The 144,179-nt window shown below is 39.7% G+C and overlaps 1 protein-coding gene across 3 annotated transcripts; it reads right to left on the bottom strand.

Moving 5' to 3' along the window:
- Nucleotides 1–69,842: 69,842 nt before the first annotated feature.
- On the bottom strand, nucleotides 69,843–140,318 carry LOC147624320 (MADS-box transcription factor 23-like). 3 transcript variants are annotated; one of them, XM_086819306.1, is made up of 8 exons: nucleotides 138,750–140,314; nucleotides 108,458–108,539; nucleotides 108,136–108,197; nucleotides 107,953–108,052; nucleotides 70,632–70,673; nucleotides 70,511–70,552; nucleotides 70,224–70,399; nucleotides 69,843–70,132 (listed from the first exon to the last, which is right to left on the bottom strand). In XM_086819306.1, exons 1-8 carry the CDS (start codon nucleotides 138,929–138,931, stop codon nucleotides 70,093–70,095), a joined length of 726 nt encoding a protein of 241 aa, XP_086675432.1. In that variant the 5' UTR covers nucleotides 138,932–140,314; the 3' UTR covers nucleotides 69,843–70,092. The 3 variants fall into 3 exon arrangements, with proteins under 3 accessions (XP_086675432.1, XP_086675431.1, XP_086675433.1); XM_086819305.1 differs by having other exon boundaries at nucleotides 70,224–70,552; nucleotides 138,750–140,318; XM_086819307.1 differs by lacking the exon at nucleotides 70,511–70,552 and having other exon boundaries at nucleotides 138,750–140,318.
- Between the last annotated feature and the right edge of the window lie 3,861 nt (nucleotides 140,319–144,179).

Genomic DNA, 144,179 nt, shown 5'->3' with positions numbered 1-144,179 from the left:
TTGATCCATTGTGCGCACACGGTTCGCTAAATTATTCTTCTGCACCTCAAGATCCTCTGAGAGCTCTTTAATCCTCTGCATCAAACTATTGATATGCTTAGTCGACGTCGCTTGAAGCTGGTCGAAGGCAAATTGTGTTTGCCTCTTTCCAGCTGCCTCATCTAGCCACAAAATGTGTAATCTCCTACAATATCCAAGAAGGCCATTGAAACCATCACCAACAAACTTCAAAAGCCAAGAAGGTTCTTCTGTGTGCAAGTCATGGCTACTATGGAGAGAGGACCAAGTATTGTAGAGAAAATGCTCATGGTAAGCTTCTTCGTTTGCAAGCCATGGCTACTACTGTGGGTTTGGATAGAGAAGGCTCATTTAGGAGTACAGATTTGCTAGCTATGGCCTTTGGAGTAGAGAAAGAAGCTTTTTTCCATGGAGAAGGAGTGCAGGGTGTTTTAGAGAGAGGATATAGAGAGAGAAAGAGATCTGGTGCACACATAAAAAAGGGGGAAAGAAAGTGACGAATTTTTGGAATGTTTGGAGTTGGAAAAGGTAGAGAGAGGCTATGAAAACTGACTGACAGCCCAAAAGTAAGCTTTAAAGTCACCTAGGTGGCCAGATCTAAGATCTCCTTTTTTTCATTTTTCTTATTTTTTGTGAAAAATCAAATATATGCTTTTAGGACTAGGCCTCTAGGCTTGGTCAAAGATGGATTATCATTTTAAGCATTTCACTAAACGTCCAAATTAAAGGGCCCAAGAAGACTCCATTGAGTTCCTAATGGGCTCTAGAGCTAGTTGTCTTCATTGCTTGAAAATGACCCTTTTTATATGAGGAGGGTGCACCTCTTTCTAATGTGCTCCTATGGGATAACGTCCAAGTGTGATGTGGTTGCATGCTCCTTATCTTGGTCCTCTACTCAAACCTTTCCCTCACTCGAACGACAAATTTCAACACCCCTCCTTGGTGCTATGATGTATAGACTACTGCAAGGTGGTTGAATGTGAATTACAAAAGATCCATCATTTTCCCTTAATGAAACATGCTACTTAAGGTGGTCAAGTGTTGTGTTACAGTATGTCATCAGCCCCGCCTGGGTGTAAGTTGCTACCCTTAGGTGGTCATGTGTGATAAAAACAAAAGACTATGTCTACTCATTTAGTGACCTTCTATAGTCATGGGCTAAGGTGGTGAGGCTTATAGTTTAGCTTTAGTTCTAGAAGAGACGGGGGTATTCTCTTTGTTTGATGAATCCTCTCCTTGAGACCTAATGGATAAGATCAAAATTAATGACATAATGACATTGTTTTTGTTTTCAATTGGTCTCGCATAGTCACCAAATTCATCATCTGTAGACAACCACCCATAGGCGCTTATTTATCCACAAGTAGGTTATGCTACCAAGGAAGCACCAAGGGAGTTTTTGAACCTAGGACCTCTTGGGTACTAAGCGTTTAAACACCTTCACCATTTGAGCTAGCACCAAGGGAGTTTTTGAACCTAGGACCTCTTGGTACTAACACCTTCACCATTTGAGCTAGCAGGTCGTTGGTGGTAATGACACTGTTTAAATGGTGTTTTCTAGGATTAGACTATAAGCAACTGAAAGCTATATCTTAAGCTTAAGATGAGAGAGTCTATGGATAGAGGAGAGGCTCTAATACCATGTTGAAACATAAGTATGAGATATGCATGGCCATGGTGAAGATACTATTAATCCTAAATTAATCATAGTGACCAGGTGTTTAAACTAATAAACAACGTAATGATAAACTAATTACTTAATCAAGCTCGAATCAAGAACAATTAGGTTACAAGATGGAAACTTATACTCATAGAGAGGCTTGAGCAAAACTTGTCTTAATTAATTGAAAATGACCCTTTTTGTATCAGGAGAGTACACCACTTACAAATGTGCTCATGTCAAATAATGTCCAAGTGTGATGTGGCTGCATGCTCTTGATCTTGGTCCTCTACTCAAACCTTGGCCTCAATGGCATGACAAATTTTAACACCTCCCCGTGGTGCCATGATATACAGACTACTCCAAGGTGGATGGATGTGAACTACAAAATATCCATCATTTTCCCTTAGTGCAACATGCTACTTAAGGTGTAACCTGGGTGTAAGCTGCTACCCTTAGGTGTTCATGTGATAAAAACAAAAGACTAGGTCTACTTGTTTGGTAACCTTTCACAATCATGGGCTAAGGTGGTGAGGCTTGTCATTGTATCTTTAATTTTAGAAGAGATGATCATTTGGAATGTTCTCTTTGCTTGATGTAGCCTCTCGTGGAGACCTAGTCAAGGATTTCATTAACGTCTTCACAATTTCGTGATCACGTTAACAAAACCTGTTATTAACATATTAAAACTTATGATCATATTGTATATTCACATGACCTGAGCAATGACCTGCCAAAACCTACTAGTCCCGTAACCCCACTGGGTTTTTTTGTTTCTCGGCGGGCCCGTCGGGAAACAAAAGAAACCCGACGAGGTTCTGTCATGTTTATAAACATTTCCCGACACCCATCATGCAACTTTTGGGGAGATAGTCCTTGTTTTGGGGGCGTGATATCTCTCCTCAAAGTACTTGTAGAGCTCTCGAGTTGCTAGAAGTGTCCTCTTGGGAAGAACTTTGGGGGAGATAATCCTTGTTTTGGGGGCGTGATATCTCTCCTCAAAGTACTTGTAGAGCTCTCGAGTTGCTAGAAGTGTCCTCTTGGGAAGAACGTCCTTATCTTACGGGTTGTCGTCTTTCCTTGTAGGCACTCCTAAGGCTATTGAGCCACTTGTCTTTAGTTCTTTGAATTGGGGGCAGGGTGTGGTTCGTAGCTAATACTTGCGGAGATTTAGGGACAAAGTTGGAGTAATTCAGCTTTGCATTTGAGCTACGTAGGTAATCTACCTCATTTTGCTTTTTTATGAATAGTTTGATGGAGCCAAGAGTCCTGTTTAGGGGCTTGTATTGGTTCTTGATACTTGATATAGTTTAGAGTAGACAAGGGTCTATTGTCCTATACTAGAGTATTGGGCAAGCATAGATCTTTGATTTTCTTTGTGAATGTTAGAGAAGGTCTATTGTCCTATACTAGAGTATTGGGCAAGCATAGATCTTTGATTGTGTAAAGTATCCTTAATAGGGTACAAAAAGCATCCTTCATTGGGGGTGCAATGTGCATTGCATGCATGCTATCAATTATATGTATCTTAATCTTAGAACACACATTTATGCATTCGTCTTGTCGTGATACTAAAGGTTTAGCAAGGATTAATATTTATGGTTATGTAAGTATCCAAATAAAATAATTCATGGTCTAAAAACTTTTAGTCATCCTTTGCATTTAGCATGAATCGTCATGGATATCTTTATTTTCTAAAGTTAAAACAATAAACTACGTATATGATGATCATCCTTCATTGGGGGTGCAATGTGCATTGTATGCATGCTATCAATTATATGTATCTTAATCTTAGAACACACATTCATGCATTCGTCTTCTCGTGATGCTAAAGGTTTAGCAAGGATTAATATTTATAGTTATGTAAGTATCCAAATAAAATAATTCATGGTCTAAAAACTTTCAGTCATCCTTTGTATTTAGCATGAATCGTCATGGATATCTTTATTTTCTAAAGTTAAAACAATAAACTACGTATGTGATGATCATTCTTCATTGGGGGTGCAATGTGCATTGCATGCATGCTATCAATTATATGTATCTTAATCTTAGAACACACATTCATGCATTCGTCTTGTCGTGATGCTAAAGGTTTAGCAAGGATTAATATTTATGGTTATGTAAGTATCCAAATAAAATAATTCATGGTTTAAAAACTTTCAGTCATCCTTTGCATTTAGCACGAATCGTCATGGATATCTTTATTTTCTAAAGTTAAAATAATAAACTACGTATATGATGATCATCCTTCATTGGGGCTGCAATGTGCATTGTATGCATGCTATCAATTATATGTATCTTAATCTTAGAACACATCCATGCATTCATTTTGTCGTGATGCTAAAGTTTTAGCAAGGACTAATATTTATGGTTATGTAAGTATCCAAATAAAATAATTCATGGTTTAAAAACTTTCAGTCATCCTTTGCATTTAGCATGAATCCTCATGGATATCTTTATTTTCTAAAGTTAAAACAATAAACTACATATATGATGATCTTTTGAGTTTGTGAACACGTTAATGAAATCCTTTCTCATTGTAAAAACTGATTGTACAAATTACCCTACATATTAGAACTGAGCATAAAATTCTCCATATACGAATGGTGACATTGGAAATAACAACAGCTATGGTAATGTCTGAAATCAGAGTTTATGAAAGATCACGCCCGATAAAGCTGTAGAGACGTCAAATTGGTCTAGACAGTAGAACTGTGGGTGCAATCTCTGAGAAGGTAGACAGAATGAGCATGTCAAATCTTGGTCCTACGGAGCTTAATGGTGTCGGCACATTTTCTCCTTTCACCTCCACTGGTATGTTCTTTAAGCATCAAAGTGGACGACGTGCATACCTACTGCATCTGCTTTGACCGCAATATCTGGCTCACTAGGATTTAGAATTGACATGCTGATTCTACCCATTGCCCAACTTAGGCCATGACCTTCATACAAACTCTAATTGCGGGCATTACCATAGTTGTTATTTCCAATGTTAGCATTCATATATGGACAGTTTCATCCATAGTTATGATTGTAAGCCTCATTGTTTTTGTAGTCACACCTTGCAAGATAGTTTCGAAGTAGTTTTGTGTTATGTGATGATCTTTTGTGTTTGTCAAGATAGTTTCGAAGTAGTTTGTCTGTTGATGTATGTTTTGTAATACGTGAGTGACTTTGTTGTTTTTTCATTTGTGTATTCATTGTTATATGCTTGCTTGAATAGGTTATTTGAGATGGAGGACAATGTTGGATCCAGCGATACCTCCAATAGAGTCCAAATTTTAAATAATAGGAAAAAAAACGCACCTGGGATAGAGTGGCAATATGCAATTAACGTCGGTGATCGATTCATAGATTGGGAGTGTAAACTATGCCACGCAGTAAAATTAGGTGGGGTGCCTCAACAAGGGACTTCACTGACATAAACGAGAACATGTGAACATGTTAATAACATATGTTAATAACACAAAAAATCTTGTGATCACATGTTATATTCACAAAGCTTTCACAAGGGCCTAACAAAATTATCTTTGTCGGGCATAAAAAATCTTCTTAGGTGGCCACTGACCTCCTATTATGTGAAGATGGTAACATGAGAACATGTGAATAACTTATTCCCATGTGTAGCCAAGCGCAAGAACACTGTTGTTCCAATCATCAAACTCTTGCTACATCGCCTGCTTGTACTCCGAACATCAATGTGCAACCAGAAAGTAATCTAGCCCAGTGCATCTTCCTACAAGTGGAACTTTGACATAGGAAATATACCCATGTGTCAAACTTCATTACAAGAAAGCCTACGTCAAGGTCGGCTCGATGATGCACAACTCGCCCTTGCTGAAGCAATTTACTTTTCTGGGAGTGCTATGATGATGGTGGATAGTGAGCATTGGAAGAGAGCATGGAAGAAAATTGGTGAGTTTGGACCACGGTTTTCACCGCCTATGTACCATGCTATGCGAAATTATCTATTAGAGAAATGTTATGCGCAAGTAAAAGAACATGTACAAAGAATAATTCTTAGCAATATAGAGCTTTCTGGATGTAGTATAGTAAGTGATGGATGGTCCAATGTACAAAGAAAACCATTAATTAATATAATGGCTATTTCACCTAGAGGTAAGACTTTCATCCGTACCATGGATTCTGCTGGTTCAATCAAAACTGGGGCTTACATTGCTCAAGTCATTGGCTCCGTGATAGAGGAAGTGGGTGCAAAAAATGTAGTCCAAATCGTCATGGACGATTGAAAGAGAAAATCAAAGTCTTGAAGGCAGTGCTTACGAGAAGAAGTTGGTGGAATAGTGTGATGGATGCATACCATGTAATGATGCCTGTTATGTATGCCATACGAAATCTTGATCAAAGAGCATCTAATCTTGGGAAAGCATGGATGCAATGGTGGACTGTCTAGTGGAGTTTGGAGTGTCCTGAGAAATTAGAGCATTCAGTGGTGGAGAAGCAATGGTGTGTACCATTCTCTAGTAGACAAAGAAAAGTCCTATTGAAGTACTTCCATGCTAGATGGATTGAAGCACATTCACCACTACACAGTGCTGCTTCCATGCTAGATCCTAAATACTAGAATATGGATTTGATGTCCAACGTTGAGGTGGTTTAAGATTTTTATAAAGTGGTAAACACTTTTTATAATAATGTTGATGATCGTGTAAAGTGCATAAAGGAGATGACCTCATTTCGATTGAAAGAGGGTTTATTTTCCAACTCCCTTGTTCAACAAATGGCTAAAGAGCAGCTTGCATAGAAGTGGTTGGATGATGAATGGTGGTGAGCACTATGCTTTATTGCGCAACCTTGTGATGAAGGTTCTAAGTCAGTGCTCTTCAAACTCAGGCTGAGAAAGAAACTGGAGCATGTACAAATATATTCACAGTACTATTCACAATCGACTTCTTGCAGATCGAGCAGATAAACTTGTTTACATGTATTGCAATGAAAAGATCTTGCGAGACATTGAAAGCGAAGAGTATGAAGAAGATATGCCCAGATGGATGTACCATTGTGATGATGTAGTAGACGAGAACTTTGATGTTGGACGTACATCGTGCACTAGCCTTGAGATAGAAGACAATTTGGACATTGACTTAGATGAGCTTAATTTAGCAGACGAGAAGGTAAACGGTGAAAGAATTTTGGAGCAAGATACTAACATAGAGGAAGAAGCCATTTCATTAATTTCATAAAAAATACTTGTACAAATGATTGTATTTGGAGAAATTATCAATACAAAAGTAGGATTTATGTCTTTCTTAGCTTTCATCTTGAAATAAATTGCGAATTGCACTAGGAGTTGCATCTAAAGGTCTTGGTGGTTTATATTCGCTAGCCATGCCGAACACTATATAGATACCTTGATTTATTGGGACACTGCACAATGCACATGTGGAAATACTTTGCATGTGCCTCACTAAACATATTAAGTGGTAGTAGTGTCCACAGGGCAGTATATATTGGCCGCTCCACTCGTCGAATACTTTGTAACATACAGGACATTGGGGGGTGGAGGAACTAGTAGCCTCAGCAGAAACTCCCACAAGATCAGGATGTACCAAAATATGAGAGATGTGGTTCCCTTGGCACACAGGAGCTATACATGAAGAGAGGGTCTGTACATCTTGGCTGATCTTTGTGAGCTGCTCTTGAATCCCTCTATTGGCCAGGGGAGGAGTTGACGCTTGAGATAATCGTATAGCTTCTTTCTCCTTCTTTGATAGCTGTGCCCCTAAGCTTTCTTTGACCTTGTTTAACTCCAATCCAGTGTCCTCTACCATGAGAGCAATTTCCTCCCTTGTGAATGTCACTGTCTCTCACGTATGTCATGGGTGCTGATAGTGGCCTCTCTAGAGGTGAAGTCCACTGGAGTTTCTAGGATAAATTGTGCATATAGCATCTTAGCAAAATAGAGTGGAGCGTCAGCGTTATGGAGAGGACGACCGTACACCTCCAAGAAAATGCGCTCGGCATTAATCTTGATATAATTATGAGTGCAACGCGAAACCTTCCATCTTCCCTTCTTAATCTGGCCATTTGGACATGGCCATATTTTCTTGATCATCTCTGTGGTTACGCGTTTATTTATGTCTTTCCATTGGGCATAAGTAGGATTTGTCCATTTCGACAACTTGCATGCTGTTCTCATAGCTTCGCGAGCTGTCAGTCCATGTGCAAGGGCCTTCATTTGCTCATATGCCTTCTTGGCTAACTCTTGATGCTCGTTTTCTTGTGCTTCTGCCATATCTGCATGAACATAAATGACTTTAGGATTTTAATGAACTATAAAGATCAACGTAAGATAAATTGACCATTATCCTCAAAAACTTAAAGTTTAACACCACAAGATGAGATATGAATTGCAAAGACTCAATGAGAAATATCCACTTGACTCAAAGAATATTTCAAACAATGCACGCACATTAAATTTTTAAGAGAAAACATAAACTTAAACACCACAAGAGGAGAGAGAGATTACAAAGACTCAATGAGAAAATATTTCAAACAGTGCGCACATATCAAATTTTGAAGAGAGACAAACAAAGAGCCATTCTTGAGACTAAATCTCTTGATAATGTTAAATTACAAAATTGGGGTGAATGACACCGATAGCTCCACAAGAGGACGTTGTGCCCTCGTCGGGTCAGTATTTAGTGATCTAAAAAAATTTGCTACTTGCAAAACAGATTTTCGCTCGTCACGATTAGGTAGACACATCCAATTTTTGACTCTATAAATAATAGTATCCATGGTAACTTTGTCGTAGGAACTATTGTCCATCCACAACTCTTGTACTTTCTGCCAAAAGTCATATAAAATTTGTAATAAATACCCTAAAGCAAAAACATCAGATGCAGGAGTGTATGCATCTGCCAAAAACGGATCAAAAATTTTCGGGGCTATCCACGGCCGTTTATTTTGCTCTCTGTCTGCGTAGGAGATCGCCTCTACCACCTTCTCAGGGTTCTTGTCTGTTTCAAATACAAAATTGAGACATCCATTTTTTGGCACTCTCAGCAGTACCCCCCAATCGATAATACCTACGTGTGGCTTCAACTCTTTTGTAAAATCCAACACTACATTGAATGGATGTAGGTTGGTATGTACAATTTCTGCCAAATGTGGTGCCGCTAGGCCTTCCACCAGGGCATGCATAATATGTGGCATGGTTATTACTATTTGTTTTATTTTAGAAAGTTCTAGATGACTTAAAGGAATATTATCGGGCGAGGGTTTTCTCCATCCTCAATCCAAACGGAAAATTGCTCTAGTGAACTCACTGAATCTGAAGGGGACCTTCAGAAGAGTATCACCAAGCGAGCCGCCATTATAGTATGGGAAAATAGTGATCCAAGGAGATTCTTTTGTGAAGGCAATACACCTGGCAATTGATGGGTGTAGAACTTGCATGCCCTGCTCTGCCTCGAAGCTCTCAAACTTGGCACTGCCTTCTCCTTTGTAGTGCTTTCTGTAAAAAATAATGTGCTCTGGCAAAAATGATATACCTCTAACTGTATACTCTTTTACTGTGTCAAAAACACCAGAGCCTATTGTTTGTCCTTTGACCAAAGCCTCGTGCGGGATGCCAATGAGGTGTGTACACATAGAATTGTAGATTGTGTGATTAATGGCACCCATCCCACTCGCATCTGGCTGGCTAAACATTGCAGCGACGTCCTGGGCAATGCGCACTCTTTTGGAGAGTGACTCTGCATCCAATGCCTTCATGCGCTTGCTCTTGGCTCTTTGCTTGCTCCATACAACATCTCATAACTGTAGACCATGCATATTAGCTTCAGGCAGGGCAGCATCTCTAAGATCATTGCATGCTACACGCATGCTCCCCAAAATAGTTCGTGTTATATGTTGATGGTTAAAGTCTGCTATCTTTTGTCTATCAAGCAACAAAGGGAAGAGAAGGGAAGGTGACATCGCCATAACGATACTATGCTTGTCGCGTTACCGACTAGTTCCGCTACGATGTGTCATACTTACCATAGGACACAAACCAGCCGCGTTACCGACTATGTGCCCCACGATAAGCACTATTCTGAAGAATGGCCTTACACACACACACCCCTCGTGTGGCAGACCACCCACATCCTGTCGCGCATTGCGACCATGGGTGGCTGTCCGTACGAACACACACACACCCACACACACACACCCACAACTCTCATTACCTATGTATACTGTCAGTAATGAACTCCCAAAGGGCCCCCCGGGCCCGTATATATACAAAAATGTAGCCCGCTGGGCTAAATGCGACCCCGGTGGGCCCGTCGGGGTTTTAAAATTCCCGGCGGAACCGTCGAGTGTTGCAAAAATCTCGGCGGGATTTTAGCCGGTTACTAGGGAACCTCCCACCGGCTTTTTTGGGAACATGTTAACATGTTAACATGTTAATAACATATTAACACATATTATTAACAAAAAAAAATTATGATCATGTGAATATAAAATCATTGGACAGAGTGGATAAGATGATAATCATTAAGCTAATAACATTAAATAAGTAGTATTGTTACGATTAGGATATAAGGAGCTAAAAGCTATATGTTAAGCTTAAGATGAGAGAGTCTATGGGGAGAGGGGAAGTGTTGGAGCTATATATAGCTAGCCCTAACTCACTCTAGGTCTTGCCTATATATATATGTGATTTGTGATATGATTCATTCTTGTGGTGTATATGATTCATTCTTGTGACTAATATGATTCATTCTTGTGGAGCATATGTGGTGTCTCTTGTCTCATATCTCTTCATCTCTCAACATGGTATCACAGCGATTCTAATCAAAAGGGAAGCATCTACGTCTTTTTGGTCAATTTATGATTATGATTTCATGTCTTACAAGATTGATCTTTGCTAATAGTTTTGTGTAGGGTTGATTGGTTCTTTGATTATATATTGCCTACATGATTTTATAGCTCCACTTTTTGTAATTAGAATTATTTCTTAATCGTGTCTTTAAAATCAAAACTAGGTGTTGGTACGTAGATGGTAGAGTGCTGGTAAATCTTATCAAAACGGTTTGTTAATCGGAGTTTTAAGTCAAAAGTTAGGACAGTTCAGGAAAACTACATCTAAAACAGTAAAACAATTTCTTTATGAGAGCAAACAGGTAGTTGTCTAAGCAGGATTTGATCGTCAAAGCTTTCTGTGAAAGCTTCAGATAGATGCTTGCTGTACAAGCTACAATTAGATACAAAACTTGTCGTGCAAGTTGCGTCATAACGGGGTGCTTTTTCTTATTATTATTTTCATCTTTTATGGACCTCTAAGTTTGCTTACGTGCATGAGACACGGGTCTCCACTTTTAGAGATCTAATTTTAGTTCACGTTCTATTTTTTACACAATCAATTTACGCTCATCGTCTGGTGCATGCCTATTTTGGCTACGTTTCTCATATCTCGTACATGGTCTGAAAGTTCTATGATCTTATCTTGTATGTGTTCTCACAACCCAACATGGCAAACACCATACTTGTTAATGGATTTCCTTCCAGGCAGTGTTCTGTTCTTTTTTTTCAAGGCCAAGGATTTATTGGTTGGAAATATAAGATGCTATTAATTTTTGAAGGAGATGAATTGGCAGATATTGTTCTTGGTATTCTTGCATGCCCTCTTCAACCTATTGATCCACTTTAGAATGATGTTATTATTACCGAAGGTCCTATTTTTGAACAGTGAAAAATTGATCATGCACACTGGATTCGTCGTGATAAGGCTGCTCGTGGGTATATACTTTTTTCCCTTAATGATTCACTCATGCTAGATGTTTATCCATTATCCAAATCATATGCTATATGGGACTATCTTATCACTATGTTTGAGAAGAAAACTGTAACAAAGATTTTGTATCTTTGTAAAGCATGGATGTTGTATTTGATGAGATCAATAAATTGTATGCTGCTAGAAAAGATGTTATTTTTGGGACTGATGTAAGTGGAAACATGGTTGCACAGAATGCAAGTTAGCAATCACAGTCATTGAGTGGACCAAGGCATTCCTCATCAAGCGATTGTGTTGATAGACCATGGAATGGCAAGCTGCATCATAATATCAATCTTGAAAATGTAGTTGGTACATCACATAAAGGTAAAGAGAAAGTGGTTGAGCCCCTTGGTATGCCTGATATTTTTGCAGAGCATTCTCTTATTGATGGAGAGTCTAGTGGCTCCGAGATGAGCATTGATGTGAGGAGATTGGGATTCCAACAATGAGGACACTTGGTGTGAAGAAGTCTATGGAAGCTATGAGTGCAAAGTTACAAAGATCTAGGAGAGTCAAAAACCCCTTTCCAGAGGTTGACTTATGATGGTTATGTGGCACATCGTTATGCTTATATGGCAAAAGCTGTGCAGGTTGTAAAACCCACATATTTTGATGAGGCTATTGGAAATGTGTGTTGGGAGAAAGGTATGGATCAGGAGATGGATACATTGTATGGAAATGAGACTTGGGATTTGGTGACATTGCCTAAAGGCAAGAAAGCTATTGATTATAAGTGGGTGTATAAGGTAAAACATAACAGTGATGGTAGCATAAGCAGGTACAAGGCTAGATTGGTAGCTAAAGGATATGCACAGACACATGGGATTGATTAATGATGAGGAGACATTTTACTCCGGTTACAAAGATGGCAACTATGAGAGTTGTGATTTTGGTGGCTGTAGCTAAAGGTTGGTTTTTACATCAAATGGGGATGTAGAAAATGCGTTCTTGCATGGTGATTTGTAAGAAGAAGTGTATATGTATTAGCCACATAGTTTTGAAGATACAAATCACCCGAAATATGTATGTAAGCTTCGTAAGGCTTTTAATTATGGGTTGAAACAAAATCCATGAGCATGGCATGACAAGATTGTTGAGTATCTTGTCACTATTGGTTTCATATGGCAGATCATGCAGATCACTCTTTGTAAGTGTGAAAGAGTGATAAGGATATTCTGATCATTACCATCTATGTAGATGATCTTATTGTTAGGGGTGACAACTTGGATTAGATTTAGCATGTAGAAAGTCTTATTAAAAAAGAAGTTTGAGATGAAGAATTTGGGAGATTTGCGCTACTTTTTGAAAATTGAGGTCATTTGCACACCTGATGGTATTTGGTTGTGCACAGAGATAATATGCATTGGACATGTTATCCACGTACGGGATGGCTGATTATAAGTCAATCTTGGTACCATTAGATCAAAATGGCAAGCTAAGTGCAAATGCAGGTTATGTGTTGGAGGATCCCACTACGTACAGGATGATACGGTGGGGAGTTTGATCTATGTCATGATAAACAGGCCAAATTTTAGTTACATTGTTTGCTTAGAGAGCCAGTTTATGTAGGTTCCGCACAAACCACATCTTGAGAGTGTGCGATGCACACTCTCGTATTTGAGGGCCACTACTTATTATGCATTGTTTTATGTAGCAGGTGTACCATTGAAGCTATATGGGTACACATATGCAGATTGGGCAAGTAGCATCTTAGACATGAGATTTACCAGTGGATTTATGTTTTCATTGGGGAGTGCTGCTGGGACATGGAGCAGCAAGAAGTAGCCCCCCATAGTTGCCTTGTTTTGAGTACAGAGGCAGAGTATAGAGGAGCTATGGTGTTAACGTGTAAGGTAGCTTGGTTATGCAAGCTACTCGTTTATTTGGGGTTGCATGTGGAGAGAAAGGTTGTCATATATTGTGACAATATTAGCAGTAAACAGTTGGCCAGGGACTCAATTTTCCATGCACGGACAAAATACATTGAGGTACATTACCACATTATCAAGGAGAGAGTCTTAGTATAGGCGACATCAACTTGGCTTATGTCATCATACAGGATCATGTTGTTGACATCTTCACGAAGGCCTTCGAAGAAGCTAAGAAGCTCTGTAGATTTTGAGATATCATTAGGAACTCAATGGAGTCTTCTTGGGCCCTTTAATTTGGACGTTTAGTGAAATGCTTAAAATGCTAATCCATCTTTGAGCAAGTCTAGAGGCCTAGTCCTAAAAGCATATATTTGATTTTTCACAAAAAATAAGAAAAATAAAAAAAAGGAGATATTCTTAGATCTGGCCACCTAGGTGACTTTAAAGCTTACTTTTGGGCTGTCAGTCAGTTATCATAGCCTCTCTACCTTTTCGAACTCCAACCATTCCAAAAATTCATCACTTTCTTCTCCCCTTTTTTGTGTGTGCACCAGATCTCTTTCTCTCTCTACATCCTCTCTCTAAAATGCCCTGCACTCCTTCTCCATGGAAAAAAGCATCTTTCTCTACTCCAAAAGCCATAGCTAGCAGATCTGTACTCCTAAATGAGCCTTTTCTCTCCAAACCCACAGTAGTAGCCATGGCTTGCAAGGAAGAAGCTTACCATGAGCATTCGCTCTACAATACTTAATCCTCTCTCCATAGCTAGCAGATCCGTACTCCTAAATGAGCCGCTCTCTCCAAACCCACAGTAGTAGCCATGGCTTGCAAGGAAGAAGCTTACCAGGAGCATTCTCTCTATAATACTTGGTCCTCTCTCCAAACCCACAGTAGTAGCGTTGCACAGAAGAACCTTTTTATGATGTATTCTCTCTCTCTATTGCTTAGCAACCATAGCTTGCACTAAAGAAGCTTCCCATGATGCATTGTCTCCTTTGCATTTCCTTCTCACCATTGCCAACCCTCTCTATGTTTCTTTGGCTCCCTTTGCGGCTTCTTTCTCTATCCACAATGTAGCTCTAGAGAAGCAACCCTCATCTCCATTCTTCCCATTACTTTTTGATTCCATATCCTGCTCCTTCCACTCCTATTCAACCCAAGCTTACAAGCCTACTTTCTTGTAGATGGCACTACAAGACATCACCAATAAGCCTTCTAAGATCTGCCTTCAGGTTGATTTGGAGACAGAATACGCAACCCTACGCAGCAGGCATGTTGCACCCAATATTTCATACAATCAGCTTCGAATGCAAGGAGCAAAGGTCATTGATCTTTGGATCGATTGAAATCTTTATCCACCACATACCATTCAAAAGCATTACAAGTTTTTTGACGTTTGGTGATGGTTTCAATGGGCTTCTTGGCTATTGTAGGAGATTACACATGTTGTGGCTAGATGAGGCAGCTGAAAAGAGGCAAACACAATTTGCCTTCGACCAGCTTCAAGCGGTGTTGACTAAGCAGATCAATAATTTGATGCAGAGGATTAAAGAGCTCTCAGAGGAGCTTGAGGTGTAGAAGAATAATTTAGCAGATCGTGTGTGCACAATAAATCAATTTATCGATAATTATGTTCGTCTTCAACACCACTCGTAATCTTTGGCGTCGTGCTCACCATTTCACTCACCTTCCCATTGGATATCACGCAAGGCAAAGAAAACGTAAAGCTGTTGGGTTACTTTCTAAGATAGCAGGTGCATGCAAGAGGCGTATTCAAACAACCAGGTAAAAAATTTTGTAGGAATTATAGCAACTTTGAGAAGCAATTAATGAATAAAGCATCTCTCATGGGTGACTCTTGCGGTTGTAGGGCATGTGCAACAGCTATACTAGGATGTAACAATGCTGAGGGCAATGTTAATGTCTCCCTTCTTCAAAGCATGTCCTTCAGGAGAAGGATATCATGGAAATGATAACAGGTTCTGGTAATGATAAGCTGCGGGAGACCCTTTCTCGACATTTCTTGAAGGAAATCAAAGAAATTGTCACACCCAAAGAGATGCTTGATATATGTGACTCAGCAGGTATTAGCCAGAAAGGTTACAGAGCAATGTACAGGTCAATCACTTTAGGGTTGCGAGCAAAGGGAGTTACGCAATCCTTGCTTACAACACTTTATAGCTTACAGATGGCAAAGAAGTGTGCTAATGGTGATATTGCATTCATGTTTAATGGGTACAAGTGGGTGGAGGATATTATGCTAATGCCAACAAACAAACCCTTTGAATACAATGCATATAACAATGTCTACATTGACATGGAAGTGCTACAAAAAGCAATGATTCAGTACTATGGCCTCACACTTGAATAGACAGGTGAAAATGCCGTGTTTGTCTTGAAGCTGGATGAATGTCAAGTGGTTAAAGGTCAAAGACTAGAGCGTGTTAGTTTAACCTTGATGAGTCGAGCACTTAGAGGAAAGCCTTTAGAGACCCAAGAGTTGGATGCAAGTCAAGACAGCAATAATAGGGGTCAAGGGCATAAGCAAGACTACTACGACATTCAATCAGAGAAGAACATCTAGTGGCAACAAGCAGCATGGGTCCTCCCAAAAGAGAACCATGATACCTTGAGGTGGTATTTTGAACGGTCTGGCATTCAACATGTCGTCTCTTGTCAGGTCAATGGTCAAAAGCTTCATGTTCCCGGGATAGGCTGCTTTAACGTTGAATGGCACTTGGGTGGCGATCTAAAAACCTTAACGTGTATGTTGGGTTGTAAAACAGGTGCAAATACTATATTCTCATGTGTTTACTGTTGTCATTCCAAGACAGCAGTAGACTCAAGAGAAAAAGGGAAACAACCTAGTAATGGCAAAAGTCAAAAACAGGTGGGTGCAAAAAAAGCAATCGTTTTTTATGCTGAAGAGAGGAAAGGATCAAAGGTATGGCATAATGGAATATTAAGTTATGACCAGAGCAAGCCACCTAGTCGTGACCAGGAGGACAATGCTTGAAACCCAATCTTGGACATTCCACTATGTCAAGTGCATGTGTGCACATGCATGTGTGCACATTAAATGCAAGACTCAAGATTTTGGATAAGCTATTGATGCTCCACATAAACTATGTCTGGAACATGGAGCCTGAAGATCGACGAGAAGAGTCAATACGTGCACTAGAGGGTGTTCTTTCCTCTATTGGACTACATGCTGGAGCAGTGGTCTTGACAAAGGACAGAAAATCAAACCCTACACAAGACAACCCTAGTAAAATTTGCATGGGTGGATCAAAGGCAAGACACTTGCTATCAAACCACTTGGGTTCTCATAGCCACACTAACTTTGAAATTTGGAAGAAGATATGTGATGTTACAACATATCGAGGAAATGATGCCAGGCTTGGCCTAAAACGTGTACGTGTATAGGAGGTGTGTGATAAAATGGTCGATCTTCTAGAGAGACCTCACCTGGATGACCATAATATAGAGGCACTTAAACAAGCCACTTATAGATTTACAGAAGAAATGGTCGAGGCATGGGGAGAAACACACATTACTCACTACATGGTAATGTTATATTTCTTGTGTCCTTGTAGTATGTTCTTTATACTATTTGTTGACTTTTTGTAATTTTCTATGCAGCATATATTATATGCACATGGGCCATACTTTCTCGATAGATATGGCTCTTTAACACTTTGGAGCAATCAAGGCATGGAGAAATCACATTACCAAGCAAAGGCCGTGTATTTTAAGGGCACTCGCCATGGTGGTAGCAAAATCAAGAGTACTGTGCTCCATGAAATGTTCAACTGGTTCTATCGCGTTGTTCTGGTTGGCAAAAAAGGCAGAAATCTCGCGGTAATTTGTCTCTTAGGCGTCAAATAATGAAAACTGTTAATGCAAGGAGATTTGAAGGATACAACCGATCAAATGCTAGGGAGAGACTACGGTAGTGGGTAGCAAGCAAGCATCGGTGTGGTTCCTCATGGGCTTAAACTCTCTGATTATAATCTTTTTGTGTTTTTAAATTTTCTAAAAGTTTTTAAAAAATATATTTATTGACATATTTAAGTCATTTTCATTTATAACCACCACATTTCAATTTCTTCTTTGTGCTCTAATCTCTCTTGCTCTCCCACTATCTCTCGCACACGTACATACCTAGGCCATGCCAGAAGAATAGGAGCAAGACGAGCGGTTTTTCGATCAACTCAGCCCACTACTTGCTACAAGAAAAAGGACAAATCTACCTATAGTAACAGAGCAAGAGGCAAAGGAGATGAGAGAAGAAGAGCATAGGAAGGAGGCCAAAGAAGAGCAGCGCATGAAGGAAGCTGAAGAAGCAGAGCCTAGTAGAGAAGCGGAAGAAGAGTGACGTCCAAAAGAAGCCGAGGAAGGTCAAGGGCAACCACTCAAGATTGTTATTGAGGCCGACACCCTAGAGCAGCTAGAGGTTATCTTACAGAACAGGGAGGTTGAGCTCTTGTCCTATGGCATCACGAAAGATACCATTGACAAAGAGTTTGCTCTTGTGAGGGAGGCTTGGAAGAAAGAAATGCAAAAGAGACAGCAGCCCAAAGAGGATGCAAGGAGGGCAAGCCAAGCACAGCCACAAGCAGCCACAACATCCAGACGTCCAGTCAAGACGTGTGGCAAAAGAATGGAGGGTAAGTTTCGAGACCAGCTAGAAGAGGAAGAGCGTGCACAAAAGAAAAAGAAGTTCAGGTCTAAATGACCACCGTGGGAGAATCAAAGACGACCACCGCCTCCACCGGTTACAAAGAAGAAGAGAAAATGGAGGCCAAGGACAGTCGCGCTACAAGAGATTAGGAAATATATGAGAAAAGCACAGATCTTCTCATCCCCAAGGCACCATTCTCTTGACTGGTGAGAGAAACAATGGAAAAATTTACTGACAGGGTTGACCGCATACAGAGCATAGCTCTTGAAGCTCTTCAAGAAGGTGCTGAAGATATTGTAGTTTCCGTTTTTGAAGACTGAGTGCTGTGTATGGTACATGCCAAGAGAGAGTCACTTTGAAGCCTGTAGATATGGTCCTAGCCTTACACCTACGTTTAGAGCATAGCCCTCAATAGGTTAACCCACTTTGTAATTCTTCCTACAAACTTTTGTAATATTCCCAAAATCCTTTGTAGCATTTTCAAACATTAATGGAAGCTTTTTGAGTTGTGTTAAATTCTTTGTTGAGTCCAATTTTTTTTGTATGCTCAGTGCCAATGAACATTTCATTAAAAAAAATATAAAAGCACTATACACACAGGAGTAAACACACACACACACACACACACACATACATATATATATATATACACACACACACACATATATATATATATACACACACATATATATATATACACACATATATATATACACACATATATATATATATGCACATATATATATATATGCACACATATATATATATATATATATATATACACACACACACACACACACACACACACACACATACACACACACACATATATATATATATACAAAAAAGGTAGAGTCTATAAAGTCACCTAGAGACCCTTATGGAGGGCCTTATGAGCCTCACAAGACCAAAAAAATTTAAAAAATGGTGGTAATCGCCTGTTTGACCAGATCAAAATGCAGATTTCCGCACGGTAGCGCACATGGCTATTTTTTAATATTTTTTGATATTTTTTTTGGTCTTAGGATCCCTATAGGGCTCTTTAGGTGCCCTAATAGTCCCAAAATATTATATATTTATATAAGATATTATATATATATATATATCTTATAATAGTCCCAAAATCTTATAATATCTTATGTCCTCTATATATATATATATATATCTTATATATATATATAGGTACACACACACACACACACACACACACACACACACACACACATATATATATATATATACGCACACACACACATACACACACACACACACACACACACACATATATATATATATATGCACACACACACACACACACACACACACACATATATATGTATATATATATACATATATGTGAGTGTGTATAATACAACATTTTTTCGTACCGCTCTAACCCAATCCCGAATACTTTTTTTAATCACGATCACATTTAAAATGAATCCTAAATAATATTTTCTATTAACACATGAACAAAAGCTTGAAATTGCGAGGCTTGAAATGGTATATCATCACAAGTACGCCAGGAAAAATCACAACTTACAATGCACAACAAATTTTTTTATTAAACTTGGAAGAGAAGTTTGCATTACATCTTTTTAATAAGCTCTTAGAAGAGCTCAGAAGAGAGAGTTCTAAAGGTTGGTTTCTGGGCCTAAGCTTTGGAATATATCACTGGGCTCGTTGATTCCTTGAGCCTGAGAAAGGGCACAATGGCTTAAAACTGAGCCGGGATGCTTGCCCGTAAAGCAATACAAGGTAGCTTCCCTAGATACCAAAATACATTTATTTATGTTTGAGGCTAAGGGGTCCTCCGACAAGACTGCACTAAGTGCTTTACATTTTAGGAGCTCGGCATAGGCGATCTCTGAATAGTCTAAATGAAAAACCCGCACTATGTCGGCTCTGAGGGCAGGTATGTAGTACCAAAGAGATGCATCTCGACCCTCTGACTTTGGCCGCGTTCCTCCTATGCACATAGCAAACTTGTCCACTTCAAAAGCAGTCTAGAAGTTAGGAAGTTATCAACATGTCAATATAGAAGTTAGGAACAGTGAAATGATACAACTAAAAATAATTTGCTTTACAACTAAGAAGTTAGGACATACCTCAGTTGCATCGTCACTTGCAACTAGTTGCTCATTTGTCAAGTTTATGCTTCCTTGGTCTTGAGCATCGCCAGCAATCAAGGGCATGTGTGGTTCAAAGGCAGCTACGCTCTCATAGAATTGCACATCTTGCTTTATTTCAACGAGCGCTTTGGCCACTACATCTTCCAAGGAACTGCTACCAATATCGTATGCAAGCGCTTTTGTGAGGTTGTCATCTTCAGAAGAGATTTTCACTTTCCCTTCGTCTTGACCCCCAGCATTCATGGCAATAATAGACAGTGCCTCATCCTCTCGCGAAACCCGTCAAGTGTCTTGGCAATGTCATCCAGAAACAAAAATTCTTTCCCATCAATAATGATTGGATGCAAAGACATGACAACAAGGTCTGGGACCTCCTCAAGTACTTCATCGCTCTCTAGAAGTAGGTCCGAAACCTCCTCGGGGACATTCTCTTGTAGAGCCACCAATGCCATTGGGGCCTCTCATTGTTCTATAACATTCTCTTCCTCAGCATGGGCCTCTTGGACCTGCTCCATTAGCTTTGCTTTGCCCTTTTCTTTTTCCTTGCCACTTTCTTTCGCCACACCCTCTTGTAACAGAAGGACCAAAACCATGGCCCAGCTCATGAAAGAAGTGCCGATGTTGCCCATTTGTAGATCCAAGAGCAAGTCTTCCTCCTCATTCCTGTAGTCCTTTTCTGTGAGGGATTTTAAAAACCTTGATAGTAGGCGGAATCTAAAATTCTTGTCTTCCCTGAATATGTACTTGATGAGGTCAACCGAAACCCATAGGCCCTCATCACCCTCAAACATGATGGAGTACGTGCTGATGTGTTGATCCATATACTCAATGACATCTATAAAAGCATCCGCATGTAGATGCATTGTTGCACGCACATCAATTGCTCCCTCAAACATAGGGACGATCTCGTCAACCCTATGAAGTAGCTCAAGCTTTCCTATAGCTGTGCAATAAGTGCGTCAAGTAGAGGTGCCATGACTATGAGTGATTGCAAGAAAGAGAGAGTGTGTGATACAGAAAGGTGTGCAAAATTGAGAGCAAGTGTTAGGAGAGAACGGTAATTGTCAATTGATGAAAATGAGTAAAGTATCGTTTATAAATGGGTGACGTTATAAAATTTTTAAAAACTTTTAAAATTTTTAAGTACAATTTTTTTTTAAAAAAATGGTATGCGAAAGCAAGAACGTATCCTTCCATCACAAGGTCATTTCTAATTTACTAGTGACTCAAGCCACAGATGCTTGTGTGACCAACCTTACACTATCACAAAAAAATAAAACTTGTACAAGACAATTGAAAAACCTTAATAAGACAGTCAGGCAAAAAATTTGAAATTGTATTTACTTCAATCCAAGATTACATATATAGTGGGTAGCTACACAGCCAGGGAAAGTAATTTCTCTACAAAGAAAAGATCGTTCTTGCCTTTTGCACACTACTCTTCCATTGATTATCAAAGCAAAATCACCACTCAGTGAGAATCGAAGAACTAAGTAGTCACGTAAGTTGGCAAGGGACCAGTCATCATTCACAGCAACATCTTCTACATCTCCACCTTGCATGGATATATGTAGCACACCGTGTTCTGTAGAGGTTGTGTCGGAGTCTAACGTCTCCCATTCTCCATTTGTAAGCTTCCATCACCTATAAGGAAATGCAATGTTGCTTGGCAATATGGTAGCGCATCACAACCTTCTCAACTATTACTCCGCATCTGATGGTGTCTCCATTGTGTTGGATAACTTTTTTATCCCATGCAGGTGATAAGAAACAAGTGAGAGCTCTCTCCTCCTTTCCAATCCATAAAGTTGGGGTGCGATGTGTGTCTCTTGTACGGAACAGGTACACAAAGAGGTGTAGAGGTATGAAGCAGGTTATGGTTGCTTTGTGAGATCCATATGTGCTCTTCATAGCATTTTGCACCTTGCTTTCGGTCTGCAAACAAGCCATGGCCACTGAAGCATTGTCTGGAATTGGCCATTCAATAGATGTGAGAGTTGGTGTAGGTTCTGGAACTAATTTTCTAGTACCATTTGCTGTCGTGGGAACCACATATGTATCCTCATAGAAGAAGATGTTTCGTGCAAGAAGTTGTGCAGCTGGACACCCTCCAAAGATTAAACTACCAAGCTCCACATCGTATGCTTCAAAGGTTCCTGAAATTGCCTCCATAGGCTCCCACTCACTATAGTTTGAGGGAAAAATATCTACGTAGAGGAACCCAAGAACAATCAAAGCAGTGCTCAGTATACCATTATTGGCACACAATTGATCTAAAAACAAGAATATAAAGTGGTGAAATGACTTACAATTTACAGGAAATTGTTGACGTTGGTCATGGTCTGCTAGTATCAGCTCTGTTGCCTTGTAAACATGTTGGACCTTGGCTAGCTTTTTTCCATCACGATCTTGTTTGAGCTCCAATATCCGCTCTTTCCAATGGTGCCTTTGTATATCAACATATGGCTTTGACACCTTGTGGGTTCCTCTTGTAATAGGCTGCATCGTAATCCAATTCCACTTCTCGTACTGTTTGATGTTCCAGTGCCCATCCTCATCTTGACCACTGCTACAAGAGAGAGATTGAATACTGATCGGAGGCCTTCGAGCTTTAGAAGAAGACATCATATGTATATATTGGGGAGATTATAAACCTTGATGGCAAAGGAAAATAGAATGGTGAGGAAAAAACTTAGACTAGGGAGATGTACATAAGAGAAGGAGTTGTAGAGCAAGTTCCAAGGGCTTGGCTGTGCTATTACTGCACTTTGAAAGAGGATATTAGAGGGGGTGAGAGGAGACAATGAGTAAGATTATGAGAGCCAAAGCATTTGCAACTCAAGCTTCCATAGCTTGGCTCTGCTGTTACACTCTCTGTAAAAGGAGGTTGGACAAGGTAGAAGGATGAAGTAAGGAAATGTAAGTGAGGATCAAACTTCCATAGCTTCTAAGAGGAGGTTACAAATCAAGCTTCTATAGCTTGGCTCTGCTGTTATACTCTGTAAAAGGAGGTTGGACAAGGTAGAAGGATGAAGTAAGGAAATGTAAGTGAGGATCAAACTTCCATAACTTATGAGAGGAGGTTGTAGATCAAGCTTCCATAGCTATAGATCTAGGTTTGTGAGTGAAGAGAGAGGTAGATCAAGAGGTAGATAGCTAAAAGAAGTAGTCTAGAGAGTGAAAAATGCCCTGCTATGAGAAAGGGTTTGGAGGGAAGATGGGAGAGAGGGATAATGGAAAGTGAAGGGGAATGTGCACTGAATGCAAGATAATGATGGGAGCTCGTTTTTGGGCCTCTATCACTTTAGAGACCTTACTTAATGATGGCTGCAGCTATCCTTTTCTATAAAAAATAGAGAAAAAATTCATATATGTATAAATTTTTTGAGTTTTAGGTGATTTTAAAAATTAAAAAAGAGCCTATTTAGCCTATTATTCTAAGTTTGACCACTACCTTCTAGGCTCTTACAAACCATTGGTTTTAGTCCACATGTAATCTCCCTATTTGTCTATTTCTTAATCACCTCCATTAGGCAATGGCAAATAAAAGGGCCCAAAAAGACTCCATTGAGCTGCTAATGGCTTGGAGTTCATGAGCTGGAGTTAAGCTTGAGGGGGAGTATTGAGATGTCAAGCTCAACATGAGCTGACACTCACGAGACGCTTGCATGACCATTCGACATTTACATCACTGGTGAATTTGGTAGCTGGCACTGACATATCTTCGCGCCAGCGATTCTATAGCTACTAGTCCAGACCTAGCCACTCTGCTTACCATGTTCACATTATGGATCGCTTGTATATACTCTATTATGTGTGTTAATCACTTTATCTTCTTTGTAGACCTCTTTTGTTATGTGAAGAAGAAGAAGAATTTTTAGCCTCTCACCTTGTGTGTTCTCTTCTAGGGTTTGTGTGAGCGTGTGTTTGCTTGCAAGAGCTCAAGCTCTCTTCTCACCTTCGTCTTCTCAATGTTGGGTTGTGGTATACCAGAAGGGTACAACGTCATTGTCGGTGTCATTTCTACTCCCATCCAACACACGAGATTCTATAGTCCACATTACATAAGGGTGATTTCTTTTATTAAGGTGATCTCCAACAATGTAGAAGATGAGGTCCACATTGGGAGGGAACCCATACATGGATACATTTTACATTATAAATTGTAGTTAGGTTTAAATATTTCTAGATGGTTGGATTGTATACTTATTTTTTGAGATTTTTAAAATATTTTTTCTTTTGCATTTTGTCTTCCATTTGGGTGTCTAAATCATCTATGAATGTTATTTTTATGATATTTTTTTATGCGTGACATACCTTGAACGGTGTCTTTTGAATTACACATATTATGCAACACTGTCATCTACATGCCAATATCCACAAATTGCACTATGCCACCATTTAATAAAATATGTTATTTTTAAGAGAGAGAGAGAGAGAGAGAGAGAGCGGGAGAGAGAGTTCTCTCTCTCCCTCTCTCTCTCTCTCTCTCTCTCTGTCTCCACCTCCTCCTCCTTTGGTGAGCTAATGAAATGTTGTAATGAAGTAGATTTGGTTTGCACATGGGGGAATGGGGCCTAGGCACTTGAGCTTAGGGTCATTTACATGTGTACTTTTGGGGACCTTGGACTATATTACTTTTTGATCATTTTATCTTCACCTTTGTTGAAGCTTTTATGCCCAAGATTCTATGGTATTCGTCTCCCTTAAGAGATGAAGTTAGTGACTACACCCATGTTATCTACTCCGTGTCATGAGTGAGTCTTTTAGTTTCCTGCATTGGTATCAGAGCTCTTCGCTTAGATCTTTGCTTAGAGAGTGATCAGTGATAATCATTTTTAGATTATGCTTAATTCAATTTTTGAAATGCATTTTTTGATCTTGATTAATAATAATTATTTTTGAAATATTATTAATTATATTTTCTAAAATGTATTTTCTTAATCTTGATTAGTATTAATCATTTTTAAAATTAATTTTTACATAATTTTTAGACTAGTTAATTTCTTGTTTTGACAAGATTAGCAATGAAATTTATATTTATCATTTTTGAATTTGTATTAATCGTTGTTTTTCAGAACCCTAATTTACTTTACTGTTTGATTTCTTGATCTTGATTTTCTTGAAATTTTTTTAAGGTTTGAAATTAAGATTTACAAATACTTTAGCAACAAATTTTGAAAGATTTTATTGCATTGTCTTTATTAGAGATCCTAGAGGTTCAAATATCAATTCTTAAAACCCTTACTTCTTCAAGATCAAACCCTAGATTGCCAAATCTTTGAGTTCTTGGAGAAAGATTACAAGAAGAACAAGTTACTATACAGAATTTGTTACAAATTTCAAGATTTTATGTGCAGTTGTTGCAGTTTTTTCTACTAGCCAAGTCACCTTCAATATTGTTAGCTCATTTTAGCAAGGGTCAGCACTAGACAGAGTTTAAGCACCTTTATCGCCTTTCTGAGGCTCAGTCCAAGAGCGTGCTCTTGTGGGCTGTAGTAAGTGGTTGGTTTTGAAGGAGAACTGGCCAAGGCAAAGAAAGACCTCATCTTATTTTGACTGGTGGTTGATAATAGTGTTCACGAAGGAAGAATCCTAATAGGCTTATCAAATTAGAAATCCATTATGCTGAGGATTTAGCAAGCACATCAATGCAGACAGCAGCACAGTAGCAACGTTGGCTGGCAATAGCTTGCAAGAGATGCATTTATTTTGTCGCAGTGTTTAGCATCTTGCAAGAGGCTCAACGCAGCACGTTTCAGTTCACCACAACATTTAGGAGGCGTACATTTCTTCTTGTGTGCTCATTTTGCCTGGCCTAGCATTACTCATTTTTACCTCGGCAGTGCATCATAGGTAGAGGTATATATTTCTTCTTGTTCTGTATGTAGCGTTCAAGCCATTCAGGTGAGGCGTTTTTTCTCATTCATCATTGAAATTTAATCCCTTCACGTGAGGCCTTTCAACAATTTCTACCCCTCCGTGCTCATCGATCGGCATTTGGATGTAAGAGGCGTGAAGAAAAGCATGACAACAGGATGGGTGCACGGTAGCCACAGTGGAGGAGAAGAAGAGCAGGCATTCGGGGGCTAAGAAGAAAAGGAAAAAAGTGCATATCGCAGCTTCATCGCCTTCCTTGTTAAGGCTCAGCCTACACAACAAGAGCAAAAACTCAGCCACTAAAAGAAACAGAGAGCTCACTGGTTTCTCTGCTTCTCTATTCAGCTAGTGCAGGCGTCAGTCAATTCATTGCCTCATTGAGGTTCTCTGCAGTTAAAGCTCAAGCAGCATCATTCTACACAGTTCAAAACAGTGTCTCACCACCGAAAGCGCATAACAATCATCTTTTTTGAGCGCAGATCAGTGGTGGAGCTCTTCTGCATCCTTTCTTAGCCTAAAGTGAAACATTCAGTGCAGGTGGCATCATTTCTTAGCCTGAGCACAAGCAGATCAGCAAGCACTTAACAAGTTCACAACAGCAGGCGCACACCTATTCACAGCAAGCGCAGTCTCAAGCACATCGACAGTCCTGTGCAACGTTGAAAGTCACCCGTTGCTTTGTAAGAAAACGTTTTGCTTCACAGTCGCCAGTTCATAGAAAAAAAAAAGGAGAAGAGGAAAAATATATATACAAAAGAGGAGCTTCATCGCCTGTAAGGCTTAGCACAGAGAAAGGAGGAGGAGGAGTGGCTGCCAGCGTGAGGGAAAAAAGAATAGAGGAGAAGTTTTTCTTTTAAGCTTTAATCTTTAGGGTTACACACTCTTCGGTCTTTTCACATTTTTCATCATTTACCCATTCTCAGTAAGGTTCTCACAATAACCTTTTGGACAATTACCTTTTGGCCATCCATAAATTGTCCAACCCATTTCTTTGGCGCTATCAGGGGGCCATTGTCGCTCACAGTACGCTCACTAGATTCGGAAGCGTGTTGAGCTCTTGCTCTTGCATGCGCCTTCTTGATAGAGGAAGCTTGGAGCGTGCCATGGTTGTGATGACGTAGGATAGAAAGGTGGGGGGTAGAGTGAAGAGCAATGGGAAAAAATGAAAGGAGAGACTTGACTTAAATACGAAACTTTTAAAACTTACTATAGTGTAAATGAACTTTAAAATTATCATTTCATTTCATTACATTTCTCCACCCGATCTCTCCGTCTATCTCTTGCCACCCCCCTCGTGCCCCTCTCTCTTTGGAATTTTCATATATTTATCTTAGGATTTCGAAATCAACTATTCATAATTTAAAAACAGTTCGAAATCGACTTTAAAAAACATAAACCCTAAACCCTTTGAAATTTTAAACAAAATTTATAATCAAAATTTATAAGACATCTCATGTTTAAGATACGAGTATTGATGAGTCATATCCTTAGTACCTGTGCTCTCTCTTGGACTCCAAATGCATCAAAATTATACTCTGGGTCTCCATTTCTTGCCATCTCTTTCTTGGGTTGCCAACCATTGTGCGTGGCGTTGTCTAGCTGTACTGTTTTCATATCTTACTTTTCTCACTTCACATATTGCCCTACTTATAATTTCTGCTTGAGAGGTTTTGGTCCTTTGTTTTTTTCCTCATATCGTATCTCTAATCTCCTATACCACCATTGGAATAATTGCCTCATAGAATTGGAATCATTGATGCCACCTCCATGATTAGTTGCCTTTTGAAAAGTACAGCGAGCTTGCCAGTGAGATTGTTCCATGCCTTGAGTTGATCATACTGCTAAACTTCCTTGATTTGCAAAGTATGGACCATGTGCCTCAAGTATATGCTGCATAAGAAGAGAGATTAGAAACACAAAGTAATTCGCGATGATGATGATAAATTTTTGTAATGATGACAATACTGACCATGTAGTGTGTTATGTTGTTTGTAGTCCATGCCTCCACCATGTAGTTATGAAATTTAGCAACTGTCTCTTTAAATGTATTGGCATCACCATCCCTAAACCTCATCTTTTGTAAGAGAGCTGCTAATCTCTCTAGGTGTATCCACACTTCTGCCTTTGCAATCCTTGTTCGTCCCCCGTTGCTCCAATCTCGAACAGCGAGGTGCAACTTTTTCCATGCTTCATACTTCTCTGCTTGTTTCACACAAGTATATTGCCTTTTCCATTTCGAGGTGGAGATATAAAATTCCTAGCCTTAGGTCTGCCAAAGCATGGTTTACAAGGGATATTTCCACTCTTACCCGATTTTTTCTCGTCTTTTTTTATTTCTACTTGGCCCCCATGCAATCCAACTTCAGAAAGGACTTGTTCTACCTTCTTGCATGTAGCATCAGCTTCTGACACAGGTTGCATCTTGTCTGCAAAGCATATATATTCATATACTAGCTTCTCAATTATTCTAACCAAGCAATGCAATGTGCAAAAGTGAACCCTTGTTAGTGGTATTTGCAAAATAGGGTGCTAGTTTGGATCCACTGGGACTAGCATTCCATTTTTCATGACTTTCGGATCTCGTGTTGGAGCACCTTGTTGTCTTGCCTTGGCAAGCCATTCTTTCTTTTCATCTTTCCCTTTCTTCCTAGTTTGCATACAGTAGTATATGCACGGAAATTTTGCATTCGCTGCATTTGATAAACCAAACATACATTTCAATGTTTTTAAATCATCTGTAAGATGCCATTCAACTTGATAGTCCCCAAATCCCTCGACATGTAAAATTGCTCCATTATTTTGCTGTTGAATAACATTGGGTATATTAGTGAGGTTAAAAAAATTTTTAAGTACTTCATGGTCCTCCTTTGGTACTTCAAATGAAGCAAGCCACCATATTTTATTCTCTGATTGTACACTGAAGTATAAAGGATGGTTTTCATTGATGTTGGGATCCAATGCTCGATTCAGAAGTGTTATACTCACACGTTCAAGTTTTTGCCCCTTGATAATCTCACTCTCATCAAGTTTGAGGACAAACTTAAGCTTTCCTCTATAATTTTCCATAGACATATTGTAGAACTTGACCATAGCAATCTGAATCCTGCATATATCCAATACGAAGTTGTTGGATGCATTCAATACAAAGGTAACTTCTTTGGAACCATACTTCAATATGTGTGTGTGTTCCAGATGTGTAGGCTCACCAATCAGTTCTCAAACTTTATCATTTAGTTGTTTTCAAGCCTTCTTCACGTGAAATGGTTTTGGCAGAGGCATTACTCGCTTAGTTTTGAAGACTTGCTTAAAACCTATATCCAATTGTTGATAGAGCATACTATATGACTCAGAACTCATTCCCCCCTTGTCACATAATCCTTGAGTATCTGTATAGCAGTAAACAAGTTGCTTACATCCCTAAGATGTTCACTTATGATACCATCTACAATGTCCCTGAATTTTCGATTCTCCAATGCATTTTTGACCATATCCTTGATAAGGACTTTGGCAATAGTATCGTTCTCTGTATGAGGAAACATATTTCTCATTGTAGCAGATTGAGCATATATCCGTCTATGATATTGTCCAGTTCCTTTGGTTAATTGGTGAATTGGTTTAACTAATCGGATGCACCGACGTGCTTCTTTGGTTTTTAAAGTGGGCCCAATATCCAAAGATTTTGTGAGCTTCCTCTTTATGTTTTGATTCTCCTTACCCAACTCCATAATTTTTTACTGTAACTCCATATTCTCCACCAGTGTAGCATGCATAGCATCTTCAATGATAGACATTGCTTGTTGTAGGCTCTGTTTCTCCCTATCCTTCTCAGCCAACAATAATCTATCCTTTTCCATCAAAGACTGCATATTCCCTTGTAATCTTGTCCGCATATTTGTCAAGGCTTGTTGAACCCCTGCTAATCCTTGTGTGATAAGTCTGCATGTGTATCCATACAATCCTTCATTGCCTTCACAAACAAACTTCACAAATGATGTAAGTCCTTCAAATTGTGGTGGCCTTTGAGTTAGTGGATCAGGTGGATAAATGCACCCATCAACCCAAAGGTCAACATTTTTTTTCCCTGCATTTCTTTCTTGTTGGATTCTGTATCTTATTGCAGCATCCCTTTCCACAGTTCTTTTGAACATTGGTGCATATTCATCGTCCAATTGGAAGTGAATATCTCTCTTTCTCTTAGTACGTCCTGCACCTGCATTCTGCAAAGAAAAATGTATGCCAATTTTAACTTCGACTAACATTCAAATCACACAATTATACCCCTTTGATTCACTATATGTGTGTTCTTTTTTACCCAATTGGATCTTGTCTCTTTCTCTTGATTTCAGTGATGATAGACCCTAATGAACCTCTAATCAGCCAGTAATCTTAGGCTTGTAATCAACCCCTAATTACTATCTAATCTTATCTTCTGTTCTATCCAAAATATTCTCTCTCTCTCTCTCTCTCTCTCTCTCTCTCTCAACAAGAATTGATCAAAGATATTTAAACACATTTATACAGAAGCTTCAATAGTGGAGAACAATAGCATCATCTTATCTTCTGCCCTAATTTACTCTCTGTCACTCTGTCACCTATTTTCTTAGTTCATCTCACACAGTCCTCTCTGTCCCCTCTCTCTCTCTCTCTCTCTCTCTCTCTCTCTCTCTCTCTATATATATATATATATATATGAATTGATGCTTAAGGATTAAACAACAACTGTGAAGAATAATATCACAGAGATTAAAGATACCTCCATTATCACTTGATTGCTTGTAGTATAGACTGTTGAAGAGAGAGATTTCTTATAGCATAGTTGTGAAGAGGTAGATTGCTTGTAGCAGGGTAGAGAGTGTTGTAGATAGAGATTATTTGATTTCAACAAATGGTATCAAAACTACTCCTCAATGCTGCTTCAGAAGAATTCGTATGCAAGAAACCATATTCTGGAGCGAAAGAGAAGAATACACAAAATTTGGGACAAAACTAGAGCTTTCAGAGGGAATGAAAAAATGCCCAAAAATAGGCATATACTTGTCCAAAAAAGATGAAAATTTACAAGGAAACTCTCGAGTCAAAAAGGTGTCTCTGGGTAAAAAATAATCTTAAAATATGATGTGTACGTCATTTTATATCGTTTTTTAACTTCCGCCCTTTTAAGAAGCGAGGATGAGAATGATTCTAATATATTTTAATGTTGAAAAGTCATGAGGGCATGAAAGAGTCATATATCAATGATTGGCTCCATTTTTAGAGAAAATAGAATTGTATTTTTTTAGTTATGCGGATTTTGAGAAAAAGTGACCTTATCCTACAGTTTGGGAATAAAATAATAGGTGAAATCTATTGAAAATACAAATGCGAGATTTGCTTGATTGTAGAAGATCTCTTATTATAATATTATTTTGGAATCTCTTTTTAGAGAGAGAGAGGTGAGAGAAACCCCTCAAGGGGCAAAAAAGAGAGTCCATATTTCTCCTAATGTGCCGTAGATGATGACTTAGGGGGTGATACCATTTATTTTCCATCTGAGGATACCTCTTTATTTTTAAGTGATTATTATTATGATGTTGATGATTATATTGATATCTTACATCATCTTACACACATAGAGGGTTTTGCACTTGAGGAGGTAGTGTATGGTTTGTCTCATGCCCATATACCTATTAATGTAGTGGATCATTTTTTCAACATTTTGAGTGATGTTACATGGGATGACAACATTGGTTCACTTTTACCCTCGCATGATGCGGACCTTGAGATATGTTTTTTTGGCACCTATACGGATGTCGACACGAGCCTATGTTCTTTGGAGCTATGACATTTTCCTTTGGATGCATTCTTTGCCACTTGAGGAGCATAGTTTTTTGGATATGTAGCTCGACATTCATATGCACCTACGACATATCTTAGTCTTGGCCTACATAATGGCTCTTTTATGCCTAGACCATTTGACATTTTTGGCCAGGAGTTTTGAGCTTTTTTGGTGGATACCTTTCATGCTAGATTAATGCTATGGTCGTGATAATTGGCTTATGCGTTTCCCTTCTGACCCTGGAGCTATAATTTCTTTTGAGTTAAGATTTCCTTTTAATCCATGAGCTACCATTACTTCACCTTCGGAGTTGAGTTGTCCTTTCAACCCAAGAGCTACTACCATCTCAACTTTGACGGTTCGGGATGTATACCATACATATCCTGTTGATCCTAACAATTTGCCTGGATTTTTCATGCCTCATATTTCCTTTCGATCTAAGCGATTGCATAGATATCCTCATCATCAAACGGGAGTCCTTCATCCTTTCCATTTGACCCTGAGGGTCATATGATTCATGTATGGGTCTTTGGTTATATCAACATTCAATCATGAATGTGATTTTTTGGCTTTTGTAAATATCCACTTAGATATGTCTTTTCTTTGGACATGACCACCCTCCTTCGATTTTGAGAACAAAATCATTGTAAAAGGAGAGGATGGTTTGTAATGAAGTAGATTTGGTTGCACATGCACATGGGGCAATGGGGCCTAGGCAATTGGCTTAGGGTAATTTACATGTGTACTTTTGGGTGCCTTGGGCTATATTACACATAGGGCTCATGGGCATTGTACTTTTTAATCATTTTGACTTTACATTTCTTGAAGCTCTTATGCCCAAGCTTCTATGGTGTTCTTATCCCTTAGAGATAAAGTTGGTGACTAGACCCATGTTATCTACTCCATGTCACGTGTGGGTCTTTTAGTTTCTTGAAAATGTGATAATAGTGGATCTTCCCCCCGTCCCCCCCGCCCCCCCCACCCCCCTCCCGTCCTCCTCCACCACTAATTTTTTTTGCATTCAAGTTTATGAGTGATTGATTTAAGTTTTTCCATTCAGAAGGTGAATAACAAAGTAGAAGCTATTATTTGAACTTAAAGAGCCTATGTTAGAGTGCTTGAACTATCTAAAGTGATTTTGAACATCAATTCTTTGAGGATGGCTTTCATGATTTGTTTAAAGAATACTTTGTTTGAAGACCCTCCAGGGTAGGCCATGATGATCAAGAAGCATGTGAACATTGCAAGTGAATTTTAGTTACAGCGTGAAGGAGCTTCTAACTGTTACAACTTGCAAGATGAAAGAGGAGGATAAGACTTTTGGGAGTACATAAATAATGTCATGGTGACACATGGATTTGAAAAGGTAGACTTCTTTGGTTTCATGGTAGATGAAACCAAAGAAAATTGGAATACCATTAGACAAGTCTATAATGAACGACACAAAATGAAAATTTGGGAACGCTCATGTTTATTTCATTGGGAACAAAGCCTAAATATACATACCGCAAAGTGTGTTGTAAAGACCTTCCATGGTGTGCATAAGAGCACGTGTGAAAAGTGGCGGACTGAGTCAACAAAAAAGGCTTCTAACTCAAGGGAAACTTATCCGACATGCTGGCATTGTGGAAATGTAAGAGATTTAAATATACCTACCATGGACCTTTGGTTGAGCTGCTGGGAAGTGCGCATTGCACATTGGGGCAATGTAATGATCTCAATATGTATGAGAATAATTGTCTTAAAAAATAGTGTCTTTAAGGGTGTCTTAAAAAACAGTATCTTTAATGGTGTTTCTAATATGTCTCTAACTATTCAATGGGTGGAGAAGAGCAGCAAGTCATGTATACCACGAAAAAACTTTTCAAACTTTAAACATGGAAGCTAGTTAGTCGGGGAGATTTCTAACAAAAAATAACACTCCACAATGCATGTGTATTAGACATACAAGGTCCTAACTCCTTTGGCAGGTGATCGGGAATCAGCCTGACACAAGAGATGATAATGTTATATAATTTATGTTGACGATGATGCTAGTTATAGACCTGAGTACAACGTACACATGAGAGATTATTAGGAAGTTTATTGGACATCGCAGGAAAATATAATTCATGGATGAAGATGTGGACACAAGAATGAATCGATTGACAAAATCATAATGGAAGCACCCTTACACAAAAACAAATTGGGCAATTAGGAGAACTACAAAGGGCAATAAAGTAAAGTGTTTGGGTTATATAGGTAGTAGTAAGTGTGGTTGTATGATTGTAGGATGTAAAAAAGGAGTACCTACACACCATTATTTAACAAGGTCCTATGTTGCTAGGATGACTAGTCAAATGATGGGGTTTTGAAACAATGACATCATGCATACATGGGTTGTGGAGGACAAGAACATTAACCATCCCCCACACAATGGGCCTACTATATGGCCAATGGTTGAAGGCACAAATTTTATAGTACAGGAGGTTAATGCATTGGTGCTTTTGTAGGCCATAACTTAAGAGTAAGCCATTGGGAAGGGAGCAAAAAACTCCATTGAGCTCAAGTTAGCACCTAGAGAAGAGATAAACACATTCATAAATGATGTGTGTCATGAGATGGCCGTCGCACAAGATACAGAATAGGAATTTCAGAATAGGTTGCAAAAAGGATCAAGAAAGCAGTAGATATTAATCTACAAGTGCACGTGTTTTAATTTTCCAAACATGAGGCTTTCACCATTGAGACTTTTGGAGAAGTTTCTAAAGTGGGAAGTTATGACGTGCATATCAAAATGCATCCATCATGCTCATGTCCAGATTTTTTGGGAAGAGTCAACCAGTAAAAACCCTACTAAGCATGCAAGAACTTGTACTTTGTGTACGTGAGAGTCATGGGATTAAGCCAAAATGAAAATATATTTATTCACCAAGTAATTTTGATAGAAAGGGAGGTAACTGAATGTCTACGTAGAGAAGGAACTTACCCTGAATTATTTTAGTGGACAACTCATGTTCCTAATTTAACTTCAAAGATGAATGGGATGTTCTGAGGTATCATTTTATTGGAGCAATTTTCATGGAGTAAATTGATTTGTGTTTTATCATTTTATTGGGATGTATCAATTTACTGGAGTAATTTTATTTTGCTATTAAGAGAGATGGATAAGAAAGGCAAAAATAGAGAGTAAGCCAGACAAAAGAGAGAGAGAGAGGGATAGAGAGAGAGAGAGAGAGAGAGAAAGAAAGAAAATGAAAAAGTGCTCGTTATATTTGGGAAACTGATCGCCCAAATTTTCTCGCAAAAAAAAATCCCCCTTATGAACCCATGGATGAAATTTGCCTTTAAACTTTTGAAGTTCACTTTGATTTGAGGCCACAATGTGGTAAACCGTCAACTCGCTTTGCCCGTTAAGCATAATGTAAAAGCTTAAACCTTCAATAAGAAGTCAATATCTCCAAATGCATCACAACATTTTTCAAACACTTTCATGAACTCAAATGGGTCTGTGAAACCATCAAATTTTTTGACGCTTCATAATTTCGTTTAAATATTTTTCATAATTTTTTATTATAGAAAGTGTGTAGAATGTTTTGTTAGGACACCTAACATGTTTTGATAAAATTTTGTGCTGCAAGAAATTTTTGGTTTTGGTCATTTTTGTGACTGTCTTTGATTAGGTTAGAGGTGGAATTAGACGAAGTTTTGTATGATAGAGTTTTTATATTTTGTACATAGAACAATTTTGCTTAAGTGAAACCTTTGTGATTCACATTGTTTCATATCTGTTTGGTGACTCCAAAGTGGGTTTTAAGTGGTTTTGTGCTAAAAATGTGCCTAGATTTTTGTATTGACATTGCAAGTCCTAAACGGAGGTCAAGAATGAAGATTTAGCCTCAGACGAAGAGATACAAAATCAAAGAGAATGATTCGATGTTCAATATGAGCTATTGAGAATCCTCATCGGATTGTCGAGGCACAAATGGTGCACCACGAGAAAGGGCTATTTTCCCAGTGTTTAAAAAAAAAGCATAATCTCATGGGAATGATGACTGCGTATGAAAGCTTCCCGAACACACTTTTTCCAAAAAGGGTGACATCACCAAAAATATGGCATGTAGATCAAGAAAGCTCTAGAATGGCTACTTTTGGCTTTTGGGATGCGAACAAGAAGAATACACAGAAAATCAAAAAATTGAAGAAGAGATTGAGAATTTGAGTGCGAGTGTGTGTGCGAGTGTGAGTGTGAGATTTTCATGAGAGTGAGAGTGCGAGTGAGATAGCTCCGGGGTGGTCAGGTGGTTCGAACTCTTTCCTTCAAGAGTGCATCATATTAGATTATTATAAGATTTCTCAATACATTCATAATTGTTCTCTTTCCGCGTCAAATAAGGTTGTGCAAAATTCTATTTCTCTTGAATTTTATTGCGATTGTTGAGTGGGAGCGTCACAAATTTATTCATATATTTGGATATTTCTTAGGCCACAAGTTTAAGGGAATTCCTTGAGTTATGTGCAGCTCCTTCTTTGCCTAGGACCTCTTTTAACCCATGTGTCCCCCTTCCTAAATTGTTCAACATGGAAAGAGTTTGTTCACTAAAGGATAAAGGGATTTGAGAAGTGATTGGGTTGAAATTAGTGTTATGTAAGGGACTTGACATTGGTGGCATTGGGGTTATTACAAGTTTGGTGAAACCTAGTGGAGCATTCATGTGTATAATGTTGATCCAATGTAGGTATGAAGTCCCTAAGGAGTGTGAGGCCTCAATGTGTGGCATAGGTCTCAATGGCGGTTGCCTAAGGCTCGCTTCAAGGTCTAAACAAAACACTTGCATTTGGAGGGGTAAGCTTTGATCTCCTAGACCAACCATTCTTTCCTCTTTTGACATTGTTCTTGGCAAGTATCTTGGCTAAGGAGCTCCTGTTTCTCTCAAGTTTCTAGAATATGGTAGCCCTTAGTCCAAATGTCATGAATGGCTTTGTGACACCTTCAAGTGCTAGAGTTCAAACTTAAACTTGCATTAATATGTCATAGAAAACACATGGTTTTTGGAGAAAGTAATTTAGAAGTGTCGAACTTGTTGAGATGGTCAATTTGGACCCCTAGATGATCAAAATTGGACTTTTGGGTGTAAAATAGGCTCTCTGGAAGCTTTTAAATAGGTTGGGACTCTTAAGCCAAATTGAAAAATCATAGCTTCTAGAAATCTTATCCCCACTCCTTTTTGATATTTTAGGCTCTAATTACCTTTTATTTTGACCTTGTGCTTACACTATGATTTTGTAGGTTTACGTTTTCACAACTATGATTCTCGTACATCATTATTCTAGTTGTATGCTGTGATTTTTATTGTAACTCTGAAATATCACGTTGCTCGTAAACCGTGATTTGTCCATATGTTGTGATCCGTGCTCATGTCAATTTTTTTTGTGGTGACTGTAGAATCACGTTGGTCATACACCTATGCATGTTTTACCCAAAAATGTGATGTTGCACATAAATCAAAATTTAATTTTTGGGATGTTTTTGTTTGACCAAATTGTCTAGTATGGGTCTTCTAAGCATGAAGATCAAGTATATGTGTGAAATGGAGCCCAATCTACACTCTAAATTCTATTTTTAATGATTTTTTTTCTCTTGACTACACTAATAAAAAACAAGTGTATTAGTGAAAATTAGCAAAAATCAAGAGTTTTATTTTTTTAATTTTTGTTTTTGGTTGGTTAAGGTACCTAGTATGAATACTAACATGCTAATGTAATCCACTATAACAAAAAAACTAGTTAACATGCAAAACTTAAGCACCTACCCTCTATGTTAGCACACAAAAGAGAGCAAACATCACAGCATTTTTGCATAAATCTCCATCAAATCCCACTCTCATTTTTGGCACTCCACTATTAAAGAATGTGAGCAACATGTAAACTATAAATTAGAGGGAAGAAAAGCCAAGGGATTGCTTCTCGGCGGCGGAGTGGGGTGCCAAAAATATTAAGGCTAAGAGATAACCACCCACCTCTACTCTCCTCAATGTGTCATGGTAGGGATATTTTAGATGGCCAAGCTCGTAATCCTTGAGAGTTTTAAAGCTCAACACAGTCATGGGTATCTTACAATTTGTCTTCTCTTGCAAGTTTTTATGGCATCGTCATGTTAAACTATGGGCAATAGAGAGAGGTTAGCAAGAGGAGAAGCTAAATTTCAGAATGGGAGAGTGTTCTTACATTATGAGAGAAATTTCCTTTATATACATGATGGCCATAATTTTTCACACAGACTTAAACTATGGCCATTACATGATGGCAAATTTGTTCACACACACTTAAACTATGGCTATCAGCTGCCCAAATCTTTGAGATGGCCTATTTCTTATCCATTTCTTCATCTCATAATACCTTGATGCATTACAACACTAAGGAGTACATCCTATGTCTCACTACCACATGCTCTTGGAGTGGTAAACACGTTCATTATTCGTCAAACCTTTGTGGCGGTAGCACTCATCCAAGTTTGAGATTTGGATACCATTGCTTCATGGTTTGTCTATACATGAGTTTAGTGCGTCCATTCTTGACATTTGATGTATATTACTCATTAGGTATTATGTAATTGGGTGTGGAAAACCTTATTAATCCTAAAATGGGTTGATAGTAGGTTCTTATACCATTCAAGCACATCATTAAGTGCACCATTATGTGTATCCACGTAGGCACATACATTTTTTAGCAAAAGTAGTAGTAACCTTGCCATTGACCACCTCCAATAACAATCCCTCCAAGATTCCTTAACCTCCTCACATCAACTCCTCTAATTGCCTAGGCCCAAACCTAGGGTTAACTAATGGGTTCCCACCAACATCACTTTCACACTCATGGGCCACATCAACACTAAATGAAGGGATTAGAAGAAGCCATCATTAATCAATAAAGAATGAAAAAATCCAAACAAACCTAAGCAATCAAGGTCCTGAAGGCTCTAAAGTATCTATGGGATCAAGGTGGCATACCCCATGCGTACATGCTTCCCTAAGCAAGATAGGATTAACTCTATTGTCTTGTAATCTTTCATTAATTGCACTTCAAGTTGTAACAACTCAAGGGATGAACATGCCTTACGTGAAGTCAACATCCCATGCACAAACACTCTTATATCTACATTAGAAAACATTAGACTCAAGTCTACTTGGGCACCCAAAAGTGAGCAAAGTTTGGATAACTAAGACAAATAGAGACTTGTATATATAAGTGAAATTGTATATTAAGAAGGGGAAATTCCCTTGGTTAGATTGAGAACTAGGCATTTTCCTTTTGTTCTCTTTCTCTCTTTAGCTCAATTCTCTCCATCCTCTTGGTAGTTCTATGTTTGTATGTGTGGGTGTGAGAGTGTGTGTGTCATTTCTTCTCTCTCTCTCTCTCTCTCTCTCTTATCTAAGTGAACTTGTTTAATGAGAACTGGAAATTCCCTTGGGTTGGATTCAAAACTAATATTTTTCCTCTTATTCTCTTGCTCTCTCCATCTCTATGATCTCTTGCCTCTTGGCAGTTATGTGTTTGTCTGTTGGGTGAAAGAGTATGCGTGTCATTTCTTCTCTCCCATATGCCTTACCATTAATTCTAGTGAGATTGTAAGGGTATGTGTAAGGAGAGGGTTATTGTCTTGTAAGGGTATGTGTAAGGATAGGGTTATTGTCTTGAAGCTACCTTAGAGATCTTTAATCCATGGGAATTCCAAGCTCATCATAGACAACTCACATAGTAACAACATGAAGGAGTCGAGTACTAGCTTGATACAACATCATTGCCTCTTCTCCAAGACGACATGTAAGCATCCAAGTCTCCTAGGACAAGAGAAAGGTAAGTGCACTCCACTTGGTTGGTCTTGTGTTAGCAAATACACTCCACTTGGTCAGTCTTGTTTTACTACTACGAAGCTTGCAAATCTATAATTACAAGATTTGTTAGAGTTGAGGGTAGTCACTTATATGATAGCTTATAGCTACAGGTTATGGAAGAAGAAACATCGAGTAATTATACAACCTAGAGACTACTTTAAGACGAAGGTAAGTACACTCCACTTGGTTGGTCTTGTGTTACTAAGTACACTCCACTTGGTTAGTCTTGTGTTAGTAAGTACCAGCTTCTAAATCCATAGTTACAAGATTTGTTGGAGTCAAGAGTATAGTCACTTATATGATAACGTATATCTATAGGAGATGGAAGAAGAAACATCCAATAATTATACAACCTAGAGATTACTTCGAGATAGATGTTTATCATCTAGGAAAATGGAAAAAACTACATATAGATTTTGAGCTTCTGTGACATCATAGAGAGTCAAAGACAATCACTAAAAGAGGCAGGGCCATTATCCACACCTTTTTCGATGCTTTAGAACTAGCTAAAAATCCCCAAAATGTCGAAACACGTGTGGAAAAAAGCATCAAAATGGAAACGTTGAAATACCTGTCGATAAACGTGTCGAAAAAAACATTGAAATAAAAATATTTTTCCACTCTTGTTTTCGCCAAACTTTTCAACAAATATTTCAATTGCCATTTCCACGCTTATTTCGAATGCTATTTCGATGGCCGTTTCAACTGCTATTCCAAGAGGACTATTTTGACTACTATTATGATGTTTTTTTCAACGGATGTTGACACTTTGTCGCTTTTTTCCACGGATGTAGGAAACTTTTGACGCATTTTTTTACGGATGCAGGAGACTTTCGACGCGTGCAGGTATATATATATATATATATATATATATATATATATTTGCATAATGGTGCATCCAGCTAGAGTCTTGTAGGCTGGATGCATCATTATGCCAAACTTATAGAGTACTAAAGGCACTGATGTGAAGAACGAAGCAAATTTGTTGGAAAAGTTGGAGTGCCATAACATTTTTGACATTACAAAAGTAGGTACATTGTACACAAGTGCAAACAATGGCCAAATTATATTGCAAGATGTGAAATTACATATCAAAGACCATATTGCAAGCTCTGACAAGAAAAGCCAAAATTACATAAAGTAGTTGCATAAAATTGCATACAAGCTATACAAGCTATACTCAATGACCAAAATTTCATAAAGTAGTTGCATACAAGCTATACAAGCTCAAACAAAGATGTGAGCTGACCAAAATATGTATGTACAAGAGGAAAGACATGGGCAAGGCCACTCTATGCAGAGCCCTCACTCCGGGTGATGCATTGGTCCCTGCAAAAACCATACAAGATGCTTTTTTTTGGTATACAAAACAACGATCTAACATGATATGGCAAAGCAAGTATACAAATCATAAGGTTAAGGCTTACCGCACTTACCATATCTGCAATGTACCCCCAATTGAGGTTGGCACCTTCTCGCTCAAGCTTCTCCAAAAGAAAGTATGCGTTATGGTGGCGAGCAATGTCCTCCTCTTCTCCCGTTGCCGGCCGACCAACCACTTGATTCTAAAAGTACCGAAACAACAAGATAAGCATTGATACTTACAAAGTAGACATAACATCAAATGAAACATACAAGATAAGCATTGATACCACCATATTTCATTCTCTGATTGTACACTGAAGTATAAAGGATGGTTTTCATTGATGTTGGGATCCAATGCTCGATTCATAAGTGTTATACTCACACATTCAAGTTTTTGCCAATTGTCCAAAATTTTCTCAAAACACGTCTTTGCTGTTTTTTAATCCATACGATAGAAAAAACACTATATGTTTTTTGGGTCAGTCAAAAACTACACAAGAGCTAGCTCCCATAGTTAAGGAAGCTCCTTGTGGAAAAACACAAATTTTTGGGATGTTACATACGTCACATTAAAATGATCGCAAGAGTCAAACTTGTGCGTGTACTTTTCGAAAAAAATATACTCTTTGTTGCCCTTTTCTCTTGACAATTTTACCTTTTCTCTTTTTGAAAAAACTTCTTTTTATTTTTTATTTCTTATTGTTTTATTTTTTACTTTAATTGGTTTTGGTATTCTCAGAATCTTTGACTTGTAGACGTGCTAAAAAGCCTGTATGCATTGAATGCGGCTAGCCAATTTTAAATTATTCAAAATTGGTTAATATCATGATTTGGATTTTTGTGACTTGTGGCCTAAAAGACATTATGCATTAAATACAGCCAGCTAGTCAAGATGCCCCAAATTAGAAAAAGAACTATGGCTAATTAACTTGCGTATTTGTACTAATGCAAAATACAAAAACCTACAAAAATACAAAAAATTATATGTTGTAAATCTTGCTCTAATTTTAGCTTCTTTTTCAATGTCGTCATGTGAGGAGTCAAAATTAGGGTTAAAAACTATGCTACAAAGCTAATTCTAAGTTCAATTCAACCAAATTCTTTCCATTATATGCTCATTTGACTATTTTGTTTTTATTTAAAAAATGTAAAAATATAAAAAAAAGATAGTATAGAAAATCAAAAATTACAAAAACAATAGAAATTGTAATTATAAACACAAATTGAATACAAATTTGTAATGGAAAACACAACAAATCAAGAAAACAAACACCTTTAGATTTGAATTCTTTCTTTTTTGCCATTCTTGGAAAAAAAACTAGAAAACAGAAGCATAACAAAAAATAACCATACCTACACACGCATTCAAAATGCATTGTGTCTATGCTATGGGACTATTTTGTGATGGTGGTGCCACTTATGGAGGCCCTTATGCTACGAGAAAGGCAGAAGGAAAGACAAAATGTCGCGGGGCTTTGCCCAATGACACTTGGGAGCACAACTCCTCAATCGAGAAGCAAACCTACCATGGCCTACACACAAAATGCAAATGGGGTTTGTGTCACTCACTTCGTTGAATGCTAGTTGTTGGGATTCTCGCGGCTTTCACCGTTATACAGGAGCACCTCGAGACCTCCACTAGAGAAGTGAAAATAATATGGTGGGACATCGACACCATAGAGGTCTCTGGAAAGGGTTAACAACCTCCAAGAAGGGAGATTGTACTTGACTACTATCACTAGCCATGGGGTCCATGATGTCAATTTGAGACCAAATGAATTGAGTGCATCCATACCCAATCTAAGTTGTAAAACGTGAATTGAGTCCATGATGTCAATTTGAGACGAAATGAATTGAGTGCATCCATACCCAATCTAAGTTGTAAAACGTGACGTGTCTCTTCTTTGAGTTCTGTCTAGTCATCTTTTATGTGTTGCCATGCCAATGAATCCATAGGGACCCTCATGTGCCATTGCCAGAATGATTGTGTGCATGCCATGTCATGATTTAGCACAGTAGAATTGCACTAGAACATGTGTTGAATGCGGGGTATGAAGGGAAAATCCCTCAACACCTTTTGAGGAATCATTGTATCTTGTAAATCATTTCACTAACTCTCCACATTTCGAACATTGAGTTGCATCTTTGTGATCACCCCTAGATAGCACAAAATCATTGTTCTTTTATAAAATTTAGGGGGTTTACAAATTTTCCTTCTAACAACGAATCAAGTACCTTTTCAGGGATTTATTCCAATATGATCGAGTGATGTTATGCTTCGAGTGGAAAAAACGAATTGAAGGTGTGACCCAGAGTCAAATCTCATTGGCTGAACCCTAGTTTTAAATCTGAAACATAGCCTTATGGGTTATTATTGACTTTGTATCCAATTGTTTATGAAAAAAAATGTATTAACACTACAATAAAATGAGGGTGTAGTAGCAAAAATAGTAGTGCTTTTGTAACTAGAAGCGTAGGGAGATATCGGGTCCATTTCGATACTATAAGAGCTGTAATTTTCGTTGCAAAAAGGCATCAAAAATAGCAACAAAATTTTACTGCTATTGTCATAGAGATAGAACTGCATGAAAAAAACAAGCTAAGGTAGACAAGGGAATCATCACAGGACTCCCCTATTTGTCCCAGCTTTTTTTTAATACAAATATAGTAAAAGTAACACAAGTTCATGTCCTACTCATCATCATGGGGACACATGCAATGTAAAACTTTACAAATAAAAAAAAGGACAATTGCAATTCATGGTTGATAAATGGCATAATTCTATTACAATACTTGGCAAAATTACATAAGTGTATGAGTCTAAAAAGGTCATATACAAAATAAAGCATACTTAAAATCTATAGACTTAGGGGCTATATTAAGGGGGTCTACATCTCATGCATTTTGATGATATTTTCCCTTGTAGCTCCACCCTCTTCTCTCACATTTACATTACTCCTTGCTTCCACATTTGCACCACCTTTTGTAGTAACTCCGTTTCTAGTAACATGATCCTAAAACAGAATAAAACTAACACAAGTGAAAATCAATTTTGCAAAAACAAAGAGGTTATGGTTTTAAGAATGTACTTACTTGCCACTTTACCAAGCATGTCCTTCAGTAATAACAATAATAACAATCAATCCTTTGTCTTTCACCCTTTCAACGAGAGCTTCCAAGTCTCGTTGTAATGCAAAATCATATTTATCTTGCGTAGGGGATCAGTGGTCCAGTGCTTCAAGATATACATTGCTTTTGCTTGACTACGGTCCATTGGCATCATTATCTTCTGGCAATATCTAGTTGCATATGATTTTAAAAAAAAGTTGATACGCTCGTATCCAAAAATCGATTGCAAGTTCAATATGGATAGGCAAGCGCGTAAAACAAACACGTGCTCCGTGATATAGTGGAAGACCAGTAAGCCTGCGTAGCTCTTTCTCTTCTTGGAAAGCGTATTCCACACGTCGTGTGATTTCTTTTACCTCTTCGTGTTCCAAACCACGATCTTCTTTTCCATCGTGTAAGGCATTTATCATGTCATGTTCTAGTATTTGCTCCAAATCTGCCTCAAGTTCCTCGCGTTGTTGGATCACCTCATTTGTGGCTACTCTTGTTGGTCTCCATCGTTCAAGCCGGATATCCACTGGTTTGTCATTGTTGAAGTGTGTATTACCACTAATTAGATGTTCCAATCGCTTCACCGAAAATATTTTTTATTTTTTTAATGATCATTGCAAATTCATTGACGTCAAACCACTTGGTATTTGCAGCCGAGTACAAGGGCAAAGTGTCTTCTCCTCTAAATCAACAAAAGTTTGTTGAAATGTAGAGAGAAAGAGACGAGACAAGAGACACATCATGTATGCTCCCAAAGACTGATTCATATTGAGGACAAGATACATATATATAGATGAGATCAAGTTAGGTAGAGTGAGCCATATATAGAGCTCCAACACCCCCACTCAAACAAGGGTCTCTAGCTATGGATGAAAAAGCCCTTGGGGAGGATAAGGAAAAAACCCAAGCCCCTATACAAATATGAAAATATGAACTAGAAGTAATGATGTGAAAGTGCATTATGCATCTATGTACAAATATACAAAAGGACCAAGAGGTCATAGTGTGCAATTGTGAAATGTGCAAAGTGTATGGTGTCTAGAAGATTACAACGATATATGTACAAAGCTACCATAAGAGTAAAGAGCCTAATCTAGAAAGAGTGAGCCCGAGGCAACTTCAAGCTCCGAGTGCAAGAGAATGAAGCGTGACTCATTGAGACCTTTGGTAAGAATATCTGCAATCATCTGGTCACTTGGACAATGTTCAATCATGATAGTGCCTTTGCATACTTTGTATCGAACATAATGGTAATGTACAGCAATATGTTTTGACTTGTTATGTTGGACATAGTCTTTTGCAAGACTAATAGCACTCTGATTATCACACCGCAAGGGTGTACTAGAAAGAGGAGAATGGCCAATATCTGTCAACACTTGTCGAAGCCAAATGAGTTCACGAGCTGCAAGTGATGCCGCAACATATTCAGATTCGGTTGTAGAAATTGCAACACAACGTTGTTTCTTGCTAGTCCAAGAAATAAGACAGCCATTAATGAAGAAACAATTGCCACTAGTAGATCGCATAGATAAATGTGAGCTGGCCCAATCTGCATCTGTGTAACCCAAAAGAGAAAGAGATGGAATGGAGCCGGATGTGAATTGTCGTTGATAAACCAAACCATAATCTGTAGTGCCTTTCAAGTATTTCAACACGCACTTTGCTGAAGACCAATGCTTAAGAGAAGGACATGCAAGGTGTTGCCCGAGATAGTTAGCAATAAACAAAATGTTAGGACGAGTGTTCAAACCAACAACTTGAAGACATCCAACCAAATTAGCATAGGGTTGATTTGTAACAAGCTGGCCACCACCATCAGAAGTATTTTTCATGGAACTCGCAAGACAAGGAGTAGTTGCTGAATGTGCAGATTCCAAACCAAACTTCTTAATATTATTTTCAATAAACTTTGACTGTCGAAGTAATAAAATACCTTTGCTCTGCGATCCCTTTGAATCTGAATGCCAAGACACGAGTGAAGCTCTCCAAGATCCACCATATCAAATGCCGAAGATAACAACTACTTACTTTGGTGTAGAAATCCCAAATCATTGGAAACAAGGATTGTATCATCCACATAAAGGGAAAGGATTACAATACTACCATTTTGGTGTTTGGTAAATAAGTTAGGATCAGAAGAGCAAGAGAGAAAGCCATGGGTGGTAAGAAAAAGATCAAACTTGATGTACCAGGCCCATAAAGCTTATTTAAAACCATATAAAGCCCTATGAAGACGAGCAACAAGATCTTCCTTACCTGCAATAACAAATTCTTTTGGCTGTTCCATGTAAATTTCTTCATTCAAATCTCCATTCAAGAAAGCTGGCGCACGTCCATCTGATGAATTTCTAAGTCAAATTAAACAGCAAATGCCAATAAAACCCGAATACTAGTAATGCGAATAACTGGTGAAAAGGTTTCATGATAATCAATGCCAGCAACTTGAGAATAACCTTTGGCAACTAAACGTGCCTTGAATTTGTCAAAGGATCCATCTGCTTTAAATTTTGTCTTATATACCCACTTACACTTGATGGCAGTACGGCCAGGAGGCAGCTCAGTGAGTATCCATGTACCTTTAGAGATAAGAGAATAGTACTCTGCTTCCATAGCCTCTTGCCATTGATCCTTTTGTGGAGAACATATAGCATCACTATACGTGGCAGGATCTTCAGAAGTAGAGAAAACATTAGCCTCAAAATCTTCATTATAAACATGACAAGAACCATGCTCAAAATCAATAGGCAGATCAATAAAAATGTCAACATTCGGAATCAATGGTTGTGAAGAGGAAAGTTGCTCTATAGAAGAAGATTCATCATCACACAAGAATGGAAAAGCTTGAAGCAAAGATTTAGTATCATCAGAATCATCCATGGACCATGTACCGCCCATAAGCTGTTCATTGAAAATAGCATCACGATTCACAAGCACTTTCTTGGAGGACGGGTCATAGAATTTGTAGCCTTTGGAAGTGTCAGAATACCCAATAAAAATAACTTTAAGCCTAGGAGCATCAAGCTTTGCTCGTGTTTCTTTAGGAACATGAATATAAGCAATACATCCAAAGGTTTGAAAATGAGATACAGAAGGAATTTCACCTGTCCATGCTGTGATGGGTATCTTACCAGAAGGAGCAGTAGTAGGAAGATGATTCTGAACAAAGACTACTATCAAGAGAGCTTCACTCCAGAAAACACGAGATAACCCAGAATGAATCACCATACATCGTATAGCATTGATAATAGTGCGATTCTTATGTTCAGCAACACCGTTCTGTTGAGGTGAATATGGAATAGTATGTTCATGAATGAATACCATGGTACGTACAATAACTCTCAAACTCACGAGACACATATTCTCCACCATTATCGCTGCGAAGTTTCTTGAGGCGACGACCAGTTTGAAGTTTGGCAACCTTGTGAAATTGCTTAAAAACAAATAACGCCTCAGATTTTTGTCGAAGCAAGAAAACAACTGTATACCATGAGTAATCATTAATAAACGTAATGAAATAATGATGTTGTGTTCTCAATGGAGGCAAAGGTCCCCAAATGTCAGTATGAACAAGATCCAACAAATCATGAGAATGAACTGAATTCGAGAGAGGAAAGGGTTTACGATTGTGTTTGCCAAGAGCACAAAACTCACAGATTCCCATATGAGGATGAGCTTTAAGATCCATGCCACGTGCAAGACCTTGACCATGAAGATCAAGAAGCTTTGAGAAATCAGCATGAACAAAGCGATGATGCCATATCTTGCAATCATGATCACCTGAGGAGCAGTGATAACATTTGCTAGAGCATCATTAAGAGAGAGCTCAAACAAATTGCCATTACGAGAAGCAGTTGCAATAATCTGTCCATCTTTCTCAATGCGGCATTTGGTGTGGTCGAATCCAACAAACAAACCAAGATCAACAAGTCTTGCAACTGAAAGAAGATTACATTGAAGTTCTGGGACATGTAAAACCCCTCGTAAAACTCGAGTTGAAGAAGATAAGGTGCCAAGATATAGATCTCCAATGCCCTTGACTTGGCAAGTTGTATCATCAGCAAGATAAACAACACGCTTAACAGGTAAAGAATGATAGTTATGTAGCCACTTAGATTCATATGTCATATTTCCGGTAGCACCAGAATCAATAATGAAAAGTGAACCATCACGTACATGAAGTATTCTGTCTGGGGGAACTGAACATAAAACACAACTTGTTTCAGGCACAACATTATCACGATGCTCGGCTGCATATGCTCGATTTTGATCTACATTAAATCGACGCTTAAAGCACATGGAAGAGGGATGATCAGATTTTCCAAATAATCACAAGAAGAAGAATCTCTAGATAAACGTGGTTGTTTTGTGGTAATGTTGTGTTCTTCATCATATTGAGGTGCCCAACAGTCATCTTCAGTATGACCATTCCTATTGCAGTAAGAACAATGCTTGTTAGGAAATTTGAGACGAGAGAAACTACCACCACGACGACCACCTCTGCGGTTGCCTCGTTGAAAAGGACGCCTTCACACATAAAAGACCCGTTCCAACTGTTGTGACTTAGGCTCCTCTTGTTGTGAAAACATAGCTGCATCATGACCAACGCTACGTCGTTGTTGACGTTGAGAATACTCAATCAAAGATATGCAAGTTTGGTCAAAATCAAGACCATCCTTGTTAGAAAGAATGGTAATAATGTTCTCATAAGACGGATCCTTTATCGTATCAAGAAGAATTGTAATAATGTTGTCATAAGACGGATCCTTTATCGTATCAAGAAGAATTCTAATAAGTTGCTTTCGTGGAAGAGGATCACCTACAGCAGCAAGTTGATCAATAATAGATTTGAAAGAATCAATATGCCCCATCATAGCAGTACCAACTTCATACTGTAACTTTGAAAGCAAACGTCTCAAATAAAGTGTTTCTGTAACTTTTTCTGAAAATTTGCTATAAGATACTCCCATACGTCATGGGAAGTAGGAAAGTCATACACATCAAGCATGAGAGAATCACTAAGAGCAGAAAGAATGTACCGATGAGATGCTTTATCACGCCTCTGCCAATCCATATAAGCAAGACGCCATGCATCAAAAACAGGGCCTTCGGTGATAAGAATGTTGTCAGAATCCGGAATAGTAGGCTGAGACGGACATAGAGAATCGCCAATAACAACATCTGAGAGCTCATCGCCTTCAAGAATTAACATTTTTGATTTCCAACCGGGAAACCCTTGGCCTTGAAAAGAAGGAATAGAACATTGGCCTGAAGGAAAACCATTGACGAGAACAGTCATAGCCATATCTATCTGCGAGAAGACGTATAAGATAAAATCACAAAATCTGCACACCATAGACAAGGACGACCGCAAGAGATAAGAGATGTCAATAAGAAAAGAGTCCTCAAAATAGAGAGACGTGGGACGCAAGATTCATTGATAGACGCTTGATGAAAAAGCTAGATTGTTCGTTTTGTTATAAATAGCAAAATAATAAGAGACGCTTGATGAAAAAGCTAGATTTGGCGGTTTGCTAAAGACGCTTGATGAAGACGAAACCTGGTGCTCACAAAGATGCTTGACGACGAAGACGAAACCTGTGTGCTCACACAAAGAACTTGTTTGCTTATTCAAAGAACCTATTTTGCTGTTACGGATGCAGTTTGCCTGAATTGTCATAACTTTTGACTCACAACTCCGTTTGACAAACTTTTTGATAGGATTCACCAGCACAATACAATCTATGCACCTGGTTTTGGTTTTAAGGACGCGATTAAGAAACAACTCTAATTACAACAAGTTAAGCCATAAAATCATGTAGACAACACATAATCAAAGAACAATCTTGTAAGGCATCAAATTATAATCATGAATTTAACAAGAAGACATAGATGCTTCCCTTATAGATGCTCTGATACCATGTTGAAATGTAGAGAGAAAGAGACGAGACAAGAGACACATCATGTACGCTCCCAAAGACCGATTCATATTGAGGACAAGATACATATATATAGGTGAGACCAAGTTAGGTAGAGTGAGCCATATATAGAGCTCCAACAAAGTTGAGGGTGTGGCATCGTCCACGGTTTCCATTTTGATTTGCAATATGGGAACGAATGCTTATTTTTGCAGGGGAATCCTCCCTTAAGTATTTGTGGAGGGTGTTAGTCGGTGATAGGTAATTTTAAATGTCGAGGACACGCAAGATCTGGAAAAATTTTGAATTTGAATGAAAAGTAGCGATCGTCGAAATATGCATCGAAAAGGACGTCGAAATAGTGTGAAAAAAAGCGTCGAAATATCTGCATGGAAAATTTATTTTTTTCGATGCTTTTTTCCACCCTCTTTTCCACTGAATTTTCAATGCTTTTTTCCACCCTAATTTTGAGGATCTTTTCCACGATTATTTCGATGCATATATAGACGGCGCAGGTTTTTACAGTAAAACAGAACCTCTTTTTTCTGTGTTTTTGTTTGCGCACATGTGTTTTGCTACCTCATCAGGTACACCTCTTTTGCCCTCACTTCCCTCTCCTCTTGGTTACATGTACATGTGTTGTAAAATGTATGTGTATGTGATTAGGCCTAATTTTCTTGTTTTTTGCTTTCTTCTTTATTTTGCGGGTTCTCTCTCTCTCCCAAGCTCGTCTCCACTTCCTTACCACTCAAACAAGCTCGCCTACTTCTTTGCCCTCCCTCCCCTCTTCTCTTGTTTGTGAGATGTGTGTTTATGAGGGTTGAGGGATAATGAATGTTTTTGTTTCTTTTTTGTTCTTTCTTTTGTAGGTTCTCTCTCTCTCCTAAGCTCTTCTCCACCTCCTTACCACTCAAGTAGGTTTGCCTCCTTATTTGCCCTCCTTCCCCTCTCCTTTTAGTTGTGAGATTGTGTATCAGGGTTGAGGATAATTGTTAGATACCCGTAACGCCACTACGGGTGTTACCATGAGAGGGGACGGCCTATGGCTCACCACCCAGCCATAGAGGAAGAATGAGGATTGCCCCTCATCCCCCAGGCTATATAGTGTGTGGCCTGCCGTCCACACTAGCCTGGCCGCCCATGACTCCGCATGGGCATCCTCTCCCACTGAACCCTGGATGGCCACGTCCTTGGCCATCCGGTCTGCCGTCGTCGATCACAGGCATTATAGCCTACGTGACATTACCCCCCCTTAAGAAGATTTTTCGTCCTCGAAAACAAACTGGGGAAACCTCTTGGAAATTGCACTATGGCATTCCCAGGTAGCTACCTCCTCATCCCTGTCTGTTCATTTAACAAGTACCTCTTGGTACACTTTATGCCGGGTTTGTCTATCACGATACTCTAGAATCTTTTCAGGTTCATGTGGTATCTTTGGTGGCTCTATCAAGTCCACCAAAATCTCTGGAGAAACTGTATTCTCTAACCCGTGAACTAATTTCTTCAGTTTACTTACATGGAAGACAGGATGGACTTGAGAACTCTCCGGTAACTCAAGTTTATATGCTACGTCCCCAATCTTCTTAAGGATTTTAAAAGGACCACAATATATCGGGGAAAGCTTATCACACTTTCCCATTTTTATGGTTTCCGACTACACAGGAACCTTGAGGAATACAAAGTCACCTTCTGCAAAGGTCACTTTTCTACGTCCTTTATCCGCATAAGTTTTAGCGTGATCCTGAGCGCTACGAATGCTCTCACGTGCGGCTCTGAGCATATCATTCATATCTTCAAGGAAATCCTTGACAGATTGAATCTTCTCCTTTTCTAGGCCTACAGCCATCGGAGATCTCGGCTGGAATCCATACATTAACATGAATGGTGTAAATCCAGTCGTCGCTCGCTGAGTGTTTGGAGCTGTTATTATAGGCAAACTCCAATAAGGGCAAGTACTCTTCCCAATTAGATTGCTTCTTACTAACATAAGAACGTAACATATCCTCTAGAATTTGGTTAACTCTTTCAGTTTGACCATCAGACTCCGGATGATCTGTCGTACTCATACTCAGAGTAGCATCCAACTTTTTGAAGGTTTCCCTCCAAAAATGACCGTTGAACTTTCTATCTCTATCCGACACTATATCTGCGGGCAGGCCATATAGCTTATAGAAATGTTCAATAAAGAGTTTTGCCAACTTTGGCGTTTTAATAGTTTTCTTTGTGGCGATAAACTTTGCCATTTTAGTTAACCTGTCCACTACCACCCACACCGAGTCATTCCCTCGACTCGTCTTGGGTAAACCGGTAATGAAATCCATGGAAATGCTTTCCCATTTCCCTTGAGGAATCTCCAGCGGATGGAGTAGTCCTCCAATCTTAAGACGTTCATGTTTATTGACCTGGCACTTACTGCATTTCAGCACATAAGTCTGGACGTCCTTAAACAAACTAGGCCAATAAAACTGTCTTTTTACTAGTGCATAGGTCTTCTGAATCCCAGGATGACTCGCACTTGGACTATCATGACTTTCTTTAAGAATTTGGGCCCAAAAGTCACCAATAGTTGGTACACATACTCTACCCTTCTAGAGTAAGTACCCGTCGTCAATGGAGTAATTAGCATATTTCTCCCCCTGACGATGTTTATCACTCCCCTTTGAAGCCGTGGCAGTCAAAGGTGATGAAGGGCCTACGTCAGAGCTCTCCGGCTCCAAACTATACCCGGAAGACACGGCTAGTCTCTCCGGACTAACTCTCGCTTCCCTTCCCGTTGCACCTTCGGCTAGTCTCTCCAGATGAGCAATACGTGCCAACGAGGGAGGTGGTCGTGCGTCTGTGAAGAAGTATGTACACGTACAGCGCGCCAGACCTCTGTAAAAGATGGATAGTGCTCACATGAACCACGTAGGGACTCCAAGAAATCATTCTTGAAGACTGTGAAACTAAGTTCATTAATCTGTGGCATGCGACTAAGTGCATCTGCCACCATGTTATACTTACCTTTCTGGTAACGTATCTGAAGATCAAACTCCTATAGAATCTCCGCCCACCGAGCTTTTCTACCCTTCAGTTCATTTTCACTTGAAAGCCATTTCAGACTTTCATGGTCCGTCCGGACCTCAAAAGTAGCACCATATAAATAGTGTCTCCACTTTTTCAATGCATGAACTATCGTAGTAACTCTCGCTCATAAGCTGAGTAGTTACGCTGCGCACGGTCTAACTTTTTACTCTCAAATGCAATTGGGCATCCCCTTTGCATAAGTACGGCCCCAATGGCCTCATTACTAGCATCTGTTTCCAAAACAAACGGCTCATTTGGATCGACAATAGTCAAAACAGGTGCAGCTGCTACGGTCACCTTGAGCTTATCAAAGCTTTTCTGTTGGGCTTTCCCCCAACTAATGTTTTTAGTTTTTGACCGTAACTGGTTAGTCAATGGGGCTGCGATCTTTGCGTAGTCCTTTACATACTGTTAGTAGAACCCCGACATGCCAAGAAAAATCTGCAGTTCCTCCAGATTCTTCGGCGCTGGCCATTTAAGAATAGTTTCTACTTTTTCTGGCTCCATCCGCGTACCATCGGCGGATATAATATGGCCAAGGTAGTGAATTTTTGTTTCAAAAAATTCACATTTGCTCTTCTTTGCAAATAGTTTGTGCTCTCGCAACAACAACTCGAACACTAGACGCAAATGCTCTACGTGTTCTTTCTGTGTCTTATTGTACACAAGAATATCATCTAGGAAAACTACTACGAATTTTCCCAGATACGGATGTAAAATACTGTCCATCAGCGTCATAAATGTCGCTAGAGCATTGGTTAGCCCAAATGGCATAACCAAAAACTAAAAATGCCCGAAACGGGTCCTAAATGCTGTCTTCGCAACATCTTCTTGTTTAATTCTAACCTGATGATATCCTGATCTCAGGTCTATTTTTGTAAAGTATCTCGATCCATAGAGTTGATCAAACAACTCATCCATGTGTGGCATTGGATACTTGTTCTTAATCGTTATCTGATTAAGAGCCCTATAGTCTATGCACATCCGCATAGATCCGTCTTTCTTCTTTACCAGAAGAATAGGCGATACCCACGGGCTTGAACTAGGCCGAATGAAGCCTTTGTCCGAATATTCCGTCAATTGTCTTTCCACCTCCTGTGCCTCTCGGAGTGGCTTAATCTATAAGCAGGTTTGCTTATAGGTTTTGATCCTGGTGGCATACCTTCGATGCCATGGTCTACTTCTCTAGATGGTGATAAACCATCTCGCAAATCATCAGGAAAAACATCCTGAAATTCCTCTAATAAATTCATTAAAGTATCTACGTACTTTTTCTTTAATGTCTCTTTCACCTTGGATTTTTTCTTGTTTGAATCACATGCATGCAAAATAGGATTTTCAAACAGTGGGTCTTGTCCAAGGCTATTTTGTTTTCCTTATTTTTCTACGCAAACATTATTTACAGTTTCATCTACGGAAATAGAATTTAAAAGACGGTAACAAGCATATACCTCTGCTATCTGGTCTCTACGGACCGCTATACACAGCTCCATGGAGGAAATAAGTGGTGTGGCAGGGACAGTACGGTTGCCCTGCACCCGTAATGCCACTACGGGTGTTACCATGAGAGGGGACGGCCTACGGCTCACCACCCAACCATAGAGGAAGAATGAGGATTGCCCCTCATCCCCCAGGCAATATAGTGTGTGGCCTGCCATCCACACTAGCCTAGCCGCCCATGACTTCGCATGGGCGTCCTCTCCCATTGAACCCCGGATGGCCACGTCCTTGGCCATCCGGTCTGCCAATCGGTCACAGGCGTTACAGCCTACGTGACAATAATGAATGTTTTTGTTTTTTTTTGTTTTTTTGTTTTGCAGGTTCTCTCTCTCTCCCAAGCTCTTCTCCACATCCTTACCACTCAAGCAGGTTCGCCTCCTTCTTTGCCCTCCCTCCCCTCTCCTCTTGATTGAATGTGTGCGTGTTGTGTGTTATGAGATGTGTACTCTTATTCATGTGTATACTCTTATTCAAGTTCCCATATGTGGGCTTTGTTATGTGTGTGTAGAAACACGTCTCACACTCCAGATGAGACACTGGCTTATTCTCCATCCTTCTCTCCATATGCCATATCGCCTGTCCAGTTTATAGGTTTTTTAGCACAAGCCCGAGCAACGAGCGATGGCACAACAATATTTTGGGGGAGGGGCAAGCCCTTCAGCCGCACCATCAGGCACCACCACTGCTAACCCTAGTTCACCTGTAGAAACCCCACGAAGAGCTGCCAGAATCCCTCCCTCAAGTTGCTTGTCCAACACTCCTCACGGCGAGTGGTGGAGGTGGAGGTGGAGGCGGTTGTTGTCCAAGTGGGGGCATGAATGGTTTTACACCCCCACGTGAGCATCCTTCCCCATCTAGTGCCAGAAGCACTACACGCTCACGATCATCATGATGTTTCGACACATAGCCCACACCTACCGATGGAAAAAAATATTACACAATTGTCAATGGCAATGTGGTTTTCAGATAATGTCGGCAGTAAGAGATAAAGAGAAGCATTTACGAGCTTTGCCACATTGTCTTTGTTTTGCTGAAATTGACTTTATGACTTTATGTCCAAAGTTGGATAAAGCTAAGAAAGATAGAGTCATTAATCAAATCAAGGATGAGTACAAGCCGGTCGTCGTCGGTAGTGATGACATCTCCATAAGGTGGATAAAGGACCACATGGTGGACATCATGAAACATTGGTAGGGAGATGTGACTAGGAGAGTGAAGGTAGGGGGTAAGAAGCCTTGGTACATCAACACTAAGCATTGTAATGAGGAGAAGCAAAAGTATGCAAGAAATCCCCAATGCTACAAGCAACAAGAGGATGCACCGAAAAGCCCGGATGGAGAGCGTAGGAAGCTCTCACCTTGGAAGCGACGGTTGGGATGCATTCCATGTCTACTCTATTAGTATCAATGCTTATCTTGTATGTTTCATTTGATGTTATGTCTACTTTGTAAGTATCAACGCTTATCTTGTTGTTTCGGTACTTTTAGAACCAAGTGGTTGGTCGGACGGCAATGGGAGAAGAGGAGGACATTGCTCGCCACCATAACAGGTACTTTCTTTTGGAGAAGCTTGAGCGAGAAGGTGCCAACCTCAATTGGGGGTACACTGCAGATATGGTAAGTGCGGTAAGCCTTAACCTTATGATTTGTATACTTGCTTTGCCATATCATGTTAGATCGTTGTTTTGTATACCAAAAAAAAGCATCTTGTATGGTTTTTGCAGGGACCAATGCATCATCCGGAGTGAGGGCTCCGCATAGAGTAGCCTTGCCCATGTCTTTCCTCTTGTACGTACATATTTTGGTCAGCTCACATCTTTGTTTGAGCTTGTATAGCTTGTATGCAATTTTATGCAACTACTTTATGTAATTTTGGCTTATCTTGTCAGAGCTTGCAATATGGTCTTTGATATGTAATTTCACATCTTGCAATATAATTTGGCCATTTTTTGCACTTGTGTACAATGTACCTACTTTGTAATGTCAAAAATGTTATGGCACTCCAACTTTTCCAACAAATTTGCTTCGTTCTTCACATCAGTGTCTTTGGTACTCTATAAGTTTGGCATAATGGTGCATCCAGCCTACAAGACTCTAGCTGGATGCACCATTATGCAATATATATATATATATATATACGTGCACGCGTCAAAAGTCTCCTGCATCCATCGAAAAATGTGTCAAAAGTTTCCTACATCCGTGGAAAAAAGCGACAGTGTCAACATCCATCGAAAAAATCGTAATAGTACTTAAAATAGTCCTCTTGGAATAGCAGTCGAAACAGCCATCGAAATAGCAGTCGAAATAAGTGTGGAAATGGCAATTGAAATATTTGTTGAAAAGTTTGGCGAAAACAAGAGTGGGAAAATATTTTTATTTCGATGTTTTTTTTGACGCGTGTATCGACAGGTATTTTGACGTTTCCATTTCGATGCTTTTTTCCACGCGTGTTTTCACATTTTGGGGATTTTCAGCTAGGTCTAGCATCGAAAAAGGTGTGGATAATGGCCCTGCCTCTTTTAGTGATTGCCTTTGACTCTCTATGATGTCACAGAAGCTCAAAATCTATATGTAGTTTTTTCCATTTTCCTAGATGATAAACATCTATCTCGAAGTAATCTCTAGGTTGTATAATTACTAGATGTTTCTTCTTCCATCTCCTATAGATATAAGTTATCATATAAGTGACTATACTCTTGACTCCAACAAATCTTGTAACTATGGATTTAGAAGCTGGTACTTACTAACACAAGACTAACCAAGTGGAGTGTACTTAGTAACACAAGACCAACCAAGTGGAGTGTACTTACCTTTGTCTTAAAGTAGTCTCTAGGTTGTATAATTACTCGATGTTTCGTCTTCAATAACCTGTAGCTATAAGCTATCATATAAGTGACTATCCTCAAGTCTAACAAATCTTGTAATTATAGATTTGCAAACTTCGTAGTAAAGCAAGACTGACCAAGTGGAGTGTACTTGCTAACACAAGACCAACCAAGTGGAGTGCACTTACCTTTTTGTTGTCCTAGGAGACTTGGATGCTTACATGTCGTCTTGGAGAAGAGGCAATGATGTATCAAGCTCGACCCCTTCATGTTGTTACTATGTGAGTTGTCTATGATGAGCTTGGAATTCCCATGGATTAAAGATCTCTAAGGTAGCTTCAAGACAATAGCCCTATCCTTACACATACCCTTACAAGACAAAAACCCTCTCCTTATACATACCCTTACAATCTCACTAGAATTAATGGTAGGGCATATGGGAGAGAAGAAATCACACACATACTCTTTCACCCAATAGACAAACACATAACTGCCAAGAGACAAGAGATGGAGAGAGCAAGAGAATAAGAGGAAAAATATTAGTTTTGAATCCAACGCAAGGGAATTTCCAGTTCTCATTAGACAAGTTCACTTAGATAAGAGAGAGAGAGAGAGAGAGAAGAAATGACACACACACTCTCACACCCACACATACAAACATAGAACTACCAAGAGGATGGAGAGAATTGAGCTAAAGAGAGAAAGAGAACAAAAGGAAAATGCCTAGTTCTCAATCTAACCAAGGGAATTTCCCCTTCTTAATAGACAATTTCACTTATATATACAAGTCTCTATTTGTCTTAGTTATCCAAACTTTGCTCACTTTTGGGTGCCCAAGTAGACTTGAGTCTAATGTTTTTTAATGTAGATATAAGAGTGTTTGTGCATGGGATGTTGACTTCACGTAAGGCATGTTCATCCCTTGAGTTGTTACAACTTGAAGTGCAATTAATGAAAGATTACAAGACAATAGAGTTAATCCTATCTTGCTTAGGGAAGCATGTACGCATGGGGTATGCCACCTTGATCCCATAGATACTTTAGAGCCTACATGACCTTGATTGCTTAGGTTTTTTTGGATTTTTTCATTCTTTATTGATTAATGATGGCTTCTTCTAATCCCTTCATTTAGTGTTGATGTGGCCCATGAGTGTGAAAGTGATGTTGGTGGGAACCCATTAGTTAACCCTAGGTTTGGGCCTAGGCAATTAGAGGAGTTGATGTGAGGAGGTTAAGGAATCTTGGAGGGATTGTTATTGGAGGTTGTCAATGGCAAGGTTACTACTACTTTTGCTAAAAAATGTATGTGCCTACGTGGATACACATAATGGTGCACTTAATGATGTGCTTGAATGGTATAAGAACCTACTATCAACCCATTTTAGGATTAATAAGGTTTTCCACACCCAATTACATACCAAATAATGAGTAATATACATCAAATGTCAAGAATGGACGCACTAAACTCATGTATAGACAAACCATGAAGCAATGGTATCCAAATCTCAAACTTGGATGAGTGCTGCCGTCGCAAAGGTTTGATGGATAATGAATGTGTTTCCCACTCCAAGAGCATGTGGTAGTGAGACGTAGGATGTACTCCTTAGTGTTGCAATGCATCAAAGTATTATAAGATGAAGAAATGGATAAGAAATAGGCCATCTCAAAGATTTGGGCAGCTGATAGCCAGAGTTTAAGTGTGTGTGAACAATTTTTACCATCATGGATCTAAAACATTTGGGCACCTGATGGCCATAGTTTAAGTCTGTGTGAAAACTTATGGCCATCATGTATATAAAGGAAATTTCTCTCATAATCTAAGAACACTCTCCCATTCTGAAATTTAGCTTTTCCTCTTGCTAACCTCTCTCTATTGCATGCTAGTGAGTGTGTGTGAGTAGTGCCCATAGTGTAACATGACGATGTCATAAAAACTCGTAAGATACCCATGGCTGTGTTGAGCTTTAAAACTCTCAAGGATTACGAGCTTGGCCATCTAAAATATCCCTACCATGACACATTGAGGAGAGTAGAGGTGAGTGGTTATCTCTTAGCCTTAATATTTTTGGCACCCCACTCCGCCACGAAGCAATCCCTTGGCTTTTTTTCCCTCTAATTTATAGTTTACATGTTGCTCACATTCTTTAATAGTGGAGTGCCAAAAATGAGGGTGGGATTTGATGGAGATTTATGCGAAAATGCTGTGATGTTTGCTCTCTTTTGTGTGCTAACATAGAGGGTAGGTGCTTAAGTTTTGCATGTTAACTAGTTTTTTTGTTATAGTGGATTACATTAGCATGTTAATATTCATACTAGGTACCTTCACCAACCAAAAACAAAAATTAAAAAAATAAAACTCTTGATTTTTGCTAATTTTCACTAATACACTTGTTTTTTATTAGTGTAGTCAAGAGAAAAAAAATCATTAAAAATAGAATTTAGAGGGTAGATTGCGCTCCATTTCACACATATACTTGATCTTCATGCTTAGAAGACCCATATTAGACAATTTTGTCAAACAAAAACATCCCAAAAATTAAATTTTGATTTTTGTGCAACATCACATTTTTGGGTAAAACATGCATAATCATGGCTGTTAGATGTGCTCTATGTGCCTCAAATCAAGAGAAACCTTCTATTAGTTTCTATGATAATAGATCACCGGCTTAAAGTGCGCTTCAAGAACACGGAGGTAGAGATCACGGTCATGATTATGCAGTCATGATCGTGATTATTATATTCTTGAGATTTTTTCGTAATTTTTGGGATTACGAGGCCAGAAATACAAACCTTATCTTACCTTGATCAATGTTATTCTGCATTATCACAACACGTGATTACTTATATGTCACCAATCATGCCTTTGGAATCACGGCATGTGATTGCCATGTCACTATCAATATTTTCGAGATTATGCAGCCAGAAATAGTAAACCTTTTCTTGTCTTGATCGGCGTGATTCTAGCACGTGATTAACACATAAAATAGCACGCCTCTTGGATCACGGTATGCGATCACCATGTCATCGATCACGCCTTTGGAATCACGACACGTGATTCACAGATCAGGACGTATGGATAAATCACGGTGTATGACCAACGTGATTCTACAGTCACCACGAAAAAAAATGACATGAGCATGGATCACAACATATGGACAAATCACGGTTTACGAGCAACGTGATATTTCAGAGTTACAATAAAAATCACAGCATAGAACTAGAATAATGATGTACGAGAATCATAGTTGTGAAAACGTAAACCTACAAAATCATAGTGTAAGCACAAGGTCAAAATAAAAGGTAATTAGAGCCTAAAATATCAAAAAGGTCAAAATCAAAGGTAATTAGAGCCTAAAATATCAAAAAGGAGTGGGGATAAGATTTCTAGAAGCTATGATTTTTCAATTTGGCTTAAGAGTCCCAACCTATTTAAAAGCTTCCAAAGAGCCTATTTTACACCCAAAAGTCCAATTTTGATCATCTAGGGGTCCAAATTGACCACCTCAACAAGTTCAACACTTCTAAATTACTTTCTCCAAAAACCATGTGTTTTCTATGACATATTAATGCAAGTTTAAGTTTGAACTCTATCTCTTGGAGGTGTCTCAAAGCCATTCATGACATTTGGACTAAAGGCTACCATATTCTAGAAACTTGAGAGAAACACGAGCTCCTTAGCCAAGATACTTGCCAAGAACAATGTCAAAAGAGGAAAGAATGGTTGGTCTAGGAGATCAAAGCTTACCCCTCCAAATGCAAGTGTTTTGTTTAGACCTTGAAGCGAGCCTTAGGCAACCACCATTGAGACCTATGCCACACATTGAGGCCTCACACTCCTTAGGGACTTCATACCCGCATTGGATCAACATTATACACATGAATGCTCCACTAGGTTTCACCAAACTTGTAATAACCCCAATGCCACCAATGTCAAGTCCATTACATAACACTAATTTCAACCCAATCACTTCTCAATGCTCCACTAGGTTTCACCAAACTTGTAATAACCCCAATGCCACCAATGTCAAGTCCCTTACATAACACTAATTTAAACCCAATCACTTCTCAATGCTCCACTAGGTTTTACCAAACTTGTAATAACCCCAATGCCACCAATGTCAAGTCCCTTACATAACACTAATTTCAACCCAATCACTTCTCAAATCCCTTTATCCTTTAGTGAACAAACTCTTTCCATGTTGAACAATTTAGGAAGGGGGATACATGGGTTAAAAGAGGTCCTAGGCCAAGAAGGAGCTGCACATAACTCAAGGAATTCCCTTAAACATGTGGCCTAAGAAATATCCAAATATACGAATAAATTTGTGATGCTCCCACTCAACAATCGCAATAAAATTCAAGAGAAATAGAATTTTGCACAACTTTATTTGATGCGGAAAGAGAACAATTTTGAATGTATCGAGAAATCTTATAATAATCTAATATGATGCACTCTTGAAGAAAAGAGTTCAAACCACCTGACCACCCCAGAGCTATCTCACTCGCACTCTCACTCTCATGAAAATCTCACACTCACACTCACACACACACTCGCACTCGCACTCGCACTCGCACTCTCAATCTCTTCTTCAATTTTTTGATTTTCTGTGTATTCTTCTTGTTCACATCCCAAAAGCCAAAAGTAGCCATTCTAGAGCTTTCTTGATCTACATGCCATATTTTTGGCGATGTCACCCTTTTTGGAAAAAGTGTGCTCGGGAAGCTTTCTTCATACGCGGTCATCATTCCCATGAGATTACGCTTTTTTTTAACACTGGGAAAACAACCCTTTCCTGTGGTGTGCCATTTGTGCCTCGACGATCCGATGAGGATTCTCAATAGCTCATATTGAACATCGAATCCTTCTCTTTGATTTTGTATCTCTTCGTCCGAGGCTAAATCTTCATTCTTGACCTTCGTTTAGGACCTGCAATGTCAATACGAAAATCTAGGCACATTTCTAGCACAAAACCACTTAAAACCCACTTTGGAGTCACCAAACAGATATGAAACAATGTAAATCACAAAGGTTTCACTTAAGCAAAATTGTTCTATGTACAAAATATAAAAACTCTCTCATACAAAACTTCGCCTAATTCCACCTCTAACCTAATCAAAGACAGTCACAAAAATTACTTGAAAATGACCAAAACCAAAAATTTCTTGCAGCACAAAATTTTATCAGAACATGTTAGGTGTCCTAACAAAACATTCTACACACTTTTTACAACAAAAAATTATGAAAAATATTTCATTAGGGGAAGGTTGAGGTCTATAGGGACCCTTTAAGCTACCATATTATGATTTTAATGACTTTTTGTTAAAACGTTAAGTTTCTTTGACTTTAGATACCTTCTTGTTCTTCAAATGGCTAGAAGTTTGAATTTCAAAGTTTCCCGCCAAAATTGAATTTGAAATTGAGCGAGCAAAACTATATCATGTGACATATCTATGGAAAGAGCTCGACGAGTAGATTCTGGATCTGTAATCTCCGACAAATTTTGAGCTCATATGTAGAAGTTATGGACGTCCGAAATTTCAAAAACTTTTCCCCCCACTTTTTGGAAATGAAAAGTACAAAAAGGCATCTTCTAGAGAATCTTTCGACCACCTTTAATCACCCAACATTTTTGTATACATGGCATCACACGATTGGCTCTTTTCCTTAATAACCTTTTAATCACATGGCATCTTAAAGGGCCCCTATAGACCTCAACCTTCCCCTAATGAAACGAAATTATGAAGCATCACAAAATTTGATGGTTTCACAGACCCATTTGAGTTCATGAAAGTGTTTGAAAAATGTTGTGATGCATTTGGAGATATTGACTTCTTGTTGAAGGTTCAAGCTTTTACATTATGCTTAAGGGGCAAAGCGAGTTGACGGTTTACCACATTGTGGCGTCAAATCAAAGTGAACTTCAAAACTTTAAAGGCAAATTTCATCCATGGGTTCATAAGGGGGATTTTTTTTTGCGAGAAAATTTGGGGAGCAGTTTCCCAAATATAAAGAGCAGTTTTTCATTTTCTTTCTTTCTCTCTCTCTCTCTCTCTCTCTCTCTCTCTCTCTCTCTTTCTATCCCTCTCTCTCTCTTTTTTTGTCTGGCTTACTCTCTATTTTTGCCTTTCTTATCTATCTCTCTTAATAGCAAAATAAAATTACTCCAGTAAATTGATACATCCCAATAAAATGATAAAACACAAATCAAATTACTCCATGAAAATTTCTCCAATAAAATGATACCCCAGAACATCCCATTCATCTTTGAAGTTAAATTAGGAACATGAGTTGTCCACTAAAACAATTCAAGGTAAATTCCTTCTCTGCGTAGACATTCAGTTACCTCCCTTTCTATCAAAATTACTTGGTGAATAAATATATTTTCATTTTGGCTTGATCCCATGACTCTCACGTACACAAAGTACAAGTTCTTGCATGCTTAGTAGGGTTTTTACTGGTTGACTCTTCCCAAAAAATCTGGACATGAGCATGATGGATGCATTTTGATATGCACATGATAACTTCCCACTTTAGAAACTTCTCCAAAAGTCTCAATGGTGAAAGCCTCATGTTTGGAAGATTAAAACACGTGCACTTGTAGATTAATATCTACTGCTTTCTTGATCCTTTTTGCAACTTATTCTGACATTCCTATTCTGTATCTTGTGCGACGGCCATCTCATGACACACATCATTTATGAATGTGTTTATCTCTTCTCTATGTGCTAACTTGAGCTCAATGGAGTTTTTTGCTCCCTTCCCAATGGCTTACTCTTAAGTTATGGCCTGACCTCCTCTACTGTAAAATTTGTGCCTTCAACCATTGGCCATATAGTAGGCCCATTGTGTGGGGGATGGTTAATGTTCTTGTCCTCCACAACCCATGTATGCATGATGTCATTGTTGCAAAACCCCATCATTTGACTAGTCATCCTAGCAGCATAGGACCTTGTTAAATGATGGTGTGCAGGTACTCCTTTTTTACATCCTACAATCATACAACCACACTTACTACTACCTATATAACCCAAACACTTTACTTTATTGCCCTTTGTAGTTCTCCTAATTGCCCAATTTGTTTTTGTGTATGGGTGCTTCCATTATGATTTTGTCACTCGATTCATTCTTGTGTCCACATCTTTATCCATGAATTATATTTTCGTGCGATGTCCAGGGATTTCACTGACGTAAATGAAAACATGTGAACATGTTAATAACATATGTTAATAACCCAAAAAATCTTGTGATCACATGTTATATTCACAAAGCTTTCACAAGGGCCTTAAAAAATTATCTTTGTTGGGCATAAAAAATCTTCTTAGGTGGCCACCACTAACCTGCTATTATGTGAAGATGGTAACATGAGAACATGTGAATAGCTTATTCCCATGTGTAGCCAAGCTTTTAAGGGGTTCCCAAATGGCAAGTGACCTGTTATTTTGTGAACGGTAACATGAGAACATGTGAATAACTTTTTCACACGTGTTATTATCACAAAAAATCTTGTGATCACGTGAATATTAAATCCCTGGCGATATCCAATAAACTTCCTATCTCTCATGTGTTGTACTCAGGTCTGTAACTAGCATCATTGTCAACATATATTATATAACATTATCATCTCTTGTGTCGGGCTGATTCCCGATCACCTGCCAAAGGAGTTAGGACCTTGTATGTCTGATACACATGCATTGTGGAGTGTTATTTTTTGTTTGAAACCTCCCCGGCTAACTAGCTTCCATGTTTAAAGTTTTAAAAGTTGTTTCGTGGTGTACATGACTTGCTTCTCTTCTCCACCCATTAAATAGTTAGAGACATATTAGAAACACCATTAAAGATATTGTTTTTTAAGACATCCTTAAAGACACTGTTTTTTAAAACAATTGTTCTCATGCATATTGAAATCATTACATTGCCCCAATGTGCAATGCACACTTCCCACCAGCTCAACCAAAGGTCCATGGTAGGTATATTTAAATCTCTTACATTTCCACAATGCCAGCATGTCGGATAAGTTTTCCTTGAGTTAGAAGCCTTTTTTGTTGACTCAATCCGCCACTTTTCACACGTGCTCTCATGCACACCATGGAAGGTCTTTACAACACACTTTGTGGTATGTATATTTAGGCTTTGTTCCCAATGAAATAAACATGAGCGTTCCCAAATTTTCATTTTGTGTCCTTCATTATAGACTTGTCTAATGGTATTCCAATTTTCTTTGGTTTCATCTACCATGAAACCAAAGAAGTCTACCTTTTCAAATCCATGTGTCACCATGACATTATTTATGTACTCCCAAAATAGTACTTGGGAAGTCTTATCCTCTTCTTTCATCTTGCAAGTTCTAATAGTTAGAAGCTCCTTCAAGCTGTAACTAAAATTCAATATGGTAAAAGAGGTAATAACAAAGAACCACTTTTTTCAAAAGCCATTATTACTAGCAACAAGCCATTGTTACTACCTCAAATCATAAACATGACAAGCCATTGTTACCCAATCCATGATGCATCTAGGGTGGTTAAATTGGATCCAAGCTCTTCTTAGATCATAATTCCTTGAACACTTCATTCTATTGAACAAGTTCGACACCTAAGGTTTGTCCTTTAATAGACATCTTGAAAACAAAATAGTGTTCAGTTTCATTGTCTTGAATTCGAAATCGGCTTCCATGGAGGAAGAAGTCATAATTGCAATCCCTTTTCAAACATAGCAAGTCATCATAGCCACATGATGACTTCAGTGGTCCTTGGCATACATGAGATACTGACCTTCAAAATCTACAAGAAAGGAAAATGTAATCACTCTATATATATGGCCATAACAAATTCTTCTCGAGTTTAACTCACCACTTGTTCTCAACTAGTGGGTTGAGCTCTTCTAGCACATTATTGAATTCTTTTTCCCCAAGCTCATGTCTGTGATCTCCTTCTCATACTAATAAAGTTAGCACCAACTCCTTGACTACACACATCTACACCTTCCTTGGACCAATACCTACACCAACTTCAATTAGTCTTTGAACCATTTCTTTAGTCTTATCAAAAATGCCTTTGATGTTCTGGCCTGGACACCATGTGACATAATTCCAATGTGCATTAGAAGTTAGGTTAGTCTGTCATCACTAGGCATGACATAATACACATAACACGTACAAGATGCCTTGCAACTTGCAAGTAACAAAGTAGTTGGCTTTTTGCAATAGTGACAATTGAGCTTCCCATGATTAATGGCTAGGACATGAATTGGACAAGTTTACTTCATGCAATCTTTGAAACTAATGTCATTGGGAAAGCCATTGTTCAAATACTAAAGGCATGCGAAGTGTAAACAATACATTTCACCAATGTAATGGCTTATTCTACACACCCCTAGAAAGTTGGCATTTAATGTAGCTAGCTTTGTCCACCACATGTGACCATCATACTTATAATCCATGCTTGCTCCAAAAGCCATGGTGGCAGGAAACTCAAATATAACATCCCCATCGTAGTATCTAGGAAGTGCATTCACCTAAAACACCCATGGTATACGTCTCATCAGCTTTGTCAAAGTGTTCTCCTTCCTCGTGTTCAAAAAGAACTCTAGAGTTCTTTTTGATTTCAAGGGTGAAAGTACTTCATGGTAAGGTTACTGGGTGTATAGAGGCACTGCATCTAATACAAATGTCTTCTAGTAGACTATCATCTAAATTTGTTAAATTTTCAATATTCACATAACTAGAGGTACCAATTTGATGTATTGGATTTTGAGCTTACACAAACCTCATAAGTAAGAGATGTCAGGTCATCAAGGAGGTAGAGGTCCTTACCTTCTATATCTTGTAGTGGGACAAGGGCAACACGTGTCTCTTTATATGTTGTGATTGTGATCACCTCTAAACCCTTGGTCTGTGATGGTAAACATTTTCGAATAAGAAATTCCTTGTTCACAAAGCCTTTGCCATTTCTCAAAGGCACCCTCATGTCACCTGTTTCATTACAGTTGTTGGGGAAAATAAGCTTGGCCTCCATAATAGAGATAGAGATAGAGAGAGAGAGAGAGAGAGAGAGAGAGAGAGAGAGAGAGAGAGATGTGTGTTTGAGAGAGAGATAGAGAGGGATATGTGCGTGTGTGTGAGAGAGAGATATTCACTTGTTTGGAGGTATTAAATAAATGATTACCAAATATCATTTTTGTTATTGTTTTAGTATTAGGATTAGAATTAGTGTTAGTGTTAACCGGTTTTACTTCAGTGTTAAAAAAAGTAAAAAAGAAAAAAAAAATATTTTTTACAAGTAAACGTTATTTTTTTTAAAAAAATCTTTGTAATGTTCACATGCTTCTTGATCATCATGGCCTACCCTGGAGGGTCTTCAAACAAAGTATTCTTTAAACAAATCATGAAAGCCATCCTCAAAGAATAGATGTTCAAAATCACTTTAGATAGTTCAAGCACTCTAACATAGGCTCTTTAACACCCCATACTCACATGTACCTACGCTATGGGCAGATTTTGGAGGCTAATTTAGAGGAAAGTAGGTCCATCAAGACCTTCAATCCTCTGAACCTATAAGTTTAGTATTATACAAGGATCTACCAACAATAAGTGAGAATGATTCTTCATTTTATTTGGATTCAATGGAAGGATCCTGAGTCCCAAGAAGTGAAAATCCTAACTAGGCCTCACCAATCAAGCTAGCTATCAATCTTTTTGACCATGTAGCTAGCTATCTTGAGTAGAGATTCCGCCTAAACCACTACCTCTAAACCAAATCTTACTACATAGAGACCACATGATGAAAGCCTTTAGGTAAACTCTAGAGAGACACTTGGTGTAGTCTCATCATTACAAGCAGGGAGTGTTTATGTTCATATCCCTATCCATTAAACTCTTGTTACACCTGCTGTAACTATGACTATTAAATCACCCCCTATACAAGTGCATATGCCTGATAGTAGAACATTAGAAGAAGTGAAGGAAATAGAGACACTAATCCAAGCTACTAGAGCAAAAGAAGAAGAGACCTTGCAAGTGGAACAATAATGATTAGCAGTCCAAAAATAGCTCGGTATATCCAAAACGAGTCCTAAGACAAGACTACACAAGTATTGCCCGCCTATAGTCTCAACACAAGCAATAGCATTGCGTCTACCATGAGAAAAGAACTAGGTGTTGAAGTCTTGGATCAACGTCTTCTCACAGATGATTAAAGGTATATGATCCATCAACATAATCTTTTGTGAATTTTGATACATGTAAAGATTTATATTATGTGAATGTTTGTCTGAAACTCTATGATTATTTTCATATGTGCTAAGAATCCTGGATACTATTTGAGAGGATTGATTGGATTGTATTGCTATGTAAAAATAACATGATTAAGCAACTTTCAATGTTTACTTAGATTAAGTTATACGATTAAGATATGATTACATTTGAGATCGTCACAAAGGACATCCAATTAAATGCATCCATGTTGTCGAATAGTTAATATAATGTCTTTATAATTTCGTTCGCAAGCATATAACTTATGGTTTAGTTGCCTATATTTATATAACTTATTGGTTGGCTATATTTATGTAAGGAATTCCAGATCTTGAGACTCACACGCATGGTACTTATGGTTTTCTAGCTTAGTTTTCAAGCATGTAACTTATGGTTTAGTAGCATGTAACTTACGGCTTGGTTGCCTATATTTATGTAACTTATGGTGTGGTTCTCTATATTTATGTAAGAAATTCCAGAAGAGGGTCACAATGATGAGAAAAGGAAAGAAACCGATGATGGGTATGATGGTTTGGTTGCCTGTATTTATTAAGGAATTCCACAAGAAGCTCGCAATGATGAGAAAGGAGAAGGAACCGATGATAGGAATGATGACAAGTAGGTAGGCTTTTTTTTACAAATGTTTTTTTGTAAGAACAAGTTAGATCTATTTTTTGTAACACAATAATATAAACAACTCAGTAAAATATAATCGTATTTATATGTAAGAGTATGCCTTGCTTTCAAATATCTTTCATTTCATCTCTCTAATTTGATTACGTGTTTTAGTACCAATTGAGCAGAATGGGATAGATTAGGATGGTTGGCAGAGTTGCCAACCCCAATCTGCCACATTCTACCATATATAGAGAGAGGGAGAGAGAGAGTCGATAAAGGCATCATAATATGTATAGATTTTAACCAGATTCAATAATAGCATTGATATGTGCATCAGTATATTCTCATCTTGACACATATACGGATGCTTATTTCGATGCTTTTTCTAACGTTGGCATTGACACCCGCTTTTCCCGATACTTATACTGATGGTCTTCTACCAACGCTTATACCGACGACAATATCGATGATAGGAGAAAAAATTAAAATCTTAGTCTAAGACATCGATATGAGCATGGTATGGAGTCATTCTCTTGGAGTCATCAGTATGTAATAGGGTTTGTAACAAACTCTATTGTTGATTAGGGCTTACAAGAAACCTAAATGTAATAAGGTTTTCTAGAAATCCACGGCCTCTATGAGAGCCAAGGCCATAAATAGCATCGTGGAATTGATGCATCGCTTTTTTCGTCATGGTGGTGAGGTGACAATCCAGCATTACTGTGGCTGCGACGCACGCACAATAGGCTCGCTCAACCTGCGGGACAGAGAACCATAGTGTATTATGATCAATCACAATTCATCACCATGACAAATTATCATAGAGTCTAAAGTCTGAGGTGGCTCACCCTAACTGTAATGATGTAACAAGGTTAGTGCTGCCAGAGTCGGCGGGCTGGATAGACTGCAGTCTAGAAGGTATTGGAGATGCTAGCGTCGTTGACACACCTGCGGCGGCATCGCTAGCAGTCGTCTTATTAGCAGCTGCAGCACCTGCCTCTAGAGTCCTTTGTAACTCAATGATCTGCTTTAAACCCAATGCATCAGTGCTAAAAAGCATTACTGAATGAACACAAAGCTCTAATCCATTTTCGTTTCCATCCATATTCTTGCTGAAAATTCTCTCAAACCTTACTTTCTCCCTTAAACTCTTGTTCTCCGCTTGTAAATCATAGTCCTGCATCATCAATTCACCTATCACTAGCATTGTAAGAACAAATTCCAATGTTGTGGCCGGAGCTCAGAGTTGCCTATACCTTCTGATTGAGCTCCTGCAATTGCTCCAAAATCAATTGATCCTGCAGCAGCAAGTTACAGAATCAGAGCAAACGTACCACAATAGTGCATTTCCTTTCTTTGCATAGCTTGAATCCCATAGAGCTCATGTGCGCTCTAACAAAACAGGCATTTAATGTTCTTTTCACTGGTTGGAAACTCTTAAAAATTGACTAAAATTTGACTCACCCTTAACTTTTTGCATTCTTTGGTATAAAAGAAGTGGTTAAAGCCAATCGGCGCTAGCCCTCCAAGGCATCTGCTTTCAATACTCAAGCTCGCATTTTCAAAAAAGTTATTAACGATAGTTGGTTACACTTTTAAATTTTCGTAGCCGGGACGATCTAAACTTTTGTGTCGACTAGGGAAATGAGCATAATATGAAATAAATTCAATCGACTGGGATAAAGGGTACATAGAAAGGCCATGTCCTTACTTAAAAGGGAAGCTATTCGCGAGGAAGATGCATGTGAAAGATCCAGAAGAGTGAAGGCGCCAAAAAAAGAGAAAGAGAATGGGGAGGTCGAAGGCATCGTGTGACAGTTTCATTTGAAAAGGAAGGAAAGGGTGGCAAAAAAAGTTTCTTTTGGAGGAAGGTCTTTCAACTCGGAGTACTCGGAGTCAAGAAGAAGGGGAAGAGAGGATACATATATTAGGGAGAAAGAACATAGAGAGAACTGAAGCAGAGAGTAAGAGAGAGAAGCTTTAAGCTCTGTCTGTAAGAAATTTATACATGTATGTTGAATAAGTCTCTTGTTTTTTTCACTGTCTCGGTTTGTTTGAGACAGAGGGCCTCTGTAAAATCGATACAATGAGAACGAGTTTTTTCTATGTTAATGTCTGTGAATCTTGTTCTCTTTAAGTCTTCTTACTAGTTGATGAGTGTGAAGTGTGTCATGTTTATCTAGCTTCTCTAAGAATCTTTTTGATGCATAATGAAAGTTGTTGTAAGGCAAGAGTTATTGGGTCAGGATGCGCCAAGTTGTTGTAAGGCAAGAGTTATTGGGTCAGGATGCGCCTAGTTGTTTGTGTTTTTTTTTCAGTTGTTTCAATGAGAGATGTTAGTTGAGGGATAATAACAGAGCAATTCAATGTGAGAAGAGGGTCCAGATAGTGAGATTCTTGTAGGCCCAAATTCATCCATTAGAAAGAACGTGGAAGATAGGATTCAATCTTGATGATTTTTGCAAGTTTAGTCTTATCTAGTCCTTTCACGTACTAGTCACTTGCTTATCCATACCCTCTCAAAGCTAATCAGATCAGAAGTTGTCTTCTATGAGAGGTTGTGAGGATTAAATTGTTTAGATCAGAACATGTCTCATAAGGAATTGGTTCGATGCTATTGGAGATAGGCTATCAATGTCAGTAACAGTGAGATTAGGAGCTATCTAAAGTAATACTAATCACATAAAGGATTGTTTGAATGAAGATTAGGAGCTATCTAAAGTAATACTAATCACATAAAGGATTGTTTGAATGAAGACTTGACAGATTTTAAGTTGTACAGGTGAGAAATTGTCAGATGAGGAGTTGTTAGTCAAGGAGTTGACAGATTAGAGGCTGTTCGGGTCAAGAGTTGAAAGATCTGGGTTAAGTTTTGGATCAAGAAATTTCAAATTTGAGTCAGTTTGAATCAATTACAATCAGATTTGAGTCAGTTTGAATCAATTACTGTCAGATTTAACTCAGTTTGAATCAATTACAATCAGATATGAGTCCGTTTGAGTCGGATACATTCAAACTAGGAGCTATTCAAGACTAGTGTTCAGAATGAGAGGTGACAGAATCAAAGCTGACTAAAAGGGAAAGTGATAGGAAATAGTGCTGACTGGATCACTACTATCAGAGAAATAGCTAACTAAAGAAAGCAAAGAAACCAAGCTGATAAGACGAGAGCTGATTGAAAGAGGAAGTGTTTGAATCAATGTTGGTTGGATTAGTGCTAACTGAATCAGTACTATCAGAATCAGAGTAGATTGAAGGTATAAGTATCAGAAAGAAAGGTGGCTCAATGCAAGCTAATTGAAACACAGCTGATTGAAGAAGGAAGAGATAGGTCCAGAGTTGACTGAACCAAAACTATTTGACGCAAAGGGTGTTAAGGTCTAAAAACATAAGAAGCAAGATCAGCTTGAATCAGGGGAAGGGATCTGAAAGGGTTTAGGGATAGTCTGAATCAAGAAGATGTTCAAATCAAGAGTTGTCGAAATCAGAAAAAGTGTATGGAGAGGTTTCGAAACTGACAGAATCAGAAAGGTGTCCGAATCAAGAGCTGCCAGGAGATGTACAATTAAGCAAAGTCTAGTGAGCTAAAGAGGGGCAAGCCAAGAACTTTAGTTTGTGTGTTTCTTTTGTTTGGTGTTTGGAGGTGGTGTCTTGTGTACCTGATCTGAATCTTGCATTCCTACAGTGCTAACTAGTTATGGATAATGTGGGAGTTAAAAAAGCTCTCAATCGTAATCATTTTGTGGCTTTCACTCCCACACCAAAATCCTCTCTATGGATAGCAGCTATGTCTGTATTTTAGCATTGCAGATCACATCAGCATCATCATATAAATGATTAGTTGTTTTTTTGTGTGTAAAAACACTTCATTTTAATTTCCAGTGTGTTGTCTCTTGTTTCCTCACATTCTATTGTAGATAAAGAACTTATGTGTTGGTGGATTTATTTGTAAGTGTATTGGGTAGTGTCCCTCATAGTATCGTTGTATCCCTCATAGTATTGTTGTATGTAATTAGACAAGGGCCATCTCTATGATGGTTAAGAGTGAATCTTTAAGTAGAGAATGGATTCTCACTGATGGAAAAATAACCAAGGTCAAGTACAAAGCTCAAAGGTGTGAGGATAGAGGTTAGGTTTGAAAATCTTTTTGATATAGGTAGTGTGGTATGATACTCAAGGCAAGCAAAAATGCAGCTAGGGAATGATATGGTTATAGAAAATCTTAGATGTAATTCATTTAAGGAGGATTAAATTGGATGCATATGTATAGTAGAAGAAAGTGAAGGATTATATAGATAACCAAATGGACATGTGAATGTAACTAGTTCCCTAAAGATGAACATCTCACAAAAAAAGGGTACAATCAAAGTAATCATGCTTGAAGACCAAAGTTGTTTTGTATCATAGATGTAATAATAATAGTTAAGCAAAGTGACTAATTACATCTACGAGAATAAAGATATCACATCAACAAGCTAACAAGTCATGTGCATTTGTAGAGGATCTTGTGATTTTGATAATAACAATAGAACCATGGTAGAGATTTATGGGGCAAAATGTTAGAGATAAATGTAGAGTTTACTCCTTTAGCAAATGAGGTTGTGCGCATGTTTGAAAAGGTAACCTACAATAAGTCATGTTGATAATGTCTTATTTTAGTTTGAGGTAAGATGTAGTGCTAAAACTTGAAGGCATGCCCTTACCTTCAACTTGAAGGCCTAGAGATGCCCTTCGCCCTCTTTTCAAAGTGACTCTTTTTCTACTGGATTCTTCTCTCATTTGAGTGGATTCTTCTCTGATTTGAGTGATTTGAATGTTGCATTGTCTTTTTAACATTAAGGTCTTCATGGCTTTCTCCATCATCTTGCTTAATCTTGCACGTACTTCCCAAAATTTTGATTTGGCATCCCCTCTTGTACAATCAAGTTTCCAAAAAAAAATCTTTTAACTTTCAAAATGAAAATTTGCTATTCCCTAGACATTTCTAAAAAAGAAAAAAAGGTTTTAAAAAAAACTTCATTATGGACTACCATCCCACAAAAGATGGTACATTCATGTACCACCCCAAATGCAACTGCATATGTTCCTTCATTATTGATTGCCATCCCCCAAAGATGGTACATTCATGTACCACCCCAAATGCAACTGCATATGTTCTTTCATTATTGATTGCCATCCCCCGAAAGATGGTACATTCATGTACCATCCCAAATGCAACTGCATATGTTCTTTCTCCATACTTAGTTGTCCCCTATGTAAACTCTTGCTTTCACAATCTTCTTGGCGAGCTCCTAATATTCCTACTTAGGATAGCTTTTCTACTCTGGACAGCAATTGATTTGAGTCAGCTCAGATCCTTGAGAATCAAAGGTTTTATGACAACCAGCCAAACTATCATCAAAGGCATGCATAATTTCAAGGATCGAATATAAAAACTTGAAATCATGCACTATTACAGGATGACCCATCTCTAATGCTTAGTTCCCACAATGGTCGCGCTATCAAAATACCCATCGATATAAACGTTGGAAAAAATGCCGAAATGACTGTCAAAAAAATTGGAAAAAATGAATGTCGAAACAAATGTTGAAAAGTGTGTTGAAATAAAAGATGGTATAAGCATCAAAAAGCGTGTTGAAATTTATTTTTTCCTGATGTGGGACCGCCAAAAAAATGAAAATTTGAATGTGAATTAGAATTAAAAAATGAACTTAAGTGGCCGGGGAAATAACCATCATAAAAAATAACATCAAAAACACGTTATATCGAGGTGTATTTGGTCACTTTTTTCAATGGTTATTTTGATGCCAGTATAAACACCTATTTCAATGACTATTTCAACACTATGAATTATTAACAGAACTACAATGCCTTACTATTAGCGTTTTTGAACCCTAATTTTGTTTGTCCTCTCCAAAATTAGCAGATTCTCTCCTCTCTCTTCTCCCATCCCTATCTTGTGTCACTTTTTTTTTATGTGTTTCTCTCTAATATGCAGCTTCTAATTGTGGGTTTGTTTTGCACCTTCTAATTTGCTTAGATTCTAGGTAGCCGTTCACCTTTCTCTTCTAATGCAAAGAGATTGAAGCTTCAAGCTTATCCAAGGAACTTTGTTTCCTTTGCCTTCCCAAGCACTAATAATGTATGATTTGCTTTTTGGTTTCCTTGTGTTGTGTGTATTTGTAGGTTTGCCTATCTTTACACAATCTCTTCACTTCTAGATATGGACCGTAAACCCTTGGTGCTTTTGTTACTTTTTTTCTTTTTTTACTTGTATACAAGAGGCCCCAAGATGGGGAGGTGGATAGATAAAGCATGTTGTATAGACTTCTTTCATTTTATAAAGTTTATGCAAGAATCTCATGCATAGAGCTTGCATAGGCTTTTTGCAAGCTCTTCCTTAGATTTACCTCTATGCAAGCTTTTACCCATGGCCTTACAAGCTCTTGCTTAGGTTTTTAACTCTATGAAATCTCTATGCATCAAGCTCTATCAATACATGCTTAATGCATCTAGATCTGTGCATGCTTCTTGCATACATGCTTGATGCATCTAGCTCTTGCATCTAGCTCCATGCAAGCTCTATGCATCAAGCTATATACATGCATTAAGCTTTATGCATAAGCCTATTCTTAAGCCTATGCTTAAGTCTTATGCATAAGGCTATGCTTAAGGCCTATGCTTGAGCTTGCAAGAAGCCTATGCATAGCCATTGTAAAGAAGCATATGTAACCTCTTAATTAGGTTTACCTCTATGGAAGCTTTACACATAAGGCCTATGCTTCCGGCTTATAGATAAGGCCTATGCTCAATCTCTATGCATAAGTCTTACGCTTAGACAAAGATATTGAAGCTTATGCATAGAGCTAGGGCTAGAGATCTCTCCATCAAGCTATCTAATAAAAGCATTCTATGCATAGAGCTAAGATTAGAAAAACATAAACCAATGTCTTTCAATCACTTATGCATTAGGAATAGGGTTTAGCGTACTCACCTCTTTTTCCTCTTTAGAATCTTCTCTTTTCTTGCTAATATGTTAAAATGAACTAACTTTTTGATTTATTATGTTTCTTTTTTTTAGGTTTATTCAAGTGAACAACTAACAAGGGCTTCTCAAAGAAGAGGTAAGCCCTCTTTTTCTATTCTTTGTTTATGCTTCTTCTCTTTGTGTTTTTGCAACCTTAGGTGCCGAGGATTTGAGTTAGGTCAATAGCCTTATGCATAAACACTTATGTAATAGGCTTATGCATAAGCCCTCATTCAGTAGGCTAAGGGTTTAGGCTTATGCATAGACCCATTAGGAAAGCTCATTTTGGGGCCCTCTAAGGAGTTTCATGCTCTTTCTCTCTAAAAAATGGAACCATGGTGAGCCTTATCAATCTTATGTTAAAACCCCTCCATGGGACATATCATTGAGAAGCTTATGATGAGTAGATTTTAAATATATAATCTCCAACAAATTTTAAGTAGTAATGTTCAAGATACACCACAAACAAGATATGCTTATGCAAAAGCATTATGCATAGGCTATGCATGCATGAAGATTAAATGTGTCACTAATCACTTTTCCTCATGTTTTGTTTTATAGATCTTACATTGTTATCCTCTCCTTTGGCTCACATTGTGGAGGTAAGCTCTCTTATTCATGCAACCCCATGTTGGGTCTAGGATTTAGACATATTCATAGAGATATGAGGCATTATTATTGGCCATCTAGAATGTTTTTTAAGTCAAGCTAGAAGTGGTTATCCGTGAGTAGGTGGTGATAGTGGAAGGGGATCCCTCGATCTTTTCACTATTCTTATCTTGTAAAAGAGAAGTTACCTTTGTCTTTAATAGTGGGAAGCATGTGAAAAGTCCTCAAAATCTATCATCTAAAAGGGGCACTGTCCATCGTGCTTGTCTAAATAGTATTGTAGAAGGTCTCAACAATGTTCTAATATCACATGTCTCATTTATTAAAGCTTTTAGCATTCATATGTTAGAGCATTCTTGTGTTGTCCTCCTCTCCTTCGGCTTGACATTATCGAGGAAAGCTCTCTTGTTCATGCAACCTCGTGTTTATTGAACCCTTGGGTGTCGAGTTTAGGGTTTAATAGGCTTATTTATAGAGATATAGGACGTTATTGTAGACCATCTAGAATGTTATTTAAGTTAAGTTAAGAGTGATAAGTAGTTATAGTGGTGAAGGATCCCTCAATCTTTTCACTATCCTTCTCTTGTAAAAGAGAAGTTGCCTTTGGCTTTAATAGTGGGGAGTGTGTGGAAAGTCCTCAGAAGCTATCATCCAAAAGGGACACTATCCATCTTGCTTGTCTAAAAAGTATTATAAGCTCTTATGCATAGCTGTTGTGGCGAGCAGCTTAGTGGTGAGAGAAGGCGCATGAAACCCACTCCACACATCGTGAGCATTACCTCGGTATCGCACATATGGAGGTGGTGAACTATAACCACCAAAGAGTCGTTTCCAAGAACAAGAAGTCTCAGCATAAAAGGACAACTGATCACTACAGATAAGGATAGAATATGTGGATTAACGACACATTGTCTCTATTTTACTGAATATGTTGTGTATGTGTAGGAGAGTGAGTGAGATATTCAGTGGAGAGATGCGGAGTGAGAACTAAGAGAGTGAGAGTGAAGGTTTCCTCACAGTAGAGTGGTGTTATGTGTCCTCGTGACCATTTGAGATTTGGTGTTCGTATCCAGAAACTCTGGTGGGTGGGTGATTGCACGTCTCCCATGGCATTGCATGACTGGTCTCTTACCCCAGACTGGTCTCTTACCCCAGACTACTGTCTTGTCATTCCGCTGAGATGAAAATAAGCAAGAAACACTAGCAATTTTGCTAGGGAAAAAAACATTTGCTAGGAAAAACCTCTGCTGGGTAGCATTCTCCACCTTCAGGCACAAAGGAAAGTGTGGGTCCACTTAAAGCAAGTCTATTGAGAAACCATAGCATGGAAGTAACTATCCAAAAACTTCAATGTAGAGAGTCTTTCACCACACAAACCCAACCAGATTCAGGCATGCTTTCCACATGTTCATGAATCTAAGGATGGTGACAAGTAATTCCTTCCAAGAGACCCTCTAGGAAGCTCACAACTGGGAGTGCCTCTCACACCATTAGAGTCAAGAAGTCAGTCAAAAACGTCTACAACCCTACACGAGCAAGAGGAAGTATCAAAATTCAGCCACAATTTGAACCAAGAAAAGGAGTGCCAAGAGCGGAAGGCGGACACAGTCCAAGTGCGGAATGCCCAGAAGGGTGGAGTAACAAAACCAAGAAGAATAATCACAACAATACCCCTGGAAAAGGTTTTAAGGAATCCATGGCATTATTAGCTAAAACTTTCACAGTGTTCTTAAGAGAGAAAGCCTCGACACACACCAAAGCGGAATGTGCCATGGAAAAAAAGCATGATGAAGAAAGACAAGCAAAACTGATGCAACTCAAAGAAAATCCATCAAGCAAAACTGATGCAACTCAAAGAAAATCCATCAAGCATCAATATGATGCATGCATATGACATGCGGAGGGAGGTTCATGACATCTTGATAGTCACAAGGGCTAAAGCTAATGCATCTTGATAGTCACAAGGGCTAAAGCTAATGCATCTTGTGTAATCCAGAATCATTCCCAACCTGCAAAAAGACAATTGTGGACTGGGAACAGCAGGAAAAGGTGAGGATTCAAACTACTAAGAAAATAGAGAACAAAGTAATGAAAGGGTTAATGAAGATATACCTGATCAATCACAAGAAGTCCTCAACCTACTACTAACAGTGCAACGACCATTCAAAATCGACCAACAAAGTTCTAGCCAAAATTTTAAAGAAAATTATAAATGCTAACAAAAGTGATTGGGACCAAAAGCTAGATGCTGCCCTATAGGCATTCTACACATCCTACAAAGTCTCAACTGGGCAAACACTGATCAAGCTGGTTTATGGATTGAAAGAAGTTATACCTATGGAATTTGTGGTAACCACTCTGAGAGTGGCCATTCAAGAGAAGCTGCTAATAGAAGAGTCCCAGGAGCATTGCACATCCTACAAAGTCTCAACTGGGCAAACACCGTTCAAGCTGGTTTATGGATTGGAAGAAGTTATACCTATGAAATTAGTGGTACCCACTCTGAGAGTGACCATTCAAGAGAAGATGCCAATGGAAGAATCCCAAGAGCATAGAATACAAGAGCTCCTAGACTTAAGAGGAAGGAAGGCAAATAAGCTCTCTAAAGGTGGAGATTGTGCAACACAAAAGAAAGTCTTGGTCTGATAAGCATCTCAAGCACATGATTTTTGAGAAAGGAGATCTTGTATTGTTCTAAAATATCAACCTAGGACCTCACCCTAGAAAATTCAAAATACGGTGGATAGGACCATTCATAGAGTAAAAGACCCAATCAACCAGAATGCCTTTGCCTTAGAAAACTTGGATGATACACCTTTTCCAAAGATGGTAAATGACTTTAGGATGAGAAAATACAAGGTCCAACTGGTGGTAACTACACTAAAAGAAAAGAAGCGAAAGATCGGGAGCCGGTCTGGAGCATATGATATGGCATGATCTCACTAGTGGAGGTGGATGCGAAAACATCAAAAAACCACAAAGCCGTACAAGGGTGGCCAATCTGCAAGAGTGGCTAGACCACAAAAGCTCATATCTTTGCAACCAATCAAAGCTAGGGGATGGTAAACAATCAAGTGACCAAGTGTGTGTCACCCCAATCCACATCAACAACTCAAAACACTATGATGTCAGCATAAGAAATTGCATGGAGGACAAGTGTCACAACGTCATTAGAAATCCACTCGCAACAACAACGAGAAGACGAGAAGATAGCAAGAATGATTTTAATACCATTAAGCGGACACGACGGGCATGATATGAATCAAGGGTCATATCACCTCAAAAATTGGGAAGCCAAAAATGACAAGGCCCCAAAAAAGAAAATAAACAAGAGAAAACATTGCAAAAAATAACACAATGAGTCTAAACATGCAGATTCACAATATTCCCTCTTACTCACAACGCTCTCACCCATTTGTAGCACTCTCAGAAGACAACGGCATGCCGAAGATCAACAAGTCTCCGAGGCTAGACAAAAGGCCGGAGAAAATCCTCTTGCATGCCCATGATCATCCCTCAGATGATGAAGAAAGAACTTGAGTGGGCAAAAAAGTGTGGGTTTGAAAAACTTTCGGAGCACCAGTGGGAGAAGCTACATGAAATTATAAATCGATTTCTGGAGACCAACACTATGCACATAGACGAGAAGGAGCCCATGAAACTCTCATAGCTTGCAGTGCATCATGAACTGGGATTGTCAACGGATAGAGCAATGGTGGACACAAACTTGAACCGGAGGGTGAAAGAATAAATTCCAAAAACTAGAAACATGCACGAGGTGAAGGACGTGGCGGATGAAACCCGACAGGAACAGTTCATCTTTTTCTTGCAGAACATCATGTTCATGGGCAAGATGGAGGATATGTCCAATAAAAACTAAAGAGTACTCAAAGCACCAAAAGCAGGAGAAAAAATAAACTCGGCCGCCATTCACAAAGAAAATCTTATGAAGAGGGAAGCCACCTGGGCCAAGGAAAAATAGCCCACAGTAGTACATGCGCACCTAAGGGTGATTACTCAGGCTACCACATTGGTGGATCATCGGACAGGAGAAGTCTACATCACACAACAATATAAGGAAGCTACAGGATCCTTAAAAGCTGCCAATGTGACTTTCATTTCATTTGCAGATGACATAGATGAGGAGGAGGAATGGCAGAAGATTACCTAGAAATCTAGCAAGAAACGAAAACACAGAATAGATGAAGAGATGCTTCCTGACCCAAAAGAGGTCAAGAAACAGAAAGCAGAGGAAGAAAGAAAAAGGAAGCTAGAGGAGAGATAGAAGCAAAAAGCCACTGCCGAAGCTAAAAAGAAGAAGAAGCTTGAAGAAGAGAAAAAGAAAAAGGAGAAATAAGAAAAGAGAAGGAAAGACAAAGAAGAGAAGAAGCAACCCAAAGGGAAAGCTGCCCACAAGAACACAAGTTGTCATACCAGCAAAACTGCTACCTTCGATGGCGACTCTCACAGAGAAGGTGTAGGAAGGGCCAAGCCACATCTTAAAGCTACTCAGAGAGTTCCAGCAGAACTCTCCCCAACCATCAACTGCATATAAATAGAGGGCTGATGTCCATGGCCCAAAACATCCTCTCAAGCTCTCTCTTCAATGGAGGAGTATGAGAAAGATGCCCAGAGCACAATCAATCAGATATGTGCCCTGAACCATAAACAACATGGAATGCTAATGAATGCCACAACTAAAGCCAAATATTAGAGAAAATCACAGATGATGACACAACAAAATGAGGAGATATAGAAAAAGATTGCCATGGTGGAAAGGGACCTATTACAACAAAAGAAGTTGAGCGAGGGAAAGATCAGAGCCTTCATCAATCTAATACTTGTTTTAGCCAAGCTTGTCTATTCAACAGCATTGACATCACATTTGTTTGCACTCAGTTTAGCATTTTTTTGGTTTTCTTCCAGGCACTCCTTTTCAAAGTCCTTCGCATGCTTTCTTCCACTTGCTTCCAAAAAATATACATTCATTTCTCTTGAGTATACCTCCTTTTAATTTACCCTCACCTTTGCCTTTTTTCATTTCTTGCGCGCAGCTGCTTCACCTACTGCATTAGCTCTATGGAACCTTCTTGTAGCTTCTCGGATTTCTTCTTTTTGTCTTTCTTTTTTGCCATTGGAGTGTCTAGTGAAGAGTGGCTTGAAGCATCTTCTTTAGTGGTGATGCCCTTCCTAGGTGTTCTCTTTTGACTCCTTTCTCGACTTTTTTTTTTGCCCTTTTGTCCAGCTCCCCGAGTTCCTCAAATACTTCTTCAGTTTTTGCTTGCTTTGTGCTAATTATTCCGTGGATGTCTGGCTTAAGCCCTTGGACAAACCAATCAACAACAACTTGTATCAAGGGTCGGGTTTGTTCCACTACTCTCTGCCTCAAGCTTAACAATTTTGTTGCACAAGCTTCCACGTCCATGTCCTCTTGTTGGAGTTTTGTCATTTGATCGCAGAGTTGAGTTGCAAAATTTATCTTGCAAAATCTTCCAAGAAAGGCAATCATGACTTCTTCATAAGTCTGGAAATGGTTGTCATGATATCTTGACACTTACTATGTGGCTTTTTCCTTGAAGGTAATCATGAAGACATTTTTGTGGATTTCAATCAGCTCTTATTCTTCTAAATCTCGAGGTTTGGCCACTTTCCAGTATTGCTCAAACCTCCTCACATGCCGATCTACATCTTCCCATTAGGGGAAGGTTGAGGTCTATAGGGGCCCTTTAAGATGCCATGTGATTAAAAGGTTATTAAGGAAAAGGGCCAATCATGTGATGCCATGTATACAAAAATGTTGGGTGATTAAAGGTGGTCAAAGTGTGGACACGCCAAAGAGAAATGTGCCATGAAGAAAAAGCATGATTAAGAAAGACAAGTAGAACTGATGCAACTCAAAGAAAATCCACCAAGCACTAAAATGATGCAAGCATATGACATGCAGATAGAGGTGCATGATATTTTTGCAATCACAAGGGTTAAAGCTAATGAATCTAGTGTAGTACTAACTCCACTAGACAATCAAGACTCACCCCAAGCCCGCAAGAAGGCATCTATGGATTAGGAATAGCAAGAAAAGGTGAGGATTCAAACTACTAATAAAATAGAGAGGAGACAAGGTTAGCAAAAGGAGGATGGGTCACATAAAATCATTGTAGAGCTTCCGAAAACAAGTGGAAGCAAGCATGCAGAGCACCTTGATAAGGAATGCCTAGAAGAAAGCCAGAAGAATGTTGACTAGTTACAAACCAATGTAATGTCAATGCTGTTGGAAAGACAGGTCCAATTGAGATAAGTGCTAGACTTATGTCCAAGATTCAAGGCCAAAATCCTCATGGCAGACATTGAAGGACTAGTCAAGGAACTAAAGCACTCAGTAGAGAAAGAAACCCCGGACTACAGCAATATGCAAGCCAAAGAACCCCTAGTATCCAGAGATGATAAAGTGGCCAAAGTCACAATTCAGCTGCACAACGTACTCATCAATGATGCACTGCTGGATGGAGGATTCATAGTGAATTTCATCACTGAGGAAATTGCACTGGGATTGGGTCTCAAGTGGAAACCCATTCTATTCAACATAATAATGGTAGATAACAGGATAGTAGTACCTAAAGGAATCATAAAAAATGTCCTAATGAAAATCGAACAAGTTGATTTCAAGGTCAACTTAGTGGTTATTACCACAAAAAATCACACCGGATCTTACCAGGTGATATTCGGAAGATCGTGATTGAGACATGGCAAAGTAAAGTAGAATTGGCCAAAATTAGAATCACCATCAAATACAAGGGGATCAATGAAACGTGCTCAGAGGCCAGTCCATGCTGAAACATTCAACATGTGAGAAGGCTTTGGTGATGATAAAGAGAACAGAATACTCTGTGAACACCCGAAACTAGTGCCCTTATACATGTTAAATGTGGATGAAGTAATAAGACATTATAAGAAAGAAAATGGTGAAAAAACAGAAGTAGTAGACAATCAAATGAAGAGAAAAGAATCTGATTCTGAAAAGAAAGAGGCCTCAAAAGTGAACAAAACCTTGCAAGAGAAAGCATGGAAGAAATTAAATTGGCCCGGAATGTGGAGCAAGAAGAGGAGATCCAAGAAATCCGAGATTGGGTGAAAAAGCCAAAGGAGAAGCAATAAAACAATGCCACAAAAGTAAGCCCAGACAAACTACAGGAGTTAAATAGAGGGGATAGAAAAGAAGAAAAGCATGTGAAGATCAACCTCGAACTAGAAGAGGGAATTGTACCTATCAAGATAGTAGAGGTATAGTATGAATCCAAATTAAGCAAAGCAAGTCAAAGAAGAAATTGATAGACTACTGAGAGTGGGTTTCATCGTGTGGGTGAAAAAAGCTGCCTGGATATCCCTGATTATAGTAGTTCCTGAAAAAATAATGAAAGTCAGAATCTATGTGGACTATCGCAAGCTGAATGCCATAACTAACTCAAATCTCTTTCCACTTCCATTCACGAATGAGGTAATCGAAAAGGAGATGTACTCTTTTTTGGATCGTTTTCAATGGATACAACTTGGTGAAAATGACTCCGGAAGACATGGAGAAGACCACAATCATCATTGAATGAGGTGTCTTTGTGTGGCAATCCTTATGATGTTTGGCTTAAAAAATGCACCTGCCACCTTCGAGAGAATGTTGCAAGAAAATCTCTACGACTATCTAACAGACTTCATGAAAGCTTTTGTGGATGATTTCAACGTGTCTCAAGATAAGGCAAAGCACATCTATCATTTGAGGATATGCTTACAAAGATGCAAAGATACAAGGCTGAAGTTAAATCCGAACCAGTGTGCTTTTATAGTAGAATCGAGAACACTGTTATGACACATTCTATCAACCCAAGGATTGGCTATAGATACGCCTAAGGTGGAGATCATATCCAAAATGTCTGATCCCTTGAATATTAAGAAAGTTTAAATATTTCTTGGTAACGTGAACTGGCATGCAAGATTTTTGAAATATGTAGCACATGTAGCTTACCCATTATATGCACTTACTAAAAAGGATGCAAAGTCGGAACGAAGTCCAGAGTGTTAGAAGGCATTCCATTGGTTGTAGAGAATGGTGTTCTCTGCACTAGTGATGATCAATCTAGAATGGAATCTAATGTTCCATGTTTATATAGATGCTTCAGATAAAGCAGTGGGCAGCACACACTGATGTAGGAAAATCAAAAAGCCTATATGTATCCCATCCATTATGCTATCTCACAAGGGCAGAAAGGAACTACAACACAATAGAGCATGAATCCCTTTTAAAAATGATCTTCGTTGTGAACAAGTTCCTACACTATCTCTTGGGAAACAAATTTGTTTTCCATGTGGACCATCAAGCCCTCGTTTATCTGGTGAACAAAGCTTTTCTATTAGGAAAAATGGCAAGATAGATGCTCCTACATCAAGAATTTGAGTTCACCATCCAACACACACCTGGAAAAGAAAATGCAGTGGTAGACTTCTTGTCCAAAAGAGATTCTGGAGAAACTGCCTTGGAGGGTGTAGAAGATCAACTCCCAAATACCAACTTACTCACAGTATCCATAATAGCCAAAGTGAAAGAAAACTAGTATTATGACATGATATAATTTCTAGAAGATAGGACTTTTCCAAAAGAGTACACCACTATAAGGAAGAAGAGAGTTTCCCTAAGAAGCAAAAATTTCACCATGATTATTGGGCAACTCTATAAAAGAGACATAGAGGAGATCATACGCAGATGTGTCTTGAATCATGTTGAGCATCAAGCAATATTAAGAGAAGCACATTGTGGTATCACCGGAGGATATATGGACGGAGAAATAACAAGCCAAAAAATTTTGCAAGCAGACATGTGGTAGCCAACTGTCATGAGAGATGCCAATAGTGAGGCAAAGAACTGTGATGTCAATCAGCCAATGGGTCAATTCGGAGATTCCGATAGATTGCCCGTATCACCTATACTTCCACTATCTCCATTGATGAAGTAGGAATTGGATTTTTTTGGACCAATCAAGACACCCACAAAGCGCAGCAAATGTGAATACATCATTGTGGCTAGTAACTATTTCACGAAGTGGCGGGAAGTAAAGATGTAAAGAGAAACTCCGCAGAAGAAGGTGGTGAAGTTCCTCTTCAAGGATATCATTGCTAGGCCTGGGTTGGCAGTGGAAATAGTCAGTGATTGCCTAGGGCACGCATTTCATAAACAAAGTAATGAAAGGGTTGATGGAGAGATACCTGATCAATCACAAGAAGTCCTAGCCCTAATACCCACAGTGCAATGGCTAGGAGGAATCGACCAATATGGTTCACACAAAAAATCTAATAATAAATGCTAACAAAAATGATCAAGACCAAAAGTTTGACGCTTCCCTATGGGCATTTTGCATATCCTATAAAGTCTCAACTAGACAAACACCATTCATTGACAAGCTAGTTTATGGGTTGGAAGCAGTTATGCCTATGGAATTTGTGGTACCCAATCTAAAAGTGGCCATTCAAGAGAAGTTGCCAATGGAAGAGTCCCAAGAGCATAGAATACAGTAACTCCTAGTCTTAGAGGAAGGAAGGCAAATAACCTCTCTAAAGGCGGAGATAGTGCACTGGAGAAGGAAGGCTTGGAATGATAGTAGGAATCTCAAGCATAGGATTTTTTATAAAGGAAATCTTGTTTTGATCTACAATTCCAAGCTAGGAACTCACCCTAGAAAACTCAAAATCCGATGGATAGGACCTTTTATAGTAAAAACCCTAGTCAACGAGAATTCGTTTATCTTAGAAAACTTGGATGGTAGACCTTTTCCAAAGATAGTGAATGACTTCAAGATGACGAAATACAAGGACGGACTGGGGGTAATTACCCTCAAAGAGGAAGAATCGAAAGACCAAGAGTCGATCAGGAGCATATGCTGTGGCATGATCTCACTAGTGGAGGTGGATGTGGAAAATTCAAAAGACCACAAAGCCGCGAAGGGTGGCCACTCCGCAAGGGTGTCCAGACTGCAAAAGCTCACATCTTTGCAACCAATCAAAGCTAGGACAGTAAAAAAGAAAGTGTCCAAGTGTGCCTCAGTCCGATCCATATCAACAACTCAAAAGGCCATGATGTCAGCATAAGCAACTGCATGAAAGACAAGTGTCACAATATCATTAGGACTCTACTCACAAATAAGACGGGAAGATATCAAGAATGCTTTAATATCATTAATCCAAGACGGTGAACTTGATATGACTCAAGGCTCACATTATCTTGAAAATTGGAAAGCTAAAAATGACAACACCCCAAAAAAGGAAGCAAAAAAGACAAAACATCGCAAAAGAACACAAGGAGTCTAAACATGTACATTCAAAATCTTTCCTCTTTCTCACAATGATCTGACCTATCTGCAGCACTCTCTCAGAAGACAATGCCATGCTGAAGATCAAGAAGTCTCTAAGGCTAGATAAAATGCTTGAGAAAAGCCTCTCCATACCCATGATCATCCTTGACATCAAGAACAAAGAACATCAAGAGTGGACAAAGAAGTGTGGGTTTGAAAAACTCTTGGAACACCAGTGGGAGGAGTTGCACGTTCCCAAGAATGAGGGGCAACTAATAAATCAATTTTTGGAGACCAACACAACACACATAGAGGGAAAGGAGCCCATAAAGGTTTCCGAGCTCATAGTGCATCATGCACTAGGAATTTGAATGGATGGAGCAAAGGACACAAACTTGAAACCAAGGGTGGAAGAAGAAATTCCAAAGAGTGGAAACATACACCAGATGAAGGACGTGGTGGATGAAACCCTATGGGAAGAGTTCATCTTTTTCTTGAAAAACATCATGTTCATGGGAAATATGGAGAATATGTCCAATAAAAACTACACATTGCTCAGAGCAACAGAAGCAAGAGAAAAAATAAATTGAGCTGCCATTTACAAAGAAAATCTGGCAAAGAGGACAGCCACCTGGGCTAAGTAGAAACAACCCACAATAGTAGATGCACACCTAAGGCCGATTGCTCAGGATACAAGGTTGGTGGATTTCCAGACAAGAAAGGTCTATGCCAAAAAACAACATAAGGAAGCCGAAGGTTCCTCGAAATCTGCCAAGGTGACTTTGAGTTCATTTGAGGATAACATAGATGATAAGGAGGAATGGTAGAAGATTGCCCAGATAGCAAACAAGAAAAGAGAACACATAATAGATGAAGAGATGGTGCCTGACCTAGAAGAGGTCAAGAAACGAAAAGTAGAAGAAGAAAGAAAAAGGGAGCTCAAGGAGAGACAGAAGCAAAAAGTTACGGCGGAAGCTAAAAAGAAGAAGAAGAAGCTTGAAGATGGGGAAAAGAAAAGGAGGAATAAGAAAAGAGAAGGAAGGAAAAATAAGAGAAGAAGACAAGACAAGGAAAACAATAGAAAAAGAGAGAAGAAGTAGCCCAAAAGAGGAAGCTTCCCACAAGAACAAAAGTTGTCATACCAGTGGAACTCCAACCTTGGGTGGTGACTTTGGCGGCAGAGAAGGTGCAAGAAGGCCAAAGCCACAACTTCAAGCTACACGGAGTGTTGGAAGAAAAACTTTCCAGCCAACAGCTGCATACAAACAAAGGGTTGATGTCCGTGGCCCAGAACATCCTCTCGTAGGATCTCTCTTCAATGAAGGAGTATGAGATGAAGGCCTGGAGCATAATCAATCAGATTTGTCCCCTAAACCATAAACAACATGGATGCTAACGAATGCCAAAGCTAAAGCCAAAGATTTAAAGAGAAAATCATAGATGATGGCACAACAACACAAGGAGATGCAAAAAAAGTTTGCCATGATGGAAAGGACCCTAGTTCAACAAAAAAAAGGTGAGTGAGGGAAAGATTTGAGCCCTCATCAGTGAAAGGAACCTATGCCAAGCTCAAGTGGAAGGGCTCCGAGCGGAATTAGCAGAAGCAAAAAAGGCAGAAAAGGTCTGGGCCCACACCATCCAGGACTGAAGGATAAAGTGCTGGAAAGCACAACGAAGTTGGCAATCACCAAGTCAAAAGCCCAACCCCTCAAGAACCAAGAAGAAGACGATGCTATGTGTGAAGTGAAAAGAAGAAGAAAGAACCTGCCTCTATAGCTCTTCCACCTCCCAAACTTGGAAACACTCACACGAACGGGGCACCACCAGCCACCGGCGGCTGGAACTCTTCTCACACTTCACCACCCAACCCACACCAGAAAAACAGCATAAAACAGGGGCACCGTAGACAAAGCAAAGACCCAGCAATATATTTCCAGTCAAAACATTTCATACAAGCTTCTCCCGACACAGAAGCCTTACTCACACAACTCACAAACACAACACTCAGGCCTGTCAGCCGAGGATACACCACATCTCCAATCACCTCTCGCCTGCTTGCTGTACCAATCACACTAGAATGAACCCGGCCACTCTCGCTCCAGAAGGCGCCCACACCAGCTAACCCTCGAGTCCTCTGTGACCCATCACTTCTGCATGTGTCGTCAGCAGCAGCTACACCATCATCTCTTTCACTCTCTGTCTCTGTGCTGATCCTCTGCCAGCTTCACAACAAACCCAGGCAGCTTATCTACCTTGCTACCGGCCCACCACAAAGCAGCAACACCTGTCTCTGTCTTCACTCGGCACCCACTCTGTCCATAACCCTGTCTCCAAGGCGGCCCAAACCAGCCTGCCTTTTACCTGCCACCAGCCACTCGCCATGCATGCCCAAAGCCACAGACGATTTTGCCCCGCTCCAGCTGCAGTCACACGACCACCTCTGTCTCTTTCCACAGGCGTCGCTCCACCCACTTGCTGCAGCCCTTCAGTTGCACTATCCTCAACACATCTCTACTCGCTGACGACCATCACCTTGGCGCCAGTCACACAGCTGCACCCTCACCAAGGCGGCTTCACCCACTTGGCTGCCCTTTCTCTGCACTCTCACGCTGCTCACCTGCGTTGTTTTCTCTCTGCTCCACGCTTCCAGCACCTCTTCTCTGCACTTCTCAAGGGGGGAACCCCAGTTTACACGACGGCTTCCACCTAGCTGCAGCTCCACTCTGCAACACCTCTCGTTGCACTTTGACGCCTAGCTCACCTCTTCACACACGCGTGCGCTCCAGCAGCCGCCACCCAGTCACCAAGGGGGGCCTCACCTTGCGCCAGCCACTCTTTGCCCTGGTCCTGCAGCGTCGCCAGCTACACTGCCATTCAATCAGAGCCCCCGACTCTTCCAAACGGCGACCTCACCTTTTACTGCACGCTGCCGACTTCCCCGTTGACGCCACCTTCGCCATCTTCTAGAGTATGCGCTGGCAGCCCTTCAGCGCTCCACGCCCACGTTACCAGCTGGCCATTTCATCCTTATTTTTTATTTTCCCTTTAAAGCCACCAATTCCTTCCACCTAATGCCCAAGGCTACATTAGCCTATCAATCATTAAAAAACCTCCAAAACCCAAAACAAATACCTCTTTCTCAAGGCAACACCGGCCCCTTCAGTTTTTAATGCCCTTGCCTCCATACTCATTCCAAATGCAACCCACGATCCTTGGGGACACGTACACACGGAGAGCTGCCAAATGGTTGATATCACCTCCATCTGACCTTTCACCAGACAAGCCTGCAACAAGCTCAACACCAAACTGTTCACCCTGAACACCTGAAGACGCATTTCAAAGCCAACTCTTCACAACTGCCATGCACACCATATATACACTGACCAAAAAGACCTCTCAAAAAAACGCCTGACATACTTTGCCACCCCCCCATCTGCTAGAGCATTCATGCTCAGCAGCAAAAGACAATTCCAGTAGCTATCCGCCAGGATCAAAAGGGAACATCTGTAACTGACCATCCCAGTCCCCAGCATCCCTCAAACACCATGGCTGCATCACTGCACACCAAAGATCAACCATATGCACCAGAAAATTACTCACATCCACTTCATCCACAACAAACCTCCCTGTCTTCAAAACTTGTGGCATTACAATATCTAGCATCCCATTCATCATCAGTGAAGGCCAGGTTTCAGCATCTTGACCTTTCTTCATACCAAAATCCAGATCCTCTCCATCAGCATTGTCCACCAACACGTCCAGCTCCACTGGTTCAGGCATCTCTTCACAACCATTCAGCTCAACTAGCTCAGAATCCTTGTCATCCAGGGACTTTGCCTTCAGCATTTCAGCAATCCGCAAAGAAGCCTTTGCCACATTCTCGATCATATCTGCATCCATCTCCACCTCTGGCTCCTGTTCATCCAGGCTAGCAATTTCCCAGATATCATCCTCAAGCACAACACTGACCTCACAACGCTCTTCATCAGCCAAATCTTTATGCATACCTTTTTCAGTGTTGCCAACCCCCCTGGTATCATCGTCCAAAGACTCCCCAGCACCTAATGCATCAAATGGAACAACATCCACATCATCCATCGCAGGTACCAGACCACCATCAAGCTGTCCAAGAAAATCCATAATGATGGAGTCTTCCTCCACGCTCTCCACATCCGCATCCGTCTTCACTTCATCAGAAGTCTCTACCCCATCCTCCTCCCTTTCTGTATCCAGCAAAGAATCATCCTCAAAGCACCCTGTATCCAGTTCCTCTTCTTTCTCATCATCAGCCAATCCCAAGGCATCATCCTCTTTGCTTCCCTGTGCATGCATATCATCCAGATCCGAATGCAAATGATCTTCAATAGTACCTTCCAGATCACTGTCCTGTACAGTTATGACGTCCAAAAAAGAATCCACTGGCAACTCCTCATCTTCACTTTCAACCTGCACTTGCTTTTCATCCACCTACACATGCTTTGTAAAACTTTGGAAAAAAATCAGAAGGCATATAAAACATACCCCTTTGCACCTGTCTCGGCCTTTGAGGCTCCTGTCTAATCAAGCTTTGCATAGGACTCTTACCCACCTCAACCAGATTCACCTGCTTATCCCTTGCAGACACAACCCCTTCATATGGATAAATACCCATCTCCATCTGCTTCAAAACCTTGCCTTCCTTTTCCCTAGCAACTCTAACAGCATCATCAAATGACTTGGGATTCTTTAACTCAACCCTGATCCTCAAATGAGGTAGCAAACCATCAATAAACAAGCTCTTCTTCAGAAACATTGGAGGAACTTCCTGCTTCAATGTCACACACCACTTACTCCACAAACATGTAAATACCTGCACAAAATCGTCCAGTGATTGCCCATGTACCTGCTTCAAGACACTGAGCTCCTGCCAAAGCACATTAGGATCCTCCACTTGCTGAAAACGCTCCAAAAGACCTTCTTTCAACCTGTCCAAGGTAAAAACACCAGCATCCTGCGCTTCAAAATCCTTAAGCCAGCTTCCGGCATCTCCCTTCAAGAAAATCCTTATCAGTCTCAGAACCTGCTCTTCATCTGTGACATGATTGCTAATGCATGCCAGCTCCATCTGCTCCAAAAAGTCACACACATCTTCATCCTTTCTGCCATGAAACTCCGGATAGGACCACATCATGACAACCTGTAACAATCCCTGAGCTCTCCTCAGTGGAACACACGCCAAAGCACAACGCCAGAGTAATCCTCAGTGGGGGCACCAGAAGGATGTGAGGTGAAAAAAAGAAGAAAGAACCTGCCTCTATAGCTCTTCCACCTCCCAAACTTGGAAACACTCACACGAACGGGGCACCACCAGCCACCCACCGGCTGGAACTCTTCTCACACTTCACCACCCAACCCACGCCAGAAAAACAGCATAAAACAGGGGCACCGTAGACAAAGCAAAGACCCAGCAATATATTTCCAGTCAAAACATTTCATACAAGCTTCTCCCGACACAGAAGCCTTACTCACACAACTCACAAACACAACACTCAGGCGTGTCAGTCGAGGATACACCACATCTCCAATCACCTCTCGCCTGCCTGCTGTACCAATCACACCAGAATGAACCTGGCCACTCTCGCTCCAGAAGGCGCCCACACCAGCTAACCCTCGAGTCCTCTGCGACCCATCACTTCTGCATGTGTCGTCAGCAGCAGCTACACCATCATCTCTTTCACTCTCTGTCTCTGTACTGATCCTCTGCCAGCTTCACAACAAACCCAGGCAGCTTATCTGCCTTGCTACCGGCCCACCACAAAGCAGCAACACCTGTCTCTGTCTTCACTCGGCACCCACTCTGTCCATAACCCTGTCTCCAAGGCGGCCCACACCAGCCTGCCTTTTACCTGCCACCAGCCACTCGCCATGCATGCCCAAAACCACAGACGATTCTGCCCCGCTCCAGCTGCAGTCACACGACCACCTCTGTCTCTTTCCACAGGCGTCGCTCCACCCACTTGCTGCAGCCCTTCAGTTGCACTATCCTCAACACATCTCTACTCACTGACGACCATCACCTTGGCGCCAGTCACACAACTGCACCCTCACCAAGGCGGCTTCACCCACTTGGCTGCCCTTTCTCTGCACTCTCACGCTGCTCACCTGCGTTGTTTTCTCTCTGCTCCACGCTTCCAGCACCTCTTCTCTGCACTTCTCAAGGGGGGAACACCAATTTACACGACGGCTTCCACCTGGCTGCAGCTCCACTCTGCAACACCTCTCGTTGCACTTTGACGCCTAGCTCACCTCTTCACACACGTTTGCGCTCCAGCAGCCGCCACCTAGTCACCAAGGGGGCCTCACCTTGCGCTAGCCACTCTTTGCCCTGGTCCTGCAGCGTCGGCAGCTACACTGCCATTCAATCAGAGCCCCCGACTCTTCCAAACGGCGACCTCACCTTTTACTGCACGCTACCGACTTCCCCGTTGACGCCACCTTCGCCATCTTCTAGAGTATGCGCTGGCAGCCCTTCAGCGCTCCACGCCCACGTTACCAGCTGGCCATTTCATCCTTATTTTTTATTTTCCCTTTAAAGCCACCAATTCCTTCCACCTAATGCCCAAGGCTACATTAGCCTATCAATCATTAAAAAACCTCCAAAACCCAAAACAAATACCTCTTTCTCAAGGCAACACCGACCCCTTCAGTTTTTAATGCCCTTTCCTCCATACTCATTCCAAATGCAACCCACGATCCTTGGGGACACGTACACACGGAGAGCTGCCAAATGGTTGATATCACCTCCATCTGATCTTTCACCAGACAAGCCTGCCACAAGCTCAACACCAAACTGTTCACCCTGAACACCTGAAGACGCATTTCAAAGCCAACCCTTCACAACTGCCATGCACACCATATATACACTGACCAAAAAGACCTCTCAAAAAAACGCCTGACATACTTTGCCACCCCCCCATCTGCTAGAGCATTCATTCTCAGCAGCAAAAGACAATTCCAGTAGCTATCCGCCAGGATCAAAAGGGAACATCTGTAACTGACCATCCCAGTCCCCAGCATCCCTCAAACACCATGGCTGCATCACTGCACACCAAAGATCAACCATATGCACCAGAAAATTACTCACATCCACTTCATCCACAACAAACCTCCCTGTCTTCAAAACCTGTGGCATTACAATATCTAGCATCCCATTCATCATCAGTGAAGGCCAGGTTTCAGCATCTTGACCTTTCTTCATACCAAAATCCAGATCCTCTCCATCAGCATTGTCCACCAACACGTCCAGCTCCACTGGTTCAGGCATCTCTTCACAACCATTCAGCTCAACTAGCTCAGAATCCTTGTCATCCAGGGACTTTGCCTTCAGCATTTCAGCAATCCGCAAAGAAGCCTTTGCCACATTCTCGATCATATCTGCATCCATCTCCACCTCTGGCTCCTATTCATCCAGGCTAGCAATTTCCCAGATATCATCCTCAAGCACAACACTGACCTCACAACGCTCTTCATCAGCCAAATCCTTATGCATACCTTTTTCAGTGTTGCCAACCCCCCTGGTATCATCGTCCAAAGATTCCCCAGCACCTAATGCATCAAATGGAACAACATCCATATCATCCATCGCAGGTACCAGACCACCATCAAGCTGTCCAAGAAAATCCATAATGATGGAGTCTTCCTCCACGCTCTCCACATCCGCATCCGTCTTCACTTCATCAGAAGTCTCTACCCCATCCTCCTCCCTTTCTGTATCCAGCAAAGAATCATCCTCAAAGCACCCTGTATCCAGTTCCTCTTCTTTCTCATCATCAGCCAATCCCAAGGCATCATCCTCTTTGCTTCCCTGTGCATGCATATCATCCAGATCCAAATGCAAATGATCTTCAATAGTACCTTCCAGATCACTGTCCTGTACAGCTATGACGTCCAAAAAAGAATCCACTGGCAACTCCTCATCTTCACTTTCAACCTGCACTTGCTTTTCATCCACCTGCACATGCTTTGAAAACTTTGGAAAAAAATCAGAAGGCATATAAAACATACCCCTTTGCACCTGTCTCGGCCTTTGAGGCTCCTGTCCAATCAAGCTTTGCATAGGACTCTTACCCACCTCAACCAGATTCACCTGCTTATCCCTTGCAGACACAACCCCTTCATACGGATAAATACCCATCTCCATCTGCTTCAAAACCTTGCCTTCCTTTTCCCTAGCAACTCTAACAGCATCATCAAATGACTTGGGATTCTTTAACTCAACCCTGATCCTCAAATGAGGTAGCAAACCATCAATAAACAAGCTCTTCTTCAGAAACATTGGAGGAACTTCCTGCTTCAATGTCACACACCACTTACTCCACAAACATGTAAATACCTGCACAAAATCGTCCAGTGACTGCCCATGTACCTGCTTCAAGACACTGAGCTCCTGCCAAAGCACATTAGGATCCTCCACTTGCTGAAAACGCTCCAAAAGACCTTCTTTCAACCTGTCCAAGGTAAAAACATTAGCATCCTGCGCTTCAAAATCCTTAAGCCAGCTTCGGGCATCTCCCTTCAAGAAAATCCTTATCAGTCTCAGAACCTGCTCTTCATCTGTGACATGATTGCTAATGCATGCCAGCTCCATCTGCTCCAAAAAGTCACACACATCTTCATCCTTTCTGCCATGAAACTCCGGATAGGACCACATCATGACAACCTGTAACAATCCCCAGTGGAACACACGCCAAAGCACAACGCCAGAGTAATCCTCAGTGGGGGCACCAGAAGGATGTGAGGTGAAAAAAAGAAGAAAGAACCTGCCTCTATAGCTCTTCCACCTCCCAAACTTGGAAACACTCACACGAACGGGGCACCACCAGCCACCCACCGGCTGGAACTCTTCTCACACTTCACCACCCAACCCACGCCAGAAAAACAGCATAAAACAGGGGCACCGTAGACAAAGCAAAGACCCAGCAATATATTTCCAGTCAAAACATTTCATACAAGCTTCTCCCGACACAGAAGCCTTACTCACACAACTCACAAACACAACACTCAGGCGTGTCAGTCGAGGATACACCACATCTCCAATCACCTCTCGCCTGCCTGCTGTACCAATCACACCAGAATGAACCCGGCCACTCTCGCTCCAGAAGGCGCCCACACCAGCTAACCCTCGAGTCCTCTGAAGACCCATCACTTCTGCATGTGTCGTCAGCAGCAGCTACACCATCATCTCTTTCACTCTCTGTCTCTGTGCTGATCCTCTGCCAGCTTCACAACAAACCCAGGCAGCTTATCTGCCTTGCTACCGGCCCACCACAAAGCAGCAACACCTGTCTCTGTCTTCACTCGGCACCCACTCTGTCCATAACCCTGTCTCCAAGGCGGCCCACACCAGCCTGCCTTTTACCTGCCACCAGCCACTCGCCATGCATGCCCAAAACCACAGACGATTCTGCCCCGCTCCAGCTGCAGTCACACGACCACCTCTGTCTCTTTCCACAGGCGTCGCTCCACCCACTTGCTGCAGCCCTTCAGTTGCACTATCCTCAACACATCTCTACTCGCTGACGACCATCACCTTGGCGCCAGTCAGCTGCACCCTCACCAAGGCGGCTTCACCCACCTGGCTGCCCTTTCTCTGCACTCACGCTGCTCACCTGCGTTGTTTTCTCTGTGCTCCATGCTTCCAGCACCTCTTCTCTGCACTTCTCAAGGGGGGAACCCCAGTTTACACGACGGCTTCCACCTGGCTGCAGCTCCACTCTGCAACACCTCTCGTTGCACTTTGACGCCTAGCTCACCTCTTCACACACGCATGCGCTTCCAGCACCTCTTCTCTGCACTTCTCAAGGGGGGAACCCCAGTTTACACGACGGCTTCCACCTGGCTGCAGCTCCACTCTGCAACACCTCTCGTTGCACTTTGACGCCTAGCTCACCTCTTCACACACGCATGCGCTCCAGCAGCCGCCACCCAGTCACCAAGGGGGGCCTCACCTTGCGCCAGCCACTCTTTGCCCTAGTCCTGCAGCGTCGCCAGCTACACTCCCATTCAATCAGAGCCCCCGACTCTTCCAAACGGCGACCTCACCTTTTACTGCACGCTGCCGACTTCCCCGTTGACGCCACCTTCGCCATCTTCTAGAGTATGCGCTTGCAGCCCTTCAGCGCTCCATGCCCACATTACCAGCTGGCCATTTCATCCTTATTTTTTATTTTCCCTTTAAAGCCACCAATTCCTTCCACCTAATGCCCAAGGCTACATTAGCCTATCAATCATTAAAAAACCTCCAAAACCCAAAACAAATACCTCTTTCTCAAGGCAACACCAGCCCCTTCAGTTTTTAATGCCCATGCCTCCATACTCATTCCAAATGCAACCCACGATCCTTGGGGACACGTACACACGGAGAGCTGCCAAATGGTTGATATCACCTCCATCTGACCTTTCACCAGACAAGCCTGCACAACAAGCTCAACACCAAACTGTTCACCCTGAACACCTGAAGACGCATTTCAAAGCCAACCGTTCACAACTGCCATGCACACCATATATACACTGACCAAAAAGACCTCTCAAAAAAATGCCTGACATACTTTGCCACCCCCCCATCTGCTAGAGCATTCATGCTCAGCAGCAAAAGACAATTCCAGTAGCTATCCGCCAGGATCAAAAGGGAACATCTGTAACTGACCATCCCAGTCCCCAGCATCCCTCAAACACCATGGCTGCATCACTGCACACCAAAGATCAACCATATGCACCAGAAAATTACTCACATCCACTTCATCCACAACAAACCTCCCTGTCTTCAAAACTTGTGGCATTACAATATCTAGCATCCCATTCATCATCAGTGAAGGCCAGGTTTCAGCATCTTGACCTTTCTTCATACCAAAGTCCAGATCCTCTCCATCAGCATTGTCCACCAACACGTCCAGCTCCACTGGTTCAGGCATCTCTTCACAACCATTCAGCTCAACTAGCTCAGAATCCTTGTCATCCAGGGACTTTGCCTTCAGCATTTCAGCAATCCGCAAAGAAGCCTTTGCCACATTCTCGATCATATCTGCATCCATCTCCACCTCTGGCTCCTGTTCATCCAGGCTAGCAATTTCCCAGATATCATCCTCAAGCACAACACTGACCTCACAACGCTCTTCATCAGCCAAATCTTTATGCATACCTTTTTCAGTGTTGCCAACCCCCCTGGTATCATCGTCCAAAGACTCCCCAGCACCTAATGCATCAAATGGAACAACATCCATATCATCCATCGCAGGTACCAGACCACCATCAAGCTGTCCAAGAAAATCCATAATGATGGAGTCTTCCTCCACACTCTCCACATCCGCATCCGTCTTCACTTCATCAGAAGTCTCTACCCCATCCTCCTCCCTTTCTGTATCCAGCAAAGAATCATCCTCAAAGCACCCTGTATCCAGTTCCTCTTCTTTCTCATCATCAGCCAATCCCAAGGCATCATCCTCTTTGCTTCCCTGTGCATGCATATCATCCAGATCCGAATGCAAATGATCTTCAATAGTACCTTCCAGATCACTGTCCTGTACAGCTATGACGTCCAAAAAAGAATCCACTGGCAACTCCTCATTTTCACTTTCAACCTGCACTTGCTTTTCATCCACCTGCACATGCTTTGAAAACTTTGGAAAAAAATCAGAAGGCATATAAAACATACCCCTTTGCACCTGTCTCGGCCTTTGAGGCTCCTGTCCAATCAAGCTTTGCATAGGACTCTTACCCACCTCAACCAGATTCACCTGCTTATCCCTTGCAGACACAACCCCTTCATACGGATAAATACCCATCTCCATCTGCTTCAAAACCTTGCCTTCCTTTTCCCTAGCAACTCTAACAGCATCATCAAATGACTTGGGATTCTTTAACTCAACCCTGATCCTCAAATGAGGTAGCAAACCATCAATAAACAAGCTCTTCTTCAGAAACATTGGAGGAACTTCCTGCTTCAATGTCACACACCACTTACTCCACAAACATGTAAATACCTGCACAAAATCGTCTAGTGATTGCCCATGTACCTGCTTCAAGACACTGAGCTCCTGCCAAAGTACATTAGGATCCTCCACTTGCTGAAAACGCTCCAAAAGACCTTCTTTCAACCTGTCCAAGGTAAAAACACCAGCATCCTGCGCTTCAAAATCCTTAAGCCAGCTTCCGGCATCTCCCTTCAAGAAAATCCTTATCAGTCTCAGAACCTGCTCTTCATCTGTGACATGATTGCTAATGCATGCCAGCTCCATCTGCTCCAAAAAGTCACACACATCTTCATCCTTTCTGTCATGAAACTCCGGATAGGACCACATCATGACAACCTGTAACAATCCCCAGTGGAACACACGCCAAAGCACAACGCCAGAGTAATCCTCAGTGGGGGCACCAGAAGGATGTGAGGTGAAAAAAAGAAGAAAGAACCTGCCTCTATAGCTCTTCCACCTCCCAAACTTGGAAACACTCACACGAACGGGGCACCACCAGCCACCGGCTGGAACTCTTCTCACACTTCACCACCCAACCCACGCCAAAAAAACAGCATAAAACAGGGGCACCGTAGACAAAGCAAAGACCCAGCAATATATTTCCAGTCAAAACATTTCATACAAGCTTCTCCCAACACAGAAGCCTTACTCACACAACTCACAAACACAACACTCAGGCCTGTCAGCCGAGGATACACCACATCTCCAATCACCTCTCGCCTGCCTGCTGTACCAATCACACGAGAATGAGCCCGGCCACTCTCGCTCCAGAAGGCGCCCACACAAGCTAACCCTCGAGTCCTCTGTGACCCATCACTTCTGCATGTGTCGTCAGCAGCAGCTACACCATCATCTCTTTCACTCTCTGTCTCTGTGCTGATCCTCTGCCAGCTTCACAACAAACCCAGGCAGCTTATCTACCTTGCTACCGGCCCACCACCAAGCAGCAACACCTGTCTCTGTCTTCACTCGGCACCCACTCTGTCCATAACCCTGTCTCCAAGGCGGCCCACACCAGCCTGCCTTTTACCTGCCACCAGCCACTCGCCATGCATGCCCAAAACCACAGACGATTCTGCCCCGCTCCAGCTGCAGTCACACGACCACCTCTGTCTCTTTCCACAGGCGTCGCTCCACCCACTTGCTACAGCCCTTCAATTGCACTATCCTCAACACATCTCTACTCGCTGACGACCATCACCTTGGCGCCAGTCATAGCTGCACCCTCACCAAGGCGGCTTCACCCACTTGGCTGCCCTTTCTCTGCACTCTCACGCTGCTCACCTGCGTTGTTTTCTCTGTGCTCCACGCTTCCAGCACCTCTTCTCTGCACTTCTCAAGGGGGGAACCCCAGTTTACACGACGGCTTCCACCTGGCTGCAGCTCCACTCTGCAACACCTCTCGTTGCACTTTGACGCCTAGCTCACCTCTTCACACACGCGTGCGCTCCAGCAGCCGCCACCCAGTCACCAAGGAGGGCCTCACCTTGCGCCAGCCACTCTTTGCCCTGGTCCTGCAGCGTCGCCAGCTACACTGCCATTCAATCAGAGCCCCCGACTCTTCCAAACGGCGACCTCACCTTTTACTGCACGCTGCCGACTTCCCCGTTGACGCCACCTTTGCCATCTTCTAGAGTATGCGGCGCTGGCAGCCCTTCAGCGCTCCACGCCCACGTTACCAGCTGGCCATTTCATCCTTATTTTTTATTTTCCCTTTAAAGCCACCAATTCCTTCCACCTAATGCCCAAGGCTACATTAGCCTATGAATCATTAAAAAACCTCCAAAACCCAAAACAAATACCTCTTTCTCAAGGCAACACCGGCCCCTTTAGTTTTTAATGCCCATGCCTCCATACTCATTCCAAATGCAACCCACGATCCTTGGGGACACGTACACACAGAGAGCTGCCAAATGGTTGATATCACCTCCATCTGACCTTTCACCAGACAAGCCTGCAAAACAAGCTCAACACCAAACTGTTCACCCTGAACACCTGAAGACGCATTTCAAAGCCAACCCTTCACAACTGCCATGCACACCATATATACACTGACCAAAAAGACCTCTCAAAAAAACGCCTGACACTATGTACCTACCACTAGACGCCAAAGCAGCAATGAGATAAAAACAGCAAAGGCTAGACTCAACAAGGTTTGGGATCAAGCGCTGTAAGCCGTGATAGAAATTCAAGAACAGATGTCTTGCAAACCGCAACAAGTCATTCATGACCTAGAGGAAGATGATGATGCAGTCAGGGAGTCGATACATCAACAACAACAACCACAACACTAACAATAGTAGCCATGTCTCCTCCGGTGATACCACAGTGTGCTTCTCTTAACACTACTTGATGCTCATGATCCGAGACACATCTGCATAGGATCTCACCTATGCCTCTTTTGTAGAGCTGCCCGGTAATCATGGTGAAATTTCTACCTCTTAGGGTAATTTTCTTCTTCCTCTGATGAGAGATGTACCCTTGTGGAAGAGTCCCATCTTCTAGAAACTGCATCATGTCATAATACCAGTTTTCTTCCACTTCGGCTGTTGCTACTATGAATAAGTTGGTATATCAGAGTTTATCTTCTACACCAGGGCAAGCTCTCCGAAATCTAGTCTAGACAAAAAGTCTGCCACCACTACATTTTCTTTTCTGCGTGTGTTGGATGGTGAACTTAAATTCTTGAAGTAGGAGCATCCATCTTGCTATTTTTTCCACCAGAAAAGCTTTGTTCAGAAGATAAATGAGAGCTTGATGGTCCACATAGAAAACAAATTTATTTCCCAAGAGATAGTGCAGAGCTTGTTCGCTACATAGATCATTGAAAGGGCTTCATGCTCTGTTGTGCTGTATTTCCTTTTCACCCTTGTGAGAACTTTGCTAGGATAATGGATGGAATGCGTATAACCTTTTCACTTTTCCTTCATCATTTTGTTGTCCAATTGCTCTGTCTGAAGCATCTACATAAACATGGAACATTAGATTCCATTCTGGATTGATCATCTCACTAGTGCAGATGACACCATGCTCTGCAACCAGCACAATGCCTTCAAACACTCTGGAATCCATTCATACTTTGCATCCTTCCTAGTAAGTGCATATAATGGGTAAGCTACATGTGCTAGATATTTCAAAAATCTTGCATGCCACTTCACCTTACCAAGAAATCTTTCAAGCTGCTTAATGTTATGGGAAGAAAACATTTTGGATATGGCCTCCGTCTTAGCCGTATATATAGCCAATCCTTCGTTGACACAATGTGTCCTAACAGTGTTCCAGATTTTATTGCAAAAGCACACTTGGCCAAATTTAACTTCAGCCTTTCATTGGTGCAGATGACACCATGCTCTTTAACCAATGGAATGCCTTCTCACTCCAAAATCCATCTATACTTTTCATCCTTCTTAGTAAAGAACTAATGTGGTTTTCTATGGTAATAACCACTAAGTTGACCTTGAAGTCAACTTGTTTGATTTTTATTGGGACCATTTTAATGATTCCTTTAGGTACTACTACCCTGTTATCTGGCATTCTTATGTTGAACGTAATGGGCTCCTACTTGAGACCCAATCCCAATGTAGTTTCCTCAGTGATGACATTTACTCTAGATCATCCATCCAACACTACATCAGTGAGTGATGAGTACATTACTAAGTTGAACTATGATTTTAGCCACTTCATCATCTCTATATGTTGGGGATTCTTTGGCTTGCATATTGTTTCATTCCAGGGTTTCTTCCTCTACTGAGTGCTTCAGTTCCTTGCTCAATCCTTCAATGCTTGCCATCAAGATTTCAGCCTTGAATCTTGGACATAAGTCTAGCACTTGTCTTAGCTAGACCTGTCTATCCAACAGCATTGACATTACATTGGTTTGTAACTAGCCAACATTGTTCTAGCTTTCTTCTAGGCATTCCTTATTGAGGTGCTCTGCATGCTTGCTTACACTTGTTTCCAAAAGATGAGTAATGATTTCATATGAGCCATGCTCCTTTTGCTTACCTTGTCTTCTCTCTATTTTCTTAGTAGTTTGAATACTCACCTTTTCTTGATATTCCCAGTCCATAACTGTCTTCTTATAGACTTGGGGTGAGTCTTGATTATGTAACGGAGTTATCACTACATCAGATTCATTAGCTTTAGCCCTTGTGACTGCCACGATGTCATGCCCCTCCCTCTACATGTCATCTACCTAGATCATGTTGATGCTTGGCAGATTTTCTTTGAGCTGCATAAGTTTTGCTTGTCTTTATTCATCATGTCTTCTACCTAGATCATGCTGACGCTTAGGGGATTTTCTTTGAGTTGCATAAGTTTTGCTTGTCTTTATTCATCATTCCTTTTTTTCATGGCACATTCCGCTTTGGTGTGTCCAAGCTGTTGACAATATAGTAGCATGTGAAGGTTATAGAACCACCAGCTCGTCCTTGGACTCTCGTTTAAATACTTGCAACATCAATTCTCCGAGGCTTGCTTGTGTCTTCCTAGTTTTCTTGTTTCTCACTTTATTTTTCTTTACGGCCACTGGAGTGTCCTCCTTTGAGGAGGCCCTTGAATCGTCCTCTTCAGTGGTGACACTCTTCCTGGGATTCCTCTTTTGTGTCCTTTCTTAACTTCTTTTTTCTGCCATTTTGGCCAGCTCAACCAGTTCCTTGGACTCCTCTTCACTTTCTGGTCGCTTTGTCCTGACTGTTGTGTGGATATCTGGATTGAGCCTTTAGACAAAGGGTAGTCTCTTGTGACTGTGTGTGTAAGAGAGGCCGAAGCGACAATAATACCTACATCTAGGAGTATGGCACCTTCTTCTTTGATGATTTTTTTACATCCCTCCACATTTAATGGACCCAAGCATTCCCATAGAAATCCACGCCTCATGTTGATCTTTCTATACAATATCGTGATAGGTAAGGGAGTGGTGGTACCTCATGCTATGGGATAACCTCATAAAAAAGATTTCACCAATAGTAGCATGATGGACACATGTGGTGCCGAATTAACCAATTTTGGAGATGTTATTAACCCCTTCCTTGTGATATTGATGATCATCGATTTGTACATCACATAGGAGGTAGAACCATTAAATTAGCCAATCCTTTTGCCAAAAAGTCAACATAATAATCCACACATAAAATATCTGCCAAAGCACAATACACACGAGAAATTTTTATCGTCATAACATCTGCCAAAAGAAAGTTGAAAATATCAATCGTATATTCGTAGTTAGCTCACGAGAACCCTTCTGGTAGTTATTCTTGTCACACGTGACATGTACTACCCAAACTTAATCATCTGAAAACTCTTGATAATGCGGTTTCACATACCAGAAGCCATTCTTTGTTTTTGGTAGAGGAACTCTATTAATAGGGAATAAAGAAAAGGTAGTACATGAACCAATCTTAGCCTTGATATGGAAAGGACTAGCCAACGTAGAGCTTTAACTTTCTAGGGTGAGTACCCATATTGGAATCAAAAAGTAAGACCATTTCAACATTTTGAATTTAGTGTTCCTATTTATCCAAAATTTCCACCCTCTGTTAATCCCATTTTGGGCTTAACAACAAAGACACTCCCTACTACACATGGGAGTACTAGAAGAAGTATGTAAAGTACACTATAGATTAGACGTTCACCTCATTTTGAAACTAACAAAGCCACACTCTATTACACATAGGAGTGGCAAAATAAGTGTTATGTAAATGGCACGATAAACATTATATATGTTATAAGAAAAGTTGAAAAATGACCAAGCTTAATAGATTAGGGTTAAATTTAGATTCCTAAATGTGAAATGAAAAGACAAAATCTCGCTTTGTGCCAAATGACTCACTTATCTACTTGCTCTTGTCTTGCGTGTGTGTGTGTGTGTGAGAGAGAGAGAGAGCTAAGAGTATAGTGCATGAATCTTGGTGCATGTCTCTTCTTTGATGTGAGTGAGTGAGCAAGAGAGAGAGGTGAGTCCTTATAAGAGGTTAAGCAACTTCTTGGTGGGGGTGACAATAAGGAGGAGACTCGCAACTATAGTGGTGGTTAGAAGTTACAAATATCCAAGGAAAAATGTAGGAGCTATTTTAAACCCAAGGGCTCTTTTAGAGGGGTTTTTGATATTATCGATCAATTTTTCCATCAAATTTTTTAAGAAATTACGCAAAATTTTATAGGTTTTAGTGAGTCTCCAGAGAAAAATTCGCCAAAAGTACACTACATAATACCATATAAGACAAAAAATTTCAAAGATTCACATAAGTTGCTAAAGTTTTAGGTTAATATATAAAAACATTCCCCAGCCTATCTATAATTATACTATTTTATTTGTTTCTTTTTTTTCCCTCTAGAGATCCTAAGCTTGAAGCATGATAAGAATCCCAAGATAGTTGTAGTTTGTCTCTTAATCTACTAGAATGGGTTAGTTCTGTAGAGAGTAGAATTAATCCATAACATTTGTGGCACCGTTCTCACGGAACCCAAACTTGCTTCTTTCTTATTTGAGTGATCTACACTCATTATTTTGAGTTTTGTGAAAGTTTTAAGTGAAGCTGCAAGTGGATAAGGTTATTATAGATTAGAGAAAAGTGTGGTAAATGTGATATTTTTTGATGTTTTTGGTGGAAATATTGGTTTGTAAGTACTAAAGTAAGCAAATTCGGCAACCTGGAGAGAAGCATTCTAATCCATTTTTGTTTGATTTTTAAATTTTTAAAACACTCTTCCTTTTCACATCAAAAATTAGTATGTTGGGTTTTTTTGCTTTTTTCTAAAAATCATAAAAACATTAATGTTATTTGAGTTTTGCTAAAAGTACATTGTATTAGCCATAGCCTTCAGTCTCAAACTACACCATATGACAAGATTTAGATCCTTGAAATCTTCTTCAAGGGTTTGGGAGTTTTTCACAACTATAAAAAAATAGAGATTTTTATGCCAACAACAATAAGTCTCGAGAATCACTATATGATTTATAGGAATACTTTGCTTTTAAAAAAAAACTTATCCTCTTATCTTTAAATAAAATTCAATGTAGAAATTGAGAGTTTTTCACGACCGTGATTCTTTCAACTTTTTTAAAGCATGATCATCTAATAGATATCTATTCATGTCTTGAATTTCTTGAGAAAATCACACCAAAATATTTTCATCACATAAGGACCTTGAGATGTTTACATAATCTAAACTGACCAATTGAGTTCATTACATGTGAATTTGATATAAAAAGAGAAACATTTTGAGGATAAAAAACAAAGGTTTTTCACGGATACGTGTAACTATCCCTTGGATACTCACGCATGAATTTCTTGAGAAATTCACACCAAATTTGTTTATCTTAGACTTTTGAGGTTCCTACATGTTTTAGACAATCTATTAGACTTGATTGGTGTCGATTTTGCAGTTATAAATCTTAAAAAGAATCCACATGAAAACTAGAGTTTTTCAAGATCGTGATTATCTATGATATTCATGCGTGACCATCTTATTGATATTCACACCGTGATTATCTTTTGAGTGAGCTCATTTGTAAAGGGTGCATAGTCAAATCAATTGAGGGAATAGTGCTGATCAAGAATATTAGCTTCAATCTAAGGGATAAGTTAAAAAGTTGGATGCGAAAAACCGTAGTTATTCACACCATGGAAAACTCAACCCTTGACAAGTAGAGGCGCATAAACATAAAATATGGTCCACGAATTGGATTTTAGCCTAACAAAATACCCTTTCATGAACTAAAGATCTAGGAAGATCTTGGGACATGGAGTTGCTCTAGAAGATAGTGCATCAAATTACCAAGAATCCTCCTACCAGAGGAGTATTGGTGGATCTGATCCTTTGGCTAGAACTCTGTAGAGTATATTTATTCAAAGACATCTGCATTCAAGCAAGACTACTAACAATGAATCCATAGAAGAGGTTTGCATTCAAGCAAGACTACTAGCAAGGTATCCATGGAAGACACTCAAATGGTTGATGAGCGAATGGAGGAGAGAGAGTTTTGAACTCCCCCACAATATCAATTGGCATGTTGAACATTGCCAAAGGGTTATTTGGAATACGATCCAATATGAAATAAGAGGCTCACTCTACCAATGAAGGTTGTGCATTAAGCAATATATGTAAAGGATCCCAACAGGAAGAGGAATTGTGCAAGAAACGCCTCCTATATAGGCTTTGTAGGAATAGAAACATTTACCCATTCCCAAGAACAAATCTCTTACAGTCCTAGGATAAAGAGAGACAAGGAGAGTATCACTAGATCGAGAGAGAACTTTTTCCCACAAGTGAGGATACAAAAATAGAGAACAGAAGTTCAGGGTATGCCAAAAACAATTGCAAAAAGTTCAGGGTATCCCAAAAACAATTGCAAATCTATAATCACCAAAAATAAGAATTAGACACTAGAAGCCTTCAGAGGGCATGAAAGCCCTTCAAACCTTCTAGTAGAGAAGGGCTCTTTATAAAAAGAGGCCACTAATTTTTTTTTAAATCCCAAATTTACACATATAAATACATATTTAGTTCAATTTTCAAGGTGTGGCCTATGCAAGTTCGTTACGCTGAGAATCACTCTACAAACTGGGCCTTTAAAAGAAAAAGAGAAAAAGTTTGTTGATACCTTTCGAGCTCTCACACGGCAGATGCCCATTTGTATCTGCTGCTCAAGCTGGTGGAGCCCCTTCAAGCTTAGCGTTCCGATATCTTCTCCTGATGAACGTCTGCGTAGCAACAACTGATTGAGCATGTTGCTCATATAATGAGATTAAACATGCTATATTGGTTGGACAACATGAGCACTCACTTGCTAATGGATTTTTGGCAATCCAACTGTTCTTTAAGTCGGCCAACTTCATCCAGCCAACACTGCACATGTTATAATCAAAGTTGCTCTTTAATACAAGCTTTGATGAGCTAACAATTAATCAATGTTTACCTCATAGTAGTTGATATATAGCTGAGACATAAGCAGGGGCTGATTTCTAAAAGAGACCTGGATCGATACGCAGGCATACTAAAGTTATGCGTGCTTATACTATAGGTGATTAGTGCAATAATGACACACCGTTTTTTTCAGTCAAACGTTTATTCCACTAAATATATTGATCATGTGCACGTAATCTTACGTTATTGCTCTCCACAGACTGATCCTCATTTTGCTTTTCATTGCTGCTGGCTTTTGCATGTCGTTCAAGAGTCCTCTTCATACTTTAAGTACACGCAGCAAAACCCACTGTGTTAGCTCACTTGCACTACAAGTTACAACACACCCTCCTGATCAAAGTAGCTTATAAAAAAGCATCAGCTTCACAACAAAATCAACTCCAGTGAACCCAAAAAAAGGATGACATTGATTAATTTCACGAAATAAAACAAACAATTTAACCAAAATTATTAAATTCGTAAAAGATAAAAGATAAAAACGTTATGAATCCTAGGCAGTAATGTAGATGTACAATCGAATCAATCTATCTTTCAATACAATCACTATATTATGACTCTTTTTCTGTGTACTCTCTCTCACAACGATGTCTCGGACTAATGCTCTATGCCCTCCAGGGCTTTTGCCTGTTGTTCTCATGTTATCAGATGACAAGGTTCACCGCCATCCTGGGTCTTGTGGGCAAATCAAAGGCGAGGAGGCTATAATCAATGAATTCCTCTCCTCTTTGGGCCAATATTTTGCCTCTATTGCTGCTAGCAAGACCATCTCCTGGCTATCTCAACTGACTCTACGGTAATCTTTTATTTTGACCTTTGTGAAGATGATGTTATGCAACCCCTTGCAAAAGTTGACAAACCCCGAATTTAGATCTGCATAAGTCCATGCATTCATCCTTGGGCTTCATCGATGGTCCTCCAAACTGCAAAAGGCTCCTCTATATTTGCTATAACTGACGAAGTCCTCTCCGCACTTACCTCTTTCGTGTGTCATGAAGAATCTCTAATCCTCAATCTAGCTTCCATCTGAGCACACGTTTACATCAAATTTAACATACAAATGATCATAGAAATACCGTGGTCCTGGCCATGTGTGAGAAGTGAGACGTTGCACACATGATCCTGGCCATGCATGAGGACCCGTGATCCTCCCCTTTAAAGCACGCCATTCCTGCAGACACTGAGCAGTGAGCAGGCCCACGTTCAGTGCACCCTTTCACCCTCGGGCTTTTCTTAATCAGAAAAGCCCCTATTCTTCAGCACTTGGGCACACAAGTTGATGCTGATGAAAGCTCCTACATTAGACACGCTGGTGGAAATTTGGAGCTCGCCTACATCGAGGTCCCAAACTCTGTGAGCAACTATCTTCAAGATATTATTGGTACTGCAGCCCCCAAGTCCAGTCTAGCCCTTCTTTCAAATTCGGAAGATCTTTATGATGGTGTTTCTAGTGATGATGATTTCTGCACCCAATTTGGCACTCTCAATACCCATGTTGTTGTTTATCCTAGTGCATTCCAGATTGGCTGGTCTTTTCCTATTGCTCTGTTCGGTTTGATCTTTGGCTCACTGGGCGCCCCGATCTTCAAGTCTCTCATTTATGATGCAGACGTTTCCACCAACACTCAGATGCCTATTCTTGATAAAAATGGGTGGCGAAAGATGCCACTCCCAGTATGCCTGGCTCTTCATGATTCTGCAAATTGTGTTAAAGACCACGATAAGCATCTACTGGATGGAGTGTACGCTCCTGATGGTTCTCAGTTTCTTGAGATCATTGCTGCTCCTGTTTCTCTTGGTGTTCAAGAACAAAATCAGCGTGTTGATGGTGCAGTTTATGATGCTTCTCATTTTTGAATCTCCGATGGTGTTCAAGTTAAACACCAGGTCTTTGATTGTGTTTTTATCCTTGATGCCGTTTTATGCATCGTTTTTCTGATGCCGCTTACCCTTAATGATGATCAATGTGGCATGACCCTTCATGATGATACTTATGCTCAGGATTATCATCATGCTGCTTTCCTTGGTGATTCCTTGTACATTCAGTTCAGCTCTATACGGGCTCCTGTCTACGAGTTTTTTCATGCAACAGATGGTGTTTTAACTCACGACTTCATTTTCAGTATGTTTCTGATGGTGCTCATGATGCTATTCATAGTGTTACAGCTCCAATTCATATTTCCAATTCGTGCATCATTACTCCGATGCAACATGCCCTTGCTGATGTTCTTAGTGGTGATCCATATGCTGATGGCATCGCCCTCCTCTTGCTGATGATGCTCGCTCATTTGCAACGTATTGCTCTTCAAAGTATGAAAGAGGGGAAGATTAATGTGAACATCCAAGCTCCCATTTTGTTGTGAAGATATGCAGTCGATCCCCGTGCAGGTGCTGAAGTGAGCCACGTGCTCACTTCAAGCTAGAGTAACTCGATAGATTACATATCTGAACTAGATTAATCCTTCATCATAGAGGTTGTTTAACTCTATAATTGCTATCATATCTAGCCTATAATAATAATAAGGTTCTAGTTTAGTAATTTGATAGCTCTTTTCCCTGGTGAAGGTCTAAGATTCAAGCAACGCCAAAAGATTTTGTGCCATAAGCTTATGGCCCGATGATTTTTGGTAAAGTATACAGCTTGATAAAATCTTTGGTACCTCACTACACAAAAGAGCTTACTAAACTTAAAATTTCTTTGTAAGTTCTACTTTGGTTAATGTCAAGAATCTTTTCAATAGGTACAAATAGGGTGTTTCCATCTATAATAAAAGCCCAAAATATAACCATGTGTGCACGCACATAAGAGTGTTGGATTGATGTACTTTGATCCACCACCATGACTTATAAACCTTCTACTAAAAGTTGGCAACATTCTTCCTTAGTACCACACCATTCTCTTTACTAAATATAATATGCACACCCACACACATGCACCTTGGTAACTTAAATAGATACCACCCTTTCTGACACTTTGTAATAGAATAATCATGTTATGGAAACAAATATTTTAAATAGATCCTTGGATATACAACACTTAAACTTGAAAAGGTGACTTGTAGATTTGTCGTGAATGAAGTGGTGATGGAAGTACTTCCGAAATTTTCCAATGAATGATTGTGGCAACCATTATGCCAACCAAGATGATATACATGCTAGGCCATATAAATCTTTATTAAGGTGTTGTGGTCTAAAGATTCTAACTCGTAACCTTATTTTAGCAGAAGCAACTTTTCTCTTTTTTCCTTTTGATTGACAACATTCCTAATGCAATCCTAGTGTATTTGCTTCTTTTTTGTGCATGATTCTTCCAATACCTTCTTGCAAATTTATTATTCTAATACTTTATTGCTAATAAGTCATTTTTTCGGATTCTGTATCCAAATTTAAAATTATTTCTAAAATAATAGCATCCTACATGACATCTTGAAATGTGCAGTTTCCAAATGTAATTCTACATGTGTGTGTATGTGCAAAAGTAAGTGGCATAGTTTTAGGAATAAGTTAATTTTTATTTCCACCTTAAAGTGTTTTAGGAATAAATCAGGTGTACTTAACCCATGTATCTCCACCTTAATGTTTTCTATTTGTAGAGATTTCAAGTAACATTCATGCCCTTAGCCAACCCTTTCACATATTCCTTTGGCCATTACCCTTGGCTACTAAAATAACATGACATTCATGGTTGTTTGAATACCAAATAATCATTACAAATCATTAGATTGAATAAGTTTTTTACTAAGATAATATCAACATCTCCCTTTTCATGTTGTTAACTCAAGGTTGACATGGACCACTTACATGCGTCAATAATACACACTTGCATCTACAACAAGTTTAGACCCTTACTATGAAACTATGCATTGGTCACAAGTGAATTATTATGAAAGTGTGTATTGGTAACAAGTGAAGATGGGCAATCTACAACAAGCCAAGAGCAGGCACAAGTAGTGTAGAGTCACTAAATAATTTACACACACGATAGGCACCACCTTAAAGATCCTTTCCCACCCTCACTTATGTGTTGTTTTTCTACACTTTTTCTCGTGAAGAAATGAAAAATTTTCACACCTCATTGCCAGAGCATACACCCATTCCATCAAGTTTGGGATGACCTCATACTCTCAACTTAGCAATGAGCCTCTTGATAAACCTAGCAAAGCCTCCATTACATGGACACAAAACCGGGAGGGACCAAACCTTTGAGATTTTATGGACACTCATCCCTAAGTTGAACTCATGAGAGACCTAGAATACCACCTTTCATGCTAAGAAGTAGCATGGTTATCACTTCACCAAGGATGGTTGTCATGCTTCAATAAATACCACCACCTATCACACCATTAGTATCGCCTGTAGTTTCAAATCCTCTAGTTTCACCACAACCTTTAATGTCTCCTCCTGGACAAGTGGTGGAGAAATCTCTAGAAACAATCGCCTTTGTAAAAACTATGGAAAAAGGTTCAAGGCTCTATAACTCCTCGAGTGACACCCATGAAACACATTGAGTCAAGACCACTCATAGAGGATGTCATCGACACTTATATGCCACAACAAAACCCCTTAGAAGAAACTCCTCAATAAAAATCCTACCCAGTTTTGAGTATAAAATGAGATGTTGATTTTGTAAGCATGTTTGACAATACCTGAACTCCTATTCACAAGATGTCAACCTTTGGCACCTATGGTCATGGTAGGCAACTAATGAGCTATAAGGTATGAGAGATAAACTATATGACTCCTAGCCAACCTTTAGCTTGCTATAATTGTGGGGAGAACACCTTAAAAGGGAGTGCACCGTTAGAAAACTCTACCAAAAGCATCTTAGCATTGTTATGATGGTGTCTAAGCTATAACATAACTTACATCATTTGAGATTCCCTGACAAACTTTAGTAGGGACCTACCACTCAATTGAAGATGCTAAGTTCCTTGAGAGAGAAAATCACTTTGATAATGAAATGGTATGCACTCAAGTGCAAGCTAATATCAAGAGAGTAAAGGATGCTATAACGACAAAGAAAGCAATAAGGTTTCAAATATAGCCTCAAAAGATCCAAGAGATAAAAAAAATGAGGTAGGAGACAACATAAGAAATCAAATTCGTCAACAAGACAGATGGGTATAATGAAGAAGGAGGATAGTTCAATCATAGAGTGTGATGATGGGAAAATTGAGTTGTCTACTTCATCAAAGGTAGCACCTAGAGGATAAATTCTAGACATGTCTCAAGGAGCTAAAGCTAGAAGAGCTTCATGGAATGGACTCCAAGACCTTCCAAAGAAATTTACACAATATCCAATGGCATTTTAGAAAATACGAGAACCAAGGCTACACAAGACCTAGTGAAGCACACAAAATTCTAATTAGAAGTGCCCGTACCCCCAATCCTCCTAGATCCTTACAAATTCATCCTCCAAGGTAGACCTTGGCCTTATAATTGATGGATACAAGAAAGAAAGCATGTTGTCTCCTCCAAATATTTGCTTTAAATGAGAAATTGTGACCAAGCCCAATGATTTAGTAATCAATGCAAATTTGACAATAAGGGAAGAAAACCATGTGATTGAGTGAATCTAGACCAAACTCCTTGAAGACCCTCCCCTCATATTCGGGTTCCAAAGGAGCAATAAATTCAATGAGAGTGCCTAGTATCTTTGGCCGAGTAAAAAGATAAAAAGATGTGAGATAGGAATGAGTGTGGTAATGTGTGATCCAATCACACTCACATTGGGTGAGTTTCTATCGAGATATCTAGGTCTTTGGCAATATGCAAGAGAGTTGATGGATGCATGATTTGACTAAACCTTCATAGATGTGTTGGGAATAGAGTTTGAGAAGCATAATGATGATGAAAATCCAATCATAAATTTTAAAGATGTACCTTTCAATAGGTTTGGAAAGTACTCAAAGAGAGAGGAGCTTAACACTACCTTGCCATTGAAATTGAACAGTGAAGCATTTACACAATCCTAGATGGGAGAGTTGGAGTCAACATAGCCATAGAAAACAATGGGAGAAATGCAAGTCACTAACTTTGGTTTCTACTATCCTAAATATCAACCTGGCTTATAGAAATCTCATCATGCCCATTCTCATGTGGACTTACTTTCGATCACATCTTTTCTATCGTGTACTTTAAGAAACCTACAACATATGATGTGATATTGGGAAGGTCATTTATGAGACAGCTTAGAATGGTTCACAACTACGGAAGTGACCACGCCTATCTAAGTAAAAAAGAGATCATTATAAAGGTCAGCCTCACAAATTAGAGTCACCACCCTATCACAAACAATCCTCTTGAGCATGCAAACTCTGTCAATAGAAAGGACTATAAAGGATGGAGCTAAAAGTGTGCCGTTTTGAAAAATTCCAAACTGATGATTTGTTATTTATTGAATTAAAATTTAATACAAGTGGATTTTCCAAACCTACACATCCTAGGCAAAATTGATATGACACCCAAAATAGGAGGTTCTCACTTTCGTGATGATGATGGAATGGAAATAGCTTCTATCATGATGATGGATGCTATTTTGGATCTAGAGACCCTATTAAGCTATGCCAATAATTAAGTCTAAGGGATCGAGAGCTCAAAGACTCCCTACAAAGAGGGAAAGACACCTTAGTAGAGCTCACACGTAGTCCACACAACTATGACCGAGCCTAAAAAAAACACAAAGAGAATAAAATCGAGCCCATCAAGATTTTGGCTAAGGAATTTCCAAAGATCAAAATTGACCATGATTGGCTATGTTACTTATAAGATATCAAAACTCAAGAAATGCTTATTGAGGCTTGGAAACCCAACCAGGAGAAGGAAGGCTCACCTGTACAAACACATGTCCTCCTAAGTAATATTGATATCCGTTCTCCCAATCAACCCAAATTCAGGATTCAATGAAACTTAATCGTTTGGCTAGGTAAAAACAAAACCAAGAGTTGGCAATGAAGGACCAAAGAGACAAGGATAAGATGAAAGCTCTCACAAAAAAGAAAATAAAAGGAAATACTAGTACTTGAGCATTTTTACAACTATAGTATAAGTGTGACAAGTTCATTTAAAGTGACAAGGCAAAATGGTCCCTTGGTGACAACCCAACATGGAGGTTTTTTAAGGACCTATGGACATTAAGGAAGTGGACCTAGATGAACTTGGAGAGCAACCTAAGCAGGTGTACATTGCAAAATACCTAGCCTCTAAGGAAGAGGAATATTTGGTTTGTCCTCACAAAGATTTTAGCAATGTGTTTTCTTGGTCCTATGTAGACAAAAATTGTGCACCCTCAGCTGTCATGCACACATTTCCTAATGTGGTTAAAGCAACGCCTATTTAGACAAAGGCCACACGAGATAAACCCTACGTATACTCATCTTATCAAGGATGAAATTAAAAAACTCTTGGATGTAAAATTCATCTATGACATCAAAGACACAGAGAGCGGGTGTCCCCAATTGTCATGGTTGGGGTGATGAAGAAAAATAGCAACCTTACGATCTAAATTGGTCTTAAGAAGGTAAAAACCACCACAATGAAGGATAGCTTTCCACTTTATTTCATAGTGCATGTACTCGAAAGAGTAGTAGGCAAGGAAGTTTGTAGTTTTCTTGAAGGATTCTTAAGATATATTCAAGTCATGATTTATTTGAAGGACCACCAACACAAGACTAACTTCGCTACTCAATGGGACATTTTTGCTTATAAGGTCTTTCTTACCAATGCTCTATCCACATTCCGAAGACTAATGAGTATTGTCTTCAAATAACTCCCCAAAAAATGTTGAGATATTCATGGATGATCTGTGTGAATCCCTCTGGAAAAGAACACCTAGATTGTCTATGAAAAGTATTTGGACTATGCGAGTTATATTGCATCTCTCTGAACCTAAAGAAGTGCCAATTCATGGTAGGCCATGGAGTAATTCTTGGACACATCATTTCCAAGAATGATATATACACTTACAAGAGTAAGGTTAAAGTTATCATCATCGAACTTCCTCAATCCCTTAAGTTCAAGGGTGTCTAAACGTTTCTGGAACATTCTAGATACTAGAAAACTTTTATTTTTATGTATATAGACCTGGCATAACCATTGTACATATTTCTCATTATTTTTGAATGGGTTAAAGAATGCAAGGAGGCATTTTAGAAGTTGAAAAAAGTATCATTTTAATCTCCCATCCTTAGACCACCAGATGTGAGGTGGTTTTTCAAGTGCACAGTGACACCTCTACTTTTGCCAATGTCTGTATCTTAGCACAACTAGGAAAAAAACAACATGGATTTTCCTTTGTGCTATGTAAGGAGAGAACTCAATGACACGAAGAAAAACTACACAACCACTAAGAGGGAAGGATTGGCCATGGTATTTATGTGCAGTGAATAAGTTCAGACATTCTCTTCTTTCCAACACGTTACGGTATTTTTTAGACAATCAAGCACTTCTATACTTGGTGAATGAGCCTTGTTCTATTGGAATGATCACTCGATGGTTGTTAATCCTAATAGAATTTGACTTTATAGTTACAGTTAGAAAAAACTCCCAACATGTTCTAGTTGATCATTTGTCGAGAATTCTAAATGGTGGACATCTCACTGGAGTGGAAGATGACCCGAAAAGAAACTCTTATATCAATGCCTATATGATATATTAATTCTTATGTTGTTGCTTATATAAACGTTTTAGACCCACATCAAATTACTTTTATTTATTAATAGATTGATATAAGCATCGATAACAGGCCCATCTCTTGTACTGAGTCTATGATAGAAAAAGACTTGTACTTCCCATTTCAACTCAAGTAATTCATTTTTTAATATCGCACCCTAATAGTTTTCAGCCTATGATGCATTCTATAATATAGGTTGAGATCTTAAAGCAATCCCTTTCTCCACATGAAGGTTGAATAGACACGCATTCTCCAACTTCTCAACCAAAGGTGTAATTTTTTTCTCTTCATTGTTTCTCTCACTTTCACTTTAGATTAGGTAATTCCTTAATACACTCGCATTAGATGTCAATAATTATTTTTATTGTGCATCTATTAGTGAGAAAGCATAGTTTGGTGGCATGGCTTTAGCATTAATAGAAATCAATACCAAGCTCAATATCAATCATAACATGTATATATATCAAGTTTTATATTCTAAGGATGTGCATTTTTTATAATTAAAAATGATTTATAAAGAGATTATAAATTAAGTTTAGCAAGAAGAGTGCTTTATTATCTCAATTGCAACAAGTGGATGAAACATATTTTGGGTTGACTTTAGCGTGCTTACATCCATTAGAGTTTATGAAAAACTATACAAAAAAAAGAGACCCTAATAGCTTTAGGGTTTGAAAAATAGTTTGGGTTTAGAATTTAAAAAACTACTAGGCTTATGCTACTACTTATGTATGTTTACCTCTATGCTGGCTAAATTTTTACTTCTTCTTTGTTGCTTGTTATAGATTTTTCTAGATTTATTCCATACGAAGACAATTTATAACCGATCTCGCATCTCTACAATTTCTCTCCAATAAGACTCATTCCATTACTATTCTAAAATAATAATAAGAAGAAAGATCTTCCTACTATTCTTCTTCTTGCACTTCATCTTAGATAATCTAGGAGGTAAAAGAGTAAAATAGAGAGGAAGAAAAATGTTACGAGCTTCATCTTCTTCTTTTTCTTGTTTCTCTCATGCAAAAGGCCTTATGCATTATATACAAGACATTCTACATGCATGCACTAGGCTTGCTTTCCTTACACATGCATGCATCAGTTTCTTTTTTGTTCCTCTAATAGAAACACCTTTGTGTGCTCTAATCCTGCATATAATTGAGAGTAATACAACACACTTTCAATTATGCATATTATTCAATGAAAAATATTTATAGTACATTACAAGGAGTACACTTGCTTTTTCTTGTAGCAAATTGTGAATTAAAAGATGTCAAATTATAGAGGACAAGCTAATGGACTAGGGAATTTCATATGACATTTCCCATAACATATAACTTTAACATAAACTAGTGGAACCTTGCCCAACAAAGGATGAGAAAAAGGAGAACAAGAAGAAGGTGCAAAGGGATTCAATGAGTTTTTGAAAGAAGGGACTAACCTAGTAGTAAACACAGCCTACTTCGCTATCCTTCAAGTTTTTATCAATGAGTTCTCTAGTTTGGAACGGTGTATTGGCCAAAATCCTTGACTATGTACATAAGCTATTTTTCACTTGAACTATTAAGGATATTATAGGATATCTGCACTATAAAAGAACACTTACTGACTAACTCGCCAGGAACTTCATTAGGCCTAGCAACTCTCCATGCGAATCACCAATTTTATTAGTGAGGAAGAAAGATGGGTCTATGCGTTTATGCATGGACTAGCATCGTTTGAATGCAATCACGATAAAGAACAAGTATCTATTACCACAATTTGATGAGCTCTTTGATCAACTCCAAGGTATGTTATACTTTAGCAAGATTTGCTTAAGGGGTCAAACTATCATCAAGTTTGCATCCGCATGAAGGATGCACCTAAGACATCTTTTGTAGGAATTTTGGGTACTATGAGTTTTTAGTCATGTCATTTGGTCTAACTAATTATGCTCCAACTATGTTTATGATTCTTATGAATAACGTCTTATAGCCGTATCTTGGTCAATTCGTTGTAGTATTTTCGTGATGATATTTTGATCTTTAGTCGCACCAAGAAAGAGAATTTGTAAAACTTACGATTAGTGTTTACTTTCTAAGGCAAAATGCAATTTATGCAAAAGAGAGAAAGTGTGAGTTTTTTGCCTCAAAGATCCATTATGTGGGTCACATAATCTCTGCAAAGAGAATTTAGATGGATCCTATGAAAGTCGAGGCACTCCTTAAGTGGACTCATCCAACCAATCTAGAGGAATTATAAAGATTACTTGACTTGGTAGGGTTATATTGTAAATTCATTTGAGATTATGTTGAGTTAGCGGCTCTACTGACGGACCAATTAAAATCTAAGGATCACAACTTTGTTTGAGGTCCTAACCAACAACAAAGTTTTAATCGCCTTAAGATTACCATAGCTACTGCACCTGTGTTAGCAATAGTAGATCCCAATAAATCATTTTTTGGTTGAGATGGATTGTAGTGACCATGCAATGGGTGTTGTGCTTCTTCAAGGAGGCAGACCGAGAGCTTTTTAAAGCAAGAAGTTTAATAGAGCTCAATAGAATTATTTTGCATATGAACATGAGCTTTATGCTATCATTTATGCTCTAGGCAAGTGGAGACATTATCTCTACGGTGCTAAGTTTGAGATTATCTTTGATCATACGAGCATTAAATGATTTACAACTTAAACTCATTTGAAAGGTCGTAAATCTCGGTGGGAAAAAATCCTCTAAGAATTTTACTTTCAATTAAGGTATAGCAAGGGCCGATACAATGTTGTGGACGATGCCTCAAGTCAACTTATTCAGTTTCACGAGGTTAAAAAGTGAATCTTTAGATTCACTCAAAAGCAAGTGCGAACATGAACAATCATATGTACAAGTTGTTACATGCAGGGATCCCTCCCACTCCGTGGTAGTTCCACACACAACTCTTCTCTTTCTAGGGTCAAGCTTAATCACTAGAAGCTTTTTTTCATCGATAAAAACGAGTACTTGTTACACAAACGAAGAGTGTGTACCCTCGGACTTCGACACTAGACGCCAAATACTTTACGAGTGTCATGATAGTCCAAGTGCATATCACCCTAACCTTAGGAAGACCTATGCCTTAGTGAGAAGGCAATTAAATTGACTTGGAGTTCACAAGGATGCCCAAGAATATATTTTGAGTTGTCAAAAATACTACATTAATAAGCCTGAGCATCTTAAGATAGGCAATTTGTTACAAACATTTGAGATCCATGATGGTAAGTGGAAAAGCATATCTATGGATTTTATTTTAGGTCTACCTACAACTAGCAAAGGCCATGATGCCATTTGGGTTGTAGTAGATAAGTTGACCAAGATGTCTCAATTTATTTTGACTAAAACCACAGTAAAAATGTCAGTCATCTTTGCTTTTCATTGAGAATATTTATCGACTCTATGGACTACCAACAAATATATAGCCAATGATAGCGAATAGAAGTTTAATAATCACTTTTGGTGAGCAGTGTTCAAAAAATTGAACAAAATGCTCAGTATGAGTACTACTCACCACCCCCAAAGTGATGGTTATTGAGAAGGTGACCAAGTATTTATAAAGGCTCCCTCCTGTTCAAAAACTTTGAGAACGGACAAAGTTCCAAAGTTTATCACCTACGTATTGTGGACCTTTCACAATACTTAAGCGTGTAGGTGAAGTTTCCTACAAGTTAGCTATACCATAACATTCCAAAGTTTACCTAGTTTTTCATGTTAGTGATTTGTGGAAACAACTAGGCGAAGATGTCAATGTGGAGGATACAAGTGTTCTAGTAGCTTTAATTGAGCCTCCAATATTAACACATGAGCCATCTTGCATTTTCAAGAGAAACGAACTCCTCACAAAATTAGACAACAGTGTCCAGATAAGTGGAAGGATAGATCGGATGAAGGTTCAACTTGGAAGGATGTTAGTACTCTAAAGACCGGATATCCTACCTCAAGGACCAAAAGTCTTCCAAGAGAGGGGAGTAGTACAAGAACACAGGTAGGACTCAGAGGAGTCCGGACATGTGTGGAGGACGACCAAGGCTAGTTTAGCCAGCTAGGGTCCATATCCGATGGTTGGATAGAGAGTTTTCCTATTCTCGTCTAACAACTTCATGGAAGTCTCAAGGCTGATCTCACGTGTATGCATAAGCTCGATGCATGTGCATATAGAATGAAGCATGTATGTTAGAGCTCCATACATTGATACATGAGCACTATGCATTAGGCTCTTTTAGCTATGCATATGATTTAGAATCTTAATTTACAATAAATAGACAAATGTACTTAAAAATTTCTAGCTCTATGCTCTCATGCAAACGATCTATGCATAGACTTCTCTACTCGTATGTGAGAGCCATGTGTAAGTACATAGGACATAGAGCTTGTACGTGGCTCTTTAGAATAAAAGCATATAGCTCATTTACATAAGAGCATAGAGCTATGCAATGTTTAGACCTTCTTATTGTAAGTTTAAAACTATAAAGCTTATGCATAAGACCATCGAGCTTATTCTCATAAAGAAAAGAGCTCTAGTGCATTAAGCTTATCGCACTCATGCATTAGATATCTTATGCACATCTATTATGCATTTAAAGCTCTATGCATTGAGATATTATGCATAGAAAAGGGCTCCAATGCATAGAGTCTTATATAATATAGAGTTCTACACATAGCTCTTATGTATAGAAAAAGAAGAGCCATGATGGGACTTTACTACAAGGGAACAAAGAAGGTTCTCATTGCACATATAAAGTTTACCAAAATCTCAAAAGTTTCATGAGCTACACTTGATAAGACTATATTATTTTATGCAACGAATGAGGCCCATATCAAGAATTTGCATAATAAATTGCATGGCTCAAAATTTAAAAACAACAACACTTTTAGCATATCACAAAGGTAAAGCACTTAAGAAGACAACTCTTGAGTGTAAAACATACCAATTGAAGATTAAAAATTTGCCCCTTATAGCCTCAATAGTCTCTATCTTTTCTACATAAATTATCTCACCTATCAAATCACTCAATGAGATGCTTCACTTTTTTTAAATGAAGATGCAAACCTTAACCGTACAAGGAATGCATGCAAGTAAGAGATCTTTTATTAAAAAAGACAAAGGCTAGTGAAAGAACAATAAGAATGTAGTCACAAGACTCAAAGGAGAGAGATCAAAGCCCTTAAATACTATTTTATGTGTAGGTAAATAAAAGAAGGAGAAGGATAAATTCCACGTTTGCAAGAAGCTTACTAATTACATTAGTAAATGCAAGAAGAATATTACTAATGATAAGCAAAAGTAAAGTACCTATAGCTTCACATCAAATAAGCTCACCTACAAGTCTTTGTTCAGATTATTCTTTTTTTTTTCTAGAAGAGATCTCATTATTAATAATTCATAGTAAGGATTTTTAAGTGTAGCAAAATTTTGGAATAGCAAGTGGTCCGTAGCTCAGCCAAGAAAACTAACTCTATGCTATAGTTAGTTTATTTTATATGTAGCATTATGTACTTTTATCTAATGCTACTTTTTATCTCTAATAATAGTCATCAAAGCTTCTTTGAGTCTTCCAAGTGAAGGCTTTTTTTTTATTGCTTTGAGATATGAGTAAAACCTTACTAAATGCTTGAAATAATGTGGGTGCCTCTAAAAAGACAACAAAATTTCAAAAATTTGGGTCTAATCGGGAGACTCCCCAATCTATTCCCAAAATAAATAGTTTCTTTTAACTTTCATTGCTATATGCACTACTATTCTCTCTATTATTTTTATTACCTAGTAGCATGCCCGTAACATCGAAAATAATAACAAACAAGCCCAAAATTTATGTTTATATTACTTTATGGCATGCTTCTTTTTTCGTTGCTAATGGGCCATTCTCTTATATTGAATTAAGTGTAAAAATCTTAAGAAAGCAAACTTGTCAAACTTTTTCCTTGTAGAAACACCACATTGCATCCTTTCAAGTCTTCAAAATAAGTGCCAATATTAGTCAAATAAGGTAGTGGACAAACTGCTACATGAGACAAGTGAGCCACTTTGGAAGTTGGAGCGTGATACTTGTATAGTTACTAAGAGAGCCATGCACAAAAGAGAAGTCTTAATCTCTAATGTCATCAAGATTCCAATCTATTTTTATAATCACTCACAAATGAAGCTACATATTAGTGCCAAGAAAGTCATCATTATTCAAAATGTTTTTGTTATAATAATGTCTAAGGTGTGGTGCAAAAAATTGCAAAGGAAAGCACCTAAATATCACCTAATGTGTAAGCACGGATAAATATCGAGAATCAACACATTCTGAGGGGTTTGTAAAGGGTTAGAAATGCTCTTGATTCCAAGCTATTAGACTAAAGATCTTAGTTTCCTATCGACGTAATTATTTCTTTGATTCCAAGTCCTTTATGTTAAATCAAGTGGTGACTAAATCTCCCCTCGTTGACTTATTGGTGCACTTTACTCTCATTCCCTTTCTCCCAATAACACAAAAATGATGGTTGGGTTGTGCATGCTAATGGTGCATAAGCATTACACTCGTGTTTACTTGCATATTAAAACTTCTTTCTAAATTTGATCATATTATAACCATCACATTTGCTACAACTATAATATCTTTACAAGAAATGATAAAATATGTTCTATTTACAGAAAGGGAGGATGTTCACTCACGGGAACACGGATTATGGAAGGGGGCCGGAAGCAATTAATGCGAGAGAGCGGGATTGTAGCCATGGGAACATAAAGACGTACATAATTTTTCCATATTTTTGTGCCGAAGTGCAATGTAAATCGTTTCAGGCCAATGTGGGTTCTAAATGAGAGTTCTAAGTGTATTAAGCAAGGCTCACTTATGAGGTTGTCCGCTCATGTGTGAAAGAGGTCAAGGGTTAGTGACATCTCTATAAAAGAGATGTTAGCTAAAGAAAGAGGACGTTTTTGGCCATTCTCATAAGCTATTGAGTTAAGCTCTTGAGCTCTCAAGCTATGGCAACTCTCTAACTCTCTCTATTATACTCTAATGAGCATCAAGCTCCAATGAGTATAGCTCCACTTCTTTCTCTTAATCTGCTTTAGCATCATTGAAGTAGATTAATCTATGATTAATTGAATGCTTCTTTCTTTCTCTTGTGTATGCATGCTTGTAGTGTGTGTGTGTGTAGTCTCCATTGATGCAAGCTCTTGCCCACTTCATTGGCAATGAGTTATTCATGGATAGACTCTCTCTATGAGCTTATGGGTTTGTGAATGTTACATTCTATGCTTACTTAAGCTTGTGGATGAGTAGATGCATGCTTATGGGTTTGCTGGCATTAGGGAAAGCTAAGATTTAATCAATATTTGAATGGGATTAAGAGATTGCCATGCATTGCTTGTTCTCTTGATTAGTGTAGTGGGTTTAAGGGATTGAGAGATTGATTGAGGTGTTGAATGGTTGAATCGTCAAGTGGTGGTTCGTGTATGTGAGCTCTCCCGCAAGTGATAAGCCTTCATGCACTAATCGGGTCGAGTTCTCGGATTGACATTATGTTTCTCAGCACATTTATTGATCGGTAGTACTCTATGAGCACTATATTACACGGTAGAGAGAATCGCTCTTCAATGGTGCCGCTGCCGGGGAACGAGTGCCTACATTAGTTGAGCACCATACACACACTACCACTCCTTATTAAGCTCCAATCGGTTGCAAAACTGTTGGATAGGAGAGCAAGCTTTGGGACTAATTTTGGTACTTATTTAAGACTAATCTTTTGTTAAATTCTATATATTGTCTTGCAATTTGAGTGCGGTTAGATAGCTATGCCTCTCCCTTAAGGTGAGAACAAGAATTCAACACACGGGAAGGATTGGAGATAGGCATTAAACTTACCAATTTCAATATGTGTGCGAAAGAGAGAGGCCTGATTTGCATTTCTGTCATTCTGTTTGAGGATAATTTTTGCTGTCAGAGGATAATTTTTACAGTTTTAATTTTCTGCATGTTCATTTTATTTTCTGTTCTTAGCTTAGTTTAGTTTTCTGCATCTTTAATTTTGTGCATTTTAGTTCTCTGTTAAACCTGCACCTGTAAAGAAACTGAAATCTATACACACACATGAAGATTGAACATTTCGAATTTGCTGCAAATCTCACAGCCGCACACGCATTGAGTTCCCTGCACACGCATTGAATTCGCTGCAAATCTCACACCTGCACATGCATTGAGTTCACTGCACACATACTTCAAAAAAGAAAAAAATAATAAAAGAAGGCGACTGTGCATGAATAGTGCACCACGCGGAGAGACCCACACACCGCACCATAAAGACCGCCACCACACCGAACAAACGGGTGCAAAAAAAAAACATTTTTTGCCGTAAAAAATTGGAAGGTTTTCTAACTTTTCGAGAGGAGTTAGAAAACACCCATCGTCAAAATTTTGGTCTCGGAACCATTTTCCCATAGTGAGTTCAGTATGGAAAACTGGTAAATTTTAGGCGATTTTTTATCCTGAAAAATACGTTATTTTTTTGGCCTAATGTGTTCGAGGGGGTTCAAAATGGGTTCTGGCAAAGTGAGCCAACTTGAAAATTTTTGGATTTTTTTGGAAAAAAAAACAACCTTAAAATTTGACCTTTTGCACTTGCGGTCGGAACGTCATATGGACACTGCCATAGGGTCCAGGGCACCTTCTAGAGTGCCTACGCAGGAAAGTGAGACCCAATCGATAGGAAATTTGGCAGATATTACTGAAACCTTTTTCAAATCCCAATCTGATACCCTTTCCAGGACAACTAGCTCATTGTCTATGGACAATCTAGGGCCGTCAAATAGTCATCCCTTAGCCCTAAATAGGACACCCACAAGATCTTTTAATCCATTTGAAGCCGACATCATGGGGTTACCACTCAATGTGAGACTTCAATATGTCTACATGAATGCTCAAGGAGCTGAGATCTTTAGGGATCCATAATAACAGTATCTCCTTAAGATTGCAGACTTTTTCTCAGAGCTTGATAGAGCACCTCTAGTCAATGACCAGGGTAACATGTACATGGGCGGAGATGGTGTTCGCTACTATGAAGTCACCTATCATCCAGAGAATGTAGACAAATTAGAAGGACTCTCTAAGAGTGAGTTCCTAGACTTATCGAAGCCTTCCGGAGCAAGGGAGTCTAGAGATGATTGGCTCATCGAGCCGGACATGCCTGGACCATCCAATGCCCAGTCCTCAAAGTAAAGCCATCCATAGAAGATTTACTTTTTATAGATCTAAATTTGGAAAGGGAGAGGAAAGGCAAGAGCAAAATGGATCAGGGGACTAAGAACCAATGGGAGTTTGTACGACAAATTCCAGTGACAAAGGTCTTTCAGGATGACCCACTTCAAGAGGTCTATAAGGACTCTTTAGAAGGATATTATGCCACAACCAGATTGCCAGAGCTAGATCTTTCTCTAGCACTTGTGGTGGTAGTCGAGAAGCTTGCAGGATACAAGAACCGAATCGTTGATAAATGGGCCAATGAATACCGAACCTTAGATTGGAAGGAGATTGGTGAGCTCACATGGAGAGGACAACCATTATTCATGGAAGTGTTCTCAACTAATACAGCTAAACCAGGAGAGACAGCCTTTCTTGGAGAAACTGTTGCTCCTCCCCTACGAGAGTTCACTAGAGAGGGACCCTCAACATCAAAGTGGACCACTGCAAGTAGCCCAACTCTAGCACCAAGATATTATCCTACACCAAAAGTGCGACCACAGATCACACCACAACAACGTTTCTCTCACTATGACAATCGAAGTGCAGGGGAGCCAACTCGGCCTCCCATAAATGCACCTCCTGAAATGCGGGTAACAAGATCTTTGGAGAGGGTTTGTGAGGCAGGTAATAGGGGATCCACACCAATTTGGGATGCATATGGACCACCTTACCAAAGAGAGGAACCACTGAGTGTGAGAGACCGTAGGCCCAGTGATGAGTATTCAAGACGAGTAAGACCATCAACTCTTCAGAAACTGGTAAAGAAGTACGAAGGGTCGGGAGATCCATATGACCATGTAGCAGCATTTAGGCAAGTCGTTCGAGCTAAGCAAGTGACTGACAAGCATATGCAAATTGAAGGATTTGGGCTCACTCTTGAGAGAAAGGCCCTTGCTTGGTTTCAGGCACTAGAGGCTTCAGACAAATCTTCTTTACGAGTTTTGGAAGAGAGATTCATTGCTGCTTTTTCCTTGATGGGGATTCAGCATGACACAGTAGCAAACATCTACTCTTTCAAGCAAGGCGAGAGTGAGAGTGTTAGAGACTGTGTAAATAAGATGAAGCATTACATTAATTGTTGCCCAGAAGATGAGAAGCCCACCCAGAGTCGATTAATTTCTCTCTTCTTAAAAGGACTCAAAAATTCAACACTGCACACACATCTCTATGTAGAGAAGCATACAAATTTCAATGAGTGTTGCCATGATGCTATGGATTTCATAGATAACTTCAAATTCCAAGATGGTACTGGCCCTGAGGTGCAACCTAGAGATCAGTGGGGTGATGACCAAAGTTCAGGGTCTAGCGCAATAGTAAATCCAGACCAGATAGCTAACCTAGTACTAAGGACATAGGGACAAACCTATCACCTACCCATGCAGCCACAACAACAGCAGCGAATGAGGAGTGTACTACCTATAGGTGTCCTCATCTTTGTGGAACATGTGGCGGTAACCATAAAACCGAAGAATGTAATACCTTTTCTCCTCTAGTCACAAACCAACCCACAAAGAAGTGGTGCTAGGCCTGTGCTTGGAATTATACCCACACCACATAGGAATGTACTCGCATTGCAAGAATGAGACAAGAGCGTGAGCGTGGCTCCACAAATGCATCAACAGTATACTAATTTTGAACGTAAGCCACCGATGGCGCAAGAGCAAGCATGACCTGTACTTGGAGCTCAACCTCCTGCTCCTAGGACTGCTTCTGTGAGGTTTTTTGACTACGACAATTCAAATATGTGTAGAGACTTGGTAAACGTAAGCTATGTGGAGGAGGAATATGCATCATATTCATCCAAGGAAAATCTCTTTGAAAGTCCCGCATATCCAAGCCAAACACTGGAGTCTCAACCAGGAGAACAAAGTTCTTTGATGATGCTAGGCGGCTACCAACCTAGGACTCCAGGCCCCTCAGGTCAATGGCAGCAAAGGAAAGTAGATACCAAACTAATGGGCCCCTGTTATGAGTGCGGAGAAGCCCATTGGGCTCAGGATTGTCCACATCGCCAAAGACAAGCAGCTCGATCCAATACAACAGTACCACAGTTTCCACCAATTGAAAGATATTGTCTAGGGTGTTGTGTAGAACACTTTCCAAAGGATTGTTTGCTGAAACCACATGAGGAAGGCACCTCTCAACCAAAGGTCTCACTCAACTTTGTAGAGGCAAGTCCATCAGAGAAAGAGGATATCATGCCACTTAGAGTCATGACTAGATCACAGACACGAAATGCCGAAATGCAGACTGATGAGACACCTCGAACTAAGGATGCAAAGGCAAATCTAGTGGACAAGACTACATTCCAATAGAAAAAGAACCACTAGGAGGAAAAAGAACCGCAACAAGCAAACTAAGAGTGCATCCACTAGTTCTCAAGAAGTCTTTAAACAAAACATGAAGGATCAAGCTTTTACATCCCAAGAAGTGCATGAGGAGCAGTGATATTGGGTAGACCATTCATGCGACAATTTCAAATGATTCAAGATTGGGGATACAATTATTTGTACCTCCGACGACATGATTTTGTCATCACAAGGGTCAACCTAATGAATCTCTTATATCGTGATGTAACAAGGTCTCCAATAGATGAGTTTGATTCTGCTTCATCTGAGGGCTCAAGAGTTACATTGTCAGATGGGCGAGAAGATCTGTGGATGTGTAGAGCCTCATGTAAGGATTTCAACACTGAGAGACCTAAGGGTAATCGAAGTGTATCAAATGAGGCATACATTTCATAACCCTTCTCTGAGCACTTAATTGATCCCCTATAGAGTCGTGTCCTTGCAACATTATCGACATGTGCTTTACCTAAGCCAATTCAATTTTGTGACTCAGATGGATATGACATTATTCCTATACAAATGGTACAACCACGTGACCTTCTAGATGATTTGTACTATGGGGATGCATCCACAACAGCACTGCATGTAGAGGAAGTCTTAGTGGAGGATTTAACACTCGAATCTGCTAATGATGCTGATAAGGAAGATGGATGGGACTCTGATTTTGATGATGATGTGATAATCCCCGAGAAAGAGTTAGGAAAGGCACGCCTACTCTTGAGAGAAAGGGAGGTTCAAGTAGAGATCCCTCGAAGCCGACTTAAACGTAAATGTTGTAAGAGCCATAAGAGAATCCGTAAACAAGATGAGAGGGAATGACTTGAGAGAATACAAAAAGAAGACGAGGAGTTTAAGAATGAACACTCTCGACCACCACCTCACTTCTCACGAAAGAATGGATATCTATACTATGTCCAAGCACAAGATAGTATCAAAGACCAAGTAAAACGATCAGATGGATTCCAACTAGGAGAAAAGCTAAAAGCTGTTAGCAAAAATTGTAAAAAAACAAAGAGACGAAAACAAAAACTCAAGTCTCAAACAGATTCAAAAGAGAGTGTCGGAAGTGCAAAGATAAAGGTTGAACGAAAAACTCTGATGCAAGATTGCAAAACAGAGCTCAAAACCGCATGGTCTTCAATTAGTGATGACTCAAGTGGACAAGAACAAGGTCTCAATGTTCCCCCAAACTTTACACAGTACACTCTTCAAGATCGGAAGATTGTTCTTCAACAGCCCATGCAACAAAAGCCAAGCATGCCAGGGGTTTCATATGATGGTCCAAAAGATGCAAAAAATTTGATATCGCTGAGCTAGGAAAAGAGCCTCGCTATGTGTGGATTGCCATAGACTTGTCTCCTTAGATGAGGAGAAGTTATTAATTCAAACAATAAAGGAGTATCACGATATTTTTGCTTTGAGTTATAAAGACCTCAAAGGAGTACAATGAGAATTTTGCACGAAAGATAAAAGAAGAAATAGACAAGCTCTTAGAGGTAAAATTTATCTATGAGATTGAACACACTGAATGGGTCTCTCCTATTGTAGTGGTGCCCAAGAAAAATGGAAAACTTCGAGTATGTGTAAACCTCAAGAAGGTAAATGCAGCTACTGTACGTGATCATTACCCACTTCCAATCACGGATCATGTTTTGGAACGTGTTACAGAGAAAAAGACATAGTTTCTTGGATGGATTCTCTGGTTACAATCAAGTGTCAATTGATCCGAAGGATCAACACAAGACAACCTTTGCTACTGAAGATGGCATCTTTGCCTGTCGTGCTATGCCATTTGGTCTAACAAATGTACCTGCAACCTTTCAGCGGTTAATGAGTCATGTATCCAAGGAGTGCCTTAGACTATTTCTTGAGATCTTCATGGATGATTTATGTGTTCACTCACAAGAGCGTGATGATCATATAGAACACCTCAGACTTGTGTTTCAAAAGTGTCAAGTTTATCGTATATGCTTGAATCCTCACAAGTACAAATTCATGGTAAGACAAGGGAAGATTTTGGGCCATATTGTTTCTCGCAATGGTATTTCAACAGATATGGATAAAATTGATGTCATTGTCTCATTACCTCGGCCTATCAATCCTAAAGGGGTACAAATATTCATGGGACATTGTGGCTATTATCGTCGATTCATCTACATGTATGCGATCCTAGCCAGACCATTATATGCTCTTCTTGTAAAGTTTAATTAGACTGATGAGTGTGAGGAATCCTTTGAAAAGTTGAAGCAAGCATTAGTATCTGCACCCATCTTACGGGCACCAGATTGGAACCAAATCTTTCATGTCCATATTGATGCTTCAAACTTTGCAATTGGATGTATTTTGGCTCAATTGGGAGAACATAATAAGGATTTCCCAATCTCATATGCTAGTCGACAGTTGAACAATGCTGAGAAGAATTGTACCACAACAGAAAGAGAAGGTTTGTCCATGATATATGCAGTGAAAAAGTTTCGCCATTACCTTTTGGCAAACAAATTTATAGTTTTTGTGGACCATCAAAAGCACTGCTATATTTGGTGAATAAGCCTTGTGCAACTGGAAGGATTGTGAGGTGGTTTGTCATCCTTCTTGAGTTTGATTTTGAAGTGGCAGTCCGAAAAGGAACAACTCATCTTAGGACAGATCATTTGTCTGGAATCACCTCTGGAGAAGCTCCTGTGGTGGGTGTGGATGATGATATGTTAGATTCAACACTTTTCCTTGTAGAGACAGCTCCTAAATGGTCTGAACCCATCTTAGAAATTTTGACAAGTGGGCAGATACAACTAGCGAGTCCTAATGTGAACCTATGGCGACCATTCAAGTTAATCTCAAGGAGATTATATCGTCAGGGTAATGATGGAGTGTTGCAGCTTATACCTAACCCTGACTAATATGAGGAGATCTTGGAATGGGCACATGAGGCTATTGGTGGAATCCATGCATCAGCTACTACTTGTGTGCGACGTATAACTCAGGATGGGCAATGGTGGCCTACCATGCATGTAGATGCTAAAAAATTTGTTCGTAACTGTGCTTCATGTCATATTTAACAACCAATTCATAATGTCACATTATTCCAAATTTCAACTACACCAAGTTAGAGTAAGTATATTGTGGACTATCTTCAGCATGTTCATACTGATTGAACAATTCCTAAATATCGAAAGCTTGCTATTAAAGTTGAAGCGGCCAACTATATGCTGATAGAGGGCCAACTCTACAAGAGGGGCAAGGATGGCAACTTGCGCATGTGTGTATGTGAAGCTGACTACTTGAAAATCTTGACTCATGCACATGCAGGTGTTGGGGGTGGACACTTTTCAGGCAATACCACAGCTAAGTTGATTAGGTGGTCTGGGCTTTGGTGGCCAACCTTACAAATGGATGCCGAAGAATATATAAAACGTTGTGACGATTGTCAAAGGGATAAACCTCCCATCACAAAGGACAATATGCCATTGCGGCCTATGTTAAGCACACGTGCTTTTGCCAATTTGGGTATTGATTTTGTTGGTCCCATTAAACCTCCAGCTCGTCACATGCATGCCGAATATATTATAGTCGTAACTCACTATTTGACCAAATGGGTAGAGGCAAATGCTACAGTCAAAAATGATGCCAGAACCACAGCCAAGTTCTTGTATGAGTACGTGTTTACACGCTATGGCTTACCTATTGAAATCGTTAGTGATCAAGGTGTACACTTTGTGAATGAGGTCATAGAGTTTTTACGTCAAGAATTTATGGTAATTCACAAGCATTCTGCACCCTATCATCCCCAGACCAATGGTCAAGCTGAGAGTACTAACAAGATTCTCTGCATAGCACTCACAAAGATTGTTGAGGGACATAAGACTGATTGGGAGCAAAAGTTGCACTCAGTTCTTTGGGCATATAGAACAGCCTATAAAACATCTGTGGGCGCAACCCCATTTGAGCTTGCTTTTGGGCTAAATGCAATTCTTCCTATTGAATTTCTTGTACCTACCCTATGAGTTGCTAAACAATTGGACTAGACTGGTCATGAGATTTCTCAATGCATTGATGAATTAGAAAAGCTTGATGAGACCTGCTTATTGGTGGTAATGGGGATGTATACCGAGAAGAGGAGACAAAAGCAATGGTATGATCGAAATGTAACAACTGGCCGATTCAAAAAAGAGAACCTTGTGCTCTTGTATACACTTAAGAAGCATAAGCGAAAGCTCAAGAAACGTGGCCTAGAACCATTTGTGATTAATGAGCTTACTCCTAGTGATGCAGTGCATTTAGAGACACTAGAAGGTGAGCAAATGCCTAACTTCATTCATGGAAGTCGTCTCAAGAAATACAATGAACCATTAACTGAAGCTATGCTTCAACAAATGCATACTTTCCACACACGGAAAGAAGCACATGACCTACTTAAACGTCAGGCTCAAGAAGAAGCTAAAGCTAGAGTTGCAAAAGCCAAGGAGCATCGCAAGGCTTTTGTGTTGACCTTACAGTTGGCTATTGATGAACAATATGTCGATCCTTTTAATATTCACATGTGTCTTCATCTTCATGAGACTACTTACTTTTTCTCTGCCTTAATTGACTATGGTGCAGATTATAATGTTCTCTCATTTGACACATGGGTAGCCTTGGGACAACCAATACTTATGCACATTCCTATTGACTTACAAAGCTTCTCAGGTGAAGATAACCCTATAAAGGAAAAATGTGTCATTATGATGTCCATTCAAGATCACCAAATGTCAGTTACCTTTTATGTGGCTAGTAAGTTCAAGGCAGTGGTAGAGATTTTTCCTTGTCGATCATGGTTAAGTGCTACCAATTGTTCATTAGATTGGAAGAATAGACAATACAAATTGCAAATTGATTCTGATTGTATCTTGGGATCTGTTGCTCCACGAGTTTTATCATGTCAAAAGGGTGGTAGTTCACCTTACATGACCCACTTTCAACATCTGCTCTTCAAGCTCCAAGACAAATGATGTGGATAATCGATGAGTCCTCAAATGAGGGCCATGGGTGGCATGTTCCAACTACTCTAGTCACTGCTCAAAGAAGGCCAGGCAAGAAGGAATTGTCAATTTGGCTACCCAAAGTTGCGTACAAACTTGTACCATCTAGCCTAGTTGCTAAACCTCCTAAAAAGCATATCTTTTTCAAGCCTAAACCTCAAGTTGTTACTCATTGGGTCCCAAAGCATGTTCTTAAAGCACAAGGCTATTATGAGGGTGCAACAGCACATTGGCTTCCCAAATGCCATGGTTTGCTAGATCCAGAAGAGTATATCAATAAGATTCCAAAAGCCACTCTTGGTTTTTCATATCAGTGGGTGCAAAGGAAATCAACACAACCTCTTCAAGATAGGATAGGTGGTTGTGATAGCACCTCCTTCCCCAAACATGTATTGAATCACCAGTTGTCCCAACTTCCCCTTGTTATACACTTCCACCATCAACTTGTGTACCTAAGACAAATCCAACTTTACATCAGTCTCCTTTGAGCATAGATTCTAACACTTCACTGTCTAAATTCTCTTATCTTGCTCAAATTCCTTGACAATTGCTATCCTTCCCACCTCTTAAGAGGGACATACCCAAAACCAAAGGTAAGGCATTAACACTACAATTGAAGCTCTTTGGTAGATCAGTGTGTTTGAATAGTCTCACTTTTACTAATGTGGTTCCTTCTGGCTTTACAAGATTGTGTTCTTTTTGAGATGATCTTAACTACATTGTTTTTTATAGAGAGTGTAATGATGGATATGAGTATGTAAAGTTTGAAGTTTCTAAATTTCATATTGTTCTACGCCCAGATACCTCTTGATGGATACTTGGCGAGATACATGTCCACCATGCATTGACCCTGATAGTACTCAACCTGAACATCGCGGGGGTTATAGTGCTCCTCCTTTTCAAACTCATTCTAGGTACCTTTATGCGATTGTGGGCATCACTTTGTCACTTTATTCTATCAACAGCATTATCCATTTCCACATTGTCAAGAATGATTGTCAAGAATGTGCACGACTTGTATTAGGGGAAGCTTCACACATTTGTTAGCTATGCCGCTCTTACTTTCAACGATATGGCACGGGCTTAATGAAACAAATTGTGGGAATTACACCCCAACGCCATAACCTTCTTGATGTGAGAGTACCAAACCGAGGACCAAATCAACGTAGATTACCTAAGGAGGTTCAAGCACAACAATGGAGGGATACATGCATAAATGACTTGCAACCACCTATCTTGCAAGCCCTTCTTCCCCCAGCCTCAACATGTCAATTTTGGATCACTATGAGTACCTATATTGAGCAATTCCAAAATCAGAATTGTCTGCTTAACCTTCCCATAGAACCAATGCCATATTTTAGCGAGGAAGCACTCCTTCCTCTACCACCTTCTCTAGAGACCAGCTTTTGTACAGGGTTGTCCTTGCATCCTGAAGTGATTGATACCATCTTTTCAGCAGAAGTGGACACGGATCCACCACCAGTGCAAGGATAATCTCATCAACTCCACAATAAGATCAACAAGTCAGGGCACTTTTCTTCCACTAGGTTTTTATTCTTTTCTTTTCTTGTTTGTTAATAAGACATTTTGTAGAGATCTGAGCTAAACAAGAGCATACAAACACGCCCTAATAGTCCACCTACCGTGCACACAAATTAGGAAGGAGGGAGACATGCAATGCCTACAATGAGTAAAGAGAAGCACTCTGCACATCAGCAATGCATCACGACAAACGTAAAACATCAACGAGCACTACAATAGGTATATTCAAATCATAATCTTTTGTTCTTTATGCGCTTTTCACTTTTGCATATATTGTTTACATGTTTATACACAGTTGGCTGGTTTAAGTTTTAAATTAGTTGTTACTATGTGGTGAGTGATTTCTAGATTCTTAGAGGACTTAGTGGAAGGTATTTTTATTTGAAGATGGTGTAAGATATATGCCAACGGAGTATGCCAAGTTCTTATACTCTCGAAGTATATTAGTTATCCCTAGTGATAGCTACCTCTTAGATATGGGCTAGGTGCTACGATTAATAAAAAAATTTACGAAACACATGCCCTAAAAAATATATAGAAGTGATTTGAGACATGACCTGTCTACGACCATGTGGAATGCTTGGTAGGACCTTGGGTTATTTTAGCACCTTGGGACCGATGCCTTGGTTTCCATGGGGTAAACACTGATATCTAAAAGATTAAGAAGAAGACTTACAAGGACTCTATTGCCTTGATAGATGCTAGTAGGACTCTTGGATACATTATGGGCTCTCGAGACCGATGCCCTCATCTTCATGGGGTACTCCTTATGTCAAAAGAAAGAAAAGGGTCTGTCGTCCTTGAGATACTTAGCGGCCTTTAGATTCTCTTGGCGGAGGTCTCTTGGCCATTGCTTGGGTCTCATTGGGATAGAACCTTTCTCTTTATCAAGCTAAAAGTAATAATTCTCTTTAATCTTCTGCTCTTTACATCCAAAAAAAAGAAAGAAAGGAAGGTCCAACCACCATGGCTTATATTTAGAAGTAGGGTTGCCACTTAGGAATAACTTAAACACTTGTAGGACATTGGGAGGACATTGGGACTGCGATCATAACCCTGCGGTGTACAAGCATACTTGCCTTTGCATAGCACTATCTACCACTTCGTATCACTTTGACTAGTATTTACTCGCTTCTTTTAGCACTCTTTAAAACTCTAATCGGCCTTTCACTTGCATGCTCACGTCGTGTGAGATAGTCATTGCTGTTTTTTTTTCAATAAAAGACTTTACTTGTCTTCTATTGTTTTTTGTGGCTTTTGTTTCTACCGCGTTCGAGGACGTGCACGATTTAGGAAGGGGAGAATGTTCACTCACGAGAACACGGACTATGGAAGGAGGCCAGAAGCAATTAATACAAGAGAGCGGGATTGTAGCCATGGGAACATAAAGACGTACATAATTTTTTCATATTTTTGTGCTGAAGTGCAATGTAAATTGTTTTAGGCCAATGTGGGTTCTAAATGAGAGTTCTAAGTGTATTAAGCAAGGCTCACTTATGGGGTTATCCGTCCATGTGTGAAAGAGGTCTAGGGTTAGTAACATCTCTATAAAAGAGATGTTAGCTAAAGAAAGAGGACGTTTTTGGCCATTCTCATAAGCTATTGAGTGAAGCTCTTGAGCTCTCAAGCTATGGCAACTCTCTAACTCTCTCTATTGTACTCTAATGAGCATCAAGCTCCAATGGATATAGCTCCACTTCTTTCTCTTAATCTGTTTTAGCATCATTGAAATAGATTAATCTATGATTAATTGAATGCTTCTTTTTTTCTCTTGTGTATGCTTGCTTATAGTGTGTGTGTATGTAGTCTCCATTGATGCAAGCTCTTGCCCACTTCATTGGCAATGAGTTATTCATGGATAGACTCTCTCTATGAGCTTGTGGGTTTGTGAATCATACATTCTATGCTTGCTTAAGCTTGTGGATTAGTAGATGCACGCTTATGGATTTACTGGCATTAGGAAAAGCTAAGATTTAATCAATATTTGAATGGGATTAAGAGATTGCCATGCATTACTTGTTCTCTTGATTAGTGTGGTGGGTTTAAGGGATTGAGAAATTGATTGAGGTGTTGAATGGTTGAATCGTCAAGTGGTGGTTCGTGTATGTGAGCTCTCCTGCAAAGGGATAAGTCTTCATGCACTAATCGGGTCGAGTCCTCAGATTGACATTATGTTTCTCAGCACATTTGTTAATCGGTAGTACTCTATGAGCACTATATTGCACGATAGAGAGAACCGCTCTTCAGAGAATGTGACTCCTGTATTATTATATTCATTTGGATGCGAATTAGATGCCACTTTATGCAAAGTAAGAAAGCAACACCAAATCATGGATGTGTGCTTCTAAAACTGTGGTCATAATGTGAACCATACAATGCAAGTTTGTAAATATGCACACAATCATCCTAAGCCTTTATGAGGAGAGTATGAACATTGAACTACATAAATCTCCTCAAGTTCTTATCATATGATTAAATACTTGTATCGCTTTCATGTAGGATGTTCTTTTGACCATATGTAATTTCACAAACTACTTCCAAGTGATGGCTTTCATGACTCCATATCGCAACCTTTTTGTCCTTGTGAAAACTCAAAGTCCAATTTGCAAAACTCTGGCTTGAAGTTACAACTCAACTTCTAACTTCCCCCTTTCCAATCCTTATTCTCTTTGAGGAAACTTGCGTGCCTCTTGAGGATGCCTGTAACAGCTAGCTAGTTCAGATTTCAACTTCAGGCCAAGAAAACTACCACAAAACACGACCTTTCAAGAAATAACATTTCCTTACCAATCCTTATTCTCTTTGGGGAATCTTGCGTGACTCTTGAGGATGCCTGTAACAGCTAGCTCGTTTAAATTTCAACTTCAGGCCAAGAAAACTACCACAAAACAGGACCTTTCAAGAACTAACATTTGGTAAAAAGTACACAAATCCATGTAGAAGTTTTACTGGAGAACGCATACAAAATAGAATACCCATCATGGCTCACAACAATGGGTATCTCTCAAATCTCCAAAAGCTCCATGGTAATGCAAAGTTCCAATTATCACACACTCGAAATAATAACTTATCGTGAGTTCGTCAACTTTGCGGATCACTTATGAAATGCAGTCTGGAACACTATCCCTGCATTTGTCTAGTAAACTAGGAGTTGAAAAAAAACGATCATGGGCCTACAGAGAGCTGTTGGAGGTGCCTATCTTCCCTGCAGCAGCTTGGCTTTAGAAGCCGAGCACTCGCAGAATAGTAGTAATTATTTGTAAATAAATACTGCAACATGTGTGTTATAGCTAGAACCTTAGTTTAAATAAAGGATTGCTATGTAGCAGGCGAGATCTCGAGATTAAGGTCACAGAAGGTATAATGGGTCATATCAAGATGATATGTGGGAGGTCGTAAACGAACCATGATATCTACAGTTACATGTCGGTGGTCGTCGACGCGCTTAATGGTTCCGTAGAATGATGGGGCAAGCTGTCCTCGCAAGCCGTAGTCTTGAACTACTATGTGTAGGACTAGTACAGTGTTAATCATTATTCGATACAGCAATCGAATTTAGAGCGATAAACAGGAAAAATGGATAATAGGGATGTGCACGACAGAAATGAAATTTCTTGGGTGGGGAGAGAGAGAGAGAGAGAGAGAGAGAGAGAGAGACACTTACTTGGAGCTAGCAAACTCGAACCGTTTTCCGGTGCTGGAGAAAATGATTAGAGCAACCTCAGCATCACAGAGAACAGAGAGTTCGTGTGCTTTCTTCAAAAGCCCACCACGGCGCTTGGAGAAAGTCACCTGACGGCTCGTCGAGTTCTCGATCCTCTTGATGTCAATCTTCGCCCTCCCCATTCTCTCCTCTTCTTGCCCTCGTCCGTCTTTCTTTCCTTTCTTTCTTATAAATCAGCAATAATAATGATAATGGTGACAAGATCTTGATTCTTCTTCCCTTGATCGGTGGTATTTAAACCGGAATAATTCGGGCTCTATAGTATTTTTTATGCTACAAGGTCGACATGTGAGGATAAGTACTACTTTGGACAAGACAGTTTACTGCGAATAAGGTGAAGATGTACAAGAGTGTATGAGGCGCCGTTAAGACAGAATAATTAGGGGCAATATGCAAGAAGGCGTGCATTTTTGTTTGCGGCAATGGTAAAAATTTCCATCTTGGAAGTGGAGCGAAGCCTAGTGCGAAGAAGGATGCTACTACAACGGGGAGGGTATGTATGTTAGTGTGGTAGACGTGAAAGGGAGAAACGTGGGTGTGCAGGCATTCGCTCATGCTCTTCGCCCATCCAGACGGCAGATCAAGGTTTTTAATAGAGATTAAGATTTAAATGCAACAAAACACACACACACAACCCCCCAAAAAAGAACAATTTGCAACTGGACTCTGGAGTGTGAGTTACCGAAGACACGTGCCAGCCTCCAGAGGACAGCAATATAGAGAGAGAGAATGGGAAGGAGAAACAGCTAAAATGGTGGCGGTGGCACTTGTGGAGAGTCGGAGTCTGGAGAGACGGAAAAGAAAGGCGCCCTTAGGAGTCAGGAGGCAGGACGGTGCTTGCTTGCAAGGACTCGTGTCAGTAGAGCTTAATCAAATATTTGAAAATAATTAAAACCGACTCCTTTTTGTTTTTGTTTTTGTTTTTGAGAGCCGGGGTGAAGCGAGCAAGCTCGTTCACATCTTACCCACAACTTGAAGAACGTCATCTTTCTCTCCCCCATTCTCCCAAAATCTGGATTGGATTTCCTACCAACAACTTGAAGAACGTCACCTTCCTCTTCCCCATTCTCCGAAAATCTGGATTGGATTTCCGACACCCTCCTAGAATCGCCATCCCTACTCTTCCACAATGAAGCTCCATCCTATCACTTCTTTCTATGGATTTCCGACACCCTCCTAGAATCGCCATCCCTACTCTTCCATAATGAAACCGACAGCTCCATCTTATCACTTCTTTCTATGGTAGTTCTATATCTAGTATATGATTACCGACACCCTCCTAGAATCGCCATCCCTACTCTTCCACAATGAAACCTACAGCTCCATCCTATCAGTTCTTTCTATGGATTTCCGACACCCTCCTAGAATCGCCATCCCTACTCTTCCACAATGAAACCTACAGCTCCTTCCTATCACTTCTTTCTATGGATTTCCGACACCCTCCTAGAATCGCCATCCCTACTCTTCCACAATGAAACCTACAGCTCCATCCTATCACTTCGTTCTATGGTAGTTCTATATCTAGTATATGATTACCGTGTCGGTCTATTCAACCCGTAGTGTGGTCCTCGTCAGCCCCGTACCCAGTACCCACTATAAACCACCAAATTCACATGCTCCCCCATCACATCGATCCTCTCATTCCATCAATCATCCTATCCTTTCTTTCCGTTTCCCAAACATCCTAACTACTCCCTTTTACTTGGCCTTACAATCCTCGCACTTCAAGCACGCTCTTCAGGTAACGCCATTAGGATGGCAAGTTGCAACATTGCGTTGTACCGTGGCAATTTTCAAGCACAGGGAACGAATTTCAAGAGAAACTCGCCCTCCATTCCGTTTTTAGAGTAAGAACTTAAAAGCCAGCCCCCTCCCCCATCTTTGACCAAAATTTTGTACAAATTAGTTTGCATCCGTAACCCTGTGAACGAATCGATTAACCAGTGCGAGATTCAAAACGAAGATGATAAGAGTGTGTTTTCCTCCTTCGCCCGAACAAAAAAAACTTGTGTGCGCGCGTGGGTGAAGGGGGGAGAGAAAAACAAAGAGTAAGAGCTTGTGTGTGTGGGGGGAGGAGAGGGAGGGATACCATGTTCAAGATTTGCTAATACCAACCTAATATGCTTTTCAATCAACTAACCTTAATTAGTATCTCAATTATTTAATTATTTTATGATGCTTGTGACTCTAACCATTTTCACTTGAATTATCTCTTTTGCAAACTAGTCCTCAAATATAGAATAAGCTCCAACACATGTAAAGACAATAAGAGCTATTACAATTTTATTGGACAAAATCTCTCTCTCTCTATCTCTCTCTCTCACACACACACATGGCCAAAAAAGTTGACAAATTGTGGAGAGGATCTTTATAAGAAGAATTAACCAGTTGAAAAAACTCATGACAAAGTTTTGTGGCATTTTCCTATTTTACCTCGTATGTTTTGGTATCAATCCATTGCCAAGTTACTAGAGTTCAAACATGAGCCTTGCAGTTTGCAACTTGGATTTGTTGGACTATATATAGCTCACCCTAGCTTGACATATGTTAACAATTCTAATATGGGATTGATCATGGTGATAGACACAAGATTAAGCATAAGATTAAGGTGGGTTATACCACACTAAAAACTCCATATGAGAGAGAGAGAGAGAGAGAGAGAGAGATTGCACACTCAACACTAGATCTCTATTTCATATCACAATGAACCATACAATGATATAGGCTTTCTATCCTTATCCCACTTTACATATCATCAACCCCTTTTCTACTCTTTTGGTCAATACCGTCACACACTATACAATATTACATGTGGCATTCTTATCTTACCATAATATCTTGCACCTCTAGGGTGCTTTCCCACATACACACAACACCGTAATTATATCTCTCAACACCCCCTCTTAATCGAGGTGTTGCACAACTCACCCATCACTCGTTGTTCTTTCTTCTTTTTTTTGTTTTCACCTATATGCTACCATATCCGGCTCTTGCACTCTACTAGTTCGTCTCTGTAGCTCTTTTCTTGATAATCCACTTGCATCCATTGCTCTCAATAAGGCTTCTTCTTTAGCTTCTACCTCTTTCTTGTCTTGAGCCATTATCATGGAAATCATGAGCTCCCACATGAGCTCCAAAACCAGATGCTTGTTCTTTGCATGCTATCCAAGGTTCTTCATTTATGCATCAAACTTGTGTACTCCTTTGTGCTTCCTTCCATAAAGCACTCACCATTTTCTTATGCCTTTGTGAGCATTAAAAACAGCAACCAAAAATTTGCATTAACATAATGCTTCGCATTGAAGCACTCTCCAACTTGCCTCATCTTCATAACTCCTGATAGATCTCCAACTTACATGTTCCTCCTTTTGACATGCAACAAATTCCAAGGGTGATTCTACAAGGTTTCTCTTCTTGAGAAACCATTGGTGCATAACCACAAAAATGAATGCTCCAATAGCATCCACAACCAACTCATCTTTCATGAGCAAATCAATGAGCACAATCAACTCCACTTGGACTCCAACTAGCCTCCATAATTGCTTGTTTTCACATGAACAAGCATGCACAATCGCAATGTACTAAGGAATTTACACATCCCAAAATAGCAACCCTTTTCCAAAGTTTCATGAGGCAAAATTCACAAAACCAACCTTCTTGACATGCCTTTTTCTCCTTGGAAGCTTCCTTGTTGACACCGAAGACTCCATAGCCTTTATACTTATTGAAATCTCCATTTTCAGCTTCCATGGTCTCACCATAATCTCTAACTCTCCATGAGAAGCTTCCAAGACTCCAAATGCAATCCATAATGATGAGTGTGCATAATGTCTTTTTCATAATAACTGAAAATAATGCTTAATTAAATAAACACATAAACAAAAAAACTACACATATATATTCACCGTGACCAAGAGTCCACCCAAGCTCTGATACCATGTTAACAATCCTAATATGGGATTGATCATGGTGATAGACACCATATTAAGCATAAGATTAAGGTGGGTTATACCACACTAAAAACTCCATGAGAGAGAGAGAGAGAGAGAGAGAGAGATTATACATTCAACACTAGATCTTTATTGCATATCACAATGAAACATACAATGATATAGGCTTTCTAGCCTTATCCCACTTTACATGTCATCATCCATGTGGCACTCTCTTTTCCGCTCTTTTGGTCAACATTCACACACCATTCAATATTACATGTGGCATTCTTATGTTACCACAATATCTTGCACCTCTAGGATGCTTTCCCACATACACACAATACCACGATTAAATCTCTCAACAACATAGATCTTATTTACATATACCTATACACTATGAATAATACACACTACTTTGGGAGCGTTGTCTCGTGTACCTATCTTTCTCTCTTTATCTTTCTCATACCTGCCAAAATGGTATCAGAGAGCGAGTTACGCTTTTAACAATGAAGAAGATTGGTTTAAACAATTATGAACGTTTCTTAATGTAGTTATTTATGAGTTTTATAGGTTTCTTTTAGCAACAATTTTTATTTATCTGTGTAAGTATCTATGATTTTGCATGAAACATCAACTTTGTCCTTGTTGTGTATTGAAACAAGTTACAAGATTTTGACCCCCTAAGCTTGCCAGTAAATTTTAAGGGCCTTCTGGTCCAAATTTGAAGATTTCCTTTTTAACAATTAGGATTATAGATCATATTTGTTGTGGTTTGTAAATCCTAGAGCCACTTGTGCCCTCCATTTTGAATCAAGAATCTTTGAAAACGGAGTTACAAGGTGATGAAAGTTATGGCTATTTTACTATTATGCATTTTTTTGGTGTTCTTTACGCACCGTCGTGGGTGCAGAAGTTTGTTTAACTTTTTCTCTGATTATTTTTTCCTTGGATCAGTATTTTTGGTAACCGTATGCCTTTTTATATATACACTTTGGGAACTTTTTTCTATTTTTAAACATCTTATTCTTTACGTCCCAAAAAGCATTAACACTACTATTTTGGTGACGTTCATTTTTATTATTAAGGCTTTTTTGCCTCATATATTCTTTACATCTCAAAAAGCATTAACACTACTATTTTGGTAACATTTGTTTTTATTATCAAGGCGATGCCCTCAAACATATCTTTTATTATTCACACATTTTTCGTCTTCATCGCGCTCTCTCCATGGTAAATATTGATATTATTAATGGTTATCCTTCTGGTCAGCGCTCTATTCCTATTTTTCAAGGCCATGGTTTTCGTAGTTGGAAAGAAAAGATGACTTTGATTCTTAAAGGTGACGATCTTTCTTACATTGTGTGTATGGAAATTCTCCATGTCCTCAGACCTATTGATGCTACTGGTTCACTTATTATTGATGGGTAGTTCTTTATTT

The sequence above is a fragment of the Cibotium barometz genome, chromosome 25 (assembly GCF_041138505.1).
Source record: "Cibotium barometz isolate CiBa-2024 chromosome 25, ASM4113850v1, whole genome shotgun sequence".
NCBI lineage: Eukaryota > Viridiplantae > Streptophyta > Polypodiopsida > Cyatheales > Cibotiaceae > Cibotium > Cibotium barometz.
The sequence above is the reverse complement of the archived record's forward strand: the minus strand, read 5'-3'. Positions and strand labels throughout refer to the sequence as shown.

What these genes read in the sequence shown, in the direction of transcription:
- LOC147624320 (XM_086819305.1), bottom strand. Translation starts at nt 138,931, where the DNA reads ATGGGGAGGGCGAAGATTGACATCAAGAGGATCGAGAACTCGACGAGC. An exon ending in TGCCAAAAATCCATTAGCAA is followed by an intron (nt 108,053 to 108,135) that starts GTGAGTGCTCAT and finishes GTTGCTACGCAG; the next exon opens with ACGTTCATCAGGAGAAGATA. An exon ending in TGCAGGAGCTCAATCAGAAG is followed by an intron (nt 70,553 to 70,631) that starts GTATAGGCAACT and finishes TTGATGATGCAG; the next exon opens with GACTATGATTTACAAGCGGA.